General features: G+C 39.1%; 2 protein-coding genes across 4 annotated transcripts; one reads left to right on the top strand and one right to left on the bottom strand.

Moving 5' to 3' along the window:
- Nucleotides 1-17,083: 17,083 nt before the first annotated feature.
- LOC121312901 (transmembrane protein 158) lies at nt 17,084-18,919 on the bottom strand. Its single transcript, XM_041244801.1, has one exon. The coding sequence runs from the start codon at nt 18,602-18,604 to the stop codon at nt 17,933-17,935; it is 672 nt and encodes a 223-aa protein (XP_041100735.1). The 5' UTR covers nt 18,605-18,919; the 3' UTR covers nt 17,084-17,932.
- A 10,608-nt stretch (nt 18,920-29,527) lies between these two features.
- On the top strand, nt 29,528-111,191 carry lars2 (leucyl-tRNA synthetase 2, mitochondrial). Of its 3 annotated transcripts, none has more exons than XM_041244800.1 (22): nt 29,528-29,736; nt 30,554-30,850; nt 35,106-35,347; nt 36,749-36,877; nt 46,513-46,604; nt 50,938-50,998; nt 60,499-60,588; nt 61,951-62,094; nt 71,263-71,370; nt 71,583-71,742; nt 72,641-72,745; nt 78,676-78,791; nt 83,005-83,288; nt 85,361-85,459; nt 91,135-91,272; nt 91,736-91,839; nt 94,432-94,614; nt 94,976-95,145; nt 97,719-97,796; nt 98,249-98,360; nt 105,625-105,752; nt 110,696-111,191. In XM_041244800.1, the coding sequence occupies exons 3-22, from the start codon at nt 35,135-35,137 to the stop codon at nt 110,873-110,875; spliced, it is 2,694 nt and encodes an 897-aa protein (XP_041100734.1). In that variant the 5' UTR covers nt 29,528-29,736; nt 30,554-30,850; nt 35,106-35,134; the 3' UTR covers nt 110,876-111,191. The 3 variants fall into 3 exon arrangements, with proteins under 3 accessions (XP_041100734.1, XP_041100733.1, XP_041100732.1); XM_041244799.1 differs by having other exon boundaries at nt 30,518-30,850; XM_041244798.1 differs by lacking the exon at nt 30,554-30,850.
- The last annotated feature ends 8,098 nt before the right edge of the window (nt 111,192-119,289 follow it).

Genomic DNA, 119,289 nt, shown 5'->3' with positions numbered 1-119,289 from the left:
TAATTTGTATTTTGCAAACTAGTAATACATTATTAATATAATTCAAGGTCTTATTAGCACTTACATTGTTTATTATTCTGTAAGTGAGCAAATCCTATACATGTAGTAATAAGTCTTATTGCTATTATACATGGATGGATTCCTAGACAAACACCTTTGCCCTGTGATCAGTGATCTACAACAGGCGGTATGATCATTACCACCACCAGCCATACAGTTGTGTTGAGTGTGAATTAAAGGAGAGATTACTTTATCTATTTATAGCTTTATTAAAATGATTTCCGCCCTCACCCACATATTTATTTTTCTGAGAATATTTAGGTTCTTTTTTTGTTTGTTTTTGCATTAATTGAGGATGTGCAACTATTTAAACTACAGTACATTAGATAGAAAAATACAACAGAGAATTAGGCCTTCAACAAAAGAAAAGGGGAGACCAGTTTTAATATGACTGGTGCTAATAAGATGCAACAAACTCGATTTTCAAACTTTTTTTGTATGCAGTTTTTGTATTGCTCCATTATTAGTTATCAGAATAAATATAATTTCTAAACTGATATGAATCCACTAGTCTGGTAACAAAAAATAACAACATACATAGTGACATGCAGTGCAAGCTATATTATCACAGAGTTGCAGTACATAAAACCTGGAATCTAACAAGTGCGTAATAAGCCTATTACACTGGCCCTCCTTCTTGAATGGGATAAATATGTCTCACTGCAACCAATCAGACAGACTACCCACGAGTGTACAACCCAAAATTAGAATGAAGTGGCTTTCCATGCTTGATAATTACTTTACTACTGATGCTTAATTTTAATAGCAATCCATTACATTTTCTTTTACAGATTGCTTGCAATGGCTGCAGCCTCTGGTTCCATTTGCTTTGCATTAAACCACAGCTGCAGCCAAAAGATGTAGACCATTCCTTTTTTTTGCTGCAAGTGCAGACAAGAGTTAGGCTTCCAAGTCACAAGGTTGTACACTGGTGGATCTTCACAGACTGGTATATGCCAGATCTATTTTTCCATACTTGGCCTCTCTGTATTGCTGCTTGCAGCTTTCTTCTTCTTCTTCTTCTTCTTCTTCTTCTTCTTCTTCTTCTTCTTCTTCTTCTTCTTCTTCTTCTTCTTCCATCAACTTCAAACTAGTTTTACATGACTTTTTGTTGTTTATATTTAGTTTATTAATGTTGTTTCTAATTTTGTTTATTTTTTAGCCCAGATAAGTTACTGAAATATTATTGTTGTATTTTTTTTCTTTTCCTTTGCTGTTGGCGGTAAAAAATAAGGGACTGTTCAAATACAACTTTAATTTGTAACATTATGTTCTGGTGTAGACAGCTTTTATTTTAAATTGTATTCATGCTAACAAATGGTCATAACAATATGTTGGTGCTTACGTAAACTGCAGAAACACTGTACAGAGATCACATCCCAATAAACTCATGTTTTGATTACATTGTGAAGGGAGAAGGAATTATATGGCTTCTCAATAGCTATGGAATACTGTACCCCCACCCATGTAGAATATTGGGGGACCCCAGTTTTTAATACAATCGAACACCTACCTCACAGGACAGTCTGTACAAAAAAAAAAAAAAAAAATCTGGACTCCCGACTTCAACGCAGACTTCCTAGGAGTAACTCTAACGAAGCTAAAGATTTATTTGCAGTCTACACTGAGGGATAAAGAGAGCTTTACCAAACAGAAGACTAAAATAAATAATAAAGACACGCTGCCCAGTATTTGTGTTATGTGTTACCTGGTCAGACTTCTATTAATTGCTTATTAAATATTATCGAAGTCTTTCTGGGCAGTGATACCTCATTAATTAGTTTACATTTCAGAAACAGAATTTCACGTCAAAAACAATATAAAGAATTGCTAAAAAAATAACTATAATGTGACGCTTTCGTGCCTCAAACTAAGTAAAACAATAAGCCTGACTAACTAATAGTGTGGCGCGTATACACAGATATATTTGACATTCCAAATCAGCCGTCTTTTGAAAAAAAAAGAGAAAAAACGCATCTGCGCAGGCGTGAAATCACAAGGGATACCGATTTCCATGGGGAAGTCTCATCGGACTGTCTGGGTCAAACCTGGACAGGTGGCAACCCCAGACTCGAGTCAAGTGGAGACTTTTTGGGCTGGGACTCGAGTCGAATCGAGTCTTCTGAGCAGAGAGCCCAGAGAACATATGCATCACAATTTCAAAGATGTTTCTGAGCAATATGTAACTTCACATAGTTTAGGCAGCTAGAATCAGCTTTTTGGGGTTCTCTTGCCCAAAGTACACAACACGGCATTTCTTATACCAGAAAAGGCATTTTACACTAAGTATTACTTTTAATGTTATTGATACAGTACCATGCAAATAGACTTTAATGCCAAACCAGGGAGCTGCTTTTTTCTTCCTGTCAGGTGCTAAGATAAACCCCTTTAGGATCTAATAATTATGGTGCATGTTGCAAGGTAATGTAAATATTCAAATAGCTAGATAGCGAAGATTAGTTGCACCTAACAAACTAAAGCAGGAACTAACAAAAATAAAAGCCTATATGTTCCTTAAAGGGGGCCATACCGTTTAGGGTGTCATGCTTGCTAATCATTTTAAAATATAATTTTAAAAGCAGCATTTTGTTATGTTTGGTTCAAATGCAAAATATTTACCTCCATCTTATTTTTAAGCTTGCCTTTTGATGTGGTCAATCAGTTCATTATCAATAATACTGTTACATAAAGTTATTCCATGGCTTAATATAATGTACTACTTTTCTCCTTCTTTTAAATACTAAAGTTATTTCTATAATTAGGGGCACTTATCTTAGGATTTTTGTGTCCATAAACCCCATAGAAACTATATGTGAACCCCAAAAGTAGTACATGTAGCTTTTAATATGGGAGACTGGAAGTTTGTTTGAGGTCCGTACGATAAACTATAATGCTGGTTTTGGAACTTGCTCTGTTGGTGCATTTTAATTAAACAACAAATGTGCTAAGCGTTTTTTAAGTCGTAAAATCCTTTTTTTACGTCATAAAATCCTTTTTTTACTTTACAACCTGTGTCAGGCCTCTGTTGCCATGCATGGGTTAACAGTGCTGTTGCTTGGTGGAAGTGATGCAATCTGTAAATGCACAGAATAAACCAAAACATGTGACTTCCAATTAAGTCACTGGAATCTTCTTAAGTGTCCAAGGGCAAAACATGTTTTACTCAATTTGTGGAGTACATCTTTCATGCCTGTAAACGGATAGCAATTTGTATAATATTTAATAATAATAAAAATAGAACTAATTTTGTATAGTCAACTTAAGGGCTTTCCCTTCACCTGCGTATCTCATACTTCCAAGACTGCAACTGCATCTGCATTACTAGCCCCTACTTGTTTTCTTTGACTCATCACCATTCTTGCTGGTAGTATCATCTTTTTGGGGGTTGAATCTTTTTCTTGTTGTAACACCTTTCACGAGCAGTTTAAAGAAAAGCCTCTCTCTTTAACCAAAAGAATATCCCCTGTAGGCTTTTTACAACCTAGTCATTCATAGGTGAGCTGTTCGTGGGTGGAGTCTTCCAACTGTCCCCCCGTCCCCCGTCCCCCTATAAAGTATTTATCGCAGTGATGCAATATGGTATCGCTGAGAGGAAGTAACACTTTAGTTTTATAGGGTACGGATGTGAGGTGACTGAAAAGTTTATATAACCGGCTGCTGGCTCATTGAGAGGATGTATTTTTTTATAGAATTGCAAACTCTGTTTTATAGAGGCACCAGTTTTCTCGTAACCCCAATGGCTGCTGTAGCCAAGATATGGGAGAGCCTGCTTGTTGTTTTTATACATTTTAAATTAAAAATCTTTAACAAAACAGATAATATTTGTAGCATACCTACAACTGTCAAATATATTTCTTTCTGGCATATGGGTTGCTCCTCTTACTCACAAAACTCTTTCATTTGTACTCCCAGCCACACTCGTCTCCAGTGGTGTTTTTTACCTCTTGCGCCTCTTGTGATAGAGAGCATTAGAAACCTCCTTCCAGAACCAGACCACAGCATAGGACTTCCATATTAAAAGTTGTCAGTGTGCTTGTATACCTATTCAGTGAGACCCGTTTTGTTTAATGTACTGTATATGCTCAGCCCCCCCCCCCCCCCCCAAAAAAAAAATGAAATGCTCAGTCTTATAAATACCTTTAGAGAACATTTCAGTGGTGTTTGCTAATAGTGCTAAGTCCTCTAGAGCAGTGGTTCTCAGCCCTGGTCCTGGGGACTCAGTGTCCTGTTTTTTGTTCTAACCGAGCTCTCAATAACTTAATTGAACTACTAATTTGCTTACTTTGACTTTTGTTTACAAAAAGTTTACAAAAATTTGGAGAATCCAAGTTTCTTATATCATGTTATATTGAACTTGAAATCTCCAGCTGTTTAAAATAAGTTAAAAATACTTTGATTAGGCAAATTATTAGTTCAATTAAGGGTTCAATTAAGTAATTGAGAGCTCAGTTGGAACAAAAACCAGCAGGGCAGTGTGTCCCCAGGACCAGGATTGAGAACCACTGCACTGGAGACTTTGTTTTGTCTTCAGCCTTTGACATTTAAAAAACAATAAAAATCTGACAAAATCATAGCACATGTACCGATAGTCAACAACAGTTCCAATGCAGTGACGCTGCAATGAAAAGGCAAGGATTCTGTACCATTCTGTGAGGGGTTCAGTATAAGGGTTCCACATAATAGTAACAGCACTTACCCCAATTCCAAAGGAGGCCCTCATGAGCTTGCTAATCTCATCCCCAAACCCCTCAATTGTATTTTCTATAAGCTTCCCTGTACCACTGATTCATAACCAAGATCAAACAAAACATACAGTTGAACTGGGACATAGTAATTCCATAGTAATTATTGTTAGCAGGGTTGTCAACTGTGAGGTTTACACATCCTGTCCTAACTCTGTTCTGGCCTAGTGCCTGCGTTTTTCCTGTGCTTGAGGTGTATGGTATATGAAGCACATTGTATATGCGTCACCCTATAGGATTAACTGCTGAATAATGTGTGTGCCTTTATTTTACAGCAAGACCAGTTACACAAATGTTACACGTTAAAATAGAAAAATATCCCAGGAGTAAAGAATAAGTTGTGTAGGGCTTGCTTTACCCCAGTGAATTAACTACAAAACAAAGGCAGCCAGATAGCAGTTCAAATTAAACATTGTTTTGTTTATTCCCAAAATAAATAGTATGTTGACCCCGTATTTTATTTGATTTTCTTTTTCCCATTCCTTGCCATTGCCGATTCTTTACTGTAAACAGTGTCCATCGACACGTTCTCATCAAGTAATAACATTGACAAATATCCTAATCTTTTAAGATTATTTCTAAATGTGCCTCAGCTAACTATTAATTTCATTGCCCTCTGACGCTGTAGCTCCTGGGTGGCTGCATGGTGAATTCGCAGTGTGTAAAGAAGCGGGCAGCTGACGGCACACGTTTCGGAGGACAGCGTGTGTTCGTCTTCGCCGCTCCAGAGTCAGCGCAGGGGTGGTAGCGGTGAGCTGAGCCTAAATAATAACTGGGCATGTCAAATTGGGAAAAAATAACAAAAATAATTAGCAACTACTAAATTTATATATATATATATATATATATATATATATATATATATATATATATATATATATATATATAAAAATCCCCCATCCAGCTAAAACTTAAGTGTACCGTGTCTATCTGACAATTAATCAAATTATTACCAATAGGGTGATGGCCATGCACATAAAAGCGAGGCAGGAGCTCCTGTGGGTTGATGAGCGTTGGAGAGAGTTTGGAAAAAGAAGGAGAAACAGTAAGAGTTAGAAAACTAAAAATAATTACTACTTGTGCTGGTGTAAAATACTTGTTTGAATTATTGTCTGTTTTGTTTTGGGGCAACATGCACTTTTATTTTGTGGCAAAGTGTTTTGTTTCTGTTTCTGTTTAAACCTTGTATTTGTATTTAATAAATAAATATGATAGCATTAGCGACTCACCCCAGCAGTCTTTGTGTGTGCCTGTATTTCCTGGTCTGTGACATCACCACCGAGCCACCCTGTGACAAGGACCTTTTGTGATGTTCATCTAACCAAACCCTACCATTGTGTTATCACAGGATAGCAGGGTTTGCAATGCCAATGAAATTGAATGGCACATAACATCATTTAGAACACAATCTTTCAAGACAAAATACACCAGTAATGTAATATTTTGTGTACTATGTATATTACTATAGGAGCCTGTAAATGTAGCTGTACTGTAGACAGGTAGTTATATTGTATGTATAGAATATATACAATTTTATAATAGTGCAGAAACAAAAAATATATATGTTAACTTAAAAATTGCATAGCTTTCTTCTAAACCCTATGGTCTCATGGCTATTTTTTGCTTCTTCATTAGGAATTCTCTTACTAATAAAGTGGTCCCATTTTGTTTTTGTGAATGCGTTTACCATCTTGCCCGCGGCAGCTGTGCTTAAATTATGTGTCGTTAACACATTTCTGGCGGGTCGTAACGTGGGGATAATAAAGAAAGCTTTAAACAGTTTTTTCCAACAAAAGCGCCACAACAGTCTGTGGACGTTGTTGCGCTTATGCTGTGCTTGTAAGTACTCGACTTTTTTTTTTTTTTCCTGAAGGGCTTCCGCGTTACAATCAATCGATTGAATATCTGCACTGTGTCTGCGGTAGCCCAATCTTAAATTAACGGGGTGGGATATAAACTGTGTCTGTTTCAGTAACATGTACTGACAGTAAGTTTGACCAATAGGAGAGTCCAATATCTGCCTCATAACAGCTATCCAATCATAAGCAAGCAGAGGCCGTTCACGGTTTTCCGTATGAAAATTAAAGGCGAGTGAGTAGCCAATGGGAAAGTGAAAGATCTGACTAGCTGTCCAATCATTCGTGAGCAGAGGCGGGTGTTAATATGCCGGGTAAGCACTGAATTTCGCCGACTGTTACTGAGTAAAATAATAAATTCCAGTATGTAGAATTTAATTTTCTATCTATATTTTTTTATATAACCAGACAAGGGAAACACCGTAGTATATTTAGTTACGAATCCACTTTTTCTGAATAATTGTACTGGAAATGAGCGATCTTTAAACAAAAAGCGAGACGCTATCTATCCTCTTATTTTGGTTTATTCATGGTTATCTGTGTACACATGCTATTTAAAAATATTTGCATTGCGTATTTTATGTAAATTATTTATTGAATAAGCGCAGCCCGCACAATTACTGCCTGAGACTTGGCTTTATCAGAGTGAGCCTCTCTCTCTCTCTCTCTCTCTCTCTCTCTCTCTCTCTCTCTCTCTCTCTCTCTCTCTCAGGATTGTGGGAAGGGCTTGCAAAGAGGTGGAAGGCCGGTGCGGTAGGACCGGGAAATTTAAAACTTTATTTATTTATCTATTTATTTATTTATTTATTTAGTTTGATAGTTACTTAGTTGTTCTTTTTGTGTGTTTGTTTGTTCGTAGGTTAGTGGTGTGTGTGTGTGTGTGTTTGTTTGTTTGTTTGTAGGGTGGTGGTGTGTGTTTGGAGATCCGGTTATGGGGTCTCGTTCAGGAGGGCTGGGGGCTCTCACCCGCAGACACGGGGTCCGTTACCTGCCTGACCCCGGGGTTTCGGTGGAGGAGTGCCTGCTGGCAGTAGGAGAGGTGGTGGGGTTTGAGAATATTATGTCGGCGTCAAGAATGAATAAAGCGCTGGTAATGTTTTTAGTGGAGGTGTCTCTGGTACACAAGCTGGTAGAGGAAGGATTTACAGTGAAAGGTGAATTTGTTCAGGTTTCCCCTCTCGTAACCCCCGCTACGAAAGTTATTTAAAAAATGAGCAATTAGAAAAGAATTTAGCTCGAGTTGGTAAACTGGTGTCCCCGATTAAGGGAATCCCGCAGGGGTGCAAAAATAAGTGTTAGGCACGTCATGTCGTTTAGAAGGCAGGCGTTTGTCTTACTAAATGATCCTAATCAAGTCATTAATGTTGCCTGGAATTTTAACGTGGAAGGGATGAATTGTGTAGTTTTTGTCAGTTCGGAGACGATGAGGTGTTTTTACTGTGGAGAACAGGGACACCAGAGGAAAGCCTGCCCGAGAAGGGAGGCTAGAGCGGAGACAGGGCAGGATCAGGGCGATGCTGGCGGGGAGGAAGTCGGGGGTGTTGGGGGTGAGCGGGAGGAAGAGTCAGCTCCTGCACCGCAGCCGCAGAGCGAGCCCGTGCTGACCGAGGAGGGGGCGATCCAGAAGGAAACCGGAGCAAAACCACCAACACCATGGCCTCGCACAAAGAGACCCAGCTGCAGTCTGTCACTGACGGGTTCAGAGGATAATACAGCTACTACTGAGAATGGTGAAGAATCATTCAAGGTAGTAGCGAAAAAGACACGATTTCAACGGAAGGCTGCAGAGCTGCCGGATGGCAGAGCGCAGCCAGTGCAGAACTCCGAACCCGTGCAGACAGGGAGACTGCGGGCTCCAGGCGGGGCGTCAGTCCCTCCCAACGCGGAGGAAGAGAACACAGCGCAGGGTGAGCCGGGCGCGGTGCAAGAGGCAGAGGCCGGTGTCGAGGAGTCAGAGGGAGCTGCGGAGGAGCGGATTCTCGGAGGCGAGTGAGAGGACAGCACGGATGAGATGGAGGGGGAGCTCTCTGACTCCTCGCTTATCTCAGACATCCCTGATAGCCAACCCGTCAGTAAGAAAACATTATACACGCTTGAGCAGGTAAATGATTTTATGATAGAAACAAAAGATATGGATGAAATCGATTAAGGGAGGATTTTAAAAGTAAGAGCTAGGCTGGGCAGTACAGTGTATGTTTTTATTAATATTTATGCCCCCAATAGAGGGGGGGGGAACGAATTTTATTTTTTAAGAAATTCAAGCAAGCTCTTTTTAATATTAATAATAATGATGTGGTGGTACTAGGAGGAGATTTTAATTGTACTGTTAATTTTAATATTGATAGAAATAATGATGAACCACACCCTCAGTCCTCCAGAGAGTTGGCTGCATTGTTAGAGTCCAGTGACCTGGTTGACATATGGAGATGCCTGCACCCCAGTTCAAGACAATACACCTGGTCTCAGTATCACACAGACTGTGTATATAGAGCAAGACTAGACTGGTTTTATACTTCTAAAAACGATTTAAATAAATTTATCAAAGCAAGAATCATCCCCAGTAGTCTCTCTGACCACCACTGTCTATTAATTACAGTAATAATTCAATCAGAGCATCTTACTGGCATTTCAATGTAAAATTATTACAAGATGTAAAATTTAAGCAACAATTCAAACTTTTTTGGATAATTTGGAAAAAAGAAAAAGCACAATATAAAGATTTAAGACAGTGGTGGGACATTGGCAAAATACAAATTAAATGTTTTTGTCAACAATATACTATAAATGCAACCAGGTCACTGAACACAGCCGTGAGAGAACTGGAGTCCAAAATCCTCCTCCTAGAGGAAAGTTTAAATTCAGAATTTAAAGAACAGACCCTGGAGAACCTAAAGGAGCAGAAAATCGTGCTGGGGAGCTTGCTGAAGGAAAGAGTGAAGGGGGCGATTGTGCGTTCCAGATTCATGGAGTTGAGAGACATGGATGCCCCCACTAGTTTCTTCTTCAACCTGGAAAGGAAGAGAGCGGACAGTAGACAGCTGTGCTGTATCAGGACTCCTGGTGGGAAAGAACTGCACACCCGGGAGGAAATCAGCAGAGAGGCGGTGCGTTTTTACAAGGAACTTTATAATAAAGAACTGTGCAACATAGAGGACACTGAGCGGCTGCTCCAGGGGTTACCCAGCCTCAGTGAGAAGGAGCAGATTCAGCTGGATGCACCGCTGACCCACCAGGAGATGACCGCCGCTGTCAAGCAGCTCTCCAGCGGAAAGGTTCCCGGGATCGATGGACTGCCAGCAGAATTTTATAATAATTTCTGGGATATAATGGGGGAGGATTTGCTCCAGGTTCTGAGAGAGAGCCTCAGCCACAAGGAACTGCCTCTTAGCTGCCGTAGGGCAGTGGTTACACTGCTGCCCAAGAAGGGAGACCTTTGCCAGCTTACAAATTGGAGACCTGTGTCAATTTTATGTTCTGATTTAAAGATTTTATCCAAAACAATTGCTAATAGATTAAAAAGTGTTATTGGAACTGTAATACATATGGATCAAACATATTGTATACCGGGTCGCTCTATTTTTGATAACTTATTTTTTATTAGAGATTTTTTAACTGTAAGTGATATTTGTGATTTTAACGTAGGAATGGTCTCCCTGGATCAAGAGAAGGCTTTCGACAGAGTCGACCACACCTACCTCTTTCATACACTGGAAGCCTTCGGGTTCGGTCCTGGTTTTATTTCTTATATTCGGCTTTTATATTCCAACATTTTTAGTATTTTAAAGATCAACAATGGGCTGAGTCAGCCCTTCCCAGTGTGCAGGGGTATAAGGCAGGGCTGTGCCCTGTCTGGTATGCTGTATTCACTGGTTATAGAGCCCTGCTGCACCTGCTGAGGGTCAGGCTAGCTGGATGGACAGTGCCCTCCTCGCCCTCCACACCCTCCTCTGCCACAGTGAAGGTGTCTGCCTACGCAGACGATGTGACTGTGTTTGTGAGTGGGGATGCAGATGCCCAAGCACTGCAGCAGACTCTAAATGAGTTCCAGAGAGCATCTTCTGCCAGAGTAAACTGGGCAAAATGTGACACCTTCCTGTCAGGCAGCTGGGATGAGGGCACCCCTCCTTTCCTGCCTGAGGGGCTGAAATGGAAAAGAACAGGTATTAAAGTGTTGGGGGTGCACCTCTGAACAGAAAACTACATGAAAAAGAACTGGGAGGGTTTGTTGGACAGGGTGAGGGGGTGGCTGCAGAGGTGGAAGGGACTGCTGGCTCAACTGTCCTTCAAGGGCCGGGTGCTTGTTATTAATAATAAGGGCCTGGTGAAGGAGATCCAGAGAGTGTTGCTGGAGTTCTTTTGGAGCGGGAGACACAGTTTGAGGCCGGCAGTCCTCTACCTCCCTAGTGATGAGGGGGGGCAGGGGCTAGTCAGCATTGCCAGCAGGGTGGCAGCCTTCAGACTGCAGGCGGTTCAGAGACTCCTGTACACTGAGGAGGAGGCTCATTGGAAGAGGCTGGCCTGTTTCCTTCTCAATAGATTTGGGGGGCTGGGGTTAGGAAAACACCTGTTTTTAATTGAGAACACCAGTTTTAGTAAAGCAGGACTTCCTCCTTTTTATCAAAGTATTTTAAAAGCCTGGCAGCTGGTGAGGGTGGAAAGGGATGTGGAGTCCTTGACAGGGCAGGACCTGTTTGAGGAGCCCCTATTTTTTAATCCACTCTTTCCGGTTAAGTTCCTCCAGTCGATTATGCTCTGTGCCAGTTTTTTAAAAGCAGGTGTAACCAGGATGGTCCACCTGTTAAACCTTGAGCTCTCCTCCCAGCTAACTGCACAGCTAGGTTGGCACTCAAAGAGGCTTGCAGAAAGACTGATGGGTGAGTTGAGGGGCTGCCTCTCCCCGCGGCTCAAGGCAGTCCTGAGGGAGGAGTTGTCCAGAGGCACAGAGCAGAGACAGCTTTCCTTATTTCCAGGGATGATCGTGTCACCAGCAGTAGGTGAGGGGGGTGGAGAGAATGGAGGGACTTTGCTTAAATTGCAGAATGTGGAGGAAATTATCTTTCACACAATGAATGGAAAACATATATACAAATTGTGTGTTAAAGCCACAGAGTATAGTAGGCTAAGGGGTCTGGTAGACTCTAAGTGGCGAGCTTACTTGGCTGTAGAGGAGGGGCACAGGCCGGTGTGGAGGGTGCTGTACAAGCCGCCTCTCGCCAAGAGAGTGGGGGACCTGCAGTGGAAGATTCTACACTGCATTGTGTCCACAGGCAGGTTTCTCCATAGAGTGGACCCCAGCATCAGTGAGCAGTGCGCTTTTTGCTCAGCAGAGGAAACTCTCTTTCATGCCTACAGTGAGTGTGAGAGGCTGCGGCCACTTTTTAATTTACTGCAGGGAATCCTGAATAATTTAGGGGTCGTTTTTAGTAAGGAGCTTTTTATTTTTGGGGTTCTATACAGTTTTAAAATGAAAAACAGGTGTGTTCTTATTAATTTTTTAATTGGACAGGCAAAATTGTTTTTTTAAAGACAAGGAAAAATCAACTCTCTGGTTCTGGACTGACCAGTTTAGTGGTTCAGTTCAGGGTGCTCGTGGTCAGCCAGATCAGAGTAGAGTTTGAGTATTTTAAACTGGTCAGTAACCTGGAGGACTTTCAGGAGAGGTGGTGTGTGGGAGACGCCTTGTGTGCTGTGAGTGAGGAGGGGGAGCTCCAGTTTTTGTTCTAATTTTATTTTTTGTTTTACAGTGTTTTATTTTGGCTTTTATCTGTTTTCAACAAAGAAAAAAAACACTGTTTGATATTGATTTTTTAATTACCCTTTATTTTGTTTAAAATCTGTTTTTAAGGAGAACACGATGTATTTTAGGATTTTTTAAATTTTGCTGAGGCAGTAGGAATCTTAACTTTTTTGTTGTGTTTTACCTTTATTTGAATTTTAATGGATTTTATTTGGAATATTTAAATAAAGGATCTTAAAAGTCAAAGTCTCTCTCTCTCTCTCCACACACACACACACTGTGTATGTTTCAAGAAGGCAGTGCAATAGTCAGTGTGCCATCAAACAGCCAAGTAAGTCCAGTTTATGCCCGTGCCCAAATTACTTTGCGGACCACTGGTGTAGACAGACAGACACAGAAAAAAGCATTTTCACACAGACTATGAGTCCCGGATTTGTTGATCTATTTTTGATTCATACTGCCACCTGTTGGACATAGTTAGCAAAGACCAGAATGTGCGATTTCTGTGACAGTACATCAGTTGGGATAACAATAATTTAATAAGAAAGAGTGGGGTAAAACGGGCCGCAAGTGCCCTAACCACAAACTTTCTATACAGCTACTTGCCCCTTCTCAATGCCTTAAATTAAGGAGATAAATATACACCTCTTCAGATGTAAAGTATGTCATCTTCAAGATGAAGACTGTACATTTATAACCTCAGACTGCTGCAAGTCATTGTATTTGCTGAGGTTTCGAGGGAACGGAGGCTTGTGTCCCACAGCTAAAGCTACCATCTGGTGAGGTAAACAAAAAACTAGAATGTCGACATGCAAAATGTGGTAAACAGTCACCAATGACATATTTGCATCTGATCTTATAAATGACAGCTCAGTTATGAGAGTCTTTAAAATATTATTTTATCAAATAATTGTTTCCAAGGCATTTGATATTGTAGCGTTTAGGTGATCATTTGCAAAAAGGGAGTAACAGCCCCTAGTATAGATAGAGGGAAAGAACATGGGTTAAACAAAGGTGGGGGAGGATCACACACAGACATAGACACAGGACTGCAGATGCCGTTCTTCTCTACTCGTCTACTCAGACTCCAGTCTGGTCTCACTTCTCATAACCTCTCCCTTTGACCCAGAGTCCTACCGACGTGGCAGGGCCCTGTGTTTGAGTTTGATCAGTGCCCCGATGTGGCCCAGGGCATCCTGCCGGACCTCCTTCCTGGAGATCCTTCAGATCCTGTTACCTCTGGTCAGTAGGGAGCCAACCAGTCTCGATGTGGAGCGGCACGTTGCCCCCGGTGTCGCACCTGGACCTGGTACATGACATCGGAGAATTGGGCCAACACTTTGCATGGCTCCTCCCAATGGCTATCCAGTCTCAGCCCCTGCTGGAAATGGCTCCTACCCTGGGGCTCGCCCGAAGACAAGGTCCGCCGGGGTCTGCAGTTCCCTCCCGAACATGATCAAGGCTGAGGTGCACCCAGTGGATTCTTGCATCGTACCGGTTCGGGTTGGGATAAGTCAGCATGGAGGCATTGGCCAGTGCGTCATGCCGTTCCCACTGCTCCATCCAGTTGAACTGGGAGCCCTTCTCGATGGTCTGGTGAAGTGGCCAAGCATCCGCAAATCCTTTCACAAATCACTGGTAATATGAGGCGAGGCCTAAGAATTCTCAAACCTTTGCTGGGTCATGGCAACCCCGTTGGCCCACGTACGTGACCCAGGAAACGTACCATCAGATGTAAGCTGTCATCCTTCTCACGATTACCCCGTTGGCAGCTATCTCCCGGATGAGGGCTTCAGTTTCCTCTCGTTTGTCCAGAGGCAGATGGCAGGCTCTCACCTGGCTGGGCCTGGCTTCCCCCGTGTCCATCTGGTGTTGCACCAGAATGGTGCCTTGACCGTAAAGCAGTCCTGGTAGTCATGGACCAGCTTCTCCAGTTGCTCCTATTGTTCTGGGCTGAGCCCTTCCCTGCTGTGCTGGCATAGGTCCTGGAGGGGCTTGCTAATTATGGGCCCTGCGCTTGCAGGTGCTGTGGTCAGTTGTAATGTCAGCACAGCCGGCAGTTGGGGTAGGTGGCGGCTAGCCGTGCCTCGTATTGCCGGACAGGGCTGGGGCCCCTCCCAGGTCGGCACCTGCTGATTCGAGTTGGTCTCGGGGGACAGCATGAGTGGTCTACAGGATCTGCTCCAGCCAGCAGCCCTTGATGATGGTCTCTTTAAGTGGTCTGGTCCCGCCCTCTCTCACTTCCGAGAATCCGGTTGGTGGAAGCCTCCCAACAGCCCTCGCCTCTCAACCAATCGCTGCTTCCACCATCTGTCCATCACAGGGTCCTCCAGCTATCCCGAAACCATTACAAGATGTTAGCAAAATAGTTGGTCATGTGTGGCACAGGCAAGCCTAAAACCTGAAGACTGCATTGAAAAGTAATTTCATTGAAATGAAGCAAAGCATTTTCATTGATTATATTACACAATTGCTTCTACAAAATTGTAGCCAAACTGATGCCAAAATGGCTATTTTTTTTAAATTTCTCCATAAAATGACACCCTTTTCTATAGTTCCTGGCAACTTGTTCTCTAAATCCTATTTTGTTGTAAAGTTGGAAGATTCGGTTCAGAAGACACTCAATTATCCAAACTTAATGTATTCTGATCATTGCAGTAGCATCCAATGCACTGTAGAGGGAGATTATAAAGCAAGTAGGTCACTTTATCAATGCAGCAGATCTACTGATTTGATGACTGTATAACTTTAAAGATACAATTTAATGTGAATTGATTAATCAACAGTTAAGCAGTGTTTAACTGTACAGTAATTTATATAAAACAGTTAATCTGTAAACCTTTTAATAACTAATTAATTCATTAAGATTCATCAGTCATTGGGTGTATACATTCCTTTAATGCAACCAATTTGTAAACAGATGCTGACTCAGTCAATGTATCCTCTATTCATCTCTTGTACAGAGAAAGAGAGCAACAAAACCACCATTTTACCTCCTAGATGACTGTCAGAAATGTGATTATTGCAGACAGACTTATCAATAATAGTTTTTCCGTCAAATCAAAGATCAATACTAAACAAATGATTGATATTATTATTATTACAACCCTAGTGGCAGCTTAGTGTGAATCTCTTCACTGCTACTGTGCTATTTATTTACTGTGAGGTGGTGTGTGTGACAGACAGACAGAAAATAAACGGTTGTAAGACAAACAAGACACAGGCACGGCACTGGTAGCCAAAACAAAGAGATGAAACAAAACTGACTAATACTAAACAAACACAGTGAACTGATATTTTACTTATTATTATTATTATTATTATTATTATTATTACCTCCGTCTCCAATCCCGTTCTCCACTCACCGAACACACAACATACAACACAAAATACACACAGGGGCAGGCACTTTGCCACAGGGTCCAATGAAAACACATAGCATAATGTGCATGGTTTGGGGGTTTTCACTGCTGCTTTGCTCCCTCGGCCATATGCTGCACTATTGATTTTCTTACATTAACAACACAGTATTGTGCCATGCCCATTGAGGACAACAGTTATGTCGATATAACAAGATACATTTTCTGGTGATCTCGACATAAAGTGTTGAAATGTCCTTAATGAGCCACCATACTACAATACGCATTCAGTGACTTAAAAAAACAAAACAAAACAAAAAAACACGTTGGAAAGGCGGTACAAAGTTTAAAGATGTTTTATTAGACCCAAATACGATTTGAAACCTGCAAGGTATTCTTGTGTGGGTACATTCTGAAATCCCCCAAAGGGCAGTATTATCCAGAGCTTAACGGATTTAGCATTGCCAGTGCTCAATCATAACACCTTAATTATTTAGATTGTACTCTATTTTACTGTTATAGAAACTGGTGAGCACATAAAATAACATTTTACAAATCAATCTGGGAAAGTGACTAAGCTGCAAGCTTTTAAAGCATTTGTGTGTTTGTGATCAGTTGCAAAATGAATTAATAATAACACTCTTGTGTCAATGTCACTTACTGATTTATGTTCAGATGCCAGAAACAAGATCAGGATTATGATGGATTATAACCCAAACAATCCTCTTATAACCCAAATAAATCCAAAAGAGACAAGAGACTAGTGTTCTGCAAGGACATGCATTTGAGATTACTGAGTGATTTGATAATAACTATAGACCAAAAATAACAACACACCTCTCATTGTTGTTGTTGTTATTATTGATAAAATCACTCAGCATTATTCAGATCCAGATCAAATGTTTAATTTATTAGGAGCACAAGGAGATCAATTTGTGATAACCAGTAATGTTTTAAAACCTTGATTTATATCCAAGAAGTAGCATCTGCAAATGCATTGGAATTATTATCCTTGCTATTACCTGCCTTTATATGGTTGTCTTTCTATATGTTCTTTTGTCTACTTCTGATTCTAAGGAGTACAACTTTAGGGTTTTCTCTGTCCAAGGGAGTTACATTTGATTGACATGGAGGAGCGGAACAACAACGTGACTACAATTCTACGGTCTTTCAATTGTGCCTTGTGATTCATCAATCAACCAATCAATTTTATTTTTACATTACGCCTTTCTTGTAGAACATCTCAAAGCATTGTACGTAACTTTACATTAAAATTACATTACCCCCCCCCATGTGCAGAACAAAGGAATCAGTCGTGTGAGAGAGAGAGAGAGAGAGAGAGAGAGAGAGAGAGAGAGAGAGAGGCAGCCTATTTGAGCAGTGTGTGTTTCATTTTCTTTCTTCAGAATTCTGATTCTGTTCATTTAGACTTTTTTGCTTGAATATCCCTGCATACATAACACAGCTTCGTACTTTTTAATGAAACTTGCTTCATGCCTGATTTGTCAAACATTTTCATAAAAAGGTTAGGTTCTATTTCTCCAAAAAGCACAGTTGTCTTCAGATTATAGCAACTACATTGTTAACAAAACTGCTTGTCAAATTTTTCCAGGGTGTACATTTTTCAACCGGACCTTCTAAATAGTTTTACGAATTTGAATATGATTTTAATAATAATACGAACATCTCTTCCTATGTACAGTGTAGGCGACAATTCACAAGTTGACAGCCCTGAGGGTTGTAACATCATTATTCTCCAGAAAATCACATATTTGGTCACAAATATATAACAAAAACACAAACATTTAAAAAGCATTATAAATAAATTGTTGCCTATGTATGCCCACAGTTTACTCTCCTAGTAATAAACAACACATTGATAGTTTAAACATTTGCAGCAAATAATAAACAAAATATAACCGGTAGCTGTACTACTAATACTATTCATAAAAGCGGTGAAGAAATAAACAAAATTTATGCTTTAATGAAACACCATGACCCAAACTCTTATTTTTTGTAAAATAATAAAACTTTGCCTTAATATTGTTACCTGCGTGTAGACTGTTTTTCTTTTCATACTATCGATTGTGTCCACAAAAGAAATCAACTAATACTATCCCTTAAAAATGAAGCTAAAATATGCCCTTTAAAAAAAAAAAGAAATCTGCACTTTTCGTTTTATCTTGGTCTCCTTTGCTCCATGCCATTCGGTAGAAAGCCTGCGATGATAGGCACTGGCCAGATGAGGGCAGCAACGCTCCACACAATGATCACCAAAGTCATGAAACAGGCCACTAAAGTGGACTCGATTGGCTTGCGGTTAAGTCTCCAGCTGTTATCCCCTTTCAGCTCGTCCAAGTTAAAATCTAGACAGCAGAAACTCAGGGGCTCCCCTGCTTGAGCTGGGTGTGACCTGGCCTGGCCGAACCTCCAGCTTCGCGAGATGCCGCACCCGACGCACAACCTGAACTCCTGCTGGCCCCCCGAGACACCCAGGTGCTCGATGACAACAGGTGAGACGACCCGATTGAAAGCGGCGGAGAAAAAGGCTCGCCCGTGGTTGTTGGTGGTGTAGACGAGGACATCGCATTGGAAACCAAAGTGCCTGTCCCAGCGCGCCACCAGCGAGGTCGAAATCAGCCTTTGCACGCTGATATTGCACAAGGGCTGGAGCGCGGATTCTGCGGATCTCTTGGAGTACCGTACATCCACGTCTAAGTTTGCAAGAAATCTATTGGAGGAGTTGATTGGGGGGAGCAGTAGGTCCTCGTCGTTCCAGCAGTGGGACCACCTAAAAACGCTGGAGGTGGCGAGCAGAGCCAGTAAAATAAACGAGAGGTTGTTCAGCATGGCACTAGGGGGTAGCCTCTTCCTCGCATGGTGTGTTATTCCTGTCTTTGTAGAGGAACATAACTGCTCGCAGTAGATAGAGCCTGGTGGAGGTCTGTGTTATGCCCAGAGTGTCTGTCAGTTTCAGTACCACTCCAAACAGCGCCACTCCTATATTACCTAATGCAATCCTCTTAAAATGGAAACGTCACTCGTTTAGTTGTGCTACTCCTACTTGAACCGCATTTTCTTTTTCTTTTATTAACTGACGCTTTGCCTGGTTAGGTGCGGGCAGAGTTTATGTAGTTTTGCGTTACATCAGCTAGCGGAACAGAAGGCACGTGATGTCATGATGTTTGTTAACAGCCTGTTGTACTATAGTGAACAGCTTTATGATTCTGTGGAGTGTGAAACGGCAGCTGTTGGTCTGTTCTGTTGCACTGTTAAGATCGGCTTTTGTAACGTGTGTTGAGTTATTTTTCGTAAGATTTTTAAAAATACAGTTTTAACTGAAATGCAGTCGTGCCTATAGATTTCTACTGATTTAAGACACTCCTTAATATTTTCAGATAATAAAGCATGCGTTCTTCTGAATAACATACACAATGCTATCATATTTCACTTTACTTTTTATTCTTTTTTTAAATGCAGACATTCTTGTAGATTTATATATATATAGTATTCACTTACATAGTATATAAACACTATATAAATGTGTTCAGGTATGTTTTCAGATTTGTTTTGTCCAACCCCCTATGCATTTTATCGTATCTGCTGCTGTAGCCAGTTCAAGACTGTGCTGAGCAGTACTTTTCTACTCCCGTAATAGCTACAGTACCTGAGGAGATTCTGGAAAACTGAAATGAAATTGCTACAATTAGTTTAATAGGTCATCCTTAGACATGGCTAGCACTCTTCTCCTCCCCCACATCATATTCAATTATATTACACAGAGAAACATATATATATATATATATATATATATATATATATATATATATATATATATATATAATATATCATCTACATATATATAGGGCCTATATCACGTCGTCCAGGGGTGTAGTGCTGGGGGGTCGCGGGGGGAGCACGGCCCCCCCACTTCTCTGGGGCAGAGAGAGCACCGCTTCCATACTTCACATGTAGAGCATTGAACGGTTTTGCTCTTGTTGTTAATATTTGGGGATATACATGTGTATAACCCATACAAATAAGCAAAGAATACAATAACCATAAGAAATCCTTGAGAGAGAAATAATGAAAAAAGTTTGAACATAGCGTGCCTGGTCTGGAACAACAGATGTGAATAACGTAGAGAGGTGAAGGGAACCTGTATTAACGCTGTGCTGAGGTGTCAGCGTTTTACAACTAGATGTAATAATTGGAAGAGTTCTTATTTTTAGACCCATATATAAGAAATAATGTATAAAATAAGCTAAACATTTATTTAAAAGATAAAACTCAATCGCAAAAAGCAAATAGTGTACCTGTGGCTTTACACTAATCTTTTTTTGCAAACGGATGCACTTCTGTTTCAAAACCTCAGCCTCATTCGCTGTTAAGCGGCTGCAATAGAACAGTGAGACGAGCTGATTCTGGATCAAAACACTCTCTATACGAGAAGGGGGAGTGGGGGAGTGTTACACATAGGGTTAATAATAACAATGACAGTGTTTTAATCATGTGTGTATTAGTGTATGAAACTGGTTGTGAAAATTAGTACAGTGTTTGTGTATTTATTTATCTTTAAATATATCAATAGCTGTAAGTCTAGTTGCTTTACAATAATACCTCAATACCCGATTGTCTGAATTTCTAATCAATTGGTGCACTACGGAACTAAGATCCTTCTCTCTGCTGTGTCACAAAGGAATTTGTTCACATTCTTAAGTGCGTCAATCTGCCTGATAGCTACCAGATCATAACAGAAATCAAACTCTAATAGCAATTCTGCCTCACTCAATCAATACAAAATTGTCCTGTTTTTTATTGTGCTAGTCCAATCAATCCAGACACGCCTCCCAAACACACAAATGGTGAAGAAAACATTACACACATTTCTTAACATGTTAGCATCGTAAAATCCTTAAAGGGATTACATACAGTAGCACACATCTTAGCTGCGGTGGACTTTCATTTCTGTATGTAGGTCTCTAACATGTGCAATTTTTTAAAATCCTTTGCTACCATACTAAGTTAAAATTCCTAGGTCAGCTTTTTACCTGGACAGTGGAATTCTATCCACCCCTTCAACATCTTCTTGGCTGTTCTTACCCTGCCATTTTTCTGCACCCCAGTTCCTGTGTTTTCGTGCATAGTTGAGTCACTTGGCCTTGTTTCCACGTTGGAGGTATGGCTTTTTGGCCGCAAGTCTTCCATGAAGGCCACATCTGACCAGACTTCTCCAGACAGTAGATGGGTGTACCAGGGTCCCACTGTTTTCTGCCAATTCTGAGCTGATGACACTGCTGGACATCTTCCGATTGCGAAGGGAAGTAAGCATGATGTGTCTTTCATCTGCTACAGTAAGTTTCCTTGGCCGATCACTGCATCTATGGTCCTCAACGTTGCCCGTTTCTTTGTGCTTCTTCAAAAGAGCTTGGACAGAATGTCTGGAAACCCCTGTCTGCCTTGAAATTAATGCCTGGGAGAGACCTTGCTGATGCAGTATAACTACCTTGTGTCTTGTTGCTGTGCTCAGTCTTGCCATGGTGTATGACTTTTGACAGTAAACTGTCTTCAACAACCTCACCTTGTTAGCTGAGTTTGGCTGTTCCTCACCCAGTTTTATTCCTCCTACACAGCTGTTTCTGTTTCAGTTAATGATTGTGTTTCAACCTACATATTGAATTGATGATCATTAGCACCTGTTTGGTATAATTGTTTAATCATACACCTGACTATATGCCTACAAAATCCCCGACTTTGTGCAAGTGTACCTAGAAGAATTGATGCTGTTTTGAAGACAAAGGGTTGTCACACCACATATGGATTTGATTTAGATTTTTCTTCTATTCACTCACTTTGCATTTAGTTAATTGATAAATATAAACTATTAACATGTCTATTTTTGAAAGCATTCTTACTTTACAGCATTTTTTCACACCTGCCTAAAACTTTTGCACAGTACTATATACACACACACACACACACACACACACACACACACACACACACACACACACACACACACACACACACACACGTATATGAGCCATGAAAAGGTATTTGCCCCCTGTCTGATTTTCTGCATTTTTGCATATTTTTGACACTGAGTGTTATCAGATCTTCAACCAAAATCTAATATTAGATAAAAAGGACCCTGAGTGAACAAATAACACAACATTTTGATACTTATTTCATTTATTTATTAAAGAAAGTTATGCAACACCCAACGCCACCTTTAACAGGAATAAGAGCAATCAAATGCTTCCTGTAGTCATTGATCAGTCTCTCACAGCGCTGTGGAGGAATTTTGGCCCACTCCTTCATGCAGAACAGCTTCAACTCAGTGACATTTGCGGGTTTTCGAGCATAAACTGGTCGTTTCAGGTCCAGCCACAACATCTCAATGGGGTTTAGGTCTGGACTTTGACTAGGCCATTCCAAAACTTTAAATTTCTTGTTTTTCAACCATTCTGATGTAGACTTGCATGTGTGTTTCGGATCATAGTCTTGCTGCATGACCCAGCTGCACTTCAGCTTCAGCTCATGGACTGATGGCCTGACATTCTCCTTTAGAATTCTTTGATACTTCATGGTTCAGAATTCATGGTTCCTTCAATGACGGCAAGTCGCCCAGGTCCTGATGCAGCAAAGCATCCCCAAATCATGACACTACCACCACCATGCTTGACCGTTGGTATGAGGTTCTTACTGTGGAATGCAGTGTTTGGTTTTCACCAGACATAACGGGGCCCATGTTGGCCAAAAAGTTCCACTTTTGACTTATCTGTCCATAGAACTCGAGGATCATCCAGGTGCTTTTTGGCAAACTTGAGCATACTTGGCATTCATGTTCTTCTTAGTGAGCAGTGGTTTCTGCCTTTCTATTCTGCCATGAAACCCATTTTTGCCCAGTCGGGCACAGTGCTAGCAGATGTTACAGTATAAGACCTCTGCAAACAACCTGAACAATCCCTGTCATTCAGTCCTGCAGAGTTTGACGTGGATTAATGAATACCAAACTTATTTCACTTCAGGTGATAGGCAAGGGAGGTTATACAATGATCCTGATGTGCCATTTAGCTCTTACCCAACATATATTACAACAGCATTGCTCCTTGACCCTGTTCCTTGATGTACAGCTTGCTGGTTATTGGAGCTGGAACTATTTGGTCTGTGTTACGACTGATTTGATGTCTTAGAAATGAATAAAGTGTATTTAAACACCACATGTTAAATACTTGCCATTTGGCCCTTGGTTCCTGCAAAATTCACCAATTTGATATAACACTGCCAATATACACTTTATTCATTTTGTAACTTGCACAAGTCATTAACAGGATATAGACATTAACAGGTAAGAGATGAGAGCAATCTGTTTGTCTAAGGTTTGGATCTTGACACCAATGATATATTGACTATTAGTTTTGTTAAGTTTCTTCTACAGTTTGCTCCCTTTGCGGACTTGTCTACAGGTTTCACTATTCAGGCATCACCTGCCATCTGGAGCTCCCTGCGAATACGAACCCCCAAGTGCCTCTCCAGACATGCAGCAGCAGGTCTCGCTCTCACTAAGCGCTCCCCCATGAACCTCGCTGCTGTGGCTCTGTAAACAAGAAACATGAGGTTGAGTTTACTTTCCAAGCAGAACAGTCTCCACAGAAACACCGTTTTGTCACTTGTTTAAAAAGGTTTGAGTTTTGATTGATTATTTAATCAATCGTTTTATTTAAGGTGAGTTTTCATTGATTAAATAAAGATATGCATGAATATGTTCTAGAAGATTGTTAATGAATATCTTTATTTAATATATAACTTTATTTACAGTTTTTCTCAATTGCCAAAGCAAAATTCTGGAAACTATTAGCACAGTTCTCAAAACAGTTAACACAAATATCGAAATTGACTCCTCATTTGCAAAACTACTAACTCATTTTCTCTGGTTAACACACAAAAAAATTTTAAACCATCTGTATGGTTCACTTCATGCAATTCCATCACTTTAATACAAGTTTCATAAGTGAATGTCTTGTTTTCTAAGCGCACATATCTTTATGCTCTTTCTCACAATTAATGCTGATTGTTTTAAATAAACACTCCACACATAGAAATGTAAATTCCACAATGTTTCAATCTATAATCAAATGTCAATCATGCATAAAAAGTTGATGTTAACCTCAAAATAAATCACAAAAACATGCAGCAGGCAGGAGAAGGTGGGCAAGTTGGTGGATATGGTCGTGAACGTGGTCATGGCATTCAACACAGGAGACAGCCAGCCCGGGTGAGACCACAGCGTATTGTTGTAACAAGTGAAATCCGGGCAACAGTTGTGGGCCATGTCAACAACTGCAGTATGACAACGAGGGAAGCAGGGCTGGCATAGCAACCAAATTTGCGACAATCAACAGTTGCATCTATAATTCATACATTTTGAACAGAGAAGAGGTAAGTGTGAAAAGCAGTATTTTATGTAACCTATTACATGTATTCATAGAGTTTGCAGCTTGCATGCTGACAGATATTCCCTACTTTGTTTTATACAGTAAATATGCATATGGATTGTACATTAATATATCCATAGTCCATTATTTTATTATTTTTGAACATTGAAAGAGGAGCTGCCAATGACGGCTAAGGTGACATCCACTGTGACGTAGATTAAATGATGTGGTCAGACAGAGCCGAGTGGCTTAGTGTTGCAGAATGAAAATATAATTGCCATACCAGACATTGATAATGCAAGTTCATTTTTTAAATTGTAAATGAATGACTAAAATAGTGCCCATGAAATGATAAAAAAAAAAAGAAATTGAAAGTTTTGTGTATACTGATTTTCTGTTTGATAATGTAAACCTTTGAACTGCATGATCCATTTCCAATTGAAAGTTGTATTTTATTTTGGTTGAAGAGTTAAACGATATGAACCTAAACGTTTGAAGAATGAATGTAAATATCAGATTTTGCAAGATGAATGAATACATTTGACATGTTTGTTTTATTTTGTAATTTCAGCTGTATGCAATGTTTTGTAAATCGTGCAACTGTTTTGGTGTTTGTGTTAACTGTTTTCAGAATAATTGTGCTGACAGTATTAGTAACTGCTTTAGCGATTGAGAAAAAACTGCAGTTGAAACTGACTTAAAAACCTTTTAAAAACTCATGACTTCAAGGTGAATACTATATAAATGATTAATTTTCAAATGAATAGTAAAAAGTATGAAGTATTCATAATATTTTCAAATGAAAATGAATACAATTTTTTCCAGTTGAAATTGTATACCATTCCCCAAAGACTTTGCTTAAATGTGTTTTAAAAAATAAAATCTTAAGTATGATGGCCAGTGTTTCACTTGAATGCCTGTGCTGGGAATAAAGTTTGGAAGAAAAAAAAAACATAAAGCACAGCTCCGACGTTAATAGACTTCAGTGTCACACACGTTTACTGTAGCAACCATAGCAACCACAGCCATTGTGGACTCAAAATGTAAGGATGCAATTGAGGCATACCATGTACAGAGGATACAGTGATTTGATGCACAAGCTCATTGGCGAGGGTTATGAATTCAAACTTGTCTTGAAAGGATGCTAGCGGTCTCAAATAAGTACAGCTACAGTTGTCACTAGCAACCTTTGCAAGCTGTCAAAATAAATAAAGATTAAATATTGAGAATGGAAACTGTCTACATGCATGCCACACAGACAGGAACTCTCCCATTGCCTCTGCTTCCCTGTCCTGAGGATAAGTAGAGAGCACTTCAGTCTCCAGTGCTGCCAAGTATTCCAGCATATTCCATGAACAGCATAACTCATCTCAAACTTACAAAATACCCCAGAAAAAAAAGACACTGCTGAATTCTCATTAAGGAACAGCCATGAGTAATGCTGTTTGTTCAAGCAGCCTAGCAGGTTCCTGACAAAAAGGAAGCACTTAACACCTTCCAGATCAGCTTAAGGGCTGATTTTCCATCATGCATCTTTCTGCTTCACAGGATCAGACTGTAGTGACAGATTTTCTTTTAGTATTAACTTGGTTGAAAGCAGGTGTTCAGGGATAATGTGCCAGTAACATAAATCTTAACGCCATAGAAGAATGGATGTTTATGCTACAGTTAGACACACCTGTTATTTGGTTGTGAAATGAAGACCATTTACTAACATGAGGCGACTGACCAATGTATTGCAGCGTTTTTGATTATCAGCCAGCAGGTGGAGATACTAAGTACCTCTGTTAAACTCTGAATTGTGGTTCTAGAGCAGGACTAAATATCCACTAACCATGTTCCATCACAGTTGAATATAAGCAGATCTTTCTGTAAATCTCTGACGTGCAACATACACACATATACTGCACTTAACATGGGTATTTCTGTAATTACCTTTACTCATATTATCATTGAAACCCTTAAAAAAAAAAAAAAAAAAAAGTACAACGTTCCTTCCCCACAGTAATTCCCACAGTAGCTCAGGAGAACTGAAGGTCAGTGGGCGTCCTCTGATACCACAACCAAGCCAATTGTCTTTTTAGCATCTCTACAGTTGTCTCACAGGTGTCTACTGACTCACCAGGCATCTGACCAGTAGGGTCTGCTGTGGATCAATGATGAGGATAGCCTCTATAACAAACGGAAACACCAGTGAACATCATCAACTGCACAGCCTGGATACAAACTCTCTCTCCCCTGACTGACTCTGTGACTCACCCCTGAATAAACTTTTTATTTAATTATAGTCTGAAGCAAATCTGAGGTAAGTGAAGATTGTAATTATCCAGTGATGAAGAGGGTGGAATATTTATTGGCATATTGCCCTGTGTAAGCAGATGGGGCTCACATGTCTGTGGGCCTAATTAGCGTGGCTACTCTTTACTGTTGACAAATTGAAACGTTTTCACTTGTTGATCACTTTCAACCGCTCATATTTTCATAGACCCAGCATACCCTGCTGCAGCAGAGAGCCTGTTGGACCTGTAGCTTGTAGGTCAAGAGGTTAGGTGGAAAACTCTGTAGGTAGAAGCTGTTTTGTGTCTTTGTTCAATGTAATCAAATTACAGCCAGCCCTGCCACGGAGACCAGTGAAAGAACAGTGTTATGAAAGCGACAAATAAGATGATTTCCTGCCAAGCTGAATAACCTGCTCCGGCCGCAGTTCTTGTGTAATGGAGCGAACTGACAGGCCGCCCCCACGGCAGCTTGTCAGATCAAAGAAGATAAAAGGAAGCCATGAGCTGTCTCTGAGAAACCAAGTCAGATTGGATACATTGAGCACCTTACTATTGCTATCAGCATCAGGTATTACACCTGCCATAACTCTGGCAATAGGGTGTGAGGCCTCTATGGGTAGCTGATTCAACGCCACTGATTCAATGTGTCGAGTCTTCAAGTTCTTTTAGAGGGATATTATGTCCCTTTATATTCCTTAAAGCCTCGAGTTTGGGAAAAGGGTTTACTTTCTAACTAAAATAATTAAGATACTACGTTTTAGGTTGGAAATCCATGTCACGTCATACAGTATATATATATATAGATATATATATATATATATATAATTATATATAATATATATCTATATATTATATATATTAGAGAACACATCAGGGGTTCTGCTGAAGAAGACACTTTCCTAAATGTTTGTCTACTTGGGCTTATCTTCTTATAAGTTTTCCCTTAGAATTTAGCATTTTAAAGTTACAAGTGATTTTCATTTGTTATGCAAATACTGTAGAATGAGTGTTACGCAAAGATCTTGGTCTCGATTTCCACATGAAAGTTCACTCTGCTCATTTCAATTGTGTTCCTCAAAGGGGCTCTATTCTACACATCAGCCTTTGTTTTACTGAGCCAGCGTTCCCAAATATTTTTTGTAAAAAAAAAAAAAAGTCAAGTTAGTTTAAAAGAATAAAGCTGTGTACAAAAAAAGGAAATAAACAATTTAATTTTAGAAACCACAAAAATGCCGTAAGTAATTATACAGCTCCAAATGATTTGTTTTGGAGATTAAAGGTATTTATTTTTGTCTGAAAGGTTTTAAGTTCAACTGAGTGCACTGTTTTTTGTGTTAAGTTACTGTACTGTTAGACCCCTTCATATTTAATAAGAAATGCAGCAGTCCCTCAAGCTTCTTTTTTTTCACAGGCATTAAAGCACTTGATGAGTTTTCTCCTGCAGTCTGTTGTAGATCTTAATACCACTTGCACCATCCATCAATCCATTACTTCCTTAACGGGCAGATAAAAGAAAAACATATTTGTGCCAAGTGACATTCCTTTTAAAGGGTTCATTTTAAAGGGGCAGTCAGGATGTCACAGTGCTACTACAGTGCAAGTTAGTTTTGCCTCGTATTCTGGTTTAATATTGTTCAGCGTGGTAAATCTACCACAGCACTTTAAATGTAACGCATAACCATGGGAAAATCGTGAGGAATCAAAGCAAATGGTACTTACGGTGTTTTATAGATTAACATTAAATGGTTGTGTGTGGTTTTAGCCAAGTTTTTTTGTGTTCTTTTTCAGCAAAAAATAAAACAACAAAAAAAAAACATTTTTTACACAATGATTTCCACTCTGTTGGATCTGGCGGGTCTTTGCGTATACTGCTGTTCTAACCTTTTTCCAGGTTTACAACTGTTTACCTTTTGTGAAAAGTTGTGCACATTTACCTTACCTTCACTAACATTAGCCTAACCAGAATAAATATAGCTGCATGTTTGAGTTTCACTTTGTCTTCTATAATTTTATGACACTTACCACTGTCAAGGAGGTCCTGGCCTTGATGCTGGCCTCAACTTGAAAGGCACTGGCGTCACTTTGACCTAGAGGCCTCAACCTCAGGGTTTTTGGCAATGGCCTCAGCCTTGTATGCCCTGACTGTGAATTTAACATTAGTTTGAACCACTGTATTTTCCTCTAACCAGAACACCAGCCACGCCAGCTCCGGTGTCGGCAGTGAAGGTGCTTGCCTCTGTATGGTGAGCAGCAGGAGTAGACAAAGAGGTGCCTCAAGTTGATGAGGAGCAAACCGATAATTACCAGCTAAATAATGAGAGGCCAAGCTGGGCCGATCAGCAGGGAATTAAAAACAGCAGGAGTCTTGACTGAACAACAGCCCTAATTAAATATCGAAGGAGACTATTTTGATTCATCTTGCAATAACAACACACAACTTTATTTAAGCAGTATAGTTACACTTTATCAGCTGAATTACAGGGAATATATGTCAGTTTTTAAAAATGTCCATTAGTAAACACATTTCATTATGGTTTGTAGCACATAGGAAGACACTTAGGGGAAAAAAAAAAAAAAAAAAAAACTTTTATGAGTGTTTGAAGTTATGGAGCATGTACTTAACATTATCAAGAGTACAGTTCATGCATATGAGAAAAGAAAACTGGGCACTAACCATATATTTCAGTACAGGGTGATACCCTAAACCATGTAGAAATATAACCATTTTCATTTGGTCCCATTCTGCTGAAGGCTGTCAAGACTGCTTCGTGCATTCATGCCCATGTGTGTGTTCAGCATCTCTAATTGTTAGAGTTTTTGTTCTTATTTAATTCCTTGTATATATTATGCATAGAGTTTGATAACAGTGACAGAAAATAATGGTAATAAATAATGGGTATGAGTTTTTAAGTTGTTTTTCTTTGTTACATTACATTTCCGGCCCTTCTTTTTATTTATAGTCAGGTACTGTAGTTTGTACAATCTAGCGCCCTGGTGTGCTTGGAATGTTTTTGTTCAGTTTCAAAGTGTTAATAAAGCTTTATTTGAACAAGATGGCGGCGTCCATCAGGAAATCGTGAGCCATAACTCTTTTCATGTCGGTGCAGTAAATCATAATCAAATTTCCAAATACAATAATAATAACAATGATGATATGATATTTATAGAACGAATGATTTAACAACCTTAACGACTTTCATCCGGGGCACTGTCAATGCTATACATTTAAAAAGGTCACCGGCAGCAGCAACATTGTGGGACACCAGTAAGTAGCTACTGTTTACAACTGTCACATTGCTACGCTTCTGGTTGTGTCTGTCTGTACTACCTTTCATATACGTGTGTGTATTTATTGATTTTTATTTTCGAAATAATAATAGCTGAAGGGCATATTGTTACCACGGTACTTTTTAGTTAAATGTATTTACTATGTATAGGACGCAGCAGCTGCACTGCATTCTACTTACACGAGCAATGTTATAATTACTATCAGTAGTAACGAGTTATTTACTGTAAAATACCGTACCTTGTTAATGATTGTTTAACTTGTATATACTGTACGTTTTGGCTCCAGGTTCACATGTTGATTATTTGTTTCTTTTTTACGCTAGCTGTTGCTGGGCATTTTGTTCACACTTTAACTACACCCCTGAAATACACAGTACATTGTCAGTTGTCTTCATCTACAGCGATCTAAGATCCCGTGTATCCCAAATTATCAGCCTTGCTTTTGGGTGCAAATCCTTGAAATCGTAATTTAAAACCAGTTTCACACTGAACTATTATTCCTTGGTGTTTTACTTGAACCTGTATCTGCAGACGCCTAAAAGACTATACAATGGACGTTTAAGTTACATCTTTGGTACTCCATCCATAAAAAGAGAGTTTTGCAAATGCTTTCTATACATATTTCCAAAATGAGTGTACCGTTTTAGGGGTGATTATCACCACTTAAAATGGCTCAGAAGGGTAATACTAATGTAATATTTTGTAACTACAAAACTGCAGAATATGTGAGGGTGGCCATATTCATTTTTTAATTATAGAATTGATTCTGGAAAGATAATTGGGTCATTCCACAGCAACTCAACCAGAAAAGGGACATTTCGTTGCCAGTCAGGAGGAGACGGCAGGTGAGTTTACAGATGCAGAGCTTTTGAAGGCAGTAACATCTGACAGGCACCCACAGGTGGAAGAAATGGAAGAAAAAGAGGAGGATACTGCACCTGAACATTCACTGAAAGAACAGTTGCAGGCAGTGGACACTTTTCATGAAACTGCTCGGAAAATTGAGAAGGATTTACAATTGGAGGTGGCGAATCGTAAAAAGCAGACAACACTGGATGGCTATTTTGAAAATTGTACTTGATTTATTAAATGTAAGTAAAGCAGTTTTTTTTTAAAACGATATTAGCCTACTGTAAAAAAAACACTTGCCTATTAGAGTTTACAATGGTATATTCTTGTATAGTATTTTGTAACGTCTATTACTTAGTTATGTTCACTTAAAACACGTATTTCAGTGATGTGCTTTCTAAAAGTACAGTGTATATAGTTGTTCCATATAAATACATCTGAAATTAACTTGTGGCTTTCCGATTATTAACAACTTCGGTTATTGTCAACTTTTGACTGGGAACCAAGGGGTTGATAATAAGCGGCATCTACTGTATTGCTGTAAGACCCTTAGGTACCAGTATTCCAAATTCTGTGAAAAACATTGGTTTCAAGTTCCGCCACTTAAGCGCTAGAGCCCGTCAATGTGGGCTCTACCGTGTGGTAGATGACCGCAACTGGAGTTATGCATCCCAAGCGTAACCTTCTGCTGAAGAAAATAGTCTCTAGCATAATTAGAATTTATTATGATTATGATATTGCTCGATCTCGAAACTGTTGTTGGAAGCGGAGCATCATTCAAGCAGGCAGAGAGTGGTTTGGCTGAAACAGGGTTGGCAGTTTGACTGACTGGTTTTGAGGGAGGGTGTTGTTTGGATCCAGCCAGAATTGTGGACCAATCTTGACTTTCCTGTTGATTTGCTCTCCAGTAGCTGCGAATTGAGCCTTCGTTACGGTGTCCTGTCACAGACATGATTTTCCTTGTCTCAAGACCAGCGTCAGAAAGTATGTTTAAGTAGCTTTTTATGTTATAAGATTAGTTGTAGATTAGAATGTCTTTATGCACGGACTGATTTAAAATTTAATTCACAGTTAAGCACTTCTACGTTCCAGCTGGCATCTGTGCAAAATAGAAGCCCGCTAGATCTGAAGCTGATTGGCTATTAGCACTCAATCATTTTCTAATGGTCATTAAACCCCCTTGAAATTTGAAGGCTGTAATAACTTGCGTAGGGGGACTCCAAAAAAATCACTCAAAGATATGTCTGGATAGATGTTGATGAGATCTACAAGCAGCAAGCAACATATTATGGTATCCGGGGATAATTTGGATTTTTGGCAGATTTTTGAAGTTGCATTTGTCACACATTCAAGCATTGCTTATGGCCACTTTGGTGAGGCTTAAGTGCCATATGGTTCTACCCGAACTGGCTATTTCTTCAACTTTGCATTTTCTGAGGATTAATCTAGAGGAAAAAGTAACAGTATATGCTTTCACTGGCACTAGCTTGGAGCTGAGAGGTTATGAACTTGCATGGGACTTGGGACTTCTTTGTTACGATGACACATTTGAAACTACCAAAGCCTTACTTAGTTGGGTTTTAAAAACTAAATTCACGTTTTTTCTTAAAAAAAAAAATAAATAAAAATACTTCCCTGTTTACAGCACCATTTAAATACACCTGACACTGTCATTGAAGACCTCCTCAACCAAAGACTTTCATTTTTGCCTGAAATTGACTGATTGGTTAGTATGAGAATGCATAATTGGCTTTTTCACAAATGGTTGGTAAGTCAATCAATTGTCCCCCAAGGTAGGCGCCACAACTTATAACTTATGTTTTTAAAATCACTTTTTGATTTTTAAAATCCAAGTAAGTAAGGTTTTGGTAGTTTCAAATGTGTCATCGTAACAACATATTTTGCTTGATGCTTGTAGATCTCATTAACATCTGTTCAAACATATCTTTGAGTTATTTTTTGGAGTCCCAAGTTATTACAGCCTAAACTTGGTAGAAATAGCAAAAATTCAAATTTCAGTGGGGTTTAATGACCAGTGGTGGGACTTCAAACCAAAAGTTTTTCACAGAATTTGGACGACTGGTTTAAGGTTCTTACAGCAATACCTACATTTCAGGACCCACATCCTCTACAGGGTAAAGGGTTAGGCTGAAGTTCGACTAAAACTCCTCAGTTACCCCTCATCTGGCAATTTGCCAGAAGTGAGTAGGGTGCTTTAGGTTGACCTTTGCAAGGTCACAGGTCGAAGGGGAATTAAAAAAAAAAAAAAAAAAGCTATCATTTCTGAACTCAGCATGGCTGAAAACCACTAGGTGAATTTTTCTAGGATTTTTGCAGAGAACACAACACTTTCACATGTGCAGGGATAGCGGTCCATAGATTGACGCTGGGGTCTAGCACATCCCTCAGTTCAGCTATTAGGTCTAGGATAACCTGCGGAGTGAGACAATAACGCTTTAGCACCGCATCCTCCAGCATCCCAAACAAAGTAACCCTGGGATTAAATATGCAGGGTCTTCTTCATCTTGCCCTTCTCCTCCGACGTGTTCCTGCCTCACCTCAAGAGCCAAGTGTCACCGCATCAGGAAGTATATCACAGCAGACATCCTGAAGCCAATGACAGGTCTCTGCTAGTGTTCTGCAATACCTCATTTAGATGCCTTCCTCTTACGTACTATTAGAACAGAATTCTAAGACAATCTCTCTGGCTACTATAATAAACTGTAAGTGCTTTTTATTGTGTTCATGCTAAACCTGAAGCCGACTGCATTGGCTGACTTTTGCAGTGTGACTCAGAAGCTTCTAAAGGTCCTATGCTTTCCTCTGCAGGAGAAGCGTCACATTGATCCTGTTATCTGTACTATGGAAACTGACATGATAGCAACGAAGTCTGTATTCATCCTGGTCTTTTCACCACTCATGCATACAAATTACAATTCAAAACAGCTATCAGTTTTACAGCTCTCACATTACATACAGATAAAATACAGATTACCACAAAAGCCAAAGAATATAAAAACATTGGTAGCATTTGACATGGAGTAGCTTTGATGACACATGTCTGCAAAGTATATTTTTGCAGCTTAACGACAAAATAAACAAGCATCATTGCACTCCTTTTTGATCAGCTTCTAGCGCATTCCTGTTATAACACTATGTAACACAATTTTTGTTCCTGGGTAGTAAGTGTTATTTCCTAATTGCTTATGCCTCAAAAGTGTAGAAAATGGCTATTATTCCCCACAAACTTTGCTTTTGTGACCAGGACAGTGATATTTAAAAATATCACTATTTCCAATGGGAAAACAGGCAAATGTGTGTCTTTTCGTTCACATAAAGTCAGAAAAAAACAACATATGAATCCAAATTAACATGTATTTATACTAAAGTAATACAAAAATGACTACAAAAGATTTAGAAGTGAGTAGTTTTTCGAGATTTACGATTATACTGTAAATACAGTATAATCGTATTTACAGTATTGTAAGAAGAGGTGTAAAGGTTTTGCATAAGTGCAAGGCAAGATCCTTTCATCACATTATAATGTTTGCGCCCGATTAGTATTCCAGACCCTGCCCAATTCCATCCTCTTCTTCATTTCAATGTATTTCAATATAATTTTAATGGATTAATGATGGCAAAGTGTAAATTTGATAGTGGGTGCAGAACGGCAGGTGAACACCGTTCTTTACATATGCTGCTTTATGGGTTTTTTTTATGTGTTCAATGTCTATTTTGCTGTGTTATTGGTAAAACCTAAAGTTTCTATTTCACCATATTAAAAGGGTTTCAACAGAGGTTCTTAAGAAAATCTTTTTAGAGCCTTGGTTTTATAAGTTTTTTTTTTTTTTTTTTTTTAATCCTGTTCAGTAAAACAATGTCAGGTGTTTCATAATCTATGAGAACAGAAATGCTGGGTTTTTGTTCTCTTTCTTTCTTATATATTACAAATGCACTGTTGAATTATTTTCATTACCTTCCAGATATCGCTTTCAAACATTGTAACCATAGCAACATGTTGGCTCTTCCATGCAGGCATTACAAGTTGAATAGCTTGAGATACAGCAGAGTCTGGGGAGTGTGGGTTGTTACCATATGTATCTCAGACCCATTGCAGCGCGTGAATGAGTCTCATGTGTTAGGAGGTCTTTTGAAAGACAAGTAGGTAGGAGGGTTAGGGTTCAGTTATGCAAGGCTGGCCACACCTGGGGAAGTTTAGTCATTTGGAAACAATGACTCCATCTGTTCATACCGTTTACACTAAATCCATGCAAAGATACGTGTCACCACATGCATGTTGTTTCAAGGGCATTACAACAATAAAGAAAATGATTAGGATTAAGAGGTTAAGCAGCCCCCATTGCTCCATTTGATCTGAAATGAACCTTTGGCGAATCCAAACAAACTGGAAAGCTAGCGCATCCCAGCACACCAGAGTAGTGACTTCTTCCCTGTGGTGGGTTTATTAACACTGTTTGCTTTTGTGCTGCGTTGCAGGTGTGAGATCTGATCCCTAAACCAGAGTAATGCAGCAGGCTCTACAGAGGCTAGGACCATGCTCCCTGTGCTGGGCGAGGCAGTGGGGAGTTTCAGGGGCGATACTCCGAGGACAGCGAAGAACTATATTCAGCGAGACGGGCGTGTGGGAGAGAGACTACAAGGCAGAGACCAGGAGCAAGGTGGAGGCGTGGTGGCGTCCTCGCATTAAAGAACAGTGGTGCAAGGCTTCGGAAACAGATGTGCGAGCTTTTCTTACAACTCGGTGTTACAGTGGCATCAGGATTCGAATCACATAACTTTATTATTAAAGGGTCTTTAACAACTCAGCCATTTAATTTAGGGACTTTTAAGTAAGCAGTTACTCGTTTTAGAATTGTTTTCTTCTTTTGAGAGAAATCATTTTTGCGAATAACAATGTGGAGAAAAAAAGCTGAGAGAGTAGCTCTGAAATGAATGTTAATTTAAGGACGATTCTAGAGCTGTTCAATTTTCTCGGTTTCTGTCTCTCTTTGCTCTCCAGTTGTTACTGTATTAATCTTTAATCTATCCTTTAAAAGACCTGATTGCAGACAATGTGCCCAAGATTTTACTATCCCCTTTATTTAACCCTAACTGATGAAATACACAAGAGAAACTGCTAGAATATGAGGGTATTATAAGCAAGTTAAAAAGGCAAAGGCACTTTTTTAGAGAGGAATAAAATAATTTTATCAGCATGCAACCAGCAAGAAACTACTGAGAACAACAATGTAATCTCATCTGTTGTCATTCCAGCAAACTCCTTTTTAATATCTGTTTCCGAAATGGACAACCAAATATCCCTGTATTTGCCACTATCTGACAGGAAAAGGATAGCCTGTATATCTGTAATTAACTGATAACAGGGTCTTGTGTGACTCCTCAATATGTCTGTCCTATTCACTGATTAAATAAAAAGGAATGTACAGTAAATACCGTCCAAATAATCGCATAATCACTGTTTTGCTTTTGTATTAGATCCCATCCACATCCTATAGACACAGTGGTACTGTAGTTCCTTTCCTCCCTTTTATATGTGAGATGTGACTGTGGTCTGGTTTGCAAAACTGTACACAAATGATTAAGGGTCAGTTACTACTTTCAGTATTTCTGATTGTTCTTCTAGTTCAACAAAGAAAGTTTAATCGATGCCATCAATGAAAAAGTTGAACAGAATTTTAAGAAAGGAGCTTGACACTTCATGTATGGATACCAACTGAAAGAACAACTTGGCACACGTATGAAATGTCACAGTTATCTGAACTAATGTGTTCTTGTAATTTTTTGTTTCAGACCACATCCCAGTGACTTTAAATAGAAATCTTCAGAGCTCTTGAACATGTCTTTTAGTACAGCTGTTATTCTGTGGTGTAACAATTAACCTGCCCCATATGCAACACTTTGTCTCTAGTGGATGTCAAAAATACATCAGTTAGAAATACTTCGATGTGCCAGCTGTGCTAAGGGATGTTGCTGAGAATGTGAATGAAGAACAACACATGAGTTAAGATAGCAGTGATACGGTATGTCGTAGTTGTACCGAGTTGCTCTTTGTCATGGTTACCATTGGTCTTGCTTGTGTATAAAACAGTCTGATTTGCTTTCCTGATGTTTCTCTTCAGAAATCCCGGCCCAAGTTTTACATGCTGTCGATGTTCCCCTATCCATCAGGGAAGCTGCACATGGGACATGTCCGCGTGTACACCATCAGTGACACGATTGCACACTTTCAAAGGATGAGAGGATATCAGGTATGACATGGCTTCGGTTCTGTAGCATATCGACCGCTTTATGGGGCATTTCAGAGTCTGTGAATAAATGTTAAATTTACCATGGATCATTAATTACTTGCATGGTTTCAAATTCAGGTTACAGAATTATTGCTCTTTAGTTCTAGTTGCCTGCAGTAGATAAATGTAATCTAGACTAAGCCAGCAAAAGTCTTTATGAGAGTAAGAGCCATGTTTTCTATAGTTTTGCTGGCAATACACAGCTGTTCATTAGGTGGTGCTGGGGCTTACTGATATAAAGACACTTTGGCTGATCTAGCCTACATTAGATATGTCTATGGCAGACAACTAGAAGTGAAGAGCAGCTTCTGAATTCCATTTCAAAGCATGCTATACTAACTCTCCTGAACTTTGTATGTAAAAACTTTTAAAAAGAGCCTAGAAGGAAGATAAAGCTCTTCATAAAGGGTTAAATTACAGAAAGAGAATAAATGGTGTTGTCTGAGATTGTTCACAGCAGAGGATGCAGGTGTTGTTGCCCAGGACAGAACAGAGGCAGGAGAAAAGGGCTTTAATGAGCTATTTGCCCTCAGGGAGTGCAAGGAACTCCTTCGACTAGCATTTCCGTCTTGCTTCAGGGCTGCAGCAGTAGGAGCTTGATGGGTGGTGCCTAATTTACCAGCTGCCACTGGCTACACTGCCTTCTCCTAGCTGTTATCATTTGCTAATAGAAACCTAATTGGTTTGTAGCTAAGGGGATACGCTGACTCTCTGCTTGGGTCTGCAAAGGACACAACTGTCAAGAGAAGAAATTCAGTTTCTCACCTAAGAAATAATACAGAAACAAAAGAGCCATGCAAACAAACTGACCCACGCACACACTCCCACGCAAACATTCCTTGAATAAGGATCTTATGATTTGCAGAAGCATTTGTTTTCTCCTAGAATACTAGAGCTCAGATTGCACAGCGTGCTCAAGATTTTGCTGTTTAAAAAAACACTTTGTCCAGCGTTTGAGAGAAACTGATCGCCAGACGAGATTGTGTTTTGTTCATGCCCCCAAATAAACAGCAATTATGAATAGTTCAGCTGTTGCCAGCAGCATCATTGTCTGGAGGGGTTTGGCCATGGGTCGACAAACTTGAATACTCCAAGAATATTATTTTTTCTTACATTATTTAGCCCTAGGTGTATTCAGTGCTTAAAGTCTAGTATTGTAATGGGGGAGATGAGCCACACATTATAATATAATTGGAAATTACTTCACAAAGCTGTGCACCCTCTGTGCATTCTCATTGCATTCAAGATTAAACTTTAATTGAGTAAACTGTTTTGTATATTAATCTGCCAGACACTTGACTATGAGTGTCAAAGTGACAGCACACTCCTGAGACTGGTAGTTTATTTTAGTTGGTGTACATACTGTACAAAAACAAAAGGCTTTGGGATTAACAACACTATTTCATATTTTGCCAGGGTTAATGTTTTTAATTTTTTTTTACCCTTAAAATGTGTAAGAACAACTCATTAACATAACAGCTTGAAAGGTCTATTACTGACTTTAAGGAATTAACCCCTTAAGAATGTAACAGCCAAGGACTTAATTAACAACCACACAAGCCCCTTGCTGTTTTGCTTTTGAGCTTTTTATTTTCAGGAATTTTCCATTTTTTTAATACATTTTTTAAATTTGTCTCACCCTGCACACTATGTGCTCATACTGTTACCAGATGAGCTATTCTGAGACCCCTTAGGCTATTTCATTTTGTTTGTTCCATCCTTTGTACAAAACCTTGCTGCAATATGGTATGATAGGTAGGCTTTGTGCAGTGAAAGCATTTAAAAGGCTAACTTAGATGTGAAATTAGCATTAAAAAAAGCAGCTGGCATGTGTGTTTTTATTCGAAGATGTTAATCAATGCAATCAATGTTAAGAGCATAAACAGCATTTACAAGTTGATTAGTAGCATAAATGAAACAAAAAAAATATTCCTAATTAGGAATTGCTAGGGGTAACAGTGGCTTTGCGATGGGGTGTATGAAGTGTTGCCAGTCAAGGTGGCCAGTTGACTTTCACCCTCCTGGAACCTTCGAGTGGCCAGTAAGTGATTGGGTGACTGACATGCCCTTTCATTGGTTTGAGGTCAAGTACTTCGGCAGAGTGGCACTGAGATTTTTTAAAATGTTTTTATCGCAATCTAAATATTCAAATTTCTCCTGCACGATCCCATTTACATGGCCACCTGTAGCGTTCCTTCATCCCTCAGTGAAGTCTAAAATCCAAAACAATCGGATTCTGTCAGTTATTATCTGATTTAACAAGTAGGACATCGATAAGATAATAAATTATATTGTAGTAACATAGTGCTATGAAAACACTAATTAAATTGACACATTTAAGTATTCCTCAAATAAACCTGCTTTAAACATTGCAGAGGGCTCAACTTTCAAGAAAGAAAGCAGGTTCAGTGACGGTTCACACTAAGGGACACTACTATTACTGTAGCTGTGGAAATACAGTAATAGTACAGCAAGAGAAACTAGAAATACTGGCGAAATCTATTGGGCTATTAAAAACAATACAATTCAATTCAAAGTACAGTTAAACCCCAAAAACTAGTTTGTTTGACAGAAAAAAATGTGTTGCAATTTTGGGGACAGTTTCACTTTCTTGATGAACTGACCTAAGAAGTTCCAGACTACCTGAAAGTAAAGAATGTGTGTTTGCTGTAATGGGTGTTTCTGTCTTTACTTGTGGAACCCTCTAGTATATTTAGTATGTGTGTTGATTTACATCCCTCCCCAGTCTTTATTTGGTTGCATTTCCTAGTCTGGACTGTCTGGAGATTATCTGGGATTAACATTCTAATGTGGTGTTCCTTTTCAAATAGACATGAAAGGAGAATGCATAACCCGCATAACCCTGTTCGAAAGTGTTGACATTTGTTCAAATAAAAAGGCTGCATTATTATAACAGCAATGTGGCCTTATAAAGTGTGTTAAAAGACAGCTTTCTGTGTATCAAATCACTGTACACAATTTGTATATCTGTATTATTTTTTGTGTGGATCATTTTAAAAATAAAATCTGAAAAAAAATAAGAAGAGACCTTGTGGTAAACCTTCAAATAGTCGCAGAGTGCAAATATTCTTAAAGAACACAAACTACACCCTGATATTTTCCCTACAAAATGCAGTGGCATATTGATATTTAAAATGACTGTACTGTCAACCCTGCTTAATGCCACTTTTTTTTTTTTTTTTTTTGTCACACTTACTATCACCAAATTAAAATAGCCATGACAGAATATAATGGGAATCAATGGGGGCTCTTGATATTATCGCTTTGGTTGTAGTCTCACTCCGGTTGATATCCACCATCTCAATTATCAGTCCTACAACTGATTTCCTCCCTAGTTGATATTAACATGCAATTTACATGGTTTGTTTTTTAAAGAAGAGACGCGTGCCTAGCACCTAGCACACACCCGATTTGAAAAAAATAACAATCACTCAAACCGCTTTGCCCACTGGCTGGTGTAATGTAAACACTCTGCCAGTGATGCGGAAATTAATTTCAAACTGGGGGTGCTGAAAATGAAAGGGGGGTGGAAGGCACTTTCGGGCAATATTTAAATACAGAATCGTAATTTTGTGTGCATTTCACTATCAAAATAAGCACAGACCAATTGAGGAATAAGACACAGCGGCACAAAGTCTAAAAATATATATGTAAGATTCAAAGCAACAAGACAACGTATTAACAAATCAGATATACTGTCCTTAGATGTCTTTTTGAAATAAATACAAATAAAATACATTAATCTTCGGCACTAAAATGCTTTCATTCTATTCAACACGTTTAATAGGTCTATTCACACATTTTAAATTGTGCTGGTCTCTAATGTAACACAGATCAGACTTGAAAACATGTTACAGACACCCATGCTAATCGGGAAAGTTCTGCCATTAGTACATTCATTGTGTAGACGCACTGGGAAACAAAGTTATAATTTTAAAGGCAGTGCACTACTTCTTGGCATTTGGTATCAAATTGCTACTTATTAATATACAGTGCCAAGAAAAATTTGTGAACCCCAATGATAATTATGGAAATTCCATAGTTTTACCATGATAGTCTTCTGCAATCAAAACCAGTCTTTTCTTAAATATCCAATAGTGTTTATATTAACCAATTCCATGTCTTTTGAAACAAAATGATGTATGAATTAGACAAACAATGAGTAATTAAGATTTAGGGTATGTGAAAAAATAAGCGAACCTCTGGTTTTATCAGCTGAATTAAGGGCATAATTAGAATCATGTGTTTAAATAATTAGGTAGATCTTCAGGGGTGAGTTTGGGAGGCCCCACCCTGTATAAAGATCAGAAACTTTGTGAGTTTGGTCTTCACCATACAGGTGTGTGGAAACACGTCATGCCACGATCAAAAGAAATCTTTGAGGATCTCAGAAAAACAGTTGTTGATGCTCATCAGTCTAGAAAAGGTTACAAAACCATTTCTAAGGATTTGGGGCTCCACCAATCTACTGTCAGACAGTATGTTGTGTACAGATGGAGAAAGTTCAAGACCACAGTCACTTTACCCAGGAGCGGTCGTCCTACCAAAATTGGAACAAACTGGAAAATCATCAAGGAAGTCACAAAGAACCCCAGAGTAACATCCAAGGATCTGCAGGCCACTCTTGCCTTGGCTAATGTGAGTGTTCATGACTCAATTATCAGAAAAAGACTGAAGAGGAATGGTGTTCATGAATGGATAGCCAGGAGGAAACCACTGCTCTCTAAAAAGAACATTGCTGCCCGTCTGAAGTTCGCCAAAGAGCACATAGATGATCCACAAAACTTCTGGAACAGTGTTCTCTGGACATATGAGTCAAAGGTAGAACTTTTTGGCCTTAATGAGAAACGTTATGTTTGGCGAAAATCAAACACAGTGTTCGAGCAGAAGAACCTCATCCCAATCGTCAAGCATGGTGGTGGGAGTGTGATGGGTTTGGGGCTGCTTTGCTGCCTAAGGACCTGGATGGCTTGCCACTATTGACACACCATGAATTCTGCATTGCATCAGAAGATTCTAGAGGAGAATGTCAGGCCATCCGTCTGTGAGCTGAAGCTGAACTGAAAGTGGGTCATGCAGCAAGACAATGATCCTAAACATACAAGCAGATCTACAAAAGAATGGCTGCAGAAAAAGAAATTCCGCATTTTAGAATGGCCTAGTCAAAGTCTGGACCTAAACCCCATTGAAATGTTGTGGCAGGACCTGAAGCGAGCTGTCCATGCAAGGAAGCCCTCAAATGTCACTGAGTTGAAGCAGTTCTGTAAGGAGGAAAGGGCCAAAATTCCTCAAACGATGTGAGAGACTGACCAACAGTTACAGGAAACGCTTAGTTGAAGTCACTGCTGCTCAAGGGGGTGCACCTGTTACTGAATTTAAAGGTTCACATACTTTTTCACACATGGATATTGAATGTTGCATCATTTGTGGATAAATAAATGTTGAAAAAGTAAAAAAGTGTTTTTGTGTCATTTGTTTAATCAGGTTATCTTTATCTATTATTAGGACTTAGACTAAGATCTAATAACACTTTAGGTTTGAAATATGTGAAAATCCTAAGGGGTTTACAAACTTTTTCTTGGCACTGTAGGGTTATAGATTTTTACATTTATTTCTGTTCTTTCTATCTGTCTTTAAAGCTGTAATTAGCATCATTTATAAACATGGGCTGGATTAAATGGAGCTCAGATATTTTGTAGCATTACATCCCTTCATGAAAACAGGTGGCTTTCCTCTATCTGTGAGGAGGATGTAGTCACTGCACAACACACCGCTGATTTTGTAAAATACAGATATCCTGCCTGGATACACATGGCTTGTTAAACTTAACAATTAGCAAAATGTAGAATTAACAAAGAAACGACTTGAAGTATTAATTATCTTATGTGTTTGCATTAAAAGGGGTGCTATGGAAATTGCAATCCGGGAATACAGAGCAATAAACCTATTAGCAATCGAGCTAGTCGCTTTGCTTTTATCTGTGGGTAATTCTTTAGAGTGAAAAAGATTTAAGTCAATACGGTTGTAAATTGATTTGTTTCGATTTTGTTTTTATTTCAATTGTTTTATCTCTTGGTAGTTTCACCCACTCCCTCCTTTATAAACATATTGCATCCCTCTTATATACTCCCTTTTATATACTGTACGTCTTGCATTTCATCCTGCCCTCCTTTTATATACTGTACGTCTTGCATTTCTAACTGCCCTCCTTTTATATACTGTAAGTCTTGCATTTCTCCCTGCCCTCCTTTTATATACTGTATGTCTTGCATTTCTAACTGCTCTCCTTTTATATACTGTACATCTTGCATTTCTCCCTGCCCGCCTTTTATATACTGTACGTCTTGCATTTCTCCCTGCCCTCCTTTTATATACTGTACGTCTTGCATTTCATTTTTACATTTTGGAACTCCCCCATTACATTGCGGTTAATTACAAAATATTCAACTCAAAATGTAACAATCAACAATGGGCAATGGAAAAACTATTTTCTACTGGAAGCTAAAAATGAAAATGGCAGTTTGTCATGCCATGGCGAGAAACACAGTTATACATCCATTAAAACAGATGCAAGCTTACCTTGATACTCTGCCTTTCATAACGATTGAACATCTCTTCTAAGTTCTTACCGAAAACATAAAATTTCACTTTGTACTTGAATCCATACTAAAAAAAATTCAAATTCCAAATATAGTATTAGTATGAGCCTACTAATTGAAATGATAGTGCCTCAATGGCCTGGGCTGTTGCAGTAACAATTATAAAAGGACATAGTGAATAAAAAAAATCAATAAATAACTTGACAAAGACAGCACCATTAACAGTGCAGCTTAGAGTACGATTTGTTTGGTTTAATTAAATAAAAATAAGTGGTATACAGAACGTCGACTGGTTCTTACTACTAGTAAAAAGAAACGCAGGAAGGTTATGATTTGTTTATTGAGAAATATATTGACACGTTAACAGTTAAATATCCTTTATTCTTGATTGTTTAAATGTGGTTCTGGAAATTACAGATATTCATTTTAATGTTTTGCCATCCCCAGTTGTTAAACGCACAGTTATCACAGTGAAACCAGCTGCTAGGTCAGGACACATTTGTAAGTAAACACTGTCTCTCGCATGACAGTGCTTGGTGCTGACACTATCAGTGATAGGTTGGAATATTGAACATCGCCCTTGCATAGCAATGCTTAGTGCTGATTTGTTGAAACACTAAGTGACAGCACACACACGGCAATACTAACTGGTTGAAACGTTGATTCATGACTTTTTCAGGCAGTGCAAATGCTCATTCATAAACTAAAGTTAACGAGAAAACCGCACCCCTCCCTCTGCATGTTCCCGCACCCCCAGCACCCCCACTTCTCGCGTCCCTGCACTCTGCTATAGCTTGTGTGCTGTCGGATGCTGTGGATTTGACCCCATGGCATGTTTTGCAGGTCAACAGATGGCATCCAGTTCTGACACAATAACGCAAGCTATCACTAAATATTGACTGCTTTAAAGATGCAGGATTTGCATTAATACTGAGAGATGCTTCTATGTTTTAATTTAATCTAAATTTGTTTCCATGTATAATTGATACGGACAATCATGATACAGCATGGGACTTCAGTCTTTCTTCCTACTGGAACCACAGTTTGAGTTTTGCCACATATATTTCCCCCTGTTTCACTCTCTCTCCTCTCTCTCTCTCTCTCTCTCTCTCTCTCTCTCTCTCTCTCTCTCTCTCTCCCTCTCTCTCCCTGTATTTACCAATTAAAAAATCAGGACTCACCATCTTACGGAAGCTCAGTACAGTACTTCATTAGACTCAAGGTTAACAAGATTTCAAGCATGCCAATATGGTATTTAGTGCACTGCTACCGAAATTGCTTCCTTTGCTGTTTCCAAGGATACACATTCAGTACTGTCCTAATCACAGGCTCTTTGTTAGTTGGATGGTGCATGTAGTGTTGATTTAAACAGCAACCTGTTTTTGCTGGAACCAGCAAACTTAAGTTACTTGGCTGTGTGCACGTAGGCAGCATCTTTCCCTCGCAGACAGATCTGTATTTTAAATGTCACATCACACACGCTTTCAAACAGCATATGAAACATAATTTAAGTGCATATTAGTATTCACAATACACTGGAAATTGCATTTCCTTCACTAAGGCTCTTTTCATAAGTGCAATATACAGGGGCACAGAAGAAACTAAAGAATGATACCATAGCATGAATGGCTGTGTTCTGTACAAAGCCGTGGCAGCCACAGTGTGCAGTGCGTAATGCTAAGAACAGCAAATTAATGTATGCCAGTAACATCGACAGTGCCAAAGCCTTTCTAAAAGTGGAAGGGCCCAGGTCTGTATAACCCTTTATTTTTGTGCACACACATTTTATATACACACACACACACACAAAATGCATTGGAGCCTCCTTTCCTGGAGCCTTTCCAGGAAAGGATACATTTTTAAAGTGGTTGTGTTCGTGAAAGTAGTGAGATGTCCCAAAGAAGTCTACAGTAGCTGAAAATGGAATATTGTAATCTATAATTTTAGACAAATGGGATCAAATGTTTTTCCCAATTCCATGTCACATCTATTAAGAATCCTGTATCAGTGCCACATCTCTAGCCACTTATACTTGATGTAATAATTTAAAGTAAATTGACCTTCATTTTGCATTAGGAGAAGAACATGTTATGTTACTCCAAACTCTATGCCAGTTCTCATCCAAGTGTTTATTTAATATCGAGCTCCCATCATTTCCTTAGCTTATTATTCATTGTGATGAATTCAGTATTATGGGAATCTCTAATTATGGCATAAAGTTTAGTTGTATGTTTTTTTGATTAAATTAATCATTCAGTATTAGTGGGTGTAAGGTTAATATTACCAGAACCAAGTGTTACAGCCTTTTGAGCTTCAGGAAAAGTAGTATTTAAGATTTAGAGGAAGTTACTATAATGGCAAAGTATATCAAAATGTCTGATTTACAGTATGGTTAACTGCTGGTGTTCTCAAGATACATGTACACATTTTACCTGTGATATACAGGCGGTGGAGGTACAGTTAGTATGCTGTATTATATAAGAGACTCACTTTTTCACAGTTTGAGCAGGGTTTGTTGTCCTCTCACCCAAACTGCACAATATGACATCTCTACATACAGCAGGAGACACCCTACAAACATTGTATTAACTTATAGTATATTGGTACCATATTAGAAGACATTCACCCATTTCTGCATAAAGGGATACAAATGGTGGTCTGAATGGAGTTAATGGGCAAAAAAATCCCACCCCTATCGTTCATAATTCCTACAAAGTGGATGACATTTTCACTGTTCTTGTGAGACAACTGGCTCATTAAAAACCATTTGCACGTTTGATAGTGGATGATTATCAGGGATACAAAGATATTTACAAAGGAAGTGGTCTGAGCAGTGGGGTTAAACAAAAAACAAAAGCCCCACTCGAACCAGGAGGTGTGATTTGAATACGCTGTTAAATTACAGCACATCTGTTAAATACAATTATTACAAACATCATTCCAGGTGGAGTTGAACAGCTGTTGTTTTTGATACAGGTCCTGAATCCGATGGGGTGGGATGCATTTGGACTTCCAGCTGAAAATGCTGCAATAGAACGTGGTTTGGATCCAGAGGAATGGACAAAAAGGTAACTTAGAGATGGTGCTACAACAAATGCAAAGGAAGAGTTTGACTATGATTTATGTTAGATTAAATTTGAAATACAGTATATATATATATATATATATATATATATATATATATATATATATATATATATATATATAAAAGATCCTTGCAACTCTCAGAGTTCGTTGCCCCTTTAAAATAGACCTAGGACTCAAAAATGGATTTTCTTTAGCGCTTGCGCGCACTTTTAATAAACACAAATTAAATAAAACAAAACAAAACACCTAGCTCTCCTTTGGAGCTCTGACTAAACATCAATAGTTTCCTGACTACCCACAGGACGGCTAAGCTGTTTACCTGTCACACCAAAACTTACACAAGTTTCAAACAATACCTTTCCCTGGTACGACTGCTCTCATTCACACAGTCAGGCTCTTCACTCAGCAGCCCTGATCAGTCTGGCTGCCTCTCTTAAATACCCTGCACCTGGCTTTAATTTGCAATTACCACCAGGTGCAGGGGATTAACTAAACAATCAAAACAATTAACACAATTACAAAACCTTCAGCCCATTCACCCAAAAGTGCATTCTCACAAGGTTTTAGCAGGGAGGAATTTTGACCCCCTCCCTGCTATCTTACTATATATATATATATATATATATATATATATATATATATATATATATATATATATATATATATATATATATATATATATATATATATATATATATATATACACACACACACACAGCTCTGGAAAAAATTAAGAGACCACTGCAGAATTATCAGTTTCACTAGTTTTACTATTTATAGGTATGTGTTCGGGTAAAATGAACATTTTTGTTTTATTCTATAAACTACTGACAACATTTCTCCCAAATTCCAAATAAAAATATTGTCATTTAGAGCATTTATTTGCAGAAAATGACAACTGGTCAAAATAACAAAAAAGATGCAGTGTTGTCAGACCTCGAATAATGCAAAGAAAATAAGTTCATATTCATTTTTAAACAACACAATACTAATGTTTTAACTTAGGAAGAGTTCAGAAATCAATATATGGTGGAATAACCCTGATTTTCAATCACAGCTTTCATGCGTCTTGGCATGCTCTCCACCAGTCTTTCACATTGATGTTGGGTGACTTTATGCCACTCCTGGCGCAAAAATTCAAGCAGCTCGGCTTTGTTTGATGGCTTGTGACCATCCATCTTCCTCTTGATCACATTCCAGAGGTTTTCAATGGGGTTCAGGTCTGGAGATTGGGCTGGTCATGACAGGGTCTTGATCTGGTGGTCCTCCATCCACACCTTGATTGACCTGGCTGTGTGGCATGGAGCATTGTCCTGCTAGAAAAACCAATCCTCAGAGTTGGGGAACATTGCCAGAGCAGAAGGAAGCAAGTTTTCTTCCAGGACAACCTTGGCCAACCTTGACCAAGACTACTTGGCTTGATTCATGCGTCCTTCACAAAGACAAATCTGCCCGATTCCAGCCTTGCTGAAGCACCCCCAGATCATCACTGATCCTCCACCACATTTCACAGTGGGTGCGAGACACTGAGGCTTGTAGGCCTCTCCAGGTCTCCGTCTAACCATTAGACGACCAGGTGTTGGGCAAAGCTGAAAATTGGACTCAACAGAGAAGATGACCTTACTCCAGTCCTCTACGGTCCAATCCTTATGGTCTTTTGCAAACCTCAGCCTGGCTCTTCTTTGCTTCTCATTGATGAAGAGCTTTTTTCTAGCTTTGCACGACTTCAGCCCTGCCCCTAGGAGCCTGTTTCGAACCGTCCTCGCCGTGCACTTCACCCCAGCTGCCTTTTGCCATTCATTTTGTAGGTCATCATACGGTTGCTGAGTGACATTCGAATGAGTTGGCGGTCATCCCGGTCAGTGGAGAGTCGTTTTCGCCCTCTGCCGGTCTGTAGCTTTGTTGTCCCCAATGTGTGCTGCTTGACCTTGTTCTTATGAACCGCCGTCTTTGAAATTTTAAGGATGGAAGCAACCCAACGCTCACTGTATCCTTCTGCCAGTAAAGCCAGAATTGAACCCTTCTTTTCCTCACTCAAAACTTTCCTTTTCAACTCTTTTGGTATGGTCAGTAGTTATTTTTTGATCCCAATTACTTTTGAGGTACTACTAGCACTGTTTTGCCATCCAGCTGGTCCTATTGCAAGAAGATAGTGATGACCACAGGAGTGGTTTTTATACTTTTCCTCGTTAAATAAGATTTGGTTCAGGTGATCCCCTAATCAGTACCTCATTCAGTAGAATGAGGTGTGCCTGTGTTGGAATTCAACAGACACTGGAATGGAATGGCTGCCATACATGTAGAGATGCTGATTTAAGAAAAATTTGCAGTGGTCTCTTCATTTTTTCCAGAGATATATATATATATATATATATATATATATATATATATATATATATATATATATATACACACACACACACACACACACACACACACACACACACACACACACACACACAGTACCAGTCAAAAGTTTGAGTGCACTTGCTGGAAACTAAGTTTTTTTCATAATTGACAATGTCAACAGACACTGGAATGGAATGGCTGCCATACATGTAGAGATGCTGATTTAAGAAAAATTTGCAGTGGTCTCTTAATTTTTTTCCAGATATATATATATATACACACACACACACACACACACACACACACACACACACACACACACACACACACACACACACACACACACACACACACACACACACACACACACACACACACACACACACACACACACACACACACACACACACACACACACACACAGAGTACCAGTCAAAAGTTTGAGTGCACTTGCTGGAAACTAAGTTTTTTTCATAATTGACAATGTTTTACGTCGTATGTGTTTCTATAAATTCTTGAAAATGAAAACACTTTACAATATACTAAATAAAACATAAGGAGTATCAAAGCAATGTTCAAGAAAATTGAAAATTGTCTCCAAATCTTGGGCTCCTCAAAATAACCAGCCTGTGCCTTAATAACAGCTTCAAGTTTCAGCAGGAAATCACCCGACATGTCTTCCCAGCTCTTCTACAGCAATTCCCAGAGATGTAGGGCACTTGTGGGTAGCTTTGCTTTGACTGTTCTGTCCAGTTCATCCCATACAAGTTCTATGGGATTGAGGTCTGGAGACTGGGTAGGCCAGGTCATTAGACTGAGTTGTCCTTCACTTTCCTTCTTCGCCAAATAGTTTTGCACAACTTTGAGGTGTGTTTCGGGTCATTATCTAGCTGTAATGGAATGGCATGCCTCTGAAGTATGCTATTATTGCTATGATAGCCATGCTGGTTGAGCTTGCCATGAACTTGGTAAAGATCACAAACTCTGTCACCAGCAAAGCAACCCCAGACCATGACACTGCCTCCTCCATGCTTGACAGTGAGAACCATACATGCAGAACTCATGCGCTCACCCTCTCTGCGTCTTACAAATACTCGGTGGTTGGACCCAAATATTTCAAATTTCTCATCAGTCCATAAGACCAACTTCCACTCCTCAAACGTCCAGTTTCTGTGTTTTTTGGCACAGACAAGTGTCTTCCTCTTATTCTGCACTCTTAACAATGGTTTCTTTGCAGCAATTCTTCCAGATAGGCCAGCTTCACGCAATCTCCTCTGAACAGTTGATACTGAAACATCTGTACTTCTAGTAGCATTTAGCTGAGCTTGTATTTCAGGGGCAGTTAATCAGTTTCGCAGACTTGTGACTCGAATGAACTTGGGCTTCAGACTGAAATCCCCTTGCTTTGGGTGACCATTTCATTGAAATTGCCAAGATTTACATTTTCATTTAAAAATAAATACATTTTTTAAATGCAATTCACTTATGATTATCAGCTTATATAAGTACACGTATCATATAAAAAAATATTACATTTTTATAGACAAGTTTATACAGTTAAAAGCATAGATAACCATGAAAAACCTGGTTTCAAGCAGGTGTACTCAAACTTTTGACTGGTACTGTATGTGTATGTGTGTGTGAAAAATTAGCTACACAGAAACATAATTTTTTTATATGATATATATATATAGATATATATATAGATATATAATAACAATATCCCCAATATCAAGAAATATATATATATATATATACATTATGTAAATCACAATTGGTATTGCTCTCTTTATAACAGTATATTACATAAGTAAGCTTAGTAAATTCACTAACAAACATATAGATATGTCTTCAGTACAAAACATTATTGAAAAAATAGGACTAATGCATGTCTTGTTTCATATATATGTATTTACACCCTGACAGGTGTAATACAAATGTGTTTTAATTCATTTTCCCCCGCAGTAATATCGCACACATGAGAGAACAGCTGAACAGTCTTGGTCTCTGCTTTAATTGGGACAGGGTGAGTGATTTCAACATCCCTTAAACTTCAGATCCAATTACCATACCGTAGCCAAGCAATCAAAACAAAAGGAATGCGATCCTGGATCAAAGCTCCGGTCTTCCGCCTATGACTTATTGGGTTGTGCTGAAAGGATCCTGACCCTATTTCGATCTTGATTCAGACGAAGATCAGAATCAGTTTTAAAATGGACCGTGCATCATCAAAGTACATATCTGAAACCTTTTTAAAATTGCTAAAATAATATCTAAATAAGCACTATACTGAATTTGGATCATTTTAATGATAACTTAAACAACTTTAAAAGCTGCTTACAGGGATATCCACAAATATTTCCTGCAGATTGAAACAGAGATCATTTAACGTTTTAGAAAACACTGAGCAAACATGCATTTAAAAGTAGCTGTAACAGTACTGTATTAAGGTAATATCAATTAGAAAAAAAATTAGTACAATATTAGTTTAGTTGTGTTTAGCTATATCTGACATTTCTGTTTTCGCTGTATATCTACAAAAAAAAAAAAAATAGAACTGTGTAATGAGGTTTCATAAATTTCTATGTTTTGTGTGTTAGAGTCATGCTGGCGTTATCATGTTATCAATTACAATTATTAAATCATTGGTTTAATTAGATTTAACGCTGTATTTTTAAATTTTTAATTTTTTTTTAATGCATAGGGCTATCATTTTTTTCCAGTTCCTTTTTCTCAATAACTTAAAATTACCTTCTGACAGCCCCAATCTCCCCCTGTCCGTGTCTGTCAGCACTTGATTACATTTGCTCAAAATGTGTTGATAATTTGCCCTGAACCGACGCTGCAGCGAGCTGTTTATGCATGTTGCGGCTATACCGCTGTGAAATAATATTTGTGTGTCCGTCAGAAAATACACACAACCTTGTTAATGTACTAGATCTGTTTTTATAGAATCGTTGTTGTTTTAAATTATACCTGTACAGTAGTTGCTTCTGATTTATGTCGTTTAAATTAAATACAACTTTTCTGACATTGAGAATCTCCAATCTCTGCGCTACGCATACTTGCTTCTCATTGGTCAGTTTCCATAGTTACGGCTGCGCAACTCCAGGATCCAATCAAGATTTCGGATCAGTGGAGCTTGATCCTGATCTGCTCAATGCCTTTTCATGATCTGGCTCCAGTGAGCCCCTACCTGCCTATTTCTTTACGAAGACGAGGTAATTTAAATCTGTTTAATAACTGTGTTTTTTTTTTTTTTTTTTTTTTGTTTTTTATTTTGTTTTATTATTAGTGCTCTTAATTTGTAATGATTGAAACACATTTGCTAATACCATCCTGCAAATTGGTGTGCTCTGCTGTTTTTGTCAAAATGAAGATAATCTATTAGGGAGTGAAAATATATGCAGTAATGATTACAGTTTATAGTCAGCTGGAGTGGTCAATAATTATGTATCAGGGTTCAGTGAGTGTACATTTTGAATTATAGTATTTAGTCTCTTTTGGCCTGCATCATGTGTTCAAAACTTTAGAACTGACCGACACAAAAGTGATTGGCAATTCTGGAAATAATATTCACCCTTTCTAGTCTAAGCTTTGAGATCTTGCCTCTGCACTTTCTCTTTAATCAGGGCTATTTAGGAACATAATCCAGCTACATGGAGAGGAAATTAAATGGGCAAGGGCTCTGAAGCAGCTGTTAATGAGAAGGAAAGGTCAGGGTGGTGGTGTTCCATAATTAAGTACAGTGCTTGAAATGGGGGGAAAAAAAAAGTGCCAGTACTCACAGTACTCTCAGGCTCCCTGTCCACCTCTCTCTCAGGCTCCCTGTCCACCTCTCTCTCAGACTCCCTTTCCACCTCTGTCTCTGTCTCCCTGTCCACCTCTCTCAGGCATCCTGTCTTGCTGTCTCTCTTTCCCTCTCTTCTTGTCCAGCTGTCTCTGCTCCCTGTCCATCTGACCTGCTCAGATTTAAGTGAAATATGAAGTCTCTGTTTTAATTTCAAAGGACAATAAATTCAAAATTAAAATAATACTTGTTGAAAACACAAAAATTTATATTTTATTGAAAACATTGAAAGTATCAACTGGACTTATTAACTTTTGTTTACATTTTTTTTGTCTACATTGAATCTGAGTTCATGGAAAAGTACCTGCTATACATTAACAATTAATATTGTATTATTCAATTAATAATATTATTATCTGCAAGTGTACTTTTAAACATTTTAAGTTAACATAATTGAATTACATATAATTTTTTTTTTTTTTTAAATTACGGTACATGTAGTAAATAACATATTTAAAACTGAAACACAAAAATCAGTAGCCTGCTTACATTCCGGCTGTCTGTCAGAATAATTTCCACAAGGACATGGACTTAAAAATACAAGGCTAGACAGGCGGCTGACAGCAAGAGTATTTCTCTTTGATGTCAAAATGTCATTCATGCAGCTGAAAGCATGCTCACATTCACGTGTCGATATTGCGATGGTTCTAATTGCTTTCTAAGGCACTGGGGATATGTGCACCTTTGCATTCCTTGTATTCACGAAATACTCTTACATTCTCCACTACGTCCATTTTAAAATGTTGACTTAGGTGTCTCACTACCCTGTCGCCATGCTGAATATCTAGCTGTTCTTCCTTGTGCCAGGATTCAGGATAGAGCATTTTGATTTGTTCAGTTATGTTTTTATCGCATTCCTTTGATGGGGTTTCAGGTGCCTTGGTACGGACATTTGATGAAGTTGTTGTCACAAGTCTGTTTCTAAGATTCTCTGCCAACCTCCTGTAAAACTGACTTGCGTTCATTTGCACAACTTTACTACGCTTGTTCTACTCAACCCCCTTGAAGTCTAACTGGATGCAGGCTTTGTTTGCTTCCTTTGTGTATGGTCCAGGACTGTTCACCATTGACTCAGAAACTGTGATTTGTCGAACTAACAATTTGTCTGGCGAAAAAGATCTCTTCATTCAACCAAAGCATCAAACATAACCCCCAAATTGTGAACAAAGGGAGATGAACTGAGGTGACTGTCCAGTCCATCATACTTTCTCTCTCTCTCTCTCTCTCTCTCTCTCTCTCTCTCTCTCTCTCTCAACAAGCTGTAAAGTGGACAGAAGCTAACACAAAATGGAGCTAACCATGTTTGAAAATACAAGTCTAAATAGATACAGTACACCTAGGGGTGATGTTCCTGCTCCCCCCCAGCTACACAGTAGGAAAGGAGTAGTTATAAATAGTCAGAACACAAGCATGACTGCTTCAGGATTAATTCTATACACCATAAACGTTTTGAAACTCCGGCAAGGCTACAATCTCTCTCTCTCTCTTTCTCTCTCTCTCTCTCTCTGTTTGTATCACCAGAAGCTTTTGTAAAGTGCTCATGGAGGGCTCAATAGTTCTCCCACACTGCTTTCACACTTCGTTCACTGGACTCCACCCAGCGGATTGACAAAACGCGGCCAAAGGCTAATAAACGCTGTCTGGTTTCTTTGCAGTTTGACTCAGTTCTCTTTGATTTTTTGGAGAGGCATGGTTCAAACAGTACAGTTTGTCAGAAAGAATCTAAAATTGATTCACACCTGTGACTTCTTTAATTACTTCTCCGACGCCAGCTCTATGCGGTGATTAGAACTGTGCCACACAAACAAGTTCTGGTATCGATTGCGGAGCTGAGTTGCAACTCTAGCCCGTTTCCCCAACATTACTGATACATCATCACAGGCAAAAGAAATCAGACATCGTCATGGAAACCATGTCTGTGTAGACACTCCAGCAACGCATCAACAATAGAACTGGCGGTAGTCCCCTCGAGCTCAAGCAGGTCAAAGAAAAAAGCCTGAGCGTTTACCTCTCCCGCTACTGCTGACCGCAAGCACAAAACAAGAACAGACTTACAACTTAAGGTGGTGGATTTATCAATTAATAATTTATTGAATTTATAATTTCTTTTGTTTTGCAGAATATTGTTTACCAGGTTTTTTTTCTTCTCATTTCTGCTGTGATCAGTAGTAGCAGCACACGACTTGTTTGTGTGAAGCACTCTGCCCATGTTGATGGCGTTCAACTCCTGCAAATCCACATCGACAGACATATCTACAAACAATCTTCCATATTTCCCTATTTTATAGGCAGTACGGAATACTCTGCATGTTGTTTCCAGCTCCACGTTATACATCGACTTTTCCAGATTTGCACTTTTTAAAAGATTTTCTCAGCTGTCACATGAGCAGTTGCATGTTTATGCTCATTAATTTTCTTTCTTAAGGAGGCCTGTTGTTTTGATTGGTCAGTTCCATAATATGTCACCGAGCACTCCCCCCATTCTGTAGGCAGCCTCAGCCCTTGTGACTTGTGCGGTCCCAACTACTTTAAGGACTTATATGTTAAGCAGCCCAATTGCTTGTTCTTTACCAGAAGCCATTCATTTGAGCAGCAGAAATGCTGCATTTGCCCTGTTTTCCAGCAGTCTGGTGGATCAGTCACAACTGCATCCCGAATGTAATCAGCAGGGCCGGCACTACAGCTGTCCCGAGGGCTTTCTGAAGCACTTTTTTTGAAATCGTCTAACGTTAAGGCGATCTCTGGGTTAGTATCTAGTGTTAGACTTTCCGGTGAATTTTTCTCTGCACTTTCTTTTTACACCAGTGCCACCACATTTTAACCAGTTTACCATCTCGTCTAATCACTACTGTGTCTAATCGCGACTTGACCTGGATCATTCAAAATAAATTCCCCTGCTCAGGTTTACAGTACACTCGGGGAGTTGCAGTTGTTTTGCAGTGCACTCTGGGAGTTGCAGTCTATACTCTGCTGTGATGTAAACCTTGCAGCTGCTGCTGGGACAACAAAGTAACAACTAGAAAGGCACATAAATGCAGCTGACAGTTTGCAAAAGAAACCAGGCAGATAGTCAGTGATAAGTGCCAAAGTGCTACTCAAATGTTTTAAATTCAGAAGTGGCAGAACTCAAGTATTTGAAATGGAGAAGTGGCGGTACTTGGTACCAGTGAGTACCGCCCCATTTCACGCACTGATTAAGTAATAGGTATGCCCTGAGTCCCAGCTTCCAAACAGCTTCCTCTGAGCACTGAGAAGATATTAATTGCCCCCCTTCCATTTTTATTACATTTTAGGGATTGTTTCATATTTATTTTTAGTAATGGTTCTTATTGTTTGCACAGTTTGTCTAAAGTTAATTAGTAAAGTTGGAAATATCTATCCAGAATGGCCTGTTATGCTTGTTTACGGGTATTTCTAAGGGGCACAGAAATGGACCAGGGCTGTTTTAATCTTTTTGATGTAGCAACCTGCTTTGACTAACAGTTGGTAAACCAATGTTTCTGAACCTGGTATACATGGTATCTTTATTTTGTAGGGAGTTTTTTGAAATTTAAAACCTCAGGACAACCAAATCCCAAAGTTAAATAGAGTTAATGTACTGTAGAGTCACTTGGTCACTTTTTTAGAATTGTCTTATATTATATTGGGTTTCTAAAAGTTTAATTATAAATCACTTGATTTCAGATACCACACAGCAGAAATGCATAGACAAGAGAACATTACGTTTATCCAGCTATGGGTTATGCTGAAAACAGTGGCGGATCTAAATGCCACTGTCCTTTTAATTACTAGATTGGGGGCCTGACCTGGTCAAGGTACTGCAGGTGAGTCATTCTGCCAGGGAAGCGCAGGGTCCTCCTGGCCGTGCAGAGCTGCGGTGCTGGACATCCTAGATCGGGGATAAAATAATTGGGCACACTAAATAAAATGAAATAATCACTACCGAGACTGCTTGCAAACACTGCTGGATGTTTGATTTGGTACAGGTTGGTACACACGCTTTAGTTATCTCAGTGTTGATATTTAGATCGCCACTGTTTAAATAACTTCAGTTGACTCCCTGAGTCTATTTCAACTAAAAGGATTCCATTTGAGTTGTTTGTTTCCCACAGGTTATATTTGGGCTCCTTTCATTTATACCAAGTTATCCTTGGTAGATGGTGTATTCATGTCTTGTTCACTTAGGAGTGGCAGTATGTCTCAGCTCAGCTGGTTTTGTAAGATTGCTTCCTCTGATTTCCATGACCTTGTTTTTTTTTCTTCCTCTAATTTGCACAGAAGATATTAACCATTTCAGATCTTTTTAATGATTGAACGAGTAGCTGTTTGTTTTTAGGTATCCCAAAAAGCTTAATAGATTTTCTTTTTCAAAGCAAGTTTCACTAAGTAGTGCAAATCTAATTTATTTAGATTTAATAGCTTAAATTATTCATATAGTGATGCTTAAAAATGTAACATGCAACATGTTGCTTCCCAAGTTGCCAGAAATGTGGGCATAAGACGGGGTCCTAAGTCTAAGATGCTTCTGGTAGGATGTTCATTAGAAAAAATTCGGAATCCAATGCTCTTTGAGGTCTGCTTTGAGAAATGTCACTGCTCCCATTTAATGGCATTGAGACTGTTAAGCACAGAATTGATTTTAAAGTTGTATTGATGGCCTATACATTTATAAATATCCTTGGCCCTAATTAGCTCAGCGATTTGAAATTCCCAAATGTTACTGGTTGTCTATAGAGGTCTGCAGATACTAATTTATTTGCTGCCCCAATGTTCTGTGTAGTCTACTGATGGCAGTGCCTTCAGTCGTTATGCACCTCGAATGTAAAATTTGCTGCCTGCAGTCTCTTCCATGCAAATTTATCTGGTACAATGAGTTGAGGACCCTCTGAATGTACCTGTGGATACTGATACTGTACTATAGAATAATCTGTTGTACCTTTTGCACATCAGACAAGTCCAAATAAAAGTAAAACCTGGAAAACAAAATGATTTACAGAAAGAGATGTTGTGGCAGAGCAAAGCTCTGCCTTTAAATTGGCAGAGATGGGGTTAACTTCCCCTACCTGCCTGGGTTTATTATGTTCAGGTGGCTGGGGTTGATTAGTTGATTAGGTTGATTAACAATCAATCAGCGCCCAGCCACCTGATATAAAAGGAGGCCTCTGCTTCTCATTTGGAGAGAGGGAGCTGAGGAAGCAGGTTGGTTTTTTTTGGTTGTTTGGAAAGCTTGAATCCAGTGAAGGCATTGCCCAGCCTGGAGATTGTTATTTTTGTAAATTTTGCTTTTTGTCTTTCTTTGTGTTTAAATTGTTTTGTTTTGGCCCTTGTGCCCTTTCATTTTTGTGTTTATTTATAATAAAATAGTTATTTTTTTGAACTGCAGTCTGTCTCTGGGCCTCTATCCACTCGCCAGCCTGCCACAGATGTGCAAGAGTTGTTATGCCAATGAAAGGTCAATGAAAATGGCAATTACACCTTTCAGCAAATTTAATTAAATTTTTCCATTATGCTATATACTTGGATAGCGTCTACCAACACTCCTGTGATTTTGTGTTCTGTAACACAGAACTGTCTTCCTGTGTTGCTATTAAAGGACACAATCCCAGGTTGCTGCCACAGTGTAACAGTAATTGTCACTTTTAGTAAAGCCTGTTATTACAAGACTGACTGTACGTCCTGTAGGAATAAGAGAAGGTCTGTCTAATACAGGTTTTTTAATTGTTTTCATGCAGTTTGTATGTTTTCTTGTTTGGGTCGTGTCTGTTGGGTCAGATGAAATGATGAGTAAATGAGATAATTTACGTTTTTCAGTATTACCCGGGATCTTTGTAGTCACACACATGGAATCTGTTTAATTAATATGTTGTAGCAACATCATTTGTAGATGTCAATTAAAACAGGTGCAAGATTTCATTCTTGCAAGATTCTGATCCAGTTAACTCCAGTATGCATCATCTTATCACTGTGTTATTAAAAGGATAATTAATGTATATAAATTATATAAGTGATGGTGCCTGTTTGTGAGAAGTTTTTTCCTGCTTTTTTTTGTTCACAGTTTAAATACATGCACTCAAAATATATGTTGTTTGAAAAAAGCCTCCATACAAAATAAAAAAAAAAAAAATCAAGATATGACGTATATTGCAGCTTGTGGGCAATGTGCCTAATATACATGCCACTATCACAATAGCGAGTGTGGTTGAGATGGTCATATGGTGTCTGTTTGGTGATTTGGAAAGTAATTGCCTGCTAATGATGGAAAACTTGAGAGTGCTTAAGAGGCCTCAGATTAGAATACATTTGATTTGGTTTGGTTTTACTTATTTCTATTTAAGCGATAGAGCTTGTCGATGTTGGCTGCTGAAATATCAGAAGTTCAAGGTAAATATAGATTTTAAGGTTTATTTATTTATTTATTTTTAAAATTTAGTCATCTCCAATTTTTTACCCCAGTTTTCTCCCCAATTTATTGTGCCCAATTATTATCTGTATCCTCGGCTCATCACTGAGTCGGGGAATAGAGTCTGGAGCGCGCGTCCTCTGAAACGTGCCCCTGCCAATCCATAATTTTTCGCACTGCGGATCCACAGCGAGGCCACCAGACCTGTAGTGCCGGAGGACAACACAGATCTGGCGGCTCCCCTGCAGAACCACAGGCGTCCTATAGGCAACAGGGGTCGCTGAAGCACGGCGAGCTGTGGATTCCTCTGCCGAACTAAGCCCTCCCTACCTGGGCAGCGCTCTGCCAATTGTGTGCCACCCCCTAGGAACTCCCGGTCACGGTCGGCTGTGACATAGCCTGGACTCGGACCTGCGATCCCCAGGCTATAGGGCACATCCACGTAGAGCACTTTTGCTGAATGCGCCACTCTGAAGGCCTCTTTTAAGGTTTTTTTTTAAAGAGAAAATAAGGAAATAAATTGCTTTCTAATAGCGATAGAGGCCTCTCAATGTGGGCTCTACCGTGTGGTAGATGACCTTGACTTTCATTAGCGCTAGGCTGTTGCGGAAAGAACTGAAACAGGGTTGGCATCCGGGTCAAAAACCTGTTTTTTAGTACACTTTTCAAATATTTATTACACGTTCTAATTTGACTTTGGTATATGTTGTAATTCTGTTTATTACACATACTAGTTTGGCCAATCAAATCACTGAAAATGAAATGAGAACCAATGGATTTTTTGTTGAATGAAAATATGAAAATAGTATGTGTAATAAATTATCCAACTAAAAGTCGCCTTACATCTGCCATACCCGCCTGATTCATGACGGTATATACGTAATTTGTGAATTTTACCATTTCCCCTGCAATAGACAATATAAATCTGAAAAGCAGTAACAGAAATGAAATGCATGTTACCCATATTATTTTTTATCTTATTTTTTCTATGTGTTTGTCAGTATATCACTGTTCTTGTTATATAGGGTGTTTATACTGACACTAACGATAACTGAGGAGGTGGTGCATAGTAAAAATAAAATAAGAATAAGAATGTGATGTCTGAAAACATATTTGTCAATATAGGATTAAAAGCTGTAGGAAACACTTGGGAAATATACCCCCTTCTTTCCTGTAGTTCTTATGATTGGTTGTTATACAGCTACATGACTTGAGCTCTTGATTATTGCATTTCCCTACCCAGATCAACCCGACAATCTTCTCTCATTCTACGCAGGAAATAACAACCTGTCAGCCTGACTATTATAAATGGACTCAGTACCTCTTTGTCAAGCTTTTTGAAGCCGGACTGGCCTACCAGAAAGAGGTAAGTGGTCTTAATTTATTTAGAAGGTGTCAGGTCTGGGGTCACTAGTTGCTTCCCCTGATAAAGGCACATCTGTGTGGTGTGCAGTGAGACTCAGAGTCAGGAGAGCGCAGGTTTACCTCGTGGTTTGCAAAGTCGCACTGGCTCTGCTGAAGGTTAGTCTGGCAAAATGGACAGGGACCATGACACAGCACTTACTGGCCAGGCACCCGATTAGCTCAAGCGTCCATCTGCTGGGCTGGTCATTGCCTTCCAGGGGCAGGTAGCTTGCAGACATCCTCCCTTGAGCTCCTTGGTGTATAGATGTCATTTGCTTAGTCGTTTGAATGGAGGACACCCACTGAGCTGTCAGAAAAAACAAACCCTTGCCACAGAACTTCAGGTTTGAAGGACGTCAAAATGCTGCTCTCTAGTTTATTGTTAGTGGTGGTCTAGTCACAGCCCCATTGAGGACTGAGGCCTTGTGGCTGCCTGTTCCAGAGTGGACAGAGAGCCTCCCTTCAGCACCAGCACTAAATGTTGTTTCTAACATAGTTTTTCATCAGTCTCCTTTGCCCAACTTTTTCATTATTGAAGAGATCTGAGTTTGTCCCGTTATGATCATCTGCAGGGAGAAAAAAAATAAAAAATTCAAAGTGAATCACAAGACACAATAATAAAAAAGGAATGGAAATAAAAACTTTGTTTTTCATAGATTAGTAGTTTTCAACCATTTGGGAATAATTTAGGGGCCACCTAATACCTTAAAACAAACCCATCAACCAATATATCAAATGCATTATATTATAATTACATTATACTGTAGGCACTTTGCTTAAGCTGCCTACATTTCTGCTAGTCACCATGACTGACCTTATCTTTTGTTACTTAGAGATCATTAATATTTTAAAGTGGTTATATCTGATGAAATATAATCCCACAAATCTTTCCTGACATACATTACATTGGTTAATGAACCTGACAAGTATTGAAATAAAGCTTTTTATAGCTAATGTATTTTTCATTAAAAAAAAAAAAAATATATATATATATATATATATAAACATAATAACGAATTGACATTTTTTCTCTTTTAAATCAACGCAGTATTGACAGGTGCCCACCCTCGCCTTAATTCTCAACCCATCACGACCCTTCTCTAGCCAGTCCTTAATTATTCAGTTAATCAGTCCAGAGACTTTAAGCCTTGTTGCTCTGGTAGGTTTAGTGCTATAACTAAGGACCTGCAAATATTTAATTGTTTCAAGTCTTTGTTCTGTTTTGTGGATTAACCAGTCCCAGTCAGGATATGCACCACAGTTTATAGCAAGCTAGGTATGAAATGTTAGCTTTTTGTACTAAGTGTGTGGTTTCACCGGGCAGGCCCTGGTGAACTGGGACCCCGTGGATCAAACCGTGCTGGCAGACGAGCAGGTGGACGAGAATGGCTGCTCCTGGCGCTCTGGAGCCAAAGTAGAGCAGAAATACCTCAAGCAGTGGTTCATTAAAACCACAGACTACGCAAAGGTGAGATACCAACTTGGTGCATACTAGTAACAGTAAACCCTATCTAGCCCCCCAGATAGTTTACCCAATATGTAGAATGTGAATGGCAAGTTTGGGTAGGATTCTGTGTTGTTGCGGCATCTAAGAGAATGTGAAAATATTTTCATACTAATGAGCTGCCTTGTGTGTATGTTTAAAACATTTTTGAGACTCTCTTTTGAAAGCTGGTAGAAAAAGTTACATGTACTGTGCATAAATCAATGATAGATACATGCCTTACAAAAAATAATGATTTGTTGCTTGTTGCTTGCTTGCCAATAACATTTTTTACACACAGTATAAATGTCAATTTCCTCCAAAAGTGACTGTGCTACTACCAATAGACAATTTACACTTTTTACAAGAAACAAACAACAGAAAAAAGCTATCAAACTAAAGGGTTGCTGTGTAGAGACTAAGCGTGAGGAGTCCAGCAGCAGGAACGTTCTCCCTAGGCTAGTTATCGTTACCATATGCGTGCTGTTTCTATCTCACTATACTGTTATTAGTTCTTTATGTTCCTAATTTACCTCTGGGAAAATTCAAGCTGCTCGGTTTGACAAAAACAATTTTTGTTGGGAAAAACCTACTTTGCTTGCACGAGAACAAAACTGTACAGTTTACATTTCTTTTCTCTGCTTAATTGTAAAAGCCACCCTTCACTGTTGAGCCGCTCCCATCAACGGATTGGGAATGAGCTGCACCAGTCTGCAACCACCATTTCCTTCATACCCACGCGGTGGCCCCGAGCTGTTTTTCTAACACACTCAAAGCCATGCTACATTTGATCAAACTTGGTCTTCTAGCTGACAACTTAAATATTTAAAATTTAAATTAAATAAAAGAGAAGAAAAAAGAACGTTGCTATAGTTACGGCATTTCCTAGTCTGTGCGTTTGTGAAGATCACCGAGGGTGCTTGTCAGAGATGGGTTGTCTTAGTTCTCTTTAAGCTTGCTTGTATAGGAAAAAAGAAACACTGTATATGAGATATATTAAAGTAATACAGTTGACTCTCGCTAATCCGAACACTGGTAGTTTGAATTGACCTGCAATACAAACCATGCTGTCATCATGGAATGCATACTGATAGCAGCTGTAGAAACCACACTTCACTGTCCTAATTCTGTAATGAGTGTGTTGAACATTTACAGCTGTCACTGTATTTTCAGTTGTTGGTTAAGTAATAGTTTAAAAACATAAAACAAAGACAAGGCCATTCATTCTTAGTATAGTACGTATTCTGGTCAGTACTCCAAACAAATCACTGAGGACGTCCATACATTTTTGGATACTTTTGGTATGCCTTAAATCAATTCCAGGCCTAAATGTTATCCTATTTCTTCTATTTATACTGTATATAAAACTGAGCTAAAAAATATACATTCTAACTACTGAAGCATGATCAATTTCTAATGATACCATTTTGCTTAGGTAGGACAGCCCAGAAGCATACATTGCCATTTGTCTCTGGTCAATATCCCCAACTTCCAATCAAAATTTATTTTGAGAAATTAGTTTGAAAATCTATTTTTCACAGAGAGGCTGCCCTTTGTTCCGCTACTGTTGATTCGAAGATTGTCGGCAACATATTTTCTTTACAGTCTGTTGTCAGTTTAAATTGGCGAGAGCACCATCCTATCAGTTGTGATCCATTGTCTGTCTGTGCATGTTCATTGCAAGTGTCTTTTTAAATTACCCTTTAAGCGATATCGCTTGCAAAAGAGATGTGTCAGAAGGCCTTTTAAAAGAAGATATCTGTTGAGAAAGAACATGTTGAGAAGCTGCAGTTTAGGAATACCTGTGCAGCAGGGGCTTTACACTGAAAATAGGTGATTTTTAATTTTTATTATTTTCATTTACAGATTGAGCTGGTGCCAACAGGACATAGTGAAAAAAAAAAAAAGCACGAAAGATGTATTTGTACAATGAAGTAGTTTAAGTAAAAGAGTAAATGTCATGTTCACTGCTTTTTTAAATTTCTCTGAGTGGTTCTGGGTTTTGTTGCTCCAATGCTGAGTCATTTCCATTTCTCTAACCCTTACCGATACTAAGGCAAGATTCTTTAGCACAAGTTATTAAAATGTATTCAAATTCAGGGTATATAGAGGCTGTCTTGTTTGTCTGACCAGCTGCCTGTATATCTCACTTGCATTTAAAGCTACTTATCCATATGCGATCAAACTTGCTCATGATATTATTATTATTGTTTGTTTATTTAGCAGATGCCTTTATCCAAGGCGACTTACAGAGACTAAGGTGTCTCAAGCTGCAGAGTCGCTTACAACAACATCTCACCCGAAAGACGGAGCACAAGGAAGTTAAATGACTTGCTCAGGGTCACCCAATGAGTCAGTGGTTATGCTGTGATTTGAACCGGGGACCTCCTGGTTACAAGCCCCTTTTTTTTTAACCACTGGACCACAGAGCCTCCTGATGCATTTTTCATTGCAATAGTCCTTAATTTTAGATCCCGAACCTTTCTTTTTTTTCAAAACTTTTATTAAAGCACAGTTACAGGCTTCACGTGTTTGTTTATTGAGATCAGCTGGAGTCAAACAGGACAGTTTGCTGCTTTTTCCTGTATCCTTTGCAGTCCAAAGGCCTGGTCACACAGGCAACAAGAGGAACACATTTGTTGCCTGTGTGTTTCCTTGCAGTTTGCGGCGGTCACACGAGAGGCGAGCATGCAGCCAACAAGCTGGCAACACACAGGCAACAACGTAATGCAAACTGATCATAATGCACGCTTTAGTCACGAAGAGTAAACATGCTGTGAAGGAAGATTACGATATCAAATGGACTAATTGCATTATAACAAACCTGTAGTTCCTTCTTAATTAAATAAAAAGGTGTACATTAGTATAATTATGTAGTTAGTAGGTCAAACAGAATAAGTTTATCAGTATTCATTATCCTAAACAATGTTTTTAATGCTGTATTTTTAATTCTAGACTTTTGAGAGCAAGAAGGCAGACCTGAGATTTTTTAAAACACATTTCTCTTTGTTTACAGTTAAAATGAAAGATGTGTTGATTGGGGGTTAATGTAGGAATGACAGGCATGCTGCATACACAGCAAATTAATTTAAAATAAAAGACTAAAAAATATATATAAATGAAACATACTTTTAATTTCAGTCTCATTTGATGTGCTTAACAAATGCAGTATCCAGTTAAGAAAACAAAACAAAAAAAAGGATCCTGATAAAATGTCTAAAGTCCTCATTTAAATATTGCACTTCAGGCATAGCACTTATTCATACAAATAATTACGTTTTTAATTTAGCACTTGTGTTGATATATCCATGTTGTAGCCCATTAGTGGAGTGGATTGTTCTTCACAGAAAGGGGATAATTAAATTGGAAAATTGCAGACATCCTCCCTTGAGCTCCTTGGTGTATAGATGTCATTTGCTTAGTCGTTTGAATGGAGGACAATGGTCTTTTTGGTGGTGAAGGGTACATACTTGTTCAATGCACATTGCAGTTCTCTTTCAAGTATGAAATGTATCCATTACTGAATGGGTATTTACCTCCTGAAGAACTGAAACCTGAATAAGATGTAACAAAGCTGATCAGCCGAGCCTGTGACGCAGTCATGCCTGCCCCTGAGATTTTCACATTCATTGTGTTTTTACACAAATTACATATATTAAAAATAATCGCTGTATTAGTTTTACTAATTACGCGCATTTGTGCACAACAGCCTGTAGTTTGTTACATCTCACTCCGGCCTTGTGCCCCACGTGGAGCCAGCGGCTCGAGTCGCTTCTCCTCAGGGATCAAGCAATGTAAGTCGGCTGACTGTGCACTCCTCCCAGGCTGCAATAGCTCCGGCTGGAGTTGTTTTATTCTCATTTTGGCTCCAGGAAAAAACACCTGTTGCAGTCAATCAGGCAGGGTGATGGTTCACCACAGTGGACCTCAAGGATGCCTAAAACCAGTGCACAGGAAATACTTGTGGTTCACCTTTCAGGCCTCTGTCTAGCTCCCCATGCCTTTTCGAAGTGCATGGAATCTGTTCTGGCAACATTGAGACTCAAAGGCATCAAAGTACTCAATTATCTGGATGACTAGCTAATTTGTGTCCAGTCTCCAGCACACCGGCCACCTTCAACAGTCGGGCCTTACGGTGAATCATGCGAAGAGCGAACTCATGCCTTCTCAGACAGCCTCCAGGTCCATGCTGACCACTCTGTCAGATGGCAGAATGTAGAGAATAGCCGCATGTTTAGTGCTATTTTAGCTTAAAAGAGAGCTTATGGTGGTGACATTCCAGCAGCTTCTCAGACCCGACCTTTGGGTCTCCTGCGCATGTACCCTCTTCTTGGCAGGGTCTTCACATAAATGTTTTGGAGCTGCAGGCAGTTTACCTGGCCTTGCAAACTTTTTTGCAGGAGGTTTGAGGGAGACATGTGCTTGTCTCTACGGACAACACAACAGTTGTGGCGTACATAAACCACCAGGGCAGCCTCATGTCTCTCAGTCTCCATCTCGTGGCCTGCAAGCTTTTGCTCAGGGCACACGAGAACCTCCTCTCACTGTGAGCAGTACACCTACCCAGGGTGACAAACTGGGCAGCAGATCTCCTCTCAAGGGAATCTCTCAGCGGTTCAAAATGGAGGCTTCACCCCGAGGTGGTGAGCCTCATTTGGTAGAGATTCGGGAGAGGAGAAATAGATCTCTTTGCCTCCCAGGAATCAACCCACTGCCCCCCTTGGTTATCCATAAAAGGAGACAGGGACCTGCTGGCGATAGATAACTTGGCCCACCAGTGGCCGAGGCAACTGTTATATCCCTTGCCACCGGTTGCAGTGCTCCCGCTGTGTCTGGAAAAAATCAGGCAGGACTGGGCCAAGGTGCTTTTAGTAGCCACTTATTGGTCCAGGAGACTGATTTTCAGCCCTGATGCAGCTCCTGAGTGGCCAGCTGTGGAGACTTCCCAAATGCTACGACCTCCTCAGTCAGGTTCGGGGGACCTTTGTGAAGCTGTTGGACGAGGGGAAATCCACATCCACATTATCGCTCTGTAACAGGGCTAGGAGCCCTGTACAGGATATTTATTTATTTTTAGAAAGAGGTCTCCCCCTCCGCCCCTGTGTTATTTTGTATTTGTTTATTGTGTATTATGGTTATTGTTTTTGTATTTATTTATTGTATTTAAATATGACGGCGTAGCTGTGCGTTTGTTTGTTATTGTTTTGTTTTTATTTTAAAACGTGTTCTGGCAGAGGCGAAGTAGGCAGCTCGTTCTCTGCCAGGAATAATTAGAAAACTTGTGCAGAATGTGACCGAGGGATTAGTAAATAATTGGTATCTAGTTAATCCCTCGGTCAGTAATATAAAAACCTTCAGCTCTCTGGACACCGGGTGGGTGTTCGGAAGAGGAACAGGAGCGAGAGAGGAGAAAGAGAAACGAAAGTAAAGAAAACAAAACTTATAGGATCCGTGATGGCTACTGCCCAGCCGGACCTTTAGGATTGTGTTTGAGATTTGTTTTTGTGTATGTCTTTTATTTGGCTCTGTGAGTCGTGTCTTTTTGTTAAACCTTTTATTTTTGTATTATTGTTTTTGAATAAACTGCGCACCACGCGTCTTTTTGCCCTGCAGTAACTTGTTTGTTGTTCTTCCTGCATCTGGCCTGACGTCACCACTCAGTCCATCCTGTCACATGCTCAAAGCAGCTTACTTGCTTGCAATCAACTCCGCAAAGCGGGTGAGTGAGATGCAGGCATTCTCAATTACAAAAGCCTGCTTATTTTTTGCATAAGCCAGGACAAAGGTTATGCTCCATACCAATCCTGCTTTTTTGCCGAAGTCATTTCTTATAAACGCTTTTACTTTTACGCAGAGCAATCCAGAGCAGACGTGGGCAGGCTACTGATCCCAGTGAACAGAGAACAGCCAGGCCTCTTATCCACTCTGAATGTGCTCGGTGTCTGGCTAGTACAGTTCACTGTTGCATGATGAGGAGAAGCAATCCCTGCCAGTTTCCCATCCCCCACTGGCTGGGAGTGTCAGAGCCAATGTGACGTCCCCTACGGGGTCACCATCCTGGACGTGAACTGTCACCATCCAAGCTGTATGACTCATCCTGTGTGCCTAGCGGCAGTGCTTTAACTGGATGAGCCACCTTCAGATAATTCAGTTGGGTTTTCTACCAGGTTGAAAACATAAATGCTTTTTTTTGTTTGTTTGTTTAAGCCATATAAGATAGCGCCCATAAGAAATGTTTGATCACACATTTTGTTCTCAACAAACCCAAAGGGATATGTGATTGTCATTAGAACAGATTGTATTGGTTTGCTTCTTGAGGCTGTTTCTTGAGTCACGTCGTGAGAACAGCACAGCTCCCTTTTGGTCTGGTGTGTCATAGGGAAAAGTATCTTCTTTTCAGTCCTTTGTCTAATTGTTGGCAGCACTACCAAGCTAAGCAAAATTACACCTCTTTTTTATGACCTTGGAGTCTTTACTGAAATGAGATTTGAAATTCCATTACAGGGATAGAAATAAGAAACCCATTGCAAAGCAGCTGGATCCATTCCTAGTTTTACTATGAGTTGAAGAAGACACACATGAGCTTGTTACATATACATTGGGTTAGTGAAGTTCATATTAAAACCTGGAAAGGGTGAAACTGCTATGCAATGGGAGTCTTATTTTCATGCCTGCATTAATAGTGCAAATAAAAAAAATAATAATGTTAACAGGAATTGCTCCAAAGCTGTAAATACATCTGAAAATGGGTCAGTGGTGTTAGCAGTTTCATGAGCACTGAAAGCATAATTGGACAAATGAATCCCTCCGCCAATGTTAACTGACTTTCTAATGCAGCTTAACCTTTCCACATCAAAAAAACGATAAATGAACTAGAAATTCGTGACGACAGTCGGTGCTAAAAACATTTAAGAGAGTTGTTACTTTTTTTCCCCTTCGGCTAGTCACTCATTTTCTCGGCTTCTTCACTGTAGTTCATGCAAAGGCCATTGCACGCAGCTTGTCATCTTGTGCCCAGCATTTTGATTACTTGCAGTGTGAACAAACTTGATGGCAGATCACAACTAGTTTTTTTTGCCAATTGACTAAATCCATGGTGATTTTAATGTGTCCATCACTTTGATGTGACAGTTAGAATCTCCCATAATTTAATCCAGAACAGAAAAACCTGGCTCTATATAATTTGTCTCATTACAGTTTTACAGGAAATCTCTTCCTTACCATCGCTTTTTTCTGTGCTTTAAGTATCCCTTGAGTGGCGATGGAAGAGAAAGGTGAGCCCCAGTGTAGGACCTTATTGTGGTCCCCGACCTTTAAGTAATACTTTTATCAACATAAAACATGCCAAAACAAGTGTTCAGTATTTACCAATATTTTATTCTCAGAATGTTAGCATGTATGAAACAGTGTACGACTACATGTAAGAAGCTTTTTTCTACTCATCTGCTTGAATTGCATTTTGTGTTTATCTTTACTTCTATAACTACACTCTTTGTAATCACAAGCTAACAAGTTTAATCACCAGTCCCTCCAGGATTCTGTCGAAATGCACAGAAAACCACCTAAACTACAGAATGAATCATGCTACACACAGAATATAACTGCAAAAGCTGAAACAGCACCCCAGAACCTTCTATGCAAACAGTAGGAAACTGTTTTGCAATATTGAGAGACCACTAGGCTAAAGTACAAGTGGTCGCGGAGTTCAAAAAAGAGACGCCAACGAAACGTAAAGCTGTGCCTCATACCAGCCTGCATGCAAAGACAGTTATGAGGGGAAAAAAGAAAAAAGTTAGGAAGCTAATTTTAGTTCAAACATTTTTTAAAAATATAATTAAGAGAATACCTGATGAAACGAGGGAGAATAAAAACATAATTACAGACACTAGTAGCTATAATGAAATGAATATTAAGGTAACATCTGCAATTATAAATGTGAAAGATATTGTCACTATTAGTTTTTTTTCAAAGGGCAGTGTAGACAAACATATCCCGTACATGTTGTTCACAGGAGCTCGGGTTAACCAGGAGAGCATTTCAGAACAACAGCATCAAACTAATATACAGGACAAAATCCTCTTCTCAACACAAGTAAAACCCACAATTCAAGGAAAATACATGGACACATAAAGAAAGAATATTAAATTTAGAAGGTGACAAAATGATTACACAGGTTAGTACAGTTTTGCGGATTGGAGGAACAGTTGCACTAGTTAACCAAGGGATCTTGATTGACAGTACAAAAGGGAACGTAGCGAAGTGATCTGTTCCTTGTTATTGTTAAGCTGAACCAGAAGGAGAAACCTGTGTTGTTATTGTGAGTGTTTTGCGTGTTTTTTCCTTAATAAATATACTGTTTGTTGTTATTTAGATGGCTAATACAATCCAGAGCTGTCGCTAAAGGACAGCACTGAACCCGAACAACACTTCACCTTGTTTGCACGATAAACTGTATTTGCACTACGAGCACCAGAGCACACACGGTGGACTTGTGTTTGTGTTACGTGTGGGTGTTTAGGAACGGGGCTGTTATTATTTCGGGACCAACCTGTGGATTAAAACAAAGCAATACTCGCTGCTTTATTGCCTGTTAACATTGTTATTATTTACTGTCTTTGGGTCATCAGACTAATTGGATTACAAAATAAAATAACATTGCACCTGGATTATTGTTGTCTGTGTGATCATTGATCACTGCTGCATTCCTGCACAGTTAACCACTTTGCGACAAGCTGTTAAATAAATACAGTTAGAGAGAGAGAGATTATATCTGCAGTTGCTTACCATATGTTTATGTTATGACCATTATTAGGCCTAGTTTCACTTGTAAATGAATTGTCCAAGTGTATACATTTCAATACTCTTTTCTCATCTGTTAGATGCTATTCTCTCAAGCGAATGAAGGTGTTTTTTAATGAAAATGTATACTGTCATCCTTTTTTTTTTTTTTATAATTCTCTTAAATCTACGTTTGTTTTGTCTACTCTAGTAGGGTAATAAACTGTGGAAGAAGCCATTAAAGGTCTTTTACTTGAGTGCTTATTTTATTGTTTGATCACTCGAAAATTGTCTTTAATACTTTTATTCATACGTGTAAATTAAATGTATGTCGGAACAGTTCACAAATACAGCCTTCTGTCTGTCATTTTGCAGCCTCTGCTCGATGCATTGGCTGACCTCCCTGAGTGGTACGGTGTGAAGGGGATGCAAGCCAACTGGATAGGAGAATGCACTGGATGCTTCTTCGACTTCCATTTAAAGGTAGGTGGCACCTCTACTTCCAACCCTGTCTTTGAGGGTTTTCTGGGCTCTCTTTAGCTCTTAGCAGCATCCCAAGAGGTCATCTTCATGATCAATAAAGTATTTGAAAGCAGTGACCAGTGTTTGGATACATTCAAATAACTGATTAATACCTGACTTGCTGAAGCTGTGAGTTTGTGCTTCTGCTGTTTGCCTTGTGTTGGGCGGTCTAGGTGAATGGCCAGGTGGCATGGGAGAAGCTGTCGGCGTACACCTTCACTCCTGAGGCTGTTTACGGAGCCACTCATCTCTCCATTCTTCCGAATCACCGCTTACTGCATGGGAATAGCCCCCTGAAAGAGATTCTCCAAAAGGATTTCATAGCAGGGAAAGGTAAGGGAATGCTTTAGTGACACTGTGGTACAGCGGTTGCAATTGCTTGTGTCCATGGGACTGTCTGTATGCATACAGCATTGTTCTGTCGTTGAAAAGACCAACAGAATCAAAGATTATCTAAAGCAAGTTTATGAGGGAAAACAGTAAATACTGCTCTGCCCTGTTAAATGTGTCCGTGACCTTGACCTCTTGAATTCATGTTGAAGCCATGGAACTAAATGTATTCACGCTAGAGACAGCATCCATTGACATTTGTAGATTTGTAACTTGTACACCCATGTCATGATTATTAGGAACATAAAAAAAACTGGTTACAAGGCAAAGAATAAAGCTGAGCTTGCTACCTTCTACAAAGTGGCTTATTATGCATTCAACACCCTTTTGTTTTTTCTAAATTTACCACTTTTGATTGTTCTGTATTTATTGATTAAATAATGCATGGTTCTATTCTCTAGAATACCACAAGTATGACCAATACCAAATGAAGGACACCAAAATGCTACTTAGCATTCTCATGTCAAGTGTGTCAACAGTTTATCACAAAATGCAGGTGCTTAAATAAGGAAAATCAGTGTGCGCTGAAGAGACTGCCTCTTGTGCAACCTGCGCATTCTCTATTCATTGTTTTGTTTTCTCCTATACTCAGTAGTTACAAGGCACGCAGTGACTAATGATAACAAATGAAGAACATAGCAAAGTTCGCAAGACATTCATGCTTTCCTTTGCTTCCACCCCCATTAAGTGGCTCTTTATGTTTTAATTGGGAGTCCCACTGAGCTCTTTATGCAGCATAGGCTGCTGAAGATGTGTCGTCATTAAAAGTGATGAGTGAGGACAGGTCATATCTAATTAATTAAACATGTTTGTCTATATTTGTAATTCACAATCCCTGCAGACTGCCTGACCTCAGTCATCGCTGTGAATCTTCTTACTGGACTGGAGATCCCTGTTACCATCTCAGCTAAACTGAAGTTTGAGGGTCATCTGGATACTACAATAGGTGAGCAGGCAATGCATATACAGCAGTGTACATGAATTATCCAGCATAATGCACAGAAAATAGACTTTACTGTCAGCACACATGTTTCATTGAGCACTCCTTTGAGGCCATTCTCTAAGACAAACGTATGCGAAATTCGAACTGATGTTGAACTGAGATTCATCTGAAAAAACTAATGGTGTCAAAGAGTGTTTGTGGCTGGTGCAGCTTTTCAGGATCCCGTTCGTTTCTTCTTGGTGTTGAGTCCTGTGAGAGTAGACTTGCATTGAAGAACCTACATATATACATGTAAATATTGAAAAGATTAATTAGCCATGCAATAGTCTGTATTCAATCCCTGATGCAGTCTATAGAAGAGTGAATGTGCTGATATAGGCCTTGAAACTCAAAACTACCCTTAAATAAGTCAGACCTATGTTAAATATTGTCAGTCCCTTCTAGCTGCATGAACAACTCTTATGCGTTGACTAATTCTGTGATAAGTGTGATCAAGACTAAACTAATTCTGGATAATATCATGATTATAAAGTATTGCTCCAACCCTAGTGTAGACCTTAACAAGGGAATTTCTGAAACCCAGGACTGGGTGTAGGACTCGTGCGAGCCAGGTGCTGATGTCCAGTAAATTGCTGCTTGCTGAGCAAACAGAAGCATTGGCTATTACAGAATCTCAACATACAAATATCCACCAGAGAAATAAAAAAAAAAAGAATATAGAACTACTAAAGTATACAAAGAAAACCTTGAGTGAGCACAGGGAGGGCTATGGTTTGGTTTTGTTGAATGTTGTCTGCTGGATAAAGCATCCAGTCTTACTTAATAGAAAATACAGTCAATTTAATATCGAAAAAGTATCAATTTATTTCTGCCCCTAAAACACCATGTTCGTTTTCCTCCATAAATGTCAATAATTGTCTTGTTCTCAACACTGACAGCGTCCTCTGCTGCCCCACCTGGAAATTGTATGTTTAAATTCTTGCCTACTTACAGTTGTCTGTCAATTAGGCTTTTGTAGGTCATATTGGCTTATTTAAAAAATACAGACAGAATTCGGAGACACAATTAATCAATGTAATTTATTCAGAATCTAAACAACATGGGGTAAGCAGTAAACAGTAACACCTCAAAGGAAGACCTTTTGACAAATTTGGTAATGACACAGACTTCCTGGACTTTCAAAGGTCCTAGAAGGGCTGATATAACTATGATCAATTGAAAATGTATTTCAAACAAAATAAATAATACAGAGGTCAATAGGAATAAAAAAAAAAAAAAAAAAACACTGAGACCGAATAAAGATATCCCGAATAAAACAAATCAGTAATAAATAACATTAAGACTATCTAAATTTAACTGAATTAAAGCTCTCATCGGCCTACTTTGAACACTGATGTGGCAAGTCTCATTACCTTAAAAAGCACTGGTTTGAAGAAAATGATTCTTAAAATCACAACAGATACAAAGGAGACCGTGCCTGCACCTTCACTTCAAAGGAAGTTTCAACTGATACGACCAGTGCCTTGCAACAGTATTCAGACCCCTGACCAATTCTCTCATATTACCGAATTACAAATGGTACATTGAAATTTCGTTCTGTTTGATATTTTATTTTTAAACAACTCAGAATCCATTATTGTAAGGTGACATTGGTTTTATGTTGGGAAATATTTTTAAGAAAAATAAAAAACTGAAATATCTTGCTTGCATAAGTATTCAGCCCCCACACATTAATATTTGGTAGAGCCACTATTCGCCGCAGTAACAGCTTTAAGTCTTTTGGGGTAAGTATGTACCAGCTTTGCGCACAGTGTCGGAGTGATTTTGGCTCATTCTTCTTGGCAGATTTGCTCCAGGTTGTTCAGGTTGGTTGGACGACGCTTGTGGACCACAATTTTCAAATAGTGCCACAGATTCTTAATCGGATTAAGATCAGGACTTTGACTGGGCCACTGTAGGACATTCACCTTTTTGTTCTTGAGCCACTCCAGTGTTGCTTTGGCCTTGTGCTTGGGATCATTGTCCTGCTTAAAGGTGAATTTCCTCCCAAGCTTCAGTTTTTTAGCGGACTGAAGCAGATTCTCTTGCAGTATTTTCCTGTATTTTGCTCCATCCATTCTTCCTTCAATTGTAACAAGATGCCCAGTCCCTGCTGATGAGAAGCATCCCCACAGCATGATGCTGCCACCACCATACTTCACTGTAGGGATGGTGTGTCTTGAGGCATGGGCAGTGTTAGGTTTGCGCCACACATAGCGCTTTGAGTTTTGACCAAAAAGCTCTATCTTGGTCTCATCTGACCACAAAACCTTTTCCCACATCACAGCTGGGTCACTCTCATGCTTTCTAGCAAACTCCAGATGTGCTTTCAGATGGTACTTTTTGACTAACGGCTTCTTTCTTGCCACCCTCCCATACAGGCCAGTGTTATGCAGAGCTCTTGGTATGGTTGACTGGTGCACCATTACTCCACTCCCCCAGCCACTGAACTCTGTAGCTCCTTCAAAGTGCTCTTTGGTCTTCATTTTCCTTCAGATTCACAGCCTTACCAATGATCCTTCAACAGTGGGGTTTTTATCCAGAAAATGTGACAGCAACTTTAACGGTTCACAGGTGGAGGCCAATGGTAAGGTAATTGTGTCCTCGTTAGGGCAAATTTTTTCGTCTGTGCAAACTGGGAGCTTCCACAGCACAGGGGTTGAATACTTATGCAAGCAAGATATTTCAGTTTTTTATTTTTCTTAAAAATATTTCCCAACATAAAACCAATGTCACCTTACAATAATGGATTCTGAGTTTCAGTGTTTAAAAATAAAATATCAAACAGAACGAAATTTCAATGTACCATTTGTAATTTGGTAATATGAGAGAATTGGTCATGGGTCTGAAAACTTTTGCAAGGCACTGCTTATGTATATGTTATGGGCAAACCCCAAAACCGGTCAATGCCTTGGCAAAGTCTGAAATGAACCTCAAAGATTTTTCATTTTATGTTTTCAGGGGACAGAGACAGCTTGTTTGACCCACTAATAATTTATTTAGGCCCTTTTATACTTTGCCACAAAATAAAATTCATTTCATCCCTCATATGTGTAGTGCTCTGAAATAAAACCAGAAAATATAAATTCTGGTGTATTTAGAATCATTTGATGTTTGCGTTTCAAGTAAGTGGGTTACTTTTACTTCAGTGTGTGATTGACACTGGTAGTTAAGTTGAGGGTTGTGTCGAGCTGGCCAATCATATTAATAGCAGTCAAATGCATATTCATGAGTATAAGTCAGAACACAGTCAAACAGCCTATCAAATCAACTGGTCAGCCGAAAAGCTGGAGCTGCAACCCTCATTGGTTAAGATGTCCTTACAACTCACGTAGCTGAACTCTCTTTATCTTGTCAACCAGCTTAAGCTCATTTTGCTGAAATGTGATTTTAGAATTAATATCACACCAAACTTTATGTATGCAAGAACTGTTGTCTTCTCAATATTTGAATAATTACATCACTGTTAAAATACAGGTTTCATAGGTTAGGATTTAAAATGAAATATAGTGTCTGAACAACAAATATTCTGGTATTGCTACATTTTATATCTTCTTTTATATTGAATTTGAATGTTGCAAAGAAAAAGCTACTTATTTCGATTGTACAAAACCACACAGGTCCTGCAAATTTTGAGCCTCAGGTAGTATCTTATTCAGAAACAGAACTGTTAACTAAACCTTTATATTTAAATAAACAACATATAATAATGTCGTCATGTCCAATGTCCCCGTGGTTCTGTATGGAGAAGCTCAGTACCGACCCCCCCCCCTCTCCAAATTAATTCCTCCTGTATTGTTGTGCCAGGAGATCTTGATACATTACAGTGCTTGAAGTCTCCCACGCAGAATTATGTGAGGCGGTGAATAGCTTTATTTGCATTCATTGGAAAAGTTTTGCTATGTTTAGCAGATTGTTTTCAACATCGAAGGGCACATTTCAAATACAGGCATCTCTCCCACAATGGCTGTCGGGTACTGTACACAACATGCTCCAGATGTGTATTTATTGAATATTTTAATAGTTCAGCCAAATGTTAAGTATTTTATCTAAACGTTTAACCGTTATCAGATGTACGTTCTCAGAAATGTGGGTGTTAAGTGCAGTGACTTTTTCAACAACTTTTAGATGACAGATAAAACAAAAATGTCTTAATGTCGGCTACTAATAGCGATTCTCTAAACCGAGCACCACAGATCCATTCACAACTGTACACCGCTTCAGTGAAATCCTGTTGCAACTCTCTTCCTGCTTTTCTGTAAGTACTTGCCACTTGCAGTTTTGGTTTTGGCCTTCCATTTTTATCATTTCTGTTTTTTTTTGCAAAGTGTCTTGCACTAAACTGATTCGTCAAACTTTTCACAAATTTTTCCATTTAGTCTAGTCTAGTATACTGTCATAGAAAACCAGATTGTGTATCCAGTTTACAAGGAGAAGGGTGAAGCAAAGCGCTGTAAACCAGGGGCGAAATACCTAAGGTATACTAGGGGCCTCAAGTGCAAAACCCCTAATGACACAGATTCATTTTTGGAGTATGATTAGTATTTTGTTATTAGCTGTTTTTTCTGACCTGATTCATACTTTATTTTAAACTAAAACAGAAGCGAATGGGCTGTAATGATATTATTCTTGTTATGGTGTCATATTGAAGCAGTAAACAATCATGACTTCCTTTTTTTGTTGCGAATGTGAAATATTTTTTTTAAAACATGAGTAGCTGTTAAACAACAACAATAATCACTATTGTTCATCTTAATATAACATTTTTTAAAAATTATTATTTTTCTCTGTAGATTCCAAAAGCATTTGATTTCTTTCTTTATTTCCCTTCTCCAACCGAATATTGATGAAGGCTGTAGCAGCTAAGCACACCGACTGCTCTCCCTTTTTCTTCTTAATAAACTAAACATGGTGCAATTTCAAACAGGTTTATGCCGATTCATGACATGGAGCGATGAGAGTGTTAATTTAAGTATTTGCTGACTAGGAAATCTGTTAAGAAAAATTCTCCTGAAACTACGGCGAAAAAAATCAGTTGGTTGATGAAGTTCCATCACACTTCCTTTGTTCAGCTTTGAGAAACCTTTTTAAAAGCATTTTTTCCTGGAGTAGTTCATGATAATTAATATAGACAGAAGCACACAGAGTGTTTCATTGTAGGATAAGTAATACGTACAAAAATAAAAATGGGATATAACAGGGATAACAAAATAACAGGGATATATGTTCTAATCCAAGGCTATCAATGATTCATGGCCAGGCCCTGTTGTAGGTCAGGGTCTGGAAAGTATGAGGATGATTTCAGAGAATACTATGGCGATTAAAATGGCCAAGGCAAGTACATATATTTTTTAATAGTAAGGCCTGTTATGTTACAATTTTCAGCCCCTATTGTGAATTGTTTGTATAATTTTTTATACTATGTTTTTTTAAGATATCTTGAAACAAAATTCCCTCTCTACAGCAGTTACTGCATAGTGTAATATTATATTACAGTACGTGAGTGAGTGATACAAGCAGAGGGTACAACGCTTTCAGTATTTGCATCTTCTTTGTTCATGGTGAATTGGTTATATTTTATCTGTTATTATTTAAGGCTTATTTTGTATTAAAAAATGATCATCTACTGATATGCATACATTTTAGAAGTGTTTATGTTTGTATTTGTAACACACCTTAATTTATTCGTTGGCACACTCAAATGTATGTTCACACCCAGCTGTGCATATGAACACTTTTTTGTTTAGAATTTCACCCCTGCATTACCTTGTTCCTGAATGAAGTCCCTGTGGGGTCGGATTAATACATAGACTGCTATATACAAATGATTATTTTGGATAAAAGCCATGTAGTCAGCTATTGCTGAAAGGCCTTTACCGCTCCTCCTATGACAGGTATTCCTGACACCAGCCCAGATGACTCTGTCGTGGCCAGGAGCCTGGGGCTGACCTGCCTGCAGGTTCTGGAAACGCTGCCCGATGGGACGGAGAAGCTGATTCACTCTGGAGAGGTCAGTGATGTTGCTTGAAGTCGAATGCAGAGTGAATGGATTATTTTACTTTGCCAGTAGACAGTGTTTTTGCAACTTTTTAAATGTTAAATACTTTTATTTGCCAACATCTGATGTAATACAGTGCACTCTGTTTATAAGAATCACTGATATAAGAATAAACCGCATATAGTGATCAAAACCACTGGGGTAAAAATCATTCCTATACCAACCAATGTAAAATAATCCACTTGTAAGAATCAAGCAATCCGCTTATAAGAATCATTTCCGGGCAGACTGACTGCATGTAATATAGTACTTGATCAAGTAAAATGGAGGAGGTGGGGATTGCAGAGCTTTGTGTCTCCACTTACTGAAAAACTGAGATTTGCATCACAACAGAAAATAAGTAAGCCATAGATGCTTAAATGCAGTGGTAGTCCTGACAGTAAAATACTGTACTGTGATGTCATTATATTTCAAAGGCCATTACATGTAACACCGCACGACAATTAAACTAGGCACCCTCACGAGACGATCGCTTCTCAAGTATACTGTAGTAAAATAGGATTCTGCAGCCTTGAGTAAACATAATTGTCATCATATAACAAGCTGCTTACCCACAAGGACAGTAATAGCTAAACAATGTTGATGAACTTGTACAGTAGGTTTAGTGTTTACAGAGTGCATGAAAGACCTATGAAAAGCCAAATCACACAAATTAGTGAAGAGCCATACAGTGGGATGTGGTACATGTTCAGTTTACCTTAAACACAGCATAACTGTCAGTGATTGAGTCTAGATAAATATTTATACTATAGATAGATATAGATATATTTTGCATGACCACGGTTGTGTGCTAGCAAGGTTTATTCCGTTAAAAAATGTAAGTGAGGGGGTCCCCGAGTAGCTCATCCATTTTAAAGCTTTGTTGCTAGCTGCTAAATTTTGCTGGGGTTACGTTGGCGCTGACGCTCCCGGGGTGGGGGGTGGTAAACCGGCAGGGATTGCTTCTCCTCATTGCCCAACAGCGAACCCTGCTGGCCAGACACCAAGCACATTTAGAGTGGATAAAAAGCAGGGCTGATCTCTGTTCTCCGGGATCGGTAGCCCGCCCACCTCTGCTCTGGATTACTTGCTGTAAAAGCGATTCTGGCTTTAGATTGGAGGACTCTCACGCCCTCAGAACGCCTGTGCTGTGTGCAGACTCGCTACACTGAGGAGAAAATAACATAATTTGACAATCCAAATTAGGTGGAAAATAAATAAATAAAAATAATAATTGGTCGCTCTAAATTTAAAAAAAAAATTATAAATGTAAACGAAGTAAAACTAGAAGTTGGCAGATCACACAGCAACTACATGCGGTTAGATTGCCGCATAAGGTAAGACATTCTGCAGATGGGCCAGAAAGGAAGTGCTGCCATCGCCTCTGACAATATTATAGAGCTGTCAAGGCTGCTCACAATGGACAAAAACATGTGCAAAGAAGAGCAGGAATAAAAGTAAAAATGAAATAAATGAAAAAGAGGAGCTGAAGCAGTTCCGAGGCTTTATATTAAAGGAGTGCACCTCACGTACTTTCCGCCTAAAATCAATGTAAACATGACTGCAATCTGGCGCCGGGTCATGTGGTTTTTCTTTTTTAAAACTAGTATAAAAAAATAAAAATTAAAAAAAGCAAGATGTTGAATATAAACTTGCATGTCCCGTCTGCGCCATTCTGAATTGTGAAGTTGATCAAAAGTCAAATGTTTAAATGTGTCTTGAAAGAAAATGTGCACTTACCAAAAAAGCTGAACGTCTACCAAAGCCACTATAAAAAGAAAAGTTCTAAATCGCAAGGCAAACCATTTCAGACATTCTGAACAGAAAAGATGCCTACTTAAAACCAAAATGGAGAAAACCTGAATGCCAGAGAAAGAACATAAGAACATAAGAAAGTTTACAAACGAGAGGAGGCCATTCGGCCCATCTTGCTCGTTTGGTTGTTAGTAGCTTATTGATCCTAGAATCTCATCAAGGAGCTTCTTGAAGGATCCCAGGGTGTCAGCTTCAACAACATTACTGGGGAGTTGATTCCAGACCCTCACAATTCTCTGTGTAAAAAAGTGCCTCGTATTTTCTGTTCTGAATGCCCCTTGTCTAATCTCCATTTGTGACCCCTGGTCCTTGTTTCTTTTTTCAGGCTGAAAAAGTCCCTTGGGTCAACACTGTCAATACCTTTTAGAATTTTGAATGCTTGAATTAGGTCGCCACGTAGTCTTCTTTGTTCAAGACTGAACAGATTCAATTCTTTTAGCCTGTCTACATATGACATGCCTTTTAAGCCCGGAATAATTCTGGTCGCTCTTCTTTGCACTCTTTCTAGAGCAGCAATATCTTTTTTATAGCGAGGTGACCAGAACTGAACACAATATTCAAGATGAGGTCTTACTAGTGCATTGTACAGTTTTAACATTACTTCCCTTGATTTAAATTCAACAGTTTTCACAATGTATCCGAGCACCTTGTTAGCCTTTTTTATAGCTTCCCCACATTGTCTAGATGAAGACATTTCTGAGTCAACAAAAACTCCTGGGTCTTTTTCATAGATTCCTTCTCCAATTTCAGTATCTCCCATATGATATTTATAATGTACATTTTTATTTCCTGCGTGCAGTACCTTACACTTTTCTCTATTAAATGTCATTTGCCATGTGTCTGCCCAGTTCTGAATCTTGTCTAGATCATTTTGAATGACCTTTGCTGCTGCAACAGTGTTTGACACTCCTCCTACTTTTGTGTCGTCTGCAAATTTAACAAGTTTGCTTACTATACCAGAATCTAAATCATTCATGTAGATTAGGAATAGCAGAGGATCTAATACTGATCCCTGTGGTACACCACTGGTTACCACACTCCATTCTGAGGTTTTTCCTCTAATCAGCACTTTCTGTTTTCTACATGTTAACCACTCCCTAATCCATGTACATGTGTTTCCTTGAATCCCAACTGCGTTCAGTTTGAGAATTAATCTTTTATGTGGGACTTTGTCAAAAGCTTTCTGGAAATCTAAATAAACCATGTCATATGCTTTGCAATTATCCATTATCGATGTTGCATCCTCAAAAAAATCAAGCAAGTTAGTTGGACATGATCTCCCTTTCCTAAAACCATGTTGACTGTCTCCCAGGACCCTGTTACCATAAAGGTAATTTTCCATTTTGGATCTTATTATAGTTTCCATAAGTTTGCATATAATAGAAGTCAGGCCTACTGGTCTGTAGTTACCTGGTTCAGTTTTGTTTCCCTTTTTGTGGAACGGTATTACGTTTGCAATTTTCCAGTCTGTCGGTACCACCCCTGTGTCAAGAGACTGTTGCATGATCTTGGTTAGTGGTTTGTAAATTACTTCTTTCATTTCTTTGAGTACTACTGGGAGGATCTCATCCGGCCCAGGGGATTTGTTTATTTTAAGAGCTCCTAGTCCCTTTAACACTTCTGCCTCAGTTATGCTAAAGTTATTTAAAACTGGATAGGAACTGGATGACATGTGGGGCATGTTGTCAGTATCTTCCTTTGTAAAAACTTGAGAAAAGTAATCATTTAATATATTTGCTAATTTTTTTTCTTCATCTACAATTTTGCCATTTGTATCTCTTAAACATTTAATCTCCTCTTTGAATGTTCTCTTGCTATGAATCTGCATGCAGCGCCTGAATCCTGCATGCAGGTACAGTACGGACAAGTGAACGTCTTTCTATGGGAATGGTTGAAACAGGCTCTTGCTAATAACTGGTAAAAATGTTGTTGAGGCATTGTTGTGTTCAGAGTTTGCTGAGGCGTTGTTATGTTTATTATTCTGTTTATACACAGCAGTAAAGTTGTTTTTAAAAGCATTCAGATACTTTTGTCATTTTACCTTGTTTTAGATACATTATTAGATTTGTTTTACAGTAACTCTGTAATCCAGCACAGTGTGTAAGCCAGTACAATTTTCCTGTCCCAAGTGACACTGAATTGGATAGGTTTTACTGTATTTCTAAAATCTAGTATCTTCCTGTATTTCACTAATTGAAAAATATTCTTTTGTATTTAACACAGTGGTTCCTTATACAGTCTGTGTTCTTATTTGAAAAGTAACATCCCTATCTAACCTGTGTCAGTAATTCAATAGTGAAGTAAGAGATACATGGTCAGTACATATTAATATCAGATTATTGAGTCCTGGAATCAAAGATCCGTGCTTTAGTTCACAGGCCTTGACAGACGAGCAGCCTTCAATGCCATCACCCAGAAGGCCCGAGAGAAGAGCGTTGGTGGATACCTCACAAGTTCCAATTTGCGGGATTGGCTGGTCTCCCGCCAGAGATACTGGGGGACCCCGATACCCATGGTGCACTGCCAGTCCTGCGGCACCCTGCCTGTGCCCACCGAAAGCCTGCCTGTCTTGTTACCCAAAGCGGGGTCGTTTACAGGGAAGGGGGCTTCACCTTTAGCAGTGGCTTCACACTGGTTTACCTGTGCCTGTCCCCAGTAAGTACACCACTTCTCTTTGACTCTTGCCTTTCAGCCTTTTCAGAACATGTATTCAGTTGTCTATCGTACTGAAATACAGTGTTACAGAACAGCAAACATTTGTGTATGAAGGAATTTCGGGGTAGGAGTGAACTGTTTACACACTATGAGTGCTGTTATAACTAGGGATTCTGATTTTAGAGTTAAACCTAATAAAGCTAGATTTCTACTGGAACATGTTATATTAGGAATTAAACCCGATTTCACAAACAATTTAGTTAATTAATGTCGTGTAGCTATTACAAATAAAAAAAAAAAAAAATTTACCCAGTCATCATCTTTTGTAAAAACTGAAAATCTGAACCCCTAAATATCACCCATATAGAGGCACTTGCCTTCCTTTAACTCTATTATATACTGCTTTACAGTAAAAAAAAAAAAGTCCTCTAAAATCCAACTAGACATGTTTGTATTTGTAACACATCTTAACTAGTCAATTAGCACATCCATTGAGAAGAGGGAAAAGGTGATGAAAGGAATACTGTGAACTGGCTGAGGTGAGTGTCACAATTGCAATATCACTGTTTTGAATTGAGTTTGCAATCAAAGGGAATTTCAAGAGGTGTCTTGGTTATGAGTTTTTATTTTTTTAAAGAAGATGATGTCAACTGTAGCAGTATTAAAAATATAGCAGGGTAGAATCTCAAATAGATGCGGCTGATGTCATGAAAGGAGTGCTTTTGTAGTGTTTACTGACATACAGCAGGCTCTTGAATAATCTGAAAGCTCCTGAGCGGTCTATAATATTTTGTAAAGTTGTTAGTTAGTCGTGTCCCCCCCCCCCAATGATCGGTAATATCCTTGTCTTGATTATTGTGAGCAGTGCTGAGATTCCAAGTTATTCTGTGTTCAGTTACTGTGGTAATGTAAAGGGGGGTGTGGAGGATGCTATGCAAAATAGAACCAAAAAAACACATGGCATTATTACCTTTTTTATGAATGTTAGAGTCACAAGTACTCTGATCCATTCCTGTGAGATGATGATGATGATGATGATGATGATGATGATGATGATGATAGGTGACTGGTGTATTGTATTGTCAATCTGGAGAGCCATTAGCTTCTCAGTTTTCCTTAATTACCAGCAACACATTTCCCTTGAAATACTTGAATACATTATTCAAAATCAGTTCTGTGCATGTGGAAAATTAAAAGGCTAATGTGTTCTTTGTAAATCCAGTTCAGTATACACTATATATATTCTCTGTCTTATGGAAACTCCTTACCAAAATCTGACCTAATGTGGCTGCTATATTGTGACTTTTTGCTTTCCAGTTTATGAACATCAAGTACTTTGGGATATTGGCTGATGGCCAACATGGGTACCATATTGAGGTCATGTGACTTCTTTGGTTTCCTCATAATAGATGGCAAACTTTGAGTAATTTGAGTGTTTGGCCCTGCTTGACCTTGAAAAATTCAGACTCACCCACCTGTAAAGTATGATGTAGAAAATGGTGCCCAGGCCTGTGCATCCAGAAGAAGAGCTGTGTAACTCATGCCCAGATGGAGAAAATGTTTTGCTTTGTGTTGAGGATGACGCAGACAAATAATATTAGAACCATTTTAAAGGATATCTCAAAGGCTTTCCAACAAAAAAAAAAAAAGACTTAAAAGGTCAAGTAACCCCAGTTGGCCCACTTGAGCTAAAAAAAAGACCCAGAAAGAAAAACAAGCAGGAAAACTTGGTTTAGCTTTTATTAGTAGTACACAGGGTTCTGTCTAGAGAGAATACTACAGTAATAGTGCCAAAGCCCCTGATTTAGTTTTTGTCCTCCAGAGAGTATACAAATAAATTCTTGGCCATTGCCTGAAGGAAATAATTATCGGTGTACCATGACTAGTATCAGCGTCTGAAGCAACAGATTTCATCTGGGAACATTCATTTCTTTTTAAGCAAATATACGTAAATTGCTTTACTGGTTGACACAGCATCCGTTGCCTATGGTGTACATTTCGTTGTTTGATTTTTTTAATAAATTGTCGTGTGCTGACCCGGTTTACTGTGATTCCTAATGTTTCCTTCCTAGGTGTGGGGGCCCAGCTCGCAGGGAAACCGACACCATGGATACATTTGTAGATTCGGCCTGGTATTACTTCAGATACACAGATCCTCACAACGCACAGAGGTGAGAAACTTTTAAATGAATTGTCCACCAAAGAAATGAATTGCTGGTTTGCGCTGGAATACTAAGTGTTTGTCTTTTTTATTTAATTAACTTAATAGTGGTACAAGATGAAGGGCTGGAATAGAAATGACAGAGGATGTTTTATGATTGTTTGTTTATTTGTTAATTCATGTGTGGGGTGGGGTGTATTTAAAATGCAAAGGAAATAAACATAAATACAAGTCATGAATTACTGTGTGCAAAAAATACATAGGCAGGTCCACATAAAGTGGGCAGCAGTTAGTGTTCTGCCGAAATGGTTTTATGTGTAGGATGTAAAGTAATGCGCAGTATAAGCTGTTCTCATCTCTACTGGTTAATGGGCCAAAATCAGACCTTAATGGCGCGTGTCCTTTAGTGACCAATTACAGTGTATGTATAGCAGTAAGACTCCCCAGAGGGTTGTGTTTGCATTACAAGGGGATTAGAGACACGCAGCCACTTATAAAGCCACTTATATACTTTATACTTATTGTATAAAGGCCCTGGGTAGGGTGTGGTTCCTTTTCAAGTAGGGAATATTAACCATTACAAAATGAGTGTTTCCCTTTAAGACACCTCAACCTGAATCTTTATACTAAAGACTTCTCGTCAGAACAGTGTGAGGTGGCTGCTGCTCTGCCCACGAGAGCACAAAGGAGCTGCGCGCACTGACAACAATGTCCTTTATCTTTTCGGCTGATCATCAATACTTGAGAGAGCGCTGATATTAAATTATCACCTTTCTAATTACCTTTCTTTAACATTTTTTAGCTTTGCTTTTAAATGCTGAATTAATAGTATTGAATTGCTGAAGTAAAAATTGTTTATTTCTAGCTTTTCTTGTATTTCAGCCGAGTGTTGGTAAAGTCCTGCCGCGGCCTATTGCCCCGTGGGAAGCCGTCCTTCCTGGGATCCTTAGCACTCAGTTGGCTGTGCCATCTGTCTACTCCACCGTAGTTTGAAAAAAATAAAGAAAACATTCAACCGTGTTCGCTTGCGTTCCAGTTGTGTGTAATAGTCTTGTATCTTGTAAAGCACTTTATGATGGTGGTCCACTATGAAAGGCACTATATAAAAATAAAGATTAAAGATTAAATTAAATGAATATGTTGTATATTATTTTATATTATTATAATATATTAATACTGTGTTTCTCTCTCTCTCTTTCTTACAAAGTAAGGATTGACACGAAACCAAGCAGCTACTGTGGGCGTGCCTACTTTAGCAGCTTGATGCTGTATTAGTGTAGCTGTCAGCTCACTTTTACAAAGGCTTGTTTACAAGCAGGCTGCTTTCAGTCTCATGTCTTGGAAGGTTAGCCAGTGGCTGTTACAGGGCTTCCTTGTTAACACACCACTAACGGTAACCATTCAGTACTGAGTGCACTGGGTCGGTACTGAGTATACTGAGTCGGTAACGAGTGCACTGGGTCTGTACCGAGATTACGCACTGACACTATTCTGAGTGCACTGACTCTGTCCATATTATTCAGGGACACTCATTTTTGTGTGCACCGATACTATATGTTGTGCACACTGACACTGCCACTGTCTATTGCGCACTGACACTATTGCGTACAATAACACTGTATACTGTGTGTACTGACACTGTCTGTCATGTGCACTGATACTGCCTGCTGTTTGTACTGGCACTGCTTACTGTTACTTCTGTGTGCACGACTACACAGTACGGTGTTGGCTCTGCCATGCCTGGGTTTCATGCATGTGCTTCTTGCAAGGCCAAGTAGCCTCTGGTTACGTGCATTGTCTGTCTGGGTCCTGAGCACGCTCAAGAGGTTCTGATTGATCACACTTTGTGTGACTTTTGTGCCCCCTTCACCAAGCGTACGCTGGCCCATCGGCTGGCCCGTCATTCCAGGGATGGGATCTCAGACATTTAATGGGGCTGTGAAAATGGGCGCCTGGCCTGCTGAGCTGCAACAGCCGTCTCCGTCTCAAAAATGTTCCTGTCCCATCCCATCCCATGAAAGAGTCATCATTTGTAAATCCTGTCCTGCCCCGTCTCATCCTGTAACTTTTTTTTTTTTTTTTTAATTCCTGTACCATGCTGTCCTGTCCAAAAAAACCATGTCCCATCCCATCCCATGATATGCCATGATATACAGAGATCAGCTATTGTTTGGAGGTCCAGATATTTTTGTATTCATGTATAAAATGAGTGTTTATAGGGTTTTGCATTAACACTACTGGCATACTATGAGTAATTTGTTTTTAGTTTTAGTTTTTTCAGAAAAAAATACAGTGCAAGCACAGGGTCTTTATAAGCACAATGTGCAATATAATGATGTAATATATAAATTTGGTAATATAAAAACAACTGTTTAGAGTTTTGTGCAGCAGTTTCACTTTCTAAACCGGTTACTAAGCAACCCGGCTCAGATTTTAGTATGTCAGTGCCACAGTAAACTGTCAGTGAAATACAGTATTAAGGACCATTAATTCATTAAAAAAAAACAACAAAAAACTTGGTATTGAAATAATATTTCATAAACATTCAGGGAGTATCCATCATTTATTTATTTAATAAAAATCCTAGTATTATACCCCTTCAACATAGCGCTGTAGCAGAACCTCCAAAATAGTAGCTGCTACGGCCAAATCATAGCTGTTGGCATGTCTGCATTATGATTAGGGATAATATTCATAAAAAATAGAAAATGTGCACGTCCTTAATATACTGTACATATGTATATATAGAGATATGTTAAATACATGCCAGTAGCAATCCACATCGTTCGGTTATTCTGCTAGTATCAATAATTCAGGTATCAATATTGTTAACTAAAGGACTGACATAACTGTACAATTATGGGTAATATGAAATATTTTAAGTATCAATCTATGTTAAATGTAAGGGTTTTTATTAACCATTTTGTGTTGCCAAGATGCTGATTCTCCATGGACATCACTATCCCTGCAGTCCATACCTGCGGGTATCTCTTCCTGTCTGCTGGTGGCAGAGTAGTCCCGTTCCTTCCCATTCCTGGAAGCTTAAATCCCGTTCTTGCCCGTCCTGAGAGCTTTATTTTTTTTATTTCCTGGTCCCGCCCTTTCCTGTGATCTTCACTCCTGTACCATCCCATCCTGCAAAATTTAACACAGCTTTTCCCTGTACAGCGGAACTCCTATGGGGGGGGGGGGGTCTTCAGCGGTGCAGAATAGAGACTCCATCCCAAGGTTGTGAGCCTCATCTGGGAGAGATTCGGGAGAGCAGAGTTAGACCTCTTTGCCTTTCAGGAGTCGGCACAATCTCCCTTGTGATTCTTCATAAAAGGAGACTAGGGACCTCTAGGAATAGACACACTGGCACACCTGTGGCCAGCACGTCTACTCTATGCTTTTCCACCGGTTTCCCTGCTCCCTCTGTGTCTGGAGAAGGTCAGACAGGACCTGGTCAGGGTGCTCCGAATAGCCCTTACTGGCCCAGGAAAGTCTGGTTCTCCTCCCTGATGCAGCTCCTGAGTGGCCTGCGCCGCGACCTGCTTAGTCAGGCGCAGGGCACCTTGTGGCACCCCAACCTATCGAGCCATCTGAGGTTATCGAAATGGGCGATTGACACCCTATAAAACACCAGGGCAGCCTCTACCTGTTCGCAATATGGCTATAAGTGGGGCGTACTGATGAGGGGAAATCTCCCTCTACTTTAAAGGTCCGTTTGGCAGCCATATAAAAATCAATTGAGGGGGCTCCCGAGTGGTGCATCCAGTCAGGCCTGTATTAAGGTACTTGGAGGCCCAGGGCTACTGACATTTCAGGGGCCCCCTTGGAGAAACCCCCCCACCCCCCAGTACTGTGCAATCAGGTGATAGTCAGCCTGGAGATCGCTGGTTCGCGTCCAGATTATGCCATCGGTAATCGTGGCCGGGAGTTCCAAGGGGCAGCGCACAATTGGCTAAGCACCGCCTGTGGGTCTGCTGTAGAAGCCACTCAGATCTGTGTTGTCCTCCGGCACTATGGGTTTGGTGGCTTTGTCAACTAAATTTATAACAAAAAATAAATAAAGAAATAAAAAATTGATTCAGTCTCCCCTGGAGCTCATTTCCTGGTGGAGCAATTTTTGAAAGGCACTCGACAGGTTAGGCCACCGATGAATGATATAGTCCCTCGTTGGAGGTTGATTGTGGTGCTTAATGTACTGATAAAACCTCCATTTGAGCACATTCACTCAGCTGAGCTCATATTTTTGTCTTTTAAGGTGGCTTTCTTGCTTGCAATCATCTGTGCTAAGTGGGTGAGTGAAATGTAAGCATTCTCTGCAAATAGCCGGTCTAATGTTTTCAGAGGCCAGAACGGTCATCCTTCGTACCAACCGTCCTTTTTTGCTGAAGACCGGTGGTATTGGAGGCTTTCCATCCCCCTCCTTTCCAATCTGACAGGGAGTGCCAGCTCTGTACGCTTTTCCCAGAGCGGGCTTTAGTGTATTATGTTGACAGGACTAAAAGCTGGAGGCAGTCAGAACAATTCTTTGTCCGTTAGTGGGGCTAAATCTCAGGGAGCTATTGCTGGATACTGATTAACAAGCACAAGCTTAGCTTTGTAGCTCAGTGATGTACTACCATGTCCGTGCGACCACTTGGATATATTCACCCATTTGTAATGGTTAATTATCACTACATAACATTAGGTTATTATCTTAACCCTGGTTCTCTGAAATAGGAATATTAACCATTAACTTCGGGATCGTGTCATTCATGGTTGCTGCCCTCGAAAGAAAATGACATCGTTGATTTGGTATAAAGTTGCCGGTACAGGTGTCTTAAAGGGAAACACCCATTTTGTAATGGTTAATATTCCAATTTCAGGGAACCAGTGTTATGATAATAACCTAACGTTATGTAGTGATAATATCTCCTACTTGCTGCTTAATTAAGTGTTAAGTGTCCATTATAAATAAAATAAAAAACACAGTTGTCTATTGAAATGTAATCATGTGTTTTTACAGCTATTTCTCCTGGATTACATTAAGGTGTTTAAAACTGAAGCCCCTGTTACTACAAGAATTTAAATAAATGGCTCAGATGAGGTTCATAATGCTTGTAGGTTAAGAATCCCTCAACTCATCTAGTGCTTGTATATTTTGATGGTTCAAAAAGGAATCCGGAGCACATTTTGGAAAGGATTTGTGTTGCTATGTACAATACTACCACCTAGTGTCCACTTTTTACATTGCATACTGAACTGTTGTAATAAAAATCCATATGAGTGAAATCGAGTCAGTCTATTCATTTCAACAATTTAAAGACACACTGTTAATATGAGTGCTGAAGCCAATATACGACTACAGGAGCATATGTTTCCCTTGATTTCTGTTGTCCTGTCCAGTAACCTTATAATTATAGTACCATAAACCAGGGTGGATTTTTTTTTTTTTTCTTTTGTAAAAACATTTCTACTGTTAATCTTTTCGAATCAAGTCTGTCATGTGTTTCCTGCAGGCACGGCCAACTCCAGCCCTGGAAGGCCATTTTAAACAAGGTTTATATGGTTTAATGAAATAGTTAACTGATTTTGAGACTTTGCGATTTCTTTAAGGAACCAATTAATTTTTAGGTTTTAACATTTCATTAAATGTTGTATTTTATGAGCCTCCTCAGTTTCTGTATGTGTAAATCTATGTAACTTTCACATTTGCAGGCCTTTTGACCGGGTCCTTGTAGATCACTGGATGCCTGTGGATTTGTACATCGGAGGGAAGGAGCATGCTGTTATGCATTTATACTACGCGCGATTCTTTAGCCATTTCTGTAAAGACCAGAACCTTGTGAAACATCGGTAGGAGAAAAGCAATGTTTCAGCTATGCAACTTTTTTGTAATTTATCATGTTAGCTTCGGCCCTGGCAGTTAAGAACTAACACCTATGCTATCAGTAGTATGGATCTTACAAGTAGTACTGTAGCAAGACTGACAAAGACAAATGTATACAACTGGTAATAAAGTGCTTACCTTAATAGCAGTTGAAGGAAAAAGCAGTTCATTTATTCTTCTGAGTAGGTTCTTGATAGTGTTACACTGTAAATCTAGATCTCCTTATACAATGCTCCCCTTTAAAACGCTGTAGTAGGGACCCTGGTTAAACAGTGTTAGTTCCGTCTTATGACAGAAAACACATGTGCTAGTGAAATGGTGTTCCCATACTGCCTTATAACTGGCTGTGCTGTATAACGATGAGAGCTGTATTACTCTGTTCCACATGTCTTCTCAGGCATCTCGATGAGTTGTTTGTTCATCTTGCAGAGAGCCTTTCCACAAGCTTCTAGTCCAGGGCCTCATCAAGGGGCAGACCTTCAGGTTAGCAGAAAGCGGCCAGCTTCTGAAGAGGGAGGAGATCGACTTCTCAGGTGAGAGATCACTCTACTCAGTGCCACCTCACTGGAAGGGCTAAGACTGTGAATAATGCCTGAGTTTGCTGTACAAATGACTGTGCAGTACAAGCAAATTAGCTTAAAGGAAAAACAATGTTGGTGTACCGTGGCTAGTAACAGAGTGTGAAGCAACATATTGCATCTTGGAACAGATTAATTTTTTAACATATGTAAGTTGCTGTTATGGCTGTTAAAATCATTATTATATATGATGTACATTTTTTGATTTTCTAAAACTCATTGTTGCATGCTCACTCATGGTCTGGCCTCAGTGACACAGGAAAGTATCAGGAAGACTGTTATCACCCTATCAATTTTTTCAATCCATTTTCTACCATCTCCATTACCATTTCAAAATAAATATGAACTCTTTGTTGTTCACCTGTCCCATAATATTAGTAAAGCTGGACAACATACAGGGCTTAATTTTAAGATTTGTTTGTTTGTCTGGGACTTAATATTCCTTAAGAAATGTGATAATTCATGTAGGTGTGTGCCGGCATCTGTAGCTAAAGTAGCTAAAGCTCATACAGACACTGGGAACAAGCGAACGCCGCTTCTAAAATGTCCATAGCAACATACCTCTTGTGTCTTTGTCAGCCGCTTACAGTACTATTATGGGATGCAGAGCGCTTCTTGCAGTTGACTGTACCTCCACGCAGGAGATTTATTTCGTAGTTGTGGAATGAACTGCAGTAGTTCAGCATCTTTTACATGTGTTTCATCAAGTGACATGAATAGAAATATTTACTGCACAAGTTTCGTTGCTTTATTCTAAAAGGGCAATATGCAGCACAAGCCCACAGTTAAAAGTGTCTCTCTCTTAACCAAATTATGTGGTTTGCAGCACTGCTCTTTAGAAACAAGCTTTAAGCGTTACATAGTCTATAGTATACGACTGCATATTATTAATTCTGCATGTTTGTTTGCAGACAGCCAGTGATCTGCCTTGCATTTGTCCGTAGGGCAATCAGAAAAAAAAAACCCTCTTTAAAATCTAGCACATATGAGAACATTTCTCCTAACAGGAAAGAGACTTCATCTACACTGACAAAGAAAGCATGGTACTGGTATCGCGCAGGGTGGTCACAGTTACTTGCTGCATCTCCAAGATCTTGTGATTTAATTAACATTGTCAGCACTGTACAATGGCAGAACTGTTAAAATATTCTTGTGACTTAATCAAATAGGCAAATTAGCATTAGAAAAAAGACAGGAGACAATGCTGCTGTGAGACAAATGACGCCAGTAAACAAAAGGCACTGTACAGTAAAATATCAAGTTCAAAATAGATTAAAAAACCACACCTGGAGCTTTATTGTATATTATAAAGAACACAGAACCCAGCTTTATTTTCCTCTTTGTTCCTTTTGAGCATGAGGTTTCATTGTCTCTTTCCTTCCTAAAATATAAATAGGATGTTCACAGTCATTGAGTGAAGGCAGATGTACTGTAGCTTCAGTGCTGAACCTTTAACATGTTTCATCCAGGAACTGCCAGTGGTTGTAGTCAATATTATATCTTGTGTGTATTTTAAGGTCAAACATGCGGGTCATCACATAGCAATAATATTATGAGATACTAAACTGATAAACATGTATTACGGTATGCAAATACAAAGGTGTGGAAGGGTGGTGGGTAATTCACTGACACAGGAGACAGACAGGTGAATTTGGCAACACCGCACAGGTGCCCAGTTTTATTTCAGGGTGCTTTTTTTCTTTAGTCCCGCAGATGGCGCTGTGGGTCCGTGGTCTGATTTACCAACGATGGTAAACAGAACCACAGGCATATCAAGCGATGGTACACAATACCGGCGCCTTGCAGGTGCTCAAAGAAATAATAATGAAAACAGAAGGCGAAAAGAACAAGGGAAAATAAAACAGTAATAAAACTACAAATAAAAGGTGCTGCTCTCGACAGCAGTATCCCGGTTGCCGCTACTCGCACGACCCGGATCACCGTCCTACTCTGTCGGCTGACTAGCCTGCTCTTTTACAATACGCCGGGGTCTGCCCAAGGGTTCCCCGCTCTCTCTGTCTCGCTGTGAACCTCTTTCTTTTCTCCCGGCTGATTCCCGGTCCTGAATCAGAGCCTCCGCACTCTCGGCGCGTCTACGTGGGCAGACCTGAGGAAACAGCAGAGCATTTTTTTATAGGGCTAGCAATCTGCCAAGACTCGCCTCTCAGCCATTCAGAGAGGGGGAAAGTCCACACACCTACCTTCCCACCTCCCCGTGTCACTGCCATGACTCACAGGCGGTTGTTGGAAGACTGCCGCACTCTTCCTGCAGTACTGCGAACATGCCAGCAGAGTCAGCACAGATCTCTCCCTGCTACAAAAGGGTATAAAGAATTCCTTTAAGTGCTCAGAAACAATTGCAAAACAACTTAAAAATGTGACAGTAAAAAATGTAATGTGACGCTCCCAATTTATTTAGTAAGTAAGTAAGCAAACACGAAGAAGTACTTGAACGTGATTGTAAGACACTGCTGTTAAGCGTAAAATGCATAGAGTCGAAACAATGAGATTTATAGTTTTTGTACGATGCGATTGTTGTTGTTCAAGGTACGGAGCCTGTCCACGCTGACAGTAAGAAGGCACTGCAGGTGACCTGGGAGAAGATGAGCAAGTCGAAACACAACGGGGTCGACCCGGAGGAGGTGGTGAAGCAGTACGGGATAGACACTGTGCGCCTCTACATCCTGTACGCAGCGCCCCCCGAGCAGGACATTCTCTGGGATGTCAAGAGTAAGACACTTAGGGATTCCACATGGAGCGTCACATTGGCTCTGGTGCTAGGGAACCAAAATCAGCCTCAAAATCAGAGACTGTTGATATTCACCGCACTACAGCAAGGAGGATAAGTTGTCTGTTTGGTACCTTTTACTATTGTAATATTTTTGGAACCAAGTTGTAGTTATGCCTTTTTTTCTGCAATTTTCTTTTCTATATCAGTACATGAACTGAGCTTTCTTTTGTATGAGAAATTCTGTATCTCTTGTCTGAAGGAGAAACATTTTATAGGAAACCTTCTGATAAGAGACCGTGTAGATACATTTGAAGAAGTGATGTTTCAATCTGTCCTGACACTTTTTTGTCTTCTCCTCAGCGGATGCGATCCCTGGAGTACTGAGATGGCAGTCTAGACTCTGGACCTTGATTACCAAACTCATTGATGCTCGGAATTCTGGGATACTTCCCAATCCAGACCTGCTGAGCAAAAAGGAGAAGACGGAAGCAAAGAAGATTTGGGATAACAAAAACTACACTCTGTCTCAGGTTAGGGTTAAGGATTTTGCAGTGTTCTTTGTTACCAAGACAACCTGCAGAGTGAGTACATTGTACATTTTAGCACAGCTGAAGGGGTGAACCAAAAGTGACTATTTAAAGTAGGCTTTGTTAGCTGTAAGTATTGGTAAATACTGCATGCACAACTGGTTTATAATCTTTTTAGAAACTGTTCTTTCCATAAAATGATTCCATTGATAATAGCTCTTGAAAATAAATATGCTCTTTGTACTAATGCAGAGAGAAGTTTGATGGGCAGATTAAAATAGCATTTCAAATACATTCTAGTCAATGATGTAATTGTTGTTTAAATAGCAAGTGAGGTTGTGACCTCTTGGTTTGTTAGTTGGATTAGGTTAACTCACTCATGATGAATCAGTGTGCAGACACAAGTTTATCAGCAGCTCTGCACAATTCCCTCTCAAGCTTATTTGCCAAGTTACATTCTTTCTTATTTGTTCTGGAAATAGGTTTTTAGTTGATATCTAAGTGGTGTGCAGCAATACTGTAATAGCACAATCAAGTAAACAGTAATTTACAAATATATATAATCAGTGCGTCAAAGTCTTGCCAAACTCATTTGGTCACATTGTGTCTTAAGCCCCTTTCACACTCAAATCCCGCTACTGAACCTTTTCAGAGACGTTTAATAAATGATTTAAAACACCTATTCACACAGCACGAAATTGCACAATCTATGCCAGTATAATACAGACATAACCCCTTCACACAGCCAAAGGGATCATGTGAGCACAACTTTCAAACCTGTCAGTCAACAGATCGTTTTCATGGCAACAGTGATTCAACCATAAATCACAGCATCATGCACGTCCCTTCTATTTGTGAATTCACCTCCTCGTCAGCCAGCAAAGTCAACAGTTCCTTAACTTATTCCAGACTCCAATTACTACCTCGTTCTTGATCAGCCATTGTATTTGAATAAAATGAAAGCGTGTAGCACCAGAGACAAAAATACCCAACATGTCCGGTATACATGCAGTCACGTGGGATGTTGACTTTCAATCCACACCCACTATCGCGCTTCAGTGCCAGCATAGCCTTTTACAATGAGTTGAGATGGTTTAGGGCCCTCTCTGAACAATCTTGCGAGGTGGTTCAGAGACAGCATAAAATATGACAGCTCTGTGACGGTATAGGCAAGTCACACAGACCAGAATGCAACATCAGTGCCAGTTCTGAGCCGTCATAACTCGTCTGTGTGAAAGAGGTATTAGGATCATGACATCATCATTAACAAAGTATCTGCTTCATATTATCTCTGAGTTTGAACTCTCTTCTGATAATATAGCAGCACAAATGGATTTTGATTCAAACAAAAGTTTATTTCCGTAATAGCCGAGCAGATTTCAAGTTGCCACATGATTGAGAAAATACGTTTTGAGACAGAAAGATCCAAAGGGAGAAAACTCGTGGAGATTTTGTCTCTCTGTGGTGTTGGTCTTCTGTGGCTCATTATGTGCTTTAAGGCATTAATTAATTGTTTTAATAATACGTTTCAGTATGTATCTGGGTGTATTTTTGTATGCTGTTGTTTGTACGGAAAATAGATAGAACTGAACTGAAAAGAAATAAGAGCCACATACCTCTTGTGTTGGTGAGTCACCCTTTTTTGTTACATACACAGACACGCAGAACATTTAAAAACTAAGGTCCACCTCGAGACCAAACGGTTGGGCTCTGCGTTGGCTGCAGTCTAATGTGGTAAACCTTCACGGTCAGAACTCACAGCAGCAGACCTGGCTTAAAATAATGTAGGCTCACACCGTCACCCTTGCTAGTGTTACTATGGAAACAGATGATCATAGCCACAAGTTCCCCCACTCTGCTGCTCTCACTTATTTAACTCAGCACCAATGCATGTTGTATTTTCAAGAGTTGGGTAATATTAAAGAGTAAGAATCTTCAGATTTCTTTTACTGTCCTTCAACCATTTTAATTTTCTTGAGCTGCTCTTCATTCTAGCTGACTTCCATTGACATACAGTACAGAATGTTGGCTAGATCAGCTGGAGCCTCTTTATATTTACACACGCCAGCACCATGAGGCATATAGAATTGATTATAAATTGATTAGAAAATACTACTACTACTACTACTACTACTACTAATAATAATAATAATAATAATAATAATAATAATTGCATTAAGAATGATTGTAAACATCATCAAATGAGGGTAGTCAAATCTGAAATTTAATTTGAAGTTACTAGCTCTTTAATGTTTCTTTTAAACCAGCTTTATAAATAGCTCCTTATTACCCCCTATCCTGTAGCCTAGTCATAATAAATTAAAAGCAGGTTTAGAGTTTTTAATATGGTTAATCGTGGATCGTAAATGTATTGAGATTCTGAAACTTTAAGATTTTACTTTTTAATTGCTTCCTCTACAATAAAATCTACAGCAGAGCTGCCTGTATTGCGTATTATACTGTACCCCATATACTCAGCTTGAAGCTTGGCCCTTCTCAAACATGTGGGTTTGTGTTGCCCTGTGGCTGCCCTGTGCAGTGTGTGATGTTCCTCCCTGATGCTTCTGCACCTCTAGGTAACGAATCACTTCACAGAGGATTTCCTGCTGAACGCGGCAATCTCCCGTCTCATGGGTCTCACCAACACACTCTCGGTGAGTCTGAGTGAAAATTCTGGCTGGGAGAGGACAACCTGGGGAACACTGCACTGCATGAGAAAACAAAACACATGCACACACACTGTATATTGGCTGGGTGAAAAATAGGAACACTTATGTACTACACGCACTGCATCTCTCTACATGTGCAGCAATCATAAACAAAATATATGCAGAAAATACTGCATAGCTAGACATTCAGAAAATACTAACCCTTAACAATAACCTTTTCCTCATTGGGTTTGTGTCTGAAGTCCATAGACTTTCCACACTCGCTATTGCTTGCACATCTTTCAGTAGTTGTAAATGTGTTTGTATTCTTAAACACAGACATGCAGGCAGACATGCATACATACATGCATACATACATACGTATAGTAAATGACCAACACAAACACGTCATGTTCCAGTTTTAATTTTTATTTCATTCCTTCCCTGTGTCTCAACAGCAAGCCTCCCAACGTGTTGTTCTTCACAGTCCTGAGTTTGAAGAGGCCCTGGCCACTCTCTGTGTGATGGCTGCTCCCATGGCTCCTCACCTGGCCTCCGAGTTATGGAGAGGTACATGTAATCCTGTGGTTGCTTAGCAGTGGTGACATGAACTCTATTCCATGCTCCCTGCATTCCAGAACCCCTATTGGCACCAGTGAGGGAGCATTCGTCCCTCTGGAACAGGAGGTATAAGGTAGTACTTATTTTAGCAGAGAACAGATGTTTTGAATAATGCTTCTTAAATAGAACTTTATCAACCCATTTCTTTTTGACACAAAAGCACATGCAGTATGGTCCAGTAATATAGAAATTATTGGAATCTAACGCAACCTCCTGTGTATAACATGCTTGACCTTGCAACCTTGGGTTACATACTTGGACTGTATAATGCGCAGCTTTTGCATAACACACATAACGTATTGTAGCCTATCAAAAACATCATGGTATACTATACAGAATACTGTCACTTGAGTATATTGCTCACCCTGTGTAATAATAAATTACACCCAGCAAAGGTAAGCTGTACATCTAAACACATTTAAACATGAAATATGTTGTACTTTTATATAGACGTTTTGTAATGACAAGGGAATGAGAACAGGTTGCTCAGCCCATCGAAGCTCGACCCCTGCAAGCACACGATCTACCTATCTAGGGAAGCTTATTTCAGAGGGCAGAGTATTTGTTTTTAGGTGTTTTTACATAAGAACATAAGAAAGGTTACAAATGAGAGGCGACCATTCAGCCCATCTTGCTCATTTGGTTGTTAGTAGCTTGTTGATCCCAGAATCTCACCAAACAGCTTCTTGAAGGATCCCAAGGTGTCAGCTTCAATAACATTACTGGGGCGTTGGTTCCAGACTCCCACAATTCTCTGTGTAAAAAAAAGTGCCTGCTATTTTCAGTTCTGAATGCCCCTTTATCTAATCTCCATTTGTGACCCCTGATCCTTGTTTATTTTTTCAGGTTGAAAAAATCCACTGGGTCAACATTGTCAGTGCCTTTTAGAATTTTGAATGCTTGAATCGGATCTCCGCGTAGTCTTCTTTGTTCAAGACTGAATAGATTTAATTATTTTAGCCTGTGTGCATATGACATGCCTTTTAAACCAGGAATAATCATGGTCACTCTTCTTTGCACTAATTCTAGAGCAGCAATATCCTTTTTGTAGCGAGGTGACCGGAACTGAACACAATATTCTAAATGAGGTCTTACTAATGCACTGTAAAGTTTTAACATTACTTCCCTTGATTTAAATTCAACACTTTTCATTATATATTCAAGCATTTTGTTGGCCTTTTTTATAACTTCCCCACATTGTCTAGATCAGTGGTCCTCAATGTAATTTGGGCACAGGCATAAATTTATCTTACTTGTCTGTTTGCGAGCATGCTGACTGTTGCATAGGTTCTTAGCTTACACAGTGCCTTCTCACAACATATATATATATATATATTCTTTAAGCGTTTTAGTGGGGTTATTCTTGGCTCACTCTGATAAGGTCAAGTCTCAGCAGTAATTGTGCATGTGCCCTTATTCTTTAAATAATTTACATAAAATACACCATGCAAATATTTGTAAATAGCTTGTTTACACAGATAACCATGAATAAACCAAAATAAGAGTGTAGATAGTGTCTCGCTTTGTTTCAATTTGTCAACACTACTCTGTTTTAAAGATCACTCATCTCCAGTACAATTATTCAGAGAAAGTGAGTTCGTAATTGAATATACTACGGTGTTCCCCTTGTCTGGTGAAATAAAAAAAATAGAGATAGAAGATTAAATTCTAAATACTGAAATGTATTATTTTTCTCAATAACAGTCGGTGAAATTCAGTGCTTACCCGGCATATTAACACCCCGCCTCTGCTCACGAATGAGTGGACAGCTGTCAGATCTTTCACTTTCCCATTGGCTACTCACTCGCCTTCAATTTTCATGCAGAATACCGTGAACGGCCTCTGCTTGCTTATGATTGGACAGCTGTAAAACGGCAGATATTGGACTCTCCTATTGGTTAAACTTACAGTCTGTACCTGCACCTGAAACAGACAGAGTTTATGTCTGACCCAGCTAACTTATGATTGGGCTACTATAGAGACAATGCAGCTATTCAATTGGTTGATTGTATCGCAAAAGCCATTCAGAAAAGAAAAAAAAAAGTCGCGTACGTACAAGCACAGCATAAGCGAGCAGTGCTGTCAACAGACTGCTGTGGTGCTTTTGTTGGAAAATGTGTTTAAAGCTTTCTTTATTTTCCCACGCTACAACCCGCCAGAAATGTGTTCACGACCCATAATTTAAAACCAGCTGCCGCGGGCACAATGGCCTGGCTTCGCGGGCACGACTTTGAGGACCACTGGTCTAGATAAAGACATTTCTGAGTCAACATAAACTCCTAGATCTTTTTCATAGAGTCCTTCTTGAATTTCAGTATTTTCATTGCCTGCGTGCAGTACCTTACGCTTCGATATTAAATGTAATTTGCCATGTGTCTGCCCAGTTCTGCATGCTGTCTAGATAATTTTGAATGACCTTTCCTGCTGCAACTGTGTTTGCCACTCCTCCTATTTTTGTGTCATCTGCAAATTTAACAAGTTTGCTTACTATACCAGAATCTAAGTCATTAATGTAAATTAGGAATTGCAGAGGACCTAATACCCTGTGGTACTCCACTGGTTACCTCACTCCATTTTGAGGTTTCTCCTCTAATCAGTACTTTCTGTTTTCTACATGTTAACCACTCTCTAATCCATATGGATTCATTTCCTTGAATTCTCTACTGCGTTCAGTTTGAAAATTAATCTTTTATGCGTGACTTTGTCAAAAGCTTTCTAGCATTCTAAATAAACCATGTCATATGCTTTGTAATTATCCATTGTCGATGTTTCATCCGTAAAAAAATCAAGCAGGTTGGTTTCCCTTTCCTAAAACCATATTTGCTATTTTTTTCTCTTCATCTATGATTTTGCCATTTATATCTCTTAGACATTTTAATGCCTCATTGAATGTTCTGTTGCTGTTGTAATATTGGAAAAAACTTTTTGGAATTGGTTTTAGCCCCCTTGGTAATATTCAGTTCTATCTCTCTCTTGGCCCTTCTAACTTCCTTTTTGACTCGTGCTTGCAGTTTCAAGTACTCTTTCTGTGTACTTTGTTCTTGGTCTCTTTTAAAAGCTCTGTAAAATGCCTTTTTTTTAATTGATCTATTAAACCATTTTGCCATTTTGTTTTAGACTTTAATTTGTTTACTTTTGGGATTAATTGTTTTGTGCCTCTAGTACTACATTTTTTAAAAATAGCCATCCTTTCTCTGTGGATGTTTTCTCAATTTTACTACAATCTACTTCTGTTAGTCTCTGTTTCATTCCTTCATAGTTTGCGTTTTTAAAATTGTAAACCTTAGCTTTAGTTATTACTTTTTGGGTTTTACAAAGCACTTCAAATGAGACCATGTTGTGATCTGGGTTTGCCAATGGTTCTCTGACCTCTGTTTTAGTTATTTAATTATTATTATTTTTTTTTTTTTTTATAGAGCCTTTCATAGTGGACCACCATCACAAAATGGTTTACAAGATATGAGACTAGGGTGTGTGAACTATGCATCAACTGCAGAGTCACTTACAACAACGTCTCACCAAAAAGATGGAGCACAAGGAGGTTAAGTGACTTGCTCAGGGTCACACAATGAGTCAGTTAGTGAGCTGGGATTTGAACCGGGGACCTCCTGGTTATAAGCCTGTTTCTTTAAACACTGGACCACACAGCTTCCTTATAAAGACAGTAAACAGTAAAGATGTATATATCTAACCCGAACAATGGACCACACAGCTTACAACAGTAAATTTCTCCATATACCAGGTTTTGTAAAATGTGGTCCAATGTTCAAGGGAGGTGAAGCCTTGGTTGGTCTTGTCTTTTAATTTCCTTCCTAGCTCTCTGAATTTGTTTTGCAGGGAGTTTGGTGTGTGTTTTACAATGTTATTTGTACCGATGTTGACGACTACTACAGAGTTACAATTCTGTTCAGTGCATTCTAAATGATTTAGAACTTGCTAACTCCCTTGGTACTGCTCTCTAAGTTTACTATTTAGGATTTATAAACTTGAATTAAACTCTTACCCTTTTTGTCCTTAGCTGAAGCAGTATAATTATTTTTACCTTTTCATAGGATTAATGTGGTTGCTCTCAGCTGTCCAGATAAGCTGTGTACCTGCCGTTTTTAAGCATTAAAAAATCAGAAATACGCACTAAATTAAAATGTAATGTGTAAAGATACGCATAACAATTTTGCTGCACAGCTTGTCTGTCTCTCCTAAAACTTCCACTAACAACTACATCTCCCAGAATGCAAGGAACTAGGAAACTGTACACAAGAAAAAGCAATACAACAAACATTATCCAGTCTCTGGCTACCCTGTTGTCTTTGCAACCAATCACAGTAAGAATAAGAAATTTGAAGTTACACAGGTTGAAGTGTAAACACCCCAGTCCAGCTGCAAATACAGCTGTCTGGAATCATTGTTAGAGGCAACTGGTAAAAAAAAAAGGTTCCATATAGTAAACTGTTTTATAACTTATTAATGCATTTCCTTATTTTATATTGAAGTTTTAACATGTTCACTGAGTTTAAGAACGTAATGTTAAAATATAAATGACGTAATTAATTTGTAGAGTCAGTGTGATACCTTGAAAAAAATGTGCTGCGCCTATAAAGAACCTGATAGAACACACACGTGTGGTTGTACAGTAGTTCAAAGTAACATTGCAGTTAAAATGGAAGGCTCTTTTTTAATGCCTACCCCCCCATTACCATTAAAGATTGAACAGTATTTATCAAGATTACTCATGACTTCTGGGTAATGATGCATTTTGCCCCCTGCAAATATATTTTACTCTCTGTGTTAAAATTAGAGGGTAAGTTACTCCCAGACCTAAAACCTTATCTGGAGTGCTGGTTGCTCTTGTCTGCTGTATCTTGTACTGTAACTCTTTTAACTACAGTTATGCAAGCTTGATATAGTTGGAATAACAGGAATATGGTACATCTTGCTGTATACATTTATGATATATGTTAGTGTGAGTCATCGGTAAACGTGATGCACATGCCACACAGAGGGAGAGATACTAAGGCAGTGCCAGACGTGTTTGAGTGACTAAAGGCAATTAAGTGTGCCTGGGAGCAGATTAAATCAGCTCCACGCTATTGTCATCTATTGTGTATGCGAGCTGCACTGATGAACAGTAGGAAGTGTAGTACCGGTTAAACCTTGAATTTCCTCCTGTAGTGGAAATCCTGCACAACACAGAAATCTATGAGAGAGCAGGTCTGTGTGAGATGCATCACAAGGGCAGTGTCTCAACACACCTCTTGCTCTGGGGTAGGAATGAAAACGTACAATAATAGTCAATTCAGTGACCTAGCGTCACACTTAATTGATCCAAAGAGACACACTGAGAAAAAAACAAAACAAAAAAAACTTAGTGACACCAAAGACAGGACGAGCAGATACAAATAGCGTACTAAATCGCTGAACTTGAGGAGATAATTAAAAGGGGGCATATAAACTCTAACCCTACAGCGTTTAAACTGACTGCGATCGAACGTTGGAAAAGGACGAGAAGCTTTCAGAAATACTGCTGATAATAATTACAATTCTGAATTTGAAGTCTTTAATTGCTTTTTGGAAAGAAAGTCCGACTCATACCAACAGAAAACAAAAGTAGCAGGTAGACTTTGTGTTTTACTGGCAGCCACTTTGTGTTCTCTGTACTTTCAGCGCTGTGATTTATACATTTCAAATAAATTGAGCACAATATATGTGTGTTTAAGATTTTGTTTATTTGTTTCCAGACATGTCCAGTTTAGCGAGGGGCTACTCTACCAACATTTCTGTATTTGAACATAATAATTGGACTTTGCTATGAAGAATCATCTCGAAAGTTCAGGTTCATATTAGATTAATCTTTTTTTTTTTTTGTGACTTATCAAGTACTTGCAGTGATGACTTTAATTGTTATAATGTTGCTCACTGTAGTGCTACATTTTACCACGTAATGCCTTATTAATACATTTGGATTTACAGAGGAACTTTCTTGTTTTCTAGATTGTGAAAACTGTCTTGAGTTGTAATACTAGAAGAAGCTTTCTAAAATTGTTTGACAAATGTTTAGACTGAAAGTCTTTCTCATTGTCTTCAGTGACTTTTGGATAAGCTTAATTGACCTTATCATAATAAGAGGTGACAGTAGCTCAGCAGGCAGACATGCAGACAGGATGGAAACATGCCATAGCAGCCCAAAGGTTGTGTGTTCTTGATGACAAAGATGTGTTCTTTCTGTGAAAGTAAAGCATGGCGACCCCGGGAAACAAAACACAAACAGACATAGCAGCTGCGTCATATGTGCGTTTCCTCATTCAGGGCAGAGTGTGTCGGACACTAAGAGGATAAGGAAACGTATTTCCTTCCTGAAACCTTGTGCCTCAGTATTATACTGACCCTGTTGCTAAGTTTGTGAGAGGGGATTTACGCATTCAGCAGGGGGTCGTCAATATAGTTTTGCAAAAGTACTTTCCATTTGCAAAGAATTGTAAAGTAAAGGATGATCACAATGAGAATGGCTTGTCTAAGTTATAACCCTCTGTGGTGCAAAACCCTAAGCACTTCATTTTAATTGGGGCACAGCTATATTGTTAGTCATTCCTAATTTCCCATGATTAGTCTCAATGTGGAAAGATAAAAGCAATATTTATTAGAGTTCTATTTGTGTTAGACACATTCTGGGTATGCAGTCTTTATCCAGAATTTCATCAAGTGGTGATTCAATTTGTTTATTTTGTGGATAATTGCAGTGAAAGGCCAGGCAGGAAATGCTTTCCGGCACAGAAGAAATTGTTTTACCCCTGAGTATTTCAGAAACAGTAGGCTTCTATAAAAATAAAATTTTCTAAACGCAAAACTGTTGCTCATCTCTTTCTGCTCTATGAGATCCTAACTTCTGTTTTCCCTCAAGGAACTGCTTGCAGATAGCATTTGATAGACAGCCTCTGCCTTTGGGATTTACCCACACTGTGATGAATTCGGAATTTGGGAAAGTGCCGTATGTTTGCCCTGCTGGAGACGAAGGCTTGTCCCCAGCCACTGAACACATACAGCACAGGTTGAAGCAGTGTAGAATACCCCAGACTGCTCCTAACAGTTCTTTTAAGTCTGCCCTGAAGGCAAGCTTGTGACTAGTCTAATGTTTGCTAGTTTCATACTGTTTGTACTTGAGCCATATTTTTTCTTTATAGCATTAGGTGCTGTGACTGTCGTCACCTTTTTGTTTCAGGGCTGTCTCAGGTGCAGAACAAACTGGCGAGCCACTGGCAATGGGAATGTGACGTGCTGCTTCAGCCGTGGCCCAGCGTGGATCCAGAGTATCTACAACAGCCAGACACAGTTGAAGTAACTGTCAGGGTGAGTAAGGAACAGCACTGCGGAAGTGATTCACGGTAAAGATCCTTAATACCACATTATTACAGTGAGATCGGTACATGCTGCATAGATAATCTTCTCCACTAAGGGAGAGCCATCCTGTTTTCTTATACTGTCTTTGTCTTGTCCAACGCTTCTTTTTTTCCCCCCCAACACCTTTTTTTCTACTGCCCATCCTAACCAATGAATAATGCCAAACCGCTGGACTGGGGAGATTATAACACATGTGGTCTGTGTAAACATTTATAAGCACCAAGTGGTTGGGGCTACTAAATCATCTTTAGTACAACTGTTTCAGAAAGGAATAGCACAGCCAGCAAAGTTACCTTGTATTTTGTTTAAACCTTTCTGTTTTGGCCCGTGTGCTTGTTTATTTCTTCTTTTGCTTCCGTTTCGTTTGTGTTTATTAAAGTGTGCGTTTGCTCTTTTCAGTGCAGTTCCTAAGTCTCAGAGTCTGTTTCCTGCCTCTACCCTGCTCAAGGAGTTTCTCTGCATGGATGGAAATAAGACTCCCATTGCATAGGACATTTACAATTGATTCATTCATTGGCCATTGTATAAGAAACAAGCTTGTGTGTCTACATTAAAACCTGAACTGGCCCTCACGGGTATGCGATGGGAGTCTTATCTCCACCCCCTGAGTTGTAGGTGAATATTGTTACAGTACGAGCATTCAAAAGGGTGACATTTTAAAGAAAAAAATGTAGATTTTCTTACATCAAATCTAGGAATTTGAAACCAATTAAATTAACAATGAAAATCAAAACTAACATAAAAGAACAGCTGTGCGGCAGCATTTTTTTTTTGAAAGTTGCTTAGCAAATGAGTGTGTTCATTACAACTGGAAAAATATTTGCAAATATCTGGGAACTTCATCAAAGATGAAAGTGTTTGAGTTCTGCCACAGCATGTTCTGAATATCGCAAACCCCTTGACTTCCTGGGTTCATTTCATAAGCACCAAATCCAAATCCATGGATACCGCAGCTATTTATTTGGGGTTCTGTACAATGTTCACATGAAAGCATCGCATTACTTTTCAAGTCCCTGCAGCTAGCTTTGTAATCAACAGTATGTCATTATAGGCTGAGTGGTAATAAAGGTGTGTAACAGAGGCTGTGCCTTCACTTTTTGCATCAGCAGTGTTTGTCAGCTGTTGTTATCTTGCCTGAAGGCTTGTTGTGCCCGGGGCCCTAAAGAAATATTGTAGACTAGGTCCCCCAATATAAAACATTTGAGTAATTTGCACATTTTAATCATTGGATGCAAACATGTATTTATTTTACTTAAGTTATTGTTCAATGAGGCTGTATTAACACTGGAGGTATTTCTCTAGTCCACCAGGGGCAGTGTTGCGGAGGGGACAGGTTAATTGTAACAATCTGGTATACCAGCTTAACCGAGAGATAAGACATTATTAGACCAGTTTACATGTTGGTTTGTTTCACGTGACTGGACAATGCGCGTGAAACTTGGCAGGGAAAGCTCGTGAAAATGTCCCAAAAAACATATTTTACAGTTAAAGTAATTTCTTGTGAGATTCCAGGAAATGCTCGTGAAATCAACGCCCACTTATGCATGTAAACACAAGTTTCTCGTGAAAATGTTAATTTGCTCATTCAAGTGCTTTTCTAAAGCTGCTATAAAAGTCACATGGTAGTGCATAAGTTGCCATGATCCAAAGATGGCAGCCGGAAAGTACATTTTTTGTTTGCAGTATTTCCTTTATCAGATTGATGTTGCAGATAACCCCACTTTTTTCTCCATCTTCCCTAGAGCTTTGCATAATGCTAATCACACACGGATCTAAATGTGTTTGTAAAGTATCATACAGATTGTATTTACCAAGTTTCTGTTTAAAACTATTACTAAAAATGTTTGATAAACTGCATCGTGGGCTTGTGAATTCAGGTGGTTACAGCTACTGTACAGTACTTCAGAATACACTGTCATTGTAAAGTACTAGGAAGTACTATGTTTAAATGTGTATAACTGTACACCAATGCAATATCTCCTAGTTGTGTCTGAGCAAAGCCCGTGTCCATCCTCCACTTACGTCCGTTGGAGCGATGAAGAGATTCGGGTGTGAATATCCAAAAGGGAAGAGGATATGATGAGGCAGCTTGATACAATGCACAACACGAACATTGTTTAACCCACTCCCAAAATAAAATGTGGTCCGTGGAATTTTCATGACTTATTTCTTGGGAATCATCAATTCTTAATATTCCAATTCTTTACTGAGTAGAAGCAGTCATACAACTACAGCGCAACGAGGATGTTGTATTTGGTATAAAGAGATACCAAATAAGCTAATGAAACAAAAATGTGATACAAAATAAAAGTACACCGTGGGTTTACAAAAATAAAGCTAGCAGTGCATCTCTAATAGCAGGACCCTCTTCATATCGCTGTTGTACAATTCTTACTGGAGGCTGAGGTAGCTGTTCCTCCTCTTGCCTGAACACCTCCTTACGGTCCTGGCACAGATTGTGCAGGATACAGTAGGATGTAATAATTTGGGGAACAAACTTGTGGTTCATTTCAGTAGTATCCGCCACATCTCTTGCAATAGCCAAACGCCTTTTCAACCACCACTCGGATTTGGCCCAATTTATTATTAATAAAGGCATAACCACCCACCCCCACAGATGATGTGTGAAAAGCAGTGTGGGCAACAACACTAAAACAAAGTATTAAAAAAACAGGCACACTCCATCAGCAAATCAGATCTTTAGCAACGATTTACATCACACACGATGATACGTGAATTCTCACTCATGAAACTGTTCTCTGCTCATGTAAACAGTATTGTGGGGACTTTCACGGTTAACAGCATGAGAATCTAAGTGGGCTGTCAGCATGGCTAATTTAAATCTGACCCCCCCCCCCCCCCCTCCCCCTCTTCTTCATTTGCATGGCGTTCTGGGAAAAGTAGTTGTTCCAAAGGAAATGAGAGGCTTTACATGTAAACACAAAAAGGCACCATGTCCACGTTTATTTCACGAGACACAAATGTCTCGAGAAGAGTCAAACACTCATGTAACGCGACCTATTGAGAGCTGTATTGAGGACACAGTGATCCTTAAAACTTCAGAGTTTTCAGAGTCACCAGGATGTGATGACTGAACCAGAAAATGATACACAAAGTGAATCTAAACAAGAATAGATAAGTTAAGAGCATTGGGATATTTCAGACCTACACCAGATTGTTCTACAGACTCCCGTATGATGGAACAAAAAAGTAGACGGGATGCTTTTCTATAACCAACTAAGGGCACATGAAATGTCATTCGACCTATTGGTAGTTATTAATGGTATAACCATGAAACCGGACATGAAGGAACAACATTTGATTTATTTAAAAAAAAAAGAAATGTGTTTAGAACCTGCAGTGTAGATTTTATGACAAGTAATTCTCTCATACACAATGGAGCCAGTGATGAGTCAGGGGCTCACAGTGCAGTAGACATCTGCATTCTTTATTTAAAATGTTGCAGTAGCAGACAGATAACCCACATCTCCACATCCACAAGTTGTCTGTGTAGTATTGCATTTTTCCTTTCTTTAATGTTTTCCGTGCACAGTGATCTCCTCTGTATTGTACAGGGTACCCTGGATAGTTCAGCCTGATGTCACAATGGGCATTGATCTCTTTCGGCACTCCTTTATCTTGTTCACTATTTCTTCTAATTTTTAGAAGGAATAGAATAGTGGAAGTGGTACTCCAAAAACCTTAATTTCAGTCTATGCCTGCTATTGTGGTTTCACTCTGCCTGTCTGATTTAGTAACTTGGGCTCTGGTATTATAAATGGTCTGGTTCTGTGCTTCATTTAAACCACCACCTCTTTATTTTACTATGCCGTATTCCTGTGTACAGCTGTGGCCAAAAGTTTTGTGTCACCTAGAATTTTAGGATTGAGATATAATAAAAAAAATAATAATAATTAAAAAAAAAAAAAACTATGTGAACATAATATATATATTTTATTTAACATCATGCAATCAAAGAAACTACAACATGATATTGAAAAAGTCTACCACAAGCCATAATAGTAGTACAGTATTTCATGTTAGATTTTTGAAGCAAAATTTGTTGATACAAAACTTTTTGTGATAGCTGTTGTTTTGTTTCAGGAATGTGATTCTCCAGTGTCTAGATTACAAGCTCAAGTGTGTCTTTTATTATACCCAGGAAAGGATCAAACTACTATGCAATGAGATTCTTATTTCCATCCCTGTCATTTTTTTTCCAGTGTAAACCAGATCATTAAACGTGATTAAGTCTCAGATTAAAGAATAAAAAAAATAAACTCTACACAAAATAAACCTTGAATTTTGTAGTCGTACATTAGTGGTTCTGAATAAACTACGACTCTGTCATATTGCATTGGTCTGGAGTCAGCCACTGTTGGTCTGGTTTATTTTTCAGATAGAAATGTGTAATACCTATTGTTAGTATTTTTTACTTGTCAGGTTTTAAAGATTTCATTAAAATGTAAAAAATTGAATGACCTCAACATTCCAGCGGATGGGGATGTTTTGTAGTGGAGGCAACGACGTAACATTGTTGGTTTTAAATCAAGACTTGCTCTTCCAATTGAGATGAAACTTGGCGTGGAGTAGGAGGCAAGGTGGCGCTTCAGGCTAACCCCTCAGGCCACCCCGCCAAGCCAGTGTCAGTGTTTCACTTCTGCTTGCTTTCATCTCCCATAAAGGCCACTCGCATGACAAAGTCTTTCCGCAGAGAATCAGTTCTGCACTTTGCAGTCTGACACTTGACATCAGTTTTTCCAATGAATTTAGCGGTGGTCCCGCTCAGGAATGTCTTCTGCTCAGATGTGGAAGTTTCAGTAAGTTCCAGTCACCTTGCACACCTGTCCAGTCATTCACTGCTCCTTCTTCCCTGTTCTCTTGCTCCGCAGATCAACAACAAAGCCTGCGGCTCAGTGAGCGTTCCCCAGCAGGTCTCCAGGAATGCAGAGGAGGTCCGAGAGCTTGTCCTGCGCAGCGAGCTGGGCACCACACACCTGCACAACAAGACCATCAGGAAAGCGATATTGTCCCCCAGGACCGCCCTCATCAACTTCCTAGTGGAGGAGTAAGGATGGAGGATTGACAGGACCTGAGGAATACAAAATGTGTGTGGGGGGATGGATTTGATATTGACAATGTCTCATAAAAATGTATGGCAGCTGTGAACTCTTTGTCATGTAATGTCCACTTATTGCTATGCGAACTGAATCAGATGTGGATATATTGTAGCGGTACCCAGTCCTAGTGTGTGTGAATCAGAGCACTAGTACAGAAAGTGAGGTGGTGCAGAAATCCTGCCCAAGCTGGTTCTCAAACTTTTTCTTATGTTCTGAAATATTCATTTTATTAAAAATCACATGCAATAAATCAACCAATGACTGTTAAGCATTTGTCAAATCTTATCTTGTGTGTAAATGTCATCATGTGCATAGAACACAGTAACAGCTTTTTATGTTATTAGTAGTTGCTGAGCACAGTCTCTTTTTTTTATTTGCAATAAGTTAATATGATGTGTGTAGGGTGTCTATAGTAACAAAATTCATTTTGCACAGTTTGAGCACTCAGCTTTGCGGTCCTCTCAACCAAACTACACAAAATAACACAATATATTAAATTATATAAAATAATACATAAATAACAGTAGGAGCATACAGATTTTTTTCACTTAATGAAACACATTTCTACTTAAAAAAAAAAAAACCAAACAGATTTTAGCACATTATCACATATTGACCTCGAGGTGTTTACATACCCATTTATAATCATGAAACAGCAGAACAAAGAGATAATAATGACAGAACCAAAGAGGACCCCAATCCAGAATACTCAAAATAGAAAAGATGCTTATGTGCATCAGTGGACAGCCTGCTTGAAATGGGGATAAGCCTTCGCTGCTAATAGGAAAGGCAAGCAAAATAGGATGGATACTGGACACAAACTAGTGACCCTGTAGAACGCAAGCAACCATCTTAACCACTGTGGAAAAGACCAGGGCTCATCTGCTTTCGTGGCTATATGGCTTTTAACCACATCTCATCTCACCAATGGGACAGAATCTATAACTGCAGTGATTCACACAACATTGCCCGTTACACCAGCACATGTTTTTACTATCGAAAGGACACCATTTCCTGCCTTCTGTTGTAACAATAAACCCTCTCCTAGTTACCAAAATAATAGTAGTAAGAATAACACACATTAAAGGGAAATGGAGATAAACGAGCAAGTGTTTTTTTGATTGTTTTGTTTCTTTTTTGGGATAACCGTTTCTATGGAACGAGAGCAACACAGTTAAATTAACTATAGTGTGCGAAAACAAATCCATCGAGAAAACATTTGAGACAACAAGTGAACGAATTCTCAATCTTCATTTTAAGGTTCTCATAACAGATTGTTTTTTTTTTTTCCTGTGAGCCAAAACGTCAATTTTTGTGACTGTTAGTATTTTTTTTCATGCATCAATTGTTGTCTACAGCACCTGGAACTGTGGGTCAAAATCTGGCTGCCCAGGTGGATATGCTCCCACTACCCGATGGAGTGCTCACAATGATGTAATAAATCACTCGCCTTTTAGAGGAACTTTGCAGGGGCTTACAGTTACACAAACATTGTCACTTTGAATGTATTCTTTATCTCATTCTGAGACTGTCTGATTGAGTGGATAAAGGTAATGCTTAACAGAAGTCTGGCTGCTCAAAGTCCTTATTTAATATACTTAAAGGGTAAGTAGCTTCAAATGTCATTTCTATTGCATGTTTACATTCCCTTACCAGTGTGTGGTGTTTGACACCATAATGAGGGGCTCTGGGTTAGAATTTTCCAGCACATTTTGAGTAAAATTATAATGATGAACGAGGCAGGCATAAAACAGTAAAGGAAAAGTAGAGCAAGGAATTTCAATGGGTATAAAAAAAAAATCAAATACACTTTAAGTGAGATGAGTTCTGAAATCGGGGACAAGATGGACCCTCAGTTTAAAATCTGTTATCAATTCCTGTGTTATGAAATGCCTAGAGGGATTCAAATACAGCCCCCTGACTCAGTTTTATTTATTTTTTCCTGTGCAACTGGTTTCATTTATTTAAAGCACATAGAAGCAACACCTGCTACTTATGGAAACAGTAATTTAGAGGGGTTTTTTCCTACAGGGATTTATTTTAATAAACTACCAAAACAAAAGAATTAATAATGTACACACACCCCACACAGAACTGCAGTACATACCGAAAATGACTTTTCCCCGTTCTTCTCATCAGTGGTAGGTCCCTGATGATCACATGTTTTTATGCTGAAGTTATCTGATATGTAACATGTGATGCCAGTTTTTGGTGTAATTGTTATGTTAACAGCTCTTAAATCACTGCATGCAAATGTAGAAAATTAGTAAGAACAATTTTGATGTTATTTAAGTATTGAAGCTGTCTGGTGAGCGCCAGTGTACCAACCGCACACTGGCTTTCGCCAAACGTGGCTCTCCAGGGAAAGCCAAGGCAAGGCTGGCAAGAGACGTGACGCAGACCAGGGTGTTGTGTTTCCCAGCTCAGCAACTTAACCACTGTACAAACAGCCAGGGTTATTTACACAGACTGTTACAGAGTGCAGTACCTCCTTTCTGCCACTGCAGACAGTGTCATACAGACAGCATCTCTGTACCCTGGACGGGCTGCTGCTTTTAACCACTACCCTTACTGAGTGCTCAAAATACCTTAATAAAACACTCTTGCCTTCTAGAGGAACATATTTCCAAAGGCTAACAGTTACAGGGGCTTTGTCACTTCCTGTGAATTTATTCTTCATTTCATTCTGACCAGGACCATGATGAAACCCCCTGACTGTGTGGATGGAAGTAATGCTGAGAGTATAACATGTAAGCTGGATGTCAATCATACGTTAGGACTGTTTTTATCAGCACAGTTTTCTAATAAGGACCTGGAAGACTCGTGTTTAATAGCGAATCAGAATGATTTACAAGACTAGGTCACTAGAGATCTTTATCATTCACTATAAGCAAATTAGACATGGGTCTCTTACTTAAGGTACTTATTGGAGAACTGTGCCAAGGCATAACATGTTGGAACTTACAACTGGTATGCAGTCAATATTATTAACATCTACCCACTAAGTGAGGCAGTGTTAATGCAGCTGATGGAAAACAATACATTTGAAGTTTTCATAGTGAGTACTAAAGCTGTGAAACTTGTTTTTTAGTGATGAACCCCTGTCAACTCAACACAAATACATGCCTCTAAAGGGTGAGAGATTTATTACTATATTTTGGCCACTTGAAAAAAAAAAAAAAAAAAAAAAAAAAAATATATATATATGATATATATATATATATATATATATATATATAAATATATATATATATGACTTTTAAACCCATGGTACGTATGGTTTTAGAGTGTCTTTTTATTAATTGTTTATTTAGCAAGACACCTTTATCAAGGCAACTTACAGAGACTAGGGTGTGTGAACTATGCATCAGCTGCAGAGTCTTTTACACAACATCTCACCTGAAAGACAGAGCAGGGTCTGTGTCAATGAGTCAGTGGCCCTTTGCTTTAACCACTGAACCACTCAGCCTCCTGACACATCATAGTCTGTCATCATCCTCAGCATTATTCCCTGTTCTGTGCTTGAATCATTGTCTCGCCAATAAAAACAGCAGATTCCCAATAAGCCACATCCATTAAATTTGGCTTTTTCTTGGCACGGAAAAGAATTAATTGACACAAGTGCTGATAGCCACAAAAAACTGAAAGTATATTTTTTAAGAGATAAGAAAAAAATATTTGTCTCAAAAATATGAGTTGGTAATATGTACATTTGACTTTTATAAGTTACTGTTACTTGTACAGTACAATCAACTTTTCAAAAATTAATTAAAACTATGAATATGTGTGTTTCTTTTGTAATCGCTTTGCTGTCACTTTCATTATTAAAATTCTTGTTGCATAAGGACATCTCAACAAATGTTAGTGTCAGTTATTTCTAAGCATAATGAACTAAATACAATAGTATGTATTAATTTATTCAGTAATTAGTTTCTGTATGTCCCTTCACTGCAGGATGAAAGGACACTATTTAAGAATGTAGACAAATAAATGATGTATTTTTTTCCTGCTGTACTGTGGTCCCTGTTTTTTATATTTAATCTTTTTTGATGTGGCCCAAAATAGCTCTTTTCTGTCTTGTTTGGCACCATCTTAGGAAACTGCACTCACATTTTGCAGCAGACTTGGTATTCAGGCCCAAGGAAAATGTATTGTATACAGTACGTACCTGGACAAAATAATTAGAATATATTATAATGATTGTTAAACCAATCGCATAATTTAAATATATACAGGGTGATCTTGAAAACACAACATTGTGTATATTTATTTGATTCCAGTTAGCTAAGACATTGTCCAGAATGTCATTTGTACATTCTGCTCTAATGTATGTAATAATGTTGATTTTCCTACGGTATGTTGTATATGAATCACACTCTAGGCTTGGTTGTAAACAGTTACCTTCAACAGAGAGATGCAGCTTATATATATATATATATATATATATATATATATATATATATATATATATATATATATATATCTCAGAGACTAAATGTCAGGAGTTTAATTTTCATAACAAATAGTAAGCCGTGTAAAGGTCACAAAAGTGGATTCTACATTTGAAATGCATTGTCTAGCAGGAGTTGCATAGATCTGTAAAATATAAAGGCAAATAAGGCGGCACATTGTTCTTGCATAATTCTTATATAATTCATAATGTGGTGGACCTGATGATTTCCAATGTGCTTAATCTTCTCAGTACTGCATTGCTATCTCCTCTGTTGTATTGCATGAATGAAAGATTTCATGAATGAAAGAGTTTCTCTCAGACAAGACATTAAACCACAGTCCTGTCAGCTCTCATTGTAAACATAAAAGAACATGTTGCACTTTTCAAAGGTGCTACCTGCTGAAGAGAAGATTTCTGCTAGTCTGCCATTCTAACTGGTGCGCTAATAAAACTGGAGTCCTTATTAAATCTGCTTTGGTATGGGCGTATTTCTGATGGAAACAAACTGTACTGATTTCAGTAGCAGATGGAAACTTGGTATTAAATGTACCTTAGATTGGCACTTTACATAGCCCATAATAGACATAGTAAAAATTGGATGGCTCTAAATGATATGCAATTGGAGTATTATTTAAATTGCGGCTATATCTTAGTTTAAATATGCAAGTTGTACCAGTTATTTATGGGGTGGTGGGTTTTTTTTGTGCGGTTTTTTTTTTTCGCCTAATGACCCCTGGAAGGTATTTCCACTGCTAGAGGAATGAGTTTGACCATCCTTAGTTGGTGAAGCAAGACGTCAAAAATGCCTGCAAACTAATTATTTGTGCATGACTGCTTTTCCAGCTGGAAAGAACCACTGCTGGGAGAAATCTCCATTAAGTGTAATCTCTAAATTATGATTTCACGATGGAGAGAAACTTTCCTAGCTAGAAATGCACCACTGTGTGGTGCTTTTGCAATGAGAAGCCTCCAGAGCAAGTACTTAATAAATAGAACTTTTTGAAACTAAGAAAACAAGTTTTTAGGCAGCAGAAGTTCTGTTTGATAGTCAGACACATTAAACTTCAGTTCTATGGTTACCGTTTTACTTATAAATAAAGGAATGAATCATCTTGTGGCACTTCACATAGCTCTAATTTATTTCACAAGATGATGTTTGAAATAGTCACCTGATGGAAAAGTGATGGGCCAGTAATGCATTCAGATTCCAAGGCAGCGTCTCCCCTGGTATGTCCTGCTAATCCACCAATTGGACAAACGATTTTGCTTCCTGACCTATAACAGCTTGAAGATGTTTGGAACCACCTTTCCTGTTGCTGCAACTAGCAGCATGAACATGTCTATTTGGGTATCAGAGTAATAGGGGGAAGTAGCGCTGTTAGCTAAAATTACCTTTTGGTAATGTAAACAAACAAACCGGATTTGCTTTCTGAAGTAGAGAACACAGAAGCATGAGTGTAATATTCTGGTGTGATATTCTTTTTAGATTGAGCTACAAAGTGTTGACATTTTGATAGATAATGTATGCTATGTGCTATTTAACACCCACTCTCCCACCTATGTATTTTTGTTAGGACTGGCCAAAGCACTTTGCAGGCTCTGCTCTCACGCCAAGTCAAATCAGATTTGACACTTCTTCACGGATCACCCCAGGAGCTAATTACCACTTTCGTTAACAGCTGCTTCTGATTTTTCCCATCTGTTTCCAAGACAACAAAAAGCGTGTTCATTTTCCAAAATGCAGCACCAAGACGAGCAAGAGCTTATGCAAATGTAATCCTGTAGGCTGTCATAACAGTTTTTAAAATGTTAAAAAAAGGCCTAGTTCTATCCTAATTATCAGGCTTTGAAATAATAATTATTGGGTGAGTTTTCTCAGAAGGAATATTTTTGTTTTTGTTGTTTTTTCCATAATGGTAACACTGCAGTGTGGTTAAATAATTTAGTATGAGGATAAAAAAAAAAAACAGAACATAAGGCACAAAGTGAAATTATTAGCTGAGTTTAAATGTTTGTAGATGAAGCTTTATGAAAATGTCTGTCAATAATATAGAAATGTTCCAGTTAAATTTAGAGAACTGGTCATTTCTTATTATTTTTGGTGTTTGGATTGCAGAATATGTTGCTCAACATCACTACAAACCTGTAGAGAGTTACATCATTGAAAATACAGATTTCATTAGACCATTTACACTGTGCTGAATTTAAAGCAGCTTCACATGTAATCTCAGTTGCTTTTTTACATTTCTCTTACTGTTATGGTGTTTGCTGTCATTCAGAGTGATTCTAGGTTGACTTCACTCCAGTATTGAGTTTCTCAAATTCTGCCTTCAGGCTTGTTTTGAACTTGTCAGTTTAGGGACTGAGCTGCTTTCTTCATTCCATTCAAATCACAATTTTTCAACTCTGCCAGAGAGAGACTAGCTACTTTCTCTTTAAATAAATCATGTATTAAAAAAAATAACATTTTCAGAGAAAAAAGGCACTTTACAGAGCGTTTACAATGGACCAAAAACAAAGTACACAGAAAGAGTACTTGGAACTGCAAACACAAAAAAGGAAGTTGAAAAGCCAAGAGATATAGAAATGAACATTGCTAAGGAGGCTAAAACTAATTCCAAAAAGTTCTTCCAATATTATAACAGAAAGAGAACATTCAAAGAGGAGGTCAAATGTACAAGAGATCAAAATGGCAAAATCATAGACGAAGAGAAAAAAATAGCGAATATATTAAATTATTACTTTTTACAAGTTTTTACAATGAGGATACAGGCAACATGCCCCACATGTCAACCTGTTCCTATCCAGTTTATTTATTTATTTTTTTAAATTTAGTTATTGCTAATTATTTTTTTTATTTTCTCTCCAATTTAGCAATGTCCAATTATTTTTAGGCTCAGCTCACCGCTACCACCCCTATGCTGACTCAGGAGCGGTGAAGACGAACACAAGCTGTCCTCCGAAGTGTGTGCCGTCAGCCGACCGCTTCTTAAACACTGCAGACTCACCATGCAGCCACCTCAGAGCTACAGTGTCGGAGGACAACGCAGCCCTGGGCAGCTTACAGACAAGCCTGCAGGCGCCCGGCCAGACCACAGGAGTCACTGGTGCGCGGTGAGCTGAGGACGCCCTGGCTGACATGCACTTTCACTTTCCCATTGGCTAATCACTCGCCTTCAATTTTCATGCAGAAAATTATGAATAGCCTCTGCTTGCTTATGATTGGACAGCTGCGTAAAAATTGGCAGATATGACTCTCATATTGGTTAAACTAACTGTCAGTACCTGCAACTGAAACAGACACTGTTTATGTCCCACCCAGCTAACTTATGATTGGGCTACCGCAGAGACAATGCAGATACTCAACTGGTTGATCGTAATGCACAAGGCCTTCAGGAAAAAAAAAGAATGTAGAGTAAGTAGAAGCACAGCATAAGAGCAACAGTGTCAACAGACTGCTGTGGCGCTTTTGTTGGAAAAAATGTTTAAAGTTTTCTTTATTTTCCCACGCTATGACCCGCCAGAAATGTGTTCACAACCCATAATTTAAGAACAGCTGCCATGGGCACGATGGCCTGGCTTCACGGGCACGAATTTGCCCGTGGGCACCACTTTGAAGACCTCTGCATTAGTAAGACCTCATCTAGAATAATGTGTTCAGTTCTGGTCACCTTGCTACAAAAAGTCTATTGCTGCTCTAGAAAGGGTGCAAAGAAGAGCGATCAGAATTATTCCGGGTTTTAAAGGCATGTCATATGCAGACAGACTAAAGCAACTGAATCTATTCAGTCTTGAACAAAGAAGACTACGCAGTGATCTGATTCAATCATTCAAAATTCTAAAAGGTATTGACAGTGTCAACCCAGGGGACTTTTTCGACCTGAAAAAAGAAACAAGGACCAGGGATCACAAA

Source organism: Polyodon spathula, chromosome 3 (genome assembly GCF_017654505.1).
Source record: "Polyodon spathula isolate WHYD16114869_AA chromosome 3, ASM1765450v1, whole genome shotgun sequence".
NCBI lineage: Eukaryota > Metazoa > Chordata > Actinopteri > Acipenseriformes > Polyodontidae > Polyodon > Polyodon spathula.
Note: the sequence above shows the minus strand (reverse complement) of the source record. Positions and strands in the feature narration are given on the sequence as shown.

Coding starts and splice junctions, on each gene's coding strand:
- LOC121312901 (XM_041244801.1), bottom strand. CDS start 18,604: ATGCTGAACAACCTCTCGTTTATTTTACTGGCTCTGCTCGCCACCTCC.
- lars2 (XM_041244798.1), top strand. CDS start 35,135: ATGCAGCAGGCTCTACAGAGGCTAGGACCATGCTCCCTGTGCTGGGCG. Junction 60,589..61,950: donor GACTGGCCTACCAGAAAGAG/GTAAGTGGTCTT, acceptor TTCACCGGGCAG/GCCCTGGTGAACTGGGACCC. Junction 71,743..72,640: donor GGATTTCATAGCAGGGAAAG/GTAAGGGAATGC, acceptor CAATCCCTGCAG/ACTGCCTGACCTCAGTCATC.